Raw genomic sequence first — 144,179 nt, forward strand, 5'->3', positions numbered from 1 at the left:
CAAGTCCCGTCTCTGGCCACGGCAGTGCTCTCAGTCCTTTTGTGCTCCTGCTGAATAAAAGGTAGTATGGACCCGGTAACATTTGCGTACGGCCATACCACCCTGATCACGCCCGATCTCGTCTGATCTCGGAAGCCAAGCAGGGTCGGGCCTGGTTAGTACTTGGATGGGTGACCGCCTGGGAATACCAGGTGCTGTAAGCATATTTATTTTTCTGCTCGAGATCAATGGCTGCAATGGTCTGCCGTGCCCTGATCTTTAGCGCCCACTGTTTGGGAGAATTTAAGCAACATACAGACACTGACAACGTCTCTCCAAACTCTATTTGTGAAACATGCAGACACTGTTGTGACGCCGGCAGCAGGGAGCATCAGAGGGCTGCAACGACAGAGATACATTGCAGTCTATCCCTGGTGTTGCAACGCTACATTTCTTCAAAAGATCACTCAACCGCACACGCAGTGTATTGCATTGCGTTTTCATATGGTACTTTGAGTATGGAATAAAGTCTTTATGCATTGCTTTCCTTCATTATGGATCTAATCATTGTTTCTGTACAAGTCCCGTCTCTGGCCACGGCAGCGCTCTCAGTCCTTTTGTGCTCCTGCTGAATAAAAGGTAGTATGGACCCGGTAACATTTGCGTACGGCCATACCAACCTGATCACGCCCGATCTCGTCTGATCTCGGAAGCCAAGCAGGGTCGGGCCTGGTTAGTACTTGGATGGGTGATCGCCTGGGAATACCAGGTGCTGTAAGCATATTTATTTTTCTGCTCGAGATCAATGGCTGCAATGGTCTGCCGTGCCCTGATCTTTAGCGCCCACTGTTTGGGAGAATTTAAGCAACATACAGACACTGACAACGTCTCTCCAAACTCTATTTGTGAAACATGCAGACGCTGTTGTGACGCCGGCAGCAGGGAGCATCAGAGGGCTGCAACGACAGAGATACATTGCAGTCTGTCCCTGGTGTTGCAACGCTACATTTCTTCAAAAGATCACTCAACCGCACACGCAGTGTATTGCATTGCGTTTTCATATGGTACTTTGAGTATGGAATAAAGTCTTTATGCATTGCTTTCCTTCATTATGGATCTAATCATTGTTTCTGTACAAGTCCCGTCTCTGGCCACGGCAGCGCTCTCAGTCCTTTTGTGCTCCTGCTGAATAAAAGGTAGTATGGACCCGGTAACATTTGCGTACGGCCATACCATCCTGATCACGCCCGATCTCGTCTGATCTCGGAAGCTAAGCAGGATCGGGCCTGGTTAGTACTTGGATGGGTGACCGCCTGGGAATACCAGGTGCTGTAAGCATTTTTATTTTTCTGCTCGAGATCAATGGCTGCAATGGTCTGCCGTGCCCTGATCCTTAGCGCCCACTGTTTGGGAGAATTTAAGCAACATACAGACACTGACAACTTATATCACTCCAACTCATCCAACTCCAAGGCGAGGCTGCTTCACTAAGAAAGCAACTCACCACGAGGCCTTCATTACCATGCGGTATGCCGAAGCCGGAAATGACAAACGCACAGTCGCACACACTCATCGAATGCAAAACAATCCGTTTTATCATAAACATTCAGTCACTGCAAAGATTTAAAGACTAGCCTCTTATCATAAGTTAGAATGGACCCAAAGTGTGTGATTGATACAGTCTGGTTTAGCTGTCGATTGCTCTCCCTTTTTAGTATGACTCGTTCTCAACATTACGTCATTCTTCTGTTAGGTGCACATGGCTAATTTGCATACGTGCACAGGACTGGCTGGCTCCGCATGGCAAATAATAGAACATATTTAATTATCCTGGGGGAAAAGAGAATCAATTGCAAACCGCTAAAATAGTACCTACTTTGTCGTATTACATTCCGTTTTGTGATACCTAACAACATGAAATAAAATGGATAACAGTTTAAATCTGTATTAAGAACAAGCAAATTGCACACACTTGTTGGAAAATAAACCCTGCAACACGGACTTTAAAGTCTAGACATCTCCGAATTCTTTGCAACCGTTCTCCAAGGGAACACGCGTGGGCAGCGTTTAGCCCATCTGAACGAGTACTAATCATACTTACCTGGCAAGGGAGATACCATGATCAAGAAGGTGGTTCACCCATGGTGAGGCTCGGCCATTGCACTGCGGCTGTTGCTGACCCGTGCGAATTCCCCAAATGTGGGAATCTCGATTGCATAATTTCTGGTAGTGGGGGACTGCGTTCGCGCTCTCCCCTGATCATGTTGTTGTAAAGAAATAAGAGCTATGAATGACTGCTTCGCTTGACCTGCTGCAGTCCATCGCAGCGTTTGAAACGCTATGTTTCTTCAAAGGTTCACGCAAACGAGCACACACGCCAACTCGGTGTATTGCATTGCGTTTTGATATGGTACTTTGAGTCCGGAATAAAGTATTCATTCATTGCTTTCCTTCATTATTGATCTAATAATTGTTTCTGTACAAGTCTGGTCTATGGTCACGGCAGCGCTCTCAGTCCTTATGTGCTCCTGCTGTTTAAAAGCTACTTTGGATGCGCCTATACTCGCTTACGGCCATACCACCCTGAACACGCCCGATCTCGTCTGATCTCGGAAGCTAAGCAGGGTCGGGCCTGGTTAGTACTTGGATGGGAGACCGCCTGGGAATACCAGGTGCTCTAAGCTTTTTTTTTTTCTGCTCGAGATCAGTGGCTGCAATGGTCTGCCGTGCCCTGATCTTTAGCGCCCACTGTTTGGGAGAATTTAAGCAACATACAGACACTGACAACGTCTCTCCAAACTCTATTTGTGAAAAATGCAGACACTGTTGTGACGCCGGCAGCAGGGAGCATCAGAGGGCTGCAACGACAGAGATACATTGCAGTCTATCCCTGGTGTTGCAACGCTACATTTCTTCAAAAGATCACTCAACCGCACACGCAGTGTATTGCATTGCGTTTTGATATGGTACTTTGAGTATGGAATAAAGTCTTTATGCATTGCTTTCCTTCATTATGGATCTAATCATTGTTTCTGTACAAGTCCCGTCTCTGGCCACGGCAGCGCTCTCAGTCCTTTTGTGCTCCTGCTGAATAAAAGGTAGTATGGACCCGGTAACATTTGCGTACGGCCATACCACCCTGATCACGCCCGATCTCGTCTGATCTCGGAAGCTAAGCAGGGTCGGGCCTGGTTAGTACTTGGATGGGTGACCGCCTGGGAATACCAGGTGCTGTAAGCATATTTATTTTTCTGCTCGAGATCAATGGCTGCAATGGTCTGCCGTGCCCTGATCTTTAGCGCCCACTGTTTGGGAGAATTTAAGCAACATACAGACACTGACAACGTCTCTCCAAACTCTATTTGTGAAAAATGCAGACACTGTTGTGACGCCGGCAGCAGGGAGCATCAGAGGGCTGCAACGACAGAGATACATTGCAGTCTATCCCTGGTGTTGCAACGCTACATTTCTTCAAAAGATCACTCAACCGCACACGCAGTGTATTGCATTGCGTTTTCATATGGTACTTTGAGTATGGAATAAAGTCTTTATGCATTGCTTTCCTTCATTATGGATCTAATCATTGTTTCTGTACAAGTCCCGTCTCTGGCCACGGCAGCGCGCTCAGTCCTTTTGTGCTCCTGCTGAATAAAAGGTAGTATGGACCCGGTAACATTTGCGTACGGCCATACCACCCTGATCACGCCCGATCTCGTCTGATCTCGGAAGCTAAGCAGGGTCGGGCCTGGTTAGTACTTGGATGGGTGACCGCCTGGGAATACCAGGTGCTGTAAGCATATTTATTTTTCTGCTCGAGATCAATGGCTGCAATGGTCTGCCGTGCCCTGATCTTTAGCGCCCACTGTTTGGGAGAATTTAAGCAACATACAGACACTGACAACGTCTCTCCAAACTCTATTTGTGAAAAATGCAGACACTGTTGTGACGCCGGCAGCAGGGAGCATCAGAGGGCTGCAACGACAGAGATACATTGCAGTCTATCCCTGGTGTTGCAACGCTACATTTCTTCAAAAGATCACTCAACCGCACACGCAGTGTATTGCATTGCGTTTTCATATGGTACTTTGAGTATGGAATAAAGTCTTTATGCATTGCTTTCCTTCATTATGGATCTAATCATTGTTTCTGTACAAGTCCCGTCTCTGGCCACGGCAGCGCTCAGTCCTTTTGTGCTCCTGCTGAATAAAAGGTAGTATGGACCCGGTAACATTTGCGTACGGCCATACCACCCTGATCACGCCCGATCTCGTCTGATATCGGAAGCTAAGCGGGGTCGGGCCTGGTTAGTACTTGGATGGTTGACCGCCTGGGAATACCAGGTGCTGTAAGCATATTTATTTTTCTGCTCGAGATCAATGGCTGCAATGGTCTGCCGTGCCCTGATCTTTAGCACCCACTGTTTGGGAGAATTTAAGCAACATACAGACACTGACAACGTCTCTCCAAACTCTATTTGTGAAAAATGCAGACACTGTTGTGACGCCGGCAGCAGGGAGCATCAGAGGGCTGCAACGACAGAGATACATTGCAGTCTATCCCTGGTGTTGCAACGCTACATTTCTTCAAAAGATCACTCAACCGCACACGCAGTGTATTGCATTGCGTTTTCATATGGTACTTTGAGTATGGAATAAAGTCTTTATGCATTGCTTTCCTTCATTATGGATCTAATCATTGTTTCTGTACAAGTCCCGTCTCTGGCCACGGCAGCGCTCTCAGTCCTTTTGTGCTCCTGCTGAATAAAAGGTAGTATGGACCCGGTAACATTTGCGTACGGCCATACCACACTGATCACGCCCGATCTCGTCTGATCTCGGAAGCTAAGCAGGGTCGGGCCTGGTTATTACTTGGATGGGTGACCGCCTGGGAATACCAGGTGCTGTAAGCATATTTATTTTTCTGCTCGAGATCAATGGCTGCAATGGTCTGCCGTGCCCTGATCTTTAGCGCCCACTGTTTGGGAGAATTTAAGCAACATACAGACACTGACAACGTCTCTCCAAACTCTATTTGTGAAAAATGCAGACACTGTTGTGACGCCGGCAGCAGGGAGCATCAGAGGGCTGCAACGACAGAGATACATTGCAGTCTATCCCTGGTGTTGCAACGCTACATTTCTTCAAAAGATCACTCAACCGCACACGCAGTGTATTGCATTGCGTTTTGATATGGTACTTTGAGTATGGAATAAAGTCTTTATGCATTGCTTTCCTTCATTATGGATCTAATCATTGTTTCTGTACAAGTCCCGTCTCTGGCCACGGCAGCGCTCTCAGTCCTTTTGTGCTCCTGCTGAATAAAAGGTAGTATGGACCCGGTAACATTTGCGTACGGCCATACCACCCTGATCACGCCCGATCTCGTCTGATCTCGGAAGCTAAGCAGGGTCGGGCCTGGTTAGTACTTGGATGGGTGACCGCCTGGGAATACCAGGTGCTGTAAGCATTTTTATTTTTCTGCTCGAGATCAATGGCTGCAATGGTCTGCCGTGCCCTGATCCTTAGCGCCCACTGTTTGGGAGAATTTAAGCAACATACAGACACTGACAACGTCTCTCCAAACTCTATTTGTGAAAAATGCAGACACTGTTGTGACGCCGGCAGCAGGGAGCATCAGAGGGCTGCAACGACAGAGATACATTGCAGTCTATCCCTGGTTTTGCAACGCTACATTTCTTCAAAAGATCACTCAACCGCACACGCAGTGTATTGCATTGCGTTTTCATATGGTACTTTGAGTATGGAATAAAGTCTTTATGCATTGCTTTTCTTCATTATGGATCTAATCATTGTTTCTGTACAAGTCCCGTCTCTGGCCACGGCAGCGCTCTCAGTCCTTTTGTGCTCCTGCTGAATAAAAGGTAGTATGGACCCGGTAATATTTGCGTACGGCCATACCATCCTGATCACGCCCGATCTCGTCTGATCTCAGAAGCTAAGCAGGATCGGGCCTGGTTAGTACTTGGATGGGTGACCGCCTGGGAATACCAGGTGCTGTAAGCATTTTTATTTTTCTGCTCGAGATCAATGGCTGCAATGGTCTGCCGTGCCCTGATCCTTAGCGCCCACTGTTTGGGAGAATTTAAGCAACATACAGACACTGACAACGTCTCTCCAAACTCTATTTGTGAAACATGCAGACACTGTTGTGACGCCGGCAGCAGGGAGCATCAGAGGGCTGCAACGACAGAGATACATTGCAGTCTATCCCTGGTGTTGCAACGCTACATTTCTTCAAAAGATCACTCAACCGCACACGCAGTGTATTGCATTGCGTTTTCATATGGTACTTTGAGTATGGAATAAAGTCTTTATGCATTGCTTTCCTTCATTATGGATCTAATCATTGTTTCTGTACAAGTCCCGTCTCTGGCCACGGCAGTGCTCTCAGTCCTTTTGTGCTCCTGCTGAATAAAAGGTAGTATGGACCCGGTAACATTTGCGTACGGCCATACCACCCTGATCACGCCCGATCTCGTCTGATCTCGGAAGCCAAGCAGGGTCGGGCCTGGTTAGTACTTGGATGGGTGACCGCCTGGGAATACCAGGTGCTGTAAGCATATTTATTTTTCTGCTCGAGATCAATGGCTGCAATGGTCTGCCGTGCCCTGATCTTTAGCGCCCACTGTTTGGGAGAATTTAAGCAACATACAGACACTGACAACGTCTCTCCAAACTCTATTTGTGAAACATGCAGACACTGTTGTGACGCCGGCAGCAGGGAGCATCAGAGGGCTGCAACGACAGAGATACATTGCAGTCTATCCCTGGTGTTGCAACGCTACATTTCTTCAAAAGATCACTCAACCGCACACGCAGTGTATTGCATTGCGTTTTCATATGGTACTTTGAGTATGGAATAAAGTCTTTATGCATTGCTTTCCTTCATTATGGATCTAATCATTGTTTCTGTACAAGTCCCGTCTCTGGCCACGGCAGCGCTCTCAGTCCTTTTGTGCTCCTGCTGAATAAAAGGTAGTATGGACCCGGTAACATTTGCGTACGGCCATACCAACCTGATCACGCCCGATCTCGTCTGATCTCGGAAGCCAAGCAGGGTCGGGCCTGGTTAGTACTTGGATGGGTGATCGCCTGGGAATACCAGGTGCTGTAAGCATATTTATTTTTCTGCTCGAGATCAATGGCTGCAATGGTCTGCCGTGCCCTGATCTTTAGCGCCCACTGTTTGGGAGAATTTAAGCAACATACAGACACTGACAACGTCTCTCCAAACTCTATTTGTGAAACATGCAGACGCTGTTGTGACGCCGGCAGCAGGGAGCATCAGAGGGCTGCAACGACAGAGATACATTGCAGTCTGTCCCTGGTGTTGCAACGCTACATTTCTTCAAAAGATCACTCAACCGCACACGCAGTGTATTGCATTGCGTTTTCATATGGTACTTTGAGTATGGAATAAAGTCTTTATGCATTGCTTTCCTTCATTATGGATCTAATCATTGTTTCTGTACAAGTCCCGTCTCTGGCCACGGCAGCACCCTCAGTCCTTATGTGCTCCTGCTGTATAAAACCTAGTATGGACCCGGAAATGTTAGTTTACGGCCATAACAGCCTGATCATGCCCGATCTCGTCTGATCTCGGAAGCTAAGCAGGGTCGGGCCTGGTTACTACATCGATGTGGGACCACCTGGTGCTGTAAGCACATTTATTTTTCAACTCGAGCTCATTGGCTGCAATGGCCTGCCGTGCCGTGATCTTTAGCGCCCACTGTTTGGGAGAATTTAAGCAACATACAGACACTGACAACGTCTCTCCAAACTCTATTTGAGAAACATGCAGACACACTAGTGACGCTGGCAGCAGGGACCAGCAGAGAGATGCAGCGACCTCGGCATTTTTCTTCAGCTTTCACAAACACGCACACAGGGTGACTGGTCTTCTATTTGTTTTGTCGTCGTCTGTCAAACCGCTAAGTGGAGCGACGTGTTTGGGAAGCTGGACTCTTGGTCTGAGCATGTGTGGGCATCGCTTCTCGGCCTTTTGGCTAAGATCAAGTGTAGTATCTGTTCTTATCAGTTTAATATCTGATACGTCCCCTACCCGGGGACCATATATTAAATTGTTTTTTGGAACTGGGAGATGGAATAGGGGCTTGCTCCGTCCACTCCACGCATCGACCTGGTATTGCAGTACCTCCAGGACCGGTGCACCCCTCTCTCACTGTGAAAAATAAACTCCAATCACTCCAACTTATCCAACTGTAAGGCTAAGCTGCTTCACTAAGAAAGTAACTCACCACGAGGCCTTCATGACCATGCGGTATGCCGAAGCCGGAAATGACAAACACACAGTCGCACACACTCATCTTATGCAAAACAATCCGTTTTATCATCAACATTCAGTCACTGCAAAGATTTAAAGACTAGCCTCTTATCAAAAGTTAGAATGGACCCAAAGTGTGTGATTGATACAGTCTGGTTTAGCTTTCGCTTGCTCTCGGTTTTTAGTATGACTCGTTCTCAACATTACGTCATTCTTCTGTTAGGCGCACATGGCTAATTTGCATACGGGCAGAGATCTTTAGCGCCCACTGTTTGGGAGAATTTAAGCAACATACAGACACTGACAACGTCTCTCCAAACTCTATTTGTGAAACATGCAGACACTGTTGTGACGCCGGCAGCAGGGAGCATCAGAGGGCTGCAACGACAGAGATACATTGCAGTCTATCCCTGGTGTTGCAACGCTACATTTCTTCAAAAGATCACTCAACCGCACACGCAGTGTATTGCATTGCGTTTTGATATGGTACTTTGAGTATGGAATAAAGTCTTTATGCATTGCTTTCCTTCATTATGGATCAAATCATTGTTTCTGTACAAGTCCCGTCTCTGGCCACGGCAGCGCTCTCAGTCCTTTTGTGCTCCTGCTGAATAAAAGGTAGTATGGACCCGGTGACATTTGCGTACGGCCATACCACCCTGATCACGCCCGATCTCGTCTGATCTCGGAAGCTAAGCAGGGTCGGGCCTGGTTAGTACTTGGATGGGTGACCGCCTGGGAATACCAGGTGCTGTAAGCATTTTTATTTTTCTGCTCGAGATCAATGGCTGCAATGGTCTGCCGTGCCCTGATCTTTAGCGCCCACTGTTTGGGAGAATTTAAGCAACATACAGACACCGACAACGTCTCTCCAAACTCTATTTGTGAAACATGCAGACACTGTTGTGACGCCGGCAGCAGGGAGCATCAGAGGGCTGCAACGACAGAGATACATTGCAGTCTATCCCTGGTGTTGCAACGCTACATTTCTTCAAAAGATCACTCAACCGCACACGCAGTGTATTGCATTGCGTTTTCATATGGTACTTTGAGTATGGAATAAAGTCTTTATGCATTGCTTTCCTTCATTATGGATCTAATCATTGTTTCTGTACAAGTCCCGTCTCTGGCCACGGCAGCGCTCTCAGTCCTTTTGTGCTCCTGCTGAATAAAAGGTAGTATGGACCCGGTAACATTTGCGTACGGCCATACCACCCTGATCACGCCCGATCTCGTCTGATCTCGGAAGCTAAGCAGGGTCGGGCCTGGTCAGTACTTGGATGGGTGACCGCCTGGGAATACCAGGTGCTGTAAGCATAATTATTTTTCTGCTCGAGATCAATGGCTGCAATGGTCTGCCGTGCCCTGATCCTTAGCGCCCACTGTTTGGGAGAATATAAGCAACATACAGACACCGACAACGTCTCTCCAAACTCTATTTGTGAAACATGCAGACACTGTTGTGACGCCGGCAGCAGGGAGCATCAGAGGGCTGCAACGACAGAGATACATTGCAGTCTATCCCTGGTGTTGCAACGCTACATTTCTTCAAAAGATCACTCAACCGCACACGCAGTGTATTGCATTGCGTTTTCATATGGTACTTTGAGTATGGAATAAAGTCTTTATGCATTGCTTTCCTTCATTATGGATCTAATCATTGTTTCTGTACTAGTCCCGTCTCTGGCCACGGCAGCGCTCTCAGTCCTTTTGTGCTCCTGCTGAATAAAAGGTAGTATGGACCCGGTAACATTTGCGTACGGCCATACCACCCTGATCACGCCCGATCTCGTCTGATCTCGGAAGCTAAGCAGGGTCGGGCCTGGTTAGTACTTGGATGGGTGACCGCCTGGGAATACCAGGTGCTGTAAGCATTTTTATTTTTCTGCTCGAGATCAATGGCTGCAATGATCTGCCGTGCCCTGATCCTTAGCGCCCACTGTTTGGGAGAATTTAAGCAACATACAGTCACTGACAACGTCTCTCCAAACTCTATTTGTGAAACATGCAGACACTGTTGTGACGCCGGCAGCAGGGAGCATCAGAGGGCTGCAACGACAGAGATACATTGCAGTCTATCCCTGGTGTTGCAACGCTACATTTCTTCAAAAGATCACTCAACCGCACACGCAGTGTATTGCATTGCGTTTTGATATGGTACTTTGAGTATGGAATAAAGTCTTTATGCATTGCTTTCCTTCATTATGGATCTAATCATTGTTTCTGTACAAGTCCCGTCTCTGGCCACGGCAGCGCTCTCAGTCCTTTTGTGCTCCTGCTGAATAAAAGGTAGTATGGACCCGGTAACATTTGCGTACGGCCATACCACCCTGATCACGCCCGGTCTCGTCTGATCTCGGAAGCTAAGCAGGGTCGGGCCTGGTTAGTACTTGGATGGGTGACCGCCTGGGAATACCAGGTGCTGTAAGCATATTTATTTTTCTGCTCGAGATCAATGGCTGCAATGGTCTGCCGTGCCCTGATCCTTAGCGCCCACTGTTTGGGAGAATTTAATCAACATACAGACACCGACAACGTCTCTCCAAACTCTATTTGTGAAACATGCAGACACTGTTGTGACGCCGGCAGCAGGGAGCATCAGAGGGCTGCAACGACAGAGATACATTGCAGTCTATCCCTGGTGTTGCAACGCTACATTTCTTCAAAAGATCACTCAACCGCACACGCAGTGTATTGCATTGCGTTTTCATATGGTACTTTGAGTATGGAATAAAGTCTTTATGCATTGCTTTCCTTCATTATGGATCTAATCATTGTTTCTGTACAAGTCCCGTCTCTGGCCACGGCAGCGCTCTCAGTCCTTTTGTGCTCCTGCTGAATAAAAGGTAGTATGGACCCGGTAACATTTGCGTACGGCCATACCACCCTGATCACGCCCGATCTCGTCTGATCTCGGAAGCTAAGCAGGGTCGGGCCTGGTTAGTACTTGGATGGGTGACCGCCTGGGAATACCAGGTGCTGTAAGCATTTTTATTTTTCTGCTCGAGATCAATGGCTGCAATGGTCTGCCGTGCCCTGATCTTTAGCGCCCACTGTTTGGGAGAATTTAAGCAACATACAGACACCGACAACGTCTCTCCAAACTCTATTTGTGAAACATGCAGACACTGTTGTGACGCCGGCAGCAGGGAGCATCAGAGGGCTGCAACGACAGAGATACATTGCAGTCTATCCCTGGTGTTGCAACGCTACATTTCTTCAAAAGATCACTCAACCGCACACGCAGTGTATTGCATTGCGTTTTCATATGGTACTTTGAGTATGGAATAAAGTCTTTATGCATTGCTTTCCTTCATTATGGATCTAATCATTGTTTCTGTACAAGTCCCGTCTCTGGCCACGGCAGCGCTCTCAGTCCTTTTGTGCTCCTGCTGAATAAAAGGTAGTATGGACCCGGTAACATTTGCGTACGGCCATACCACCCTGATCACGCCCGATCTCGTCTGATCTCGGAAGCTAAGCAGGGTCGGGCCTGGTCAGTACTTGGATGGGTGACCGCCTGGGAATACCAGGTGCTGTAAGCATAATTATTTTTCTGCTCGAGATCAATGGCTGCAATGGTCTGCCGTGCCCTGATCCTTAGCGCCCACTGTTTGGGAGAATATAAGCAACATACAGACACCGACAACGTCTCTCCAAACTCTATTTGTGAAACATGCAGACACTGTTGTGACGCCGGCAGCAGGGAGCATCAGAGGGCTGCAACGACAGAGATACATTGCAGTCTATCCCTGGTGTTGCAACGCTACATTTCTTCAAAAGATCACTCAACCGCACACGCAGTGTATTGCATTGCGTTTTCATATGGTACTTTGAGTATGGAATAAAGTCTTTATGCATTGCTTTCCTTCATTATGGATCTAATCATTGTTTCTGTACTAGTCCCGTCTCTGGCCACGGCAGCGCTCTCAGTCCTTTTGTGCTCCTGCTGAATAAAAGGTAGTATGGACCCGGTAACATTTGCGTACGGCCATACCACCCTGATCACGCCCGGTCTCGTCTGATCTCGGAAGCTAAGCAGGGTCGGGCCTGGTTAGTACTTGGATGGGTGACCGCCTGGGAATACCAGGTGCTGTAAGCATATTTATTTTTCTGCTCGAGATCAATGGCTGCAATGGTCTGCCGTGCCCTGATCCTTAGCGCCCACTGTTTGGGAGAATTTAATCAACATACAGACACCGACAACGTCTCTCCAAACTCTATTTGTGAAACATGCAGACACTGTTGTGACGCCGGCAGCAGGGAGCATCAGAGGGCTGCAACGACAGAGATACATTGCAGTCTATCCCTGGTGTTGCAACGCTACATTTCTTCAAAAGATCACTCAACCGCACACGCAGTGTATTGCATTGCGTTTTCATATGGTACTTTGAGTATGGAATAAAGTCTTTATGCATTGCTTTCCTTCATTATGGATCTAATCATTGTTTCTGTACAAGTCCCGTCTCTGGCCACGGCAGCGCTCTCAGTCCTTTTGTGCTCCTGCTGAATAAAAGGTAGTATGGACCCGGTAACATTTGCGTACGGCCATACCACCCTGATCACGCCCGATCTCGTCTGATCTCGGAAGCTAAGCAGGGTCGGGCCTGGTCAGTACTTGGATGGGTGACCGCCTGGGAATACCAGGTGCTGTAAGCATAATTATTTTTCTGCTCGAGATCAATGGCTGCAATGGTCTGCCGTGCCCTGATCCTTAGCGCCCACTGTTTGGGAGAATATAAGCAACATACAGACACCGACAACGTCTCTCCAAACTCTATTTGTGAAACATGCAGACACTGTTGTGACGCCGGCAGCAGGGAGCATCAGAGGGCTGCAACGACAGAGATACATTGCAGTCTATCCCTGGTGTTGCAACGCTACATTTCTTCAAAAGATCACTCAACCGCACACGCAGTGTATTGCATTGCGTTTTCATATGGTACTTTGAGTATGGAATAAAGTCTTTATGCATTGCTTTCCTTCATTATGGATCTAATCATTGTTTCTGTACTAGTCCCGTCTCTGGCCACGGCAGCGCTCTCAGTCCTTTTGTGCTCCTGCTGAATAAAAGGTAGTATGGACCCGGTAACATTTGCGTACGGCCATACCACCCTGATCACGCCCGATCTCGTCTGATCTCGGAAGCTAAGCAGGGTCGGGACTGGTTAGTACTTGGATGGGTGACCGCCTGGGAATACCAGGTGCTGTAAGCATTTTTATTTTTCTGCTCGAGATCAATGGCTGCAATGGTCTGCCGTGCCCTGATCCTTAGCGCCCACTGTTTGGGAGAATTTAAGCAACATACAGACACTGACAACGTCTCTCCAAACTCTATTTGTGAAACATGCAGACACTGTTGTGACGCCGGCAGCAGGGAGCATCAGAGGGCTGCAACGACAGAGATACATTGCAGTCTATCCCTGGTGTTGCAACGCTACATTTCTTCAAAAGATCACTCAACCGCACACGCAGTGTATTGCATTGCGTTTTGATATGGTACTTTGAGTATGGAATAAAGTCTTTATGCATTGCTTTCCTTCATTATGGATCTAATCATTGTTTCTGTACAAGTCCCGTCTCTGGCCACGGCAGCGCTCTCAGTCCTTTTGTGCTCCTGCTGAATAAAAGGTAGTATGGACCCGGTAATATTTGCGTACGGCCATACCACCCTGATCACGCCCGGTCTCGTCTGATCTCGGAAGCTAAGCAGGGTCGGGCCTGGTTAGTACTTGGATGGGTGACCGCCTGGGAATACCAGGTGCTGTAAGCATATTTATTTTTCTGCTCGAGATCAATGGCTGCAATGGTCTGCCGTGCCCTGATCCTTAGCGCCCACTGTTTGGGAGAATTTAATCAACATACAGACACCGACAACGTCTCTCCAAACTCTATTTGTGAAACATGCAGACACTGTTGTGACGCCGGCAGCAGGGAGCATCAGAGGGCTGCAACGACAGAGATACATTGCAGTCTATCCCTGGTGTTGCAACGCTACATTTCTTCAAAAGATCACTCAACCGCACACGCAGTGTATTGCATTGCGTTTTCATATGGTACTTTGAGTATGGAATAAAGTCTTTATGCATTGCTTTCCTTCATTATGGATCTAATCATTGTTTCTGTACAAGTCCCGTCTCTGGCCACGGCAGCGCTCTCAGTCCTTTTGTGCTCCTGCTGAATAAAAGGTAGTATGGACCCGGAAATGTTAGTTTACGGCCATAACAGCCTGATCATGCCCGATCTCGTCTGATCTCGGAAGCTAAGCAGGGTCGGGCCTGGTTACTACATCGATGGGGGACCACCTGGTGCTGTAAGCACATTTATTTTTCAACTCGAGCTCATTGGCTGCAATGGCCTGCCGTGCCGTGATCTTTAGCGCCCACTGTTTGGGAGAATTTAAGCAACATACAGACACTGACAACGTCTCTCCAAACTCTATTTGAGAAACATGCAGACACACTAGTGACGCTGGCAGCAGGGACCAGCAGAGAGATGCAGCGACCTCGGCATTTTTCTTCAGCTTTCACAAACACGCACATAGGGTGACTGGTCTTCTATTTGTTTTGTCGTCGTCTGTCAAACCGCTAAGTGGAGCGACGTGTTTGGGAAGCTGGACTCTTGGTCTGAGCATGTGTGGGCATCGCTTCTCGGCCTTTTGGCTAAGATCAAGTGTAGTATCTGTTCTTATCAGTTTAATATCTGATACGTCCCCTACCCGGGGACCATATATTAAATTGTTTTTTGGAACTGGGAGATGGAATAGGGGCTTGCTCCGTCCACTCCACGCATCGACCTGGTATTGCAGTACCTCCAGGACCGGTGCACCCCTCTCTCACTGTGAAAAATAAACTCTAATCACTCCAACTTATCCAACTGTAAGGCTAAGCTGCTTCACTAAGAAAGTAACTCACCACGAGGCCTTCATGACCATGCGGTATGCCGAAGCCGGAAATGACAAACACACAGTCGCACACACTCATCTTATGCAAAACAATCCGTTTTATCATCAACATTCAGTCACTGCAAAGATTTAAAGACTAGCCTCTTATCAAAAGTTAGAATGGACCCAAAGTGTGTGATTGATACAGTCTGGTTTAGCTTTCGCTTGCTCTCGGTTTTTAGTATGACTCGTTCTCAACATTACGTCATTCTTCTGTTAGGCGCACATGGCTAATTTGCATACGGGCAGAGATCTTTAGCGCCCACTGTTTGGGAGAATTTAAGCAACATACAGACACTGACAACGTCTCTCCAAACTCTATTTGTGAAACATGCAGACACTGTTGTGACGCCGGCAGCAGGGAGCATCAGAGGGCTGCAACGACAGAGATACATTGCAGTCTATCCCTGGTGTTGCAACGCTACATTTCTTCAAAAGATCACTCAACCGCACACGCAGTGTATTGCATTGCGTTTTGATATGGTACTTTGAGTATGGAATAAAGTCTTTATGCATTGCTTTCCTTCATTATGGATCTAATCATTGTTTCTGTACAAGTCCCGTCTCTGGCCACGGCAGCGCTCTCAGTCCTTTTGTGCTCCTGCTGAATAAAAGGTAGTATGGACCCGGTAACATTTGCGTACGGCCATACCACCCTGATCACGCCCGATCTCGTCTGATCTCGGAAGCTAAGCAGGGTCGGGCCTGGTTAGTACTTGGATGGGTGACCGCCTGGGAATACCAGGTGCTGTAAGCATTTTTATTTTTCTGCTCGAGATCAATGGCTGCAATGGTCTGCCGTGCCCTGATCCTTAGCGCCCACTGTTTGGGAGAATTTAAGCAACATACAGACACTGACAACGTCTCTCCAAACTCTATTTGTGAAAAATGCAGACACTGTTGTGACGCCGGCAGCAGGGAGCATCAGAGGGCTGCAACGACAGAGATACATTGCAGTCTATCCCTGGTGTTGCAACGCTACATTTCTTCAAAAGATCACTCAACCGCACACGCAGTGTATTGCATTGCGTTTTCATATGGTACTTTGAGTATGGAATAAAGTCTTTATGCATTGCTTTCCTTCATTATGGATCTAATCATTGTTTCTGTACAAGTCCCGTCTCTGGCCACGGCAGCGCTCTCAGTCCTTTTGTGCTCCTGCTGAATAAAAGGTAGTATGGACCCGGTAACATTTGCGTACGGCCATACCATCCTGATCACGCCCGATCTCGTCTGATCTCGGAAGCTAAGCAGGATCGGGCCTGGTTAGTACTTGGATGGGTGACTGCCTGGGAATACCAGGTGCTGTAAGCATTTTTATTTTTCTGCTCGAGATCAATGGCTGCAATGGTCTGCCGTGCCCTGATCCTTAGCGCCCACTGTTTGGGAGAATTTAAGCAACATACAGACACTGACAACGTCTCTCCAAACTCTATTTGTGAAACATGCAGACACTGTTGTGACGCCGGCAGCAGGGAGCATCAGAGGGCTGCAACGACAGAGATACATTGCAGTCTATCCCTGGTGTTGCAACGCTACATTTCTTCAAAAGATCACTCAACCGCACACGCAGTGTATTGCATTGCGTTTTGATATGGTACTTTGAGTATGCAATAAAGTCTTTATGCATTGCTTTCCTTCATTATGGATCTAATCATTGTTTCTGTACAAGTCCCGTCTCTGGCCACGGCAGCGCTCTCAGTCCTTTTGTGCTCCTGCTGAATAAAAGGTAGTATGGACCCGGTAACATTTGCGTACGGCCATACCACCCTGATCACGCCCGATCTCGTCTGATCTCGGAAGCTAAGCAGGGTCGGGCCTGGTTAGTACTTGGATGGGTGACCGCCTGGGAATACCAGGTGCTGTAAGCATTTTTATTTTTCTGCTCGAGATCAATGGCTGCAATGGTCTGCCGTGCCCTGATCCTTAGCGCCCACTGTTTGGGAGAATTTAAGCAACATACAGACACTGACAACGTCTCTCCAAACTCTATTTGTGAAAAATGCAGACACTGTTGTGACGCCGGCAGCAGGGAGCATCAGAGGGCTGCAACGACAGAGATACATTGCAGTCTATCCCTGGTGTTGCAACGCTACATTTCTTCAAAAGATCACTCAACCGCACACGCAGTGTATTGCATTGCGTTTTCATATGGTACTTTGAGTATGGAATAAAGTCTTTATGCATTGCTTTCCTTCATTATGGATCTAATCATTGTTTCTGTACAAGTCCCGTCTCTGGCCACGGCAGCGCTCTCAGTCCTTTTGTGCTCCTGCTGAATAAAAGGTAGTATGGACCCGGTAACATTTGCGTACGGCCATACCATCCTGATCACGCCCGATCTCGTCTGATCTCGGAAGCTAAGCAGGATCGGGCCTGGTTAGTACTTGGATGGGTGACTGCCTGGGAATACCAGGTGCTGTAAGCATTTTTATTTTTCTGCTCGAGATCAATGGCTGCAATGGTCTGCCGTGCCCTGATCCTTAGCGCCCACTGTTTGGGAGAATTTAAGCAACATACAGACACTGACAACGTCTCTCCAATCTCTATTTGTGAAACATGCAGACACTGTTGTGACGCCGGCAGCAGGGAGCATCAGAGGGCTGCAACGACAGAGATACATTGCAGTCTATCCCTGGTGTTGCAACGCTACATTTCTTCAAAAGATCACTCAACCGCACACGCAGTGTATTGCATTGCGTTTTCATATGGTACTTTGAGTATGGAATAAAGTCTTTATGCATTGCTTTCCTTCATTATGGATCTAATCATTGTTTCTGTACAAGTCCCGTCTCTGGCCACGGCAGCGCTCTCAGTCCTTTTGTGCTCCTGCTGAATAAAAGGTAGTATGGACCCGGTAACATTTGCGTACGGCCATACCACCCTGATCACGCCCGATCTCGTCTGATCTCGGAAGCTAAGCAGGGTCGGGCCTGGTTAGTACTTGGATGGGTGACCGCCTGGGAATACCAGGTGCTGTAAGCATTTTTATTTTTCTGCTCGAGATCAATGGCTGCAATGGTCTGCCGTGCCCTGATCCTTAGCGCCCACTGTTTGGGAGAATTTAAGCAACATACAGACACTGACAACGTCTCTCCAAACTCTATTTGTGAAAAATGCAGACACTGTTGTGACGCCGGCAGCAGGGAGCATCAGAGGGCTGCAACGACAGAGATACATTGCAGTCTATCCCTGGTGTTGCAACGCTACATTTCTTCAAAAGATCACTCAACCGCACACGCAGTGTATTGCATTGCGTTTTCATATGGTACTTTGAGTATGGAATAAAGTCTTTATGCATTGCTTTCCTTCATTATGGATCTAATCATTGTTTCTGTACAAGTCCCGTCTCTGGCCACGGCAGCGCTCTCAGTCCTTTTGTGCTCCTGCTGAATAAAAGGTAGTATGGACCCGGTAACATTTGCGTACGGCCATACCATCCTGATCACGCCCGATCTCGTCTGATCTCGGAAGCTAAGCAGGATCGGGCCTGGTTAGTACTTGGATGGGTGACTGCCTGGGAATACCAGGTGCTGTAAGCATTTTTATTTTTCTGCTCGAGATCAATGGCTGCAATGGTCTGCCGTGCCCTGATCCTTAGCGCCCACTGTTTGGGAGAATTTAAGCAACATACAGACACTGACAACGTCTCTCCAATCTCTATTTGTGAAACATGCAGACACTGTTGTGACGCCGGCAGCAGGGAGCATCAGAGGGCTGCAACGACAGAGATACATTGCAGTCTATCCCTGGTGTTGCAACGCTACATTTCTTCAAAAGATCACTCAACCGCACACGCAGTGTATTGCATTGCGTTTTCATATGGTACTTTGAGTATGGAATAAAGTCTTTATGCATTGCTTTCCTTCATTATGGATCTAATCATTGTTTCTGTACAAGTCCCGTCTCTGGCCACGGCAGCGCTCTCAGTCCTTTTGTGCTCCTGCTGAATAAAAGGTAGTATGGACCCGGTAATATTTGCGTACGGCCATACCACCCTGATCACGCCCGATCTCGTCTGATCTCGGAAGCTAAGCAGGGTCGGGCCTGGTTAGTACTTGGATGGGTGACCGCCTGGGAATACCAGGTGCTGTAAGCATTTTTATTTTTCTGCTCGAGATCAATGGCTGCAATGGTCTGCCGTGCCCTGATCCTTAGCGCCCACTGTTTGGGAGAATTTAAGCAACATACAGACACTGACAACGTCTCTCCAAACTCTATTTGTGAAAAATGCAGACACTGTTGTGACACCGGCAGCAGGGAGCATCAGAGGGCTGCAACGACAGAGATACATTGCAGTCTATCCCTGGTGTTGCAACGCTACATTTCTTCAAAAGATCACTCAACCGCACACGCAGTGTATTGCATTGCGTTTTCATATGGTACTTTGAGTATTTAATAAAGTCTTTATGCATTGCTTTCCTTCATTATGGATCTAATCATTGTTTCTGTACAAGTCCCGTCTCTGGCCACGGCAGCGCTCTCAGTCCTTTTGTGCTCCTGCTGAATAAAAGGTAGTATGGACCCGGTAATAATTGCGTACGGCCATACCATCCTGATCACGCCCGATCTCGTCTGATCTCGGAAGCTAAGCAGGATCGGGCCTGGTTAGTACTTGGATGGGTGACCGCCTGGGAATACCAGGTGCTGTAAGCATTTTTATTTTTCTGCTCGAGATCAATGGCTGCAATGGTCTGCCGTGCCCTGATCCTTAGCGCCCACTGTTTGGGAGAATTTAAGCAACATACAGACACTGACAACGTCTCTCCAAACTCTATTTGTGAAACATGCAGACACTGTTGTGACGCCGGCAGCAGGGAGCATCAGAGGGCTGCAACGACAGAGATACATTGCAGTCTATCCCTGGTGTTGCAACGCTACATTTCTTCAAAAGATCACTCAACCGCACACGCAGTGTATTGCATTGCGTTTTCATATGGTACTTTGAGTATGGAATAAAGTCTTTATGCATTGCTTTCCTTCATTATGGATCTAATCATTGTTTCTGTACAAGTCCCGTCTCTGGCCACGGCAGCGCTCTCAGTCCTTTTGTGCTCCTGCTGAATAAAAGGTAGTATGGACCCGGTAACATTTGCGTACGGCCATACCACCCTGATCACGCCCGATCTCGTCTGATCTCGGAAGCCAAGCAGGGTCGGGCATGGTTAGTACTTGGATGGGTGACCGCCTGGGAATACCAGGTGCTGTAAGCATATTTATTTTTCTGCTCGAGATCAATGGCTGCAATGGTCTGCCGTGCCCTGATCTTTAGCGCCCACTGTTTGGGAGAATTTAAGCAACATACAGACACTGACAACGTCTCTCCAAACTCTATTTGTGAAACATGCAGACACTGTTGTGACGCCGGCAGCAGGGAGCATCAGAGGGCTGCAACGACAGAGATACATTGCAGTCTATCCCTGGTGTTGCAACGCTACATTTCTTCAAAAGATCACTCAACCGCACACGCAGTGTATTGCATTGCGTTTTCATATGGTACTTTGAGTATGGAATAAAGTCTTTATGCATTGCTTTCCTTCATTATGGATCTAATCATTGTTTCTGTACAAGTCCCGTCTCTGGCCACGGCAGCGCTCTCAGTCCTTTTGTGCTCCTGCTGAATAAAAGGTAGTATGGACCCGGTAACATTTGCGTACGGCCATACCACCCTGATCACGCCCGATCTCGTCTGATCTCGGAAGCTAAGCAGGGTCGGGCCTGGTTAGTACTTGGATGGGTGACCGCCTGGGAATACCAGGTGCTGTAAGCATTTTTATTTTTCTGCTCGAGATCAATGGCTGCAATGGTCTGCCGTGCCCTGATCTTTAGCGCCCACTGTTTGGGAGAATTTAAGCAACATACAGACACTGACAACGTCTCTCCAAACTCTATTTGTGAAAAATGCAGACACTGTTGTGACGCCGGCAGCAGGGAGCATCAGAGGGCTGCAACGACAGAGATACATTGCAGTCTATCCCTGGTGTTGCAACGCTACATTTCTTCAAAAGATCACTCAACCGCACACGCAGTGTATTGCATTGCGTTTTGATATGGTACTTTGAGTATGGAATAAAGTCTTTATGCATTGCTTTCCTTCATTATGGATCTAATCATTGTTTCTGTACAAGTCCCGTCTCTGGCCACGGCAGCGCTCTCAGTCCTTTTGTGCTCCTGCTGAATAAAAGGTAGTATGGACCCGGTAACATTTTCGTACGGCAATACCACCCTGATCACGCCCGATCTCGTCTGATCTCGGAAGCTAAGCAGGGTCGGGCCTGGTTAGTACTTGGATGGTTGACCGCCTGGGAATACCAGGTGCTGTAAGCATATTTATTTTTCTTCTCGAGATCAATGGCTGCAATGGTCTGCCGTGCCCTGATCTTTAGCGCCCACTGTTTGGGAGAATTTAAGCAACATACAGACACTGACAACGTCTCTCCAAACTCTATTTGTGAAAAATGCAGACACTGTTGTGACGCCGGCAGCAGGGAGCATCAGAGGGCTGCAACGACAGAGATACATTGCAGTCTATCCCTGGTGTTGCAACGCTACATTTCTTCAAAAGATCACTCAACCGCACACGCAGTGTATTGCATTGCGTTTTCATATGGTACTTTGAGTATGGAATAAAGTCTTTATGCATTGCTTTCCTTCATTATGGATCTAATCATTGTTTCTGTACAAGTCCCGTCTCTGGCCACGGCAGCGCTCTCAGTCCTTTTGTGCTCCTGCTGAATAAAAGGTAGTATGGACCCGGTAACATTTGCGTACGGCCATACCACACTGATCACGCCCGATCTCGTCTGATCTCGGAAGCTAAGCAGGGTCGGGCCTGGTTAGTACTTGGATGGGTGACCGCCTGGGAATACCAGGTGCTGTAAGCATATTTATTTTTCTGCTCGAGATCAATGGCTGCAATGGTCTGCCGTGCCCTGATCTTTAGCGCCCACTGTTTGGGAGAATTTAAGCAACATACAGACACTGACAACGTCTCTCCAAACTCTATTTGTGAAACATGCAGACACTGTTGTGACGCCGGCAGCAGGGAGCATCAGAGGGCTGCAACGACAGAGATACATTGCAGTCTATCCCTGGTGTTGCAACGCTACATTTCTTCAAAAGATCACTCAACCGCACACGCAGTGTATTGCATTGCGTTTTGATATGGTACTTTGAGTATGGAATAAAGTCTTTATGCATTGCTTTCCTTCATTATGGATCTAATCATTGTTTCTGTACAAGTCCCGTCTCTGGCCACGGCAGCGCTCTCAGTCCTTTTGTGCTCCTGCTGAATAAAAGGTAGTATGGACCCGGTAACATTTGCGTACGGCCATACCATCCTGATCACGCCCGATCTCGTCTGATCTCGGAAGCTATGCAGGATCGGGCCTGGTTAGTACTTGGATGGGTGACCGCCTGGGAATACCAGGTGCTGTAAGCATTTTTATTTTTCTGCTCGAGATCAATGGCTGCAATGGTCTGCCGTGCCCTGATCCTTAGCGCCCACTGTTTGGGAGAATTTAAGCAACATACAGACACTGACAACGTCTCTCCAAACTCTATTTGTGAAACATGCAGACACTGTTGTGACGCCGGCAGCAGGGAGCATCAGAGGGCTGCAACGACAGAGATACATTGCAGTCTATCCCTGGTGTTGCAACGCTACATTTCTTCAAAAGATCACTCAACCGCACACGCAGTGTATTGCATTGCGTTTTCATATGGTACTTTGAGTATGGAATAAAGTCTTTATGCATTGCTTTCCTTCATTATGGATCTAATCATTGTTTCTGTACAAGTCCCGTCTCTGGCCACGGCAGCGCTCTCAGTCCTTTTGTGCTCCTGCTGAATAAAAGGTAGTATGGACCCGGTAACATTTGCGTACGGCCATACCACCCTGATCACGCCCGATCTCGTCTGATCTCGGAAGCTAAGCAGGGTCGGGCCTGGTTAGTACTTAGATGGGTGACCGCCTGGGAATACCAGGTGCTGTAAGCATTTTTATTTTTCTGCTCGAGATCAATGGCTGCAATGGTCTGCCGTGCCCTGATCCTTAGCGCCCACTGTTTGGGAGAATTTAAGCAACATACAGACACTGACAACTTATATCACTCCAACTCATCCAACTCCAAGGCGAGTCTGCTTCACTAAGAAAGCAACTCACCACGAGGCCTTCATTACCATGCGGTATGCCGAAGCCGGAAATGACAAACGCACAGTCGCACACACTCATCGAATGCAAAACAATCCGTTTTATCATAAACATTCAGTCACTGCAAAGATTTAAAGACTAGCCTCTTATCATAAGTTAGAATGGACCCAAAGTGTGTGATTGATACAGTCTGGTTTAGCTGTCGATTGCTCTCCCTTTTTAGTATGACTCGTTCTCAACATTACGTCATTCTTCTGTTAGGTGCACATGGCTAATTTGCATACGTGCACAGGACTGGCTGGCTCCGCATGGCAAATAATAGAACATATTTAATTATCCTGGGGGAAAAGAGAATCAATTGCAAACCGCTAAAATAGTACCTACTTTGTCGTATTACATTCCGTTTTGTGATACCTAACAACATGAAATAAAATGGATAACAGTTTAAATCTGTATTAAGAACAAGCAAATTGCACACACTTGTTGGAAAATAAACCCTGCAACACGGACTTTAAAGTCTAGACATCTCCGAATTCTTTGCAACCGTTCTCCAAGGGAACACGCGTGGGCAGCGTTCAGCCCATCTGAACGAGTACTAATCATACTTACCTGGCAAGGGAGATACCATGATCAAGAAGGTGGTTCACCCATGGTGAGGCTCGGCCATTGCACTGCGGCTGTTGCTGACCCGTGCGAATTCCCCAAATGTGGGAATCTCGATTGCATAATTTCTGGTAGTGGGGGACTGCGTTCGCGCTCTCCCCTGATCATGTTGTTGTAAAGAAATAAGAGCTATGAATGACTGCTTCGCTTGACCTGCTGCAGTCCATCGCAGCGTTTGAAACGCTATGTTTCTTCAAAGGTTCACGCAAACGAGCACACACGCCAACTCGGTGTATTGCATTGCGTTTTGATATGGTACTTTGAGTCCGGAATAAAGTATTCATTCATTGCTTTCCTTCATTATTGATCTAATAATTGTTTCTGTACAAGTCTGGTCTATGGTCACGGCAGCGCTCTCAGTCCTTATGTGCTCCTGCTGTTTAAAAGCTACTTTGGATGCGGCTATACTCGCTTACGGCCATACCACCCTGAACACGCCCGATCTCGTCTGATCTCGGAAGCTAAGCAGGGTCGGGCCTGGTTAGTACTTGGATGGGAGACCGCCTGGGAATACCAGGTGCTGTAAGCTTTTTTTTTTTCTGCTCGAGATCAGTGGCTGCAATGGTCTGCCGTGCCCTGATCTTTAGCGCCCACTGTTTGGGAGAATTTAAGCAACATACAGACACTGACAACGTCTCTCCAAACTCTATTTGTGAAAAATGCAGACACTGTTGTGACGCCGGCAGCAGGGAGCATCAGAGGGCTGCAACGACAGAGATACATTGCAGTCTATCCCTGGTGTTGCAACGCTACATTTCTTCAAAAGATCACTCAACCGCACACGCAGTGTATTGCATTGCGTTTTGATATGGTACTTTGAGTATGGAATAAAGTCTTTATGCATTGCTTTCCTTCATTATGGATCTAATCATTGTTTCTGTACAAGTCCCGTCTCTGGCCACGGCAGCGCTCTCAGTCCTTTTGTGCTCCTGCTGAATAAAAGGTAGTATGGACCCGGTAACATTTGCGTACGGCCATACCACCCTGTTCACGCCCGATCTCGTCTGATCTCGGAAGCTAAGCAGGGTCGGGCCTGGTTAGTACTTGGATGGGTGACCGCCTGGGAATACCAGGTGCTGTAAGCATATTTATTTTTCTGCTCGAGATCAATGGCTGCAATGGTCTGCCGTGCCCTGATCTTTAGCGCCCACTGTTTGGGAGAATTTAAGCAACATACAGACACTGACAACGTCTCTCCAAACTCTATTTGTGAAAAATGCAGACACTGTTGTGACGCCGGCAGCAGGGAGCATCAGAGGGCTGCAACGACAGAGATACATTGCAGTCTATCCCTGGTGTTGCAACGCTACATTTCTTCAAAAGATCACTCAACCGCACACGCAGTGTATTGCATTGCGTTTTGATATGGTACTTTGAGTATGGAATAAAGTCTTTATGCATTGCTTTCCTTCATTATGGATCTAATCATTGTTTCTGTACAAGTCCCGTCTCTGGCCACGGCAGCGCTCTCAGTCCTTTTGTGCTCCTGCTGAATAAAAGGTAGTATGGACCCGGTAACATTTGCGTACGGCCATACCACCCTGATCACGCCCGATCTCGTCTGATCTCGGAAGCTAAGCAGGGTCGGGCCTGGTTAGTACTTGGATGGGTGACCGCCTGGGAATACCAGGTGCTGTAAGCATTTTTATTTTTCTGCTCGAGATCAATGGCTGCAATGGTCTGCCGTGCCCTGATCCTTAGCGCCCACTGTTTGGGAGAATTTAAGCAACATACAGACACTGACAACGTCTCTCCAAACTCTATTTGTGAAAAATGCAGACACTGTTGTGACGCCGGCAGCAGGGAGCATCAGAGGGCTGCAACGACAGAGATACATTGCAGTCTATCCCTGGTGTTGCAACGCTACATTTCTTCAAAAGATCACTCAACCGCACACGCAGTGTATTGCATTGCGTTTTCATATGGTACTTTGAGTATGGAATAAAGTCTTTATGCATTGCTTTCCTTCATTATGGATCTAATCATTGTTTCTGTACAAGTCCCGTCTCTGGCCACGGCAGCGCTCTCAGTCCTTTTGTGCTCCTGCTGAATAAAAGGTAGTATGGACCCGGTAACATTTGCGTACGGCCATACCATCCTGATCACGCCCGATCTCGTCTGATCTCGGAAGCTAAGCAGGATCGGGCCTGGTTAGTACTTGGATGGGTGACTGCCTGGGAATACCAGGTGCTGTAAGCATTTTTATTTTTCTGCTCGAGATCAATGGCTGCAATGGTCTGCCGTGCCCTGATCCTTAGCGCCCACTGTTTGGGAGAATTTAAGCAACATACAGACACTGACAACGTCTCTCCAATCTCTATTTGTGAAACATGCAGACACTGTTGTGACGCCGGCAGCAGGGAGCATCAGAGGGCTGCAACGACAGAGATACATTGCAGTCTATCCCTGGTGTTGCAACGCTACATTTCTTCAAAAGATCACTCAACCGCACACGCAGTGTATTGCATTGCGTTTTCATATGGTACTTTGAGTATGGAATAAAGTCTTTATGCATTGCTTTCCTTCATTATGGATCTAATCATTGTTTCTGTACAAGTCCCGTCTCTGGCCACGGCAGCGCTCTCAGTCCTTTTGTGCTCCTGCTGAATAAAAGGTAGTATGGACCCGGTAACATTTGCGTACGGCCATACCACCCTGATCACGCCCGTTCTCGTCTGATCTCGGAAGCTAAGCAGGGTCGGGCCTGGTTAGTACTTGGATGGGTGACCGCCTGGGAATACCAGGTGCTGTAAGCATTTTTATTTTTCTGCTCGAGATCAATGGCTGCAATGGTCTGCCGTGCCCTGATCCTTAGCGCCCACTGTTTGGGAGAATTTAAGCAACATACAGACACTGACAACGTCTCTCCAAACTCTATTTGTGAAAAATGCAGACACTGTTGTGACGCCGGCAGCAGGGAGCATCAGAGGGCTGCAACGACAGAGATACATTGCAGTCTATCCCTGGTGTTGCAACGCTACATTTCTTCAAAAGATCACTCAACCGCACACGCAGTGTATTGCATTGCGTTTTCATATGGTACTTTGAGTATGGAATAAAGTCTTTATGCATTGCTTTCCTTCATTATGGATCTAATCATTGTTTCTGTACAAGTCCCGTCTCTGGCCACGGCAGCGCTCTCAGTCCTTTTGTGCTCCTGCTGAATAAAAGGTAGTATGGACCCGGTAACATTTGCGTACGGCCATACCATCCTGATCACGCCCGATCTCGTCTGATCTCGGAAGCTAAGCAGGATCGGGCCTGGTTAGTACTTGGATGGGTGACTGCCTGGGAATACCAGGTGCTGTAAGCATTTTTATTTTTCTGCTCGAGATCAATGGCTGCAATGGTCTGCCGTGCCCTGATCCTTAGCGCCCACTGTTTGGGAGAATTTAAGCAACATACAGACACTGACAACGTCTCTCCAATCTCTATTTGTGAAACATGCAGACACTGTTGTGACGCCGGCAGCAGGGAGCATCAGAGGGCTGCAACGACAGAGATACATTGCAGTCTATCCCTGGTGTTGCAACGCTACATTTCTTCAAAAGATCACTCAACCACACACGCAGTGTATTGCATTGCGTTGTCATATGGTACTTTGAGTATGGAATAAAGTCTTTATGCATTGCTTTCCTTCATTATGGATCTAATCATTGTTTCTGTACAAGTCCCGTCTCTGGCCACGGCAGCGCTCTCAGTCCTTTTGTGCTCCTGCTGAATAAAAGGTAGTATGGACCCGGTAATATTTGCGTACGGCCATACCACCCTGATCACGCCCGATCTCGTCTGATCTCGGAAGCTAAGCAGGGTCGGGCCTGGTTAGTACTTGGATGGGTGACCGCCTGGGAATACCAGGTGCTGTAAGCATTTTTATTTTTCTGCTCGAGATCAATGGCTGCAATGGTCTGCCGTGCCCTGATCCTTAGCGCCCACTGTTTGGGAGAATTTAAGCAACATACAGACACTGACAACGTCTCTCCAAACTCTATTTGTGAAAAATGCAGACACTGTTGTGACACCGGCAGCAGGGAGCATCAGAGGGCTGCAACGACAGAGATACATTGCAGTCTATCCCTGGTGTTGCAACGCTACATTTCTTCAAAAGATCACTCAACCGCACACGCAGTGTATTGCATTGCGTTTTCATATGGTACTTTGAGTATTTAATAAAGTCTTTATGCATTGCTTTCCTTCATTATGGATCTAATCATTGTTTCTGTACAAGTCCCGTCTCTGGCCACGGCAGCGCTCTCAGTCCTTTTGTGCTCCTGCTGAATAAAAGGTAGTATGGACCCGGTAATAATTGCGTACGGCCATACCATCCTGATCACGCCCGATCTCGTCTGATCTCGGAAGCTAAGCAGGATCGGGCCTGGTTAGTACTTGGATGGGTGACCGCCTGGGAATACCAGGTGCTGTAAGCATTTTTATTTTTCTGCTCGAGATCAATGGCTGCAATGGTCTGCCGTGCCCTGATCCTTAGCGCCCACTGTTTGGGAGAATTTAAGCAACATACAGACACTGACAACGTCTCTCCAAACTCTATTTGTGAAACATGCAGACACTGTTGTGACGCCGGCAGCAGGGAGCATCAGAGGGCTGCAACGACAGAGATACATTGCAGTCTATCCCTGGTGTTGCAACGCTACATTTCTTCAAAAGATCACTCAACCGCACACGCAGTGTATTGCATTGCGTTTTGATATGGTACTTTGAGTATGGAATAAAGTCTTTATGCATTGCTTTCCTTCATTATGGATCTAATCATTGTTTCTGTACAAGTCCCGTCTCTGGCCACGGCAGCGCTCTCAGTCCTTATGTGCTCCTGCTGTGTGAAAGCTAGTATGGACCCGGTAACATTTGCATACGGCCATACCACCCTGATCAAGCCCGTTCTCGTCTGATCTCGGAAGCTAAGCAGGAACGGGCCTGGTTAGTACTTGGATGGGTGACCGCCTGGGAATACCAGGTGCTGTAAGCATTTTTATTTTTCTGCTCGAGATCAATGGCTGCAATGGTCTGCCGTGCCCTGATCCTTAGCGCCCACTGTTTGGGAGAATTTAAGCAACATACAGACACTGACAACGTCTCTCCAAACTCTATTTGTGAAACATGCAGACACTGTTGTGACGCCGGCAGCAGGGAGCATCAGAGGGCTGCAACGACAGAGATACATTGCAGTCTATCCCTGGTGTTGCAACGCTACATTTCTTCAAAAGATCACTCAACCGCACACGCAGTGTATTGCATTGCGTTTTCATATGGTACTTTGAGTATGGAATAAAGTCTTTATGCATTGCTTTCCTTCATTATGGATCTAATCATTGTTTCTGTACAAGTCCCGTCTCTGGCCACGGCAGCGCTCTCAGTCCTTATGTGCTCCTGCTGTGTGAAAGCTAGTATGGACCCGGTAACATTTGCATACGGCCATACCACCCTGATCAAGCCCGTTCTCGTCTGATCTCGGAAGCTAAGCAGGAACGGGCCTGGTTAGTACTTGGATGGGAGACCGCCTGGGAATACCAGGTGCTGTAAACTTTTTTTTTTTCTGCTCGAGATCAATGGCTGCAATGGTCTGCCGTGCCCTGATCTTTAGCGCCCACTGTTTGGGAGAATTTAAGCAACATACAGACACTGACAACGTCTCTCCAAACTCTATTTGTGAAAAATGCAGACACTGTTGTGACGCCGGCAGCAGGGAGCATCAGAGGGCTGCAACGACAGAGATACATTGCAGTCTATCCCTGGTGTTGCAACGCTACATTTCTTCAAAAGATCACTCAACCGCAAACGCAGTGTATTGCATTGCGTTTTGATATGGTACTTTGAGTATGGAATAAAGTCTTTATGCATTGCTTTCCTTCATTATGGATCTAATCATTGTTTCTGTACAAGTCCCGTCTCTGGCCACGGCAGCGCTCTCAGTCCTTTTGTGCTCCTGATGAATAAAACGTAGTATGGACCCGGGAACATTTGCGTACGGCCATACCACCCTGATCACGCCCGATCTCGTCTGATCTCGGAAGCTAAGCAGGGTCGGGCCTGGTTAGTACTTGGATGGGTGACCGCCTGGGAATACCAGGTGCTGTAAGCATTTTTATTTTTCTGCTCGAGATCAATGGCTGCAATGGTCTGCCGTGCCCTGATCCTTAGCGCCCACTGTTTGGGAGAATTTAAGCAACATACAGACACTGACAACGTCTCTCCAAACTCTATTTGTGAAAAATGCAGACACTGTTGTGACGCCGGCAGCAGGGAGCATCAGAGGGCTGCAACGACAGAGATACATTGCAGTCTATCCCTGGTGTTGCAACGCTACATTTCTTCAAAAGATCACTCAACCGCACACGCAGTGTATTGCATTACGTTTTCATATGGTACTTTGAGTATGGAATAAAGTCTTTATGCATTGCTTTCCTTCATTATGGATCTAATCATTGTTTCTGTACAAGTCCCGTCTCTGGCCACGGCAGCGCTCTCAGTCCTTTTGTGCTCCTGCTGAATAAAAGGTAGTATGGACCCGGGAACATTTGCGTACGGCCATACCATCCTGATCACGCCCGATCTCGTCTGATCTCGGAAGCCAAGCAGGGTCGGGCCTGGTTAGTACTTGGATGGGTGACCGCCTGGGAATACCAGGTGCTGTAAGCATATTTATTTTTCTGCTCGAGATCAATGGCTGCAATGGTCTGCCGTGCCCTGATCTTTAGCGCCCACTGTTTGGGAGAATTTAAGCAACATACAGACACTGACAACGTCTCTCCAAACTCTATTTGTGAAACATGCAGACACTGTTGTGACGCCGGCAGCAGGGAGCATCAGAGGGCTGCAACGACAGAGATACATTGCAGTCTATCCCTGGTGTTGCAACGCTACATTTCTTCAAAAGATCACTCAACCGCACACGCAGTGTATTGCATTGCGTTTTCATATGGTACTTTGAGTATGGAATAAAGTCTTTATGCATTGCTTTCCTTCATTATGGATCTAATCATTGTTTCTGTACAAGTCCCGTCTCTGGCCACGGCAGCACCCTCAGTCCTTATGTGCTCCTGCTGTATAAAACCTAGTATGGACCCGGAAATGTTAGTTTACGGCCATAACAGCCTGATCATGCCCGATCTCGTCTGATCTCGGAAGCTAAGCAGGGTCGGGCCTGGTTACTACATCGATGGGGGACCACCTGGTGCTGTAAGCACATTTATTTTTCAACTCGAGCTCATTGGCTGCAATGGCCTGCCGTGCCGTGATCTTTAGCGCCCACTGTTTGGGAGAATTTAAGCAACATACAGACACTGACAACGTCTCTCCAAACTCTATTTGAGAAACATGCAGACACACTAGTGACGCTGGCAGCAGGGACCAGCAGAGAGATGCAGCGACCTCGGCATTTTTCTTCAGCTTTCACAAACACGCACACAGGGTGACTGGTCTTCTATTTGTTTTGTCGTCGTCTGTCAAACCGCTAAGTGGAGCGACGTGTTTGGGAAGCTGGACTCTTGGTCTGAGCATGTGTGGGCATCGCTTCTCGGCCTTTTGGCTAAGATCAAGTGTAGTATCTGTTCTTATCAGTTTAATATCTGATACGTCCCCTACCCGGGGACCATATATTAAATTGTTTTTTGGAACTGGGAGATGGAATAGGGGCTTGCTCCGTCCACTCCACGCATCGACCTGGTATTGCAGTACCTCCAGGACCGGTGCACCCCTCTCTCACTGTGAAAAATAAACTCCAATCACTCCAACTTATCCAACTGTAAGGCTAAGCTGCTTCACTAAGAAAGTAACTCACCACAAGGCCTTCATGACCATGCGGTATGCCGAAGCCGGAAATGACAAACACACAGTCGCACACACTCATCTTATGCAAAACAATCCGTTTTATCATCAACATTCAGTCACTGCAAAGATTTAAAGACTAGCCTCTTATCAAAAGTTAGAATGGACCCAAAGTGTGTGATTGATACAGTCTGGTTTAGCTTTCGCTTGCTCTCGGTTTTTAGTATGACTCGTTCTCAACATTACGTCATTTTTCTGTTAGGCGCACATGGCTAATTTGCATACGGGCAGAGATCTTTAGCGCCCACTGTTTGGGAGAATTTAAGCAACATACAGACACTGACAACGTCTCTCCAAACTCTATTTGTGAAACATGCAGACACTGTTGTGACGCCGGCAGCAGGGAGCATCAGAGGGCTGCAACGACAGAGATACATTGCAGTCTATCCCTGGTGTTGCAACGCTACATTTCTTCAAAAGATCACTCAACCGCACACGCAGTGTATTGCATTGCGTTTTGATATGGTACTTTGAGTATGGAATAATGTCTTTATGCATTGCTTTCCTTCATTATGGATCTAATCATTGTTTCTGTACAAGTCCCGTCTCTGGCCACGGCAGCGCTCTCAGTCCTTTTGTGCTCCTGCTGAATAAAAGGTAGTATGGACCCGGTAACATTTGCGTACGGCCATACCATCCTGATCACGCCCGATCTCGTCTGATCTCGGAAGCTAAGCAGGATCGGGCCTGGTTAGTACTTGGATGGGTGACCGCCTGGGAATACCAGGTGCTGTAAGCATTTTTATTTTTCTGCTCGAGATCAATGGCTGCAATGGTCTGCCGTGCCCTGATCCTTAGCGCCCACTGTTTGGGAGAATTTAAGCAACATACAGACACTGACAACGTCTCTCCAAACTCTATTTGTGAAACATGCAGACACTGTTGTGACGCCGGCAGCAGGGAGCATCAGAGGGCTGCAACGACAGAGATACATTGCAGTCTATCCCTGGTGTTGCAACGCTACATTTCTTCAAAAGATCACTCAACCGCACACGCAGTGTATTGCATTGCGTTTTCATATGGTACTTTGAGTATGGAATAAAGTCTTTATGCATTGCTTTCCTTCATTATGGATCTAATCATTGTTTCTGTACAAGTCCCGTCTCTGGCCACGGCAGCGCTCTCAGTCCTTTTGTGCTCCTGCTGAATAAAAGGTAGTATGGACCCGGTAACATTTGCGTACGGCCATACCACCCTGATCACGCCCGGTCTCGTCTGATCTCGGAAGCTAAGCAGGGTCGGGCCTGGTTAGTACTTGGATGGGTGACCGCCTGGGAATACCAGGTGCTGTAAGCTTTTTTATTTTTCTGCTCGAGATCAATGGCTGCAATGGTCTGCCGTGCCCTGATCCTTAGCGCCCACTGTTTGGGAGAATTTAAGCAACATACAGACACTGACAACGTCTCTCCAAACTCTATTTGTGAAACATGCAGACACTGTTGTGACGCCGGCAGCAGGGAGCATCAGAGGGCTGCAACGACAGAGATACATTGCAGTCTATCCCTGGTGTTGCAACGCTACATTTCTTCAAAAGATCACTCAACCGCACACGCAGTGTATTGCATTACGTTTTGATATGGTACATTGAGTCTGGAATAAAGTCTTTATGCATTGCTTTCCTTCATTATGGATCTAATCATTGTTTCTGTACATGTCCCGTCTCTGGCCACGGCAGCGCTCTCAGTCCTTTTGTGCTCCTGCTGAATAAAAGGTAGTATGGACCCGGTAACATTTGCGTACGGCCATACCACCCTGATCACGCCCGATCTCGTCTGATCTCGGAAGCTAAGCAGGGTCGGCCCTGGTTAGTACTTGGATGGGTGACCGCCTGGGAATACCAGGTGCTGTAAGCTCTTTTATTTTTCTGCTCGAGATCAATGGCTGCAATGGTCTGCCGTGCCCTGATCCTTAGCGCCCACTGTTTGGGAGAATTTAATCAACATACAGACACCGACAACGTCTCTCCAAACTCTATTTGTGAAACATGCAGACACTGTTGTGACGCCGGCAGCAGGGAGCATCAGAGGGCTGCAACGACAGAGATACATTGCAGTCTATCCCTGGTGTTGCAACGCTACATTTCTTCAAAAGATCACTCAACCGCACACGCAGTGTATTGCATTGCGTTTTCATATGGTACTTTGAGTATGGAATAAAGTCTTTATGCATTGCTTTCCTTCATTATGGATCTAATCATTGTTTCTGTACAAGTCCCGTCTCTGGCCACGGCAGCGCTCTCAGTCCTTTTGTGCTCCTGCTGAATAAAAGGTAGTATGGACCCGGTAACATTTGCGTACGGCCATACCACCCTGATCACGCCCGATCTCGTCTGATCTCGGAAGCTAAGCAGGGTCGGGCCTGGTCAGTACTTGGATGGGTGACCGCCTGGGAATACCAGGTGCTGTAAGCATAATTATTTTTCTGCTCGAGATCAATGGCTGCAATGGTCTGCCGTGCCCTGATCCTTAGCGCCCACTGTTTGGGAGAATATAAGCAACATACAGACACCGACAACGTCTCTCCAAACTCAATTTGTGAAACATGCAGACACTGTTGTGACGCCGGCAGCAGGGAGCATCAGAGGGCTGCAACGACAGAGATACATTGCAGTCTATCCCTGGTGTTGCAACGCTACATTTCTTCAAAAGATCACTCAACCGCACACGCAGTGTATTGCATTGCGTTTTCATATGGTACTTTGAGTATGGAATAAAGTCTTTATGCATTGCTTTCCTTCATTATGGATCTAATCATTGTTTCTGTACAAGTCCCGTCTCTGGCCACGGCAGCGCTCTCAGTCCTTTTGTGCTCCTGCTGAATAAAAGGTAGTATGGACCCGGTAACATTTGCGTACGGCCATACCACCCTGATCACGCCCGATCTCGTCTGATCTCGGAAGCTAAGCAGGGTCGGGCCTGGTTAGTACTTGGATGGGTGACCGCCTGGGAATACCAGGTGCTGTAAGCATTTTTATTTTTCTGCTCGAGATCAATGGCTGCAATGGTCTGCCGTGCCCTGATCTTTAGCGCCCACTGTTTGGGAGAATTTAAGCAACATACAGACACTGACAACTTCTCTCCAAACTCTATTTGTGAAACATGCAGACACTGTTGTGACGCCGGCAGCAGGGAGCATCAGAGGGCTGCAACGACAGAGATACATTGCAGTCTATCCCTGGTGTTGCAACGCTACATTTCTTCAAAAGATCACTCAACCGCACACGCAGTGTATTGCATTGCGTTTTGATATGGTACTTTGAGTATGGAATAAAGTCTCTATGCATTGCTTTCCTTCATTATGGATCTAATCATTGTTTCTGTACATGTCCCGTCTCTGGCCACGGCAGCGCTCTCAGTCCTTTTGTGCTCCTGCTGAATAAAAGGTAGTATGGACCCGGTAACATTTGCGTACGGCCATACCACCCTGATCACGCCCGATCTCGTCTGATCTCGGAAGCTAAGCAGGGTCGGGCCTGGTTAGTACTTCGATGGGTGACCGCCTGGGAATACCAGGTGCTGTAAGCATATTTATTTTTCTGCTCGAGATCAATGGCTGCAATGGTCTGCCGTGCCCTGATCTTTAGCGCCCACTGTTTGGGAGAATTTGAGCAACATACAGACACTGACAACGTCTCTCCAAACTCTATTTGTGAAAAATGCAGACACTGTTGTGACGCCGGCAGCAGGGAGCATCAGAGGGCTGCAACGACAGAGATACATTGCAGTCTATCCCTGGTGTTGCAACGCTACATTTCTTCAAAAGATCACTCAACCGCACACGCAGTGTATTGCATTGCGTTTTGATATGGTACTTTGAGTATGGAATAAAGTCTTTATGCATTGCTTTCCTTCATTATGGATCTAATCATTGTTTCTGTACAAGTCCCGTCTCTGGCCACGGCAGCACTCTCAGTCCTTTTGTGCTCCTGCTGAATAAAAGGTAGTATGGACCCGGTAACATTTGCGTACGGCCATACCACCCTGATCACGCCCGATCTCGTCTGATCTCGGAAGCTAAGCAGGGTCGGGCATGGTTAGTACTTGGATGGGTGACCGCCTGGGAATACCAGGTGCTGTAAGCATTTTTATTTTTCTGCTCGAGATCAATGGCTGCAATGGTCTGCCGTGCCCTGATCCTTAGCGCCCACTGTTTGGGAGAATTTAATCAACATACAGACACCGACAACGTCTCTCCAAACTCTATTTGTGAAACATGCAGACACTGTTGTGACGCCGGCAGCAGGGAGCATCAGAGGGCTGCAACGACAGAGATACATTGCAGTCTATCCCTGGTGTTGCAACGCTACATTTCTTCAAAAGATCACTCAACCGCACACGCAGTGTATTGCATTGCGTTTTCATATGGTACTTTGAGTATGGAATAAAGTCTTTATGCATTGCTTTCCTTCATTATGGATCTAATCATTGTTTCTGTACAAGTCCCGTCTCTGGCCACGGCAGCGCTCTCAGTCCTTTTGTGCTCCTGCTGAATAAAAGGTAGTATGGACCCGGTAACATTTGCGTACGGCCATACCACCCTGATCACGCACGATCTCGTCTGATCTCGGAAGCTAAGCAGGGTCGGGCCTGGTTAGTACTTGGATGGGTGACCGCCTGGGAATACCAGGTGCTGTAAGCATAATTATTTTTCTGCTCGAGATCAATGGCTGCAATGGTCTGCCGTGCCCTGATCCTTAGCGCCCACTGTTTGGGAGAATATAAGCAACATACAGACACCGACAACGTCTCTCCAAACTCTATTTGTGAAACATGCAGACACTGTTGTGACGCCGGCAGCAGGGAGCATCAGAGGGCTGCAACGACAGAGATACATTGCAGTCTATCCCTGGTGTTGCAACGCTACATTTCTTCAAAAGATCACTCAACCGCACACGCAGTGTATTGCATTGCGTTTTCATATGGTACTTTGAGTATGGAATAAAGTCTTTATGCATTGCTTTCCTTCATTATGGATCTAATCATTGTTTCTGTACAAGTCCCGTCTCTGGCCACGGCAGCGCTCTCAGTCCTTTTGTGCTCCTGCTGAATAAAAGGTAGTATGGACCCGGTAACATTTGCGTACGGCCATACCACCCTGATCACGCCCGATCTCGTCTGATCTCGGAAGCTAAGCAGGGTCGGGCCTGGTTAGTACTTGGATGGGTGACCGCCTGGGAATACCAGGTGCTGTAAGCATTTTTATTTTTCTGCTCGAGATCAATGGCTGCAATGGTCTGCCGTGCCCTGATCTTTAGCGCCCACTGTTTGGGAGAATTTAAGCAACATACAGACACTGACAACGTCTCTCCAAACTCTATTTGTGAAAAATGCAGACACTGTTGTGACGCCGGCAGCAGGGAGCATCAGAGGGCTGCAACGACAGAGATACATTGCAGTCTATCCCTGGTGTTGCAACGCTACATTTCTTCAAAAGATCACTCAACCGCACACGCAGTGTATTGCATTGCGTTTTGATATGGTACTTTGAGTATGGAATAAAGTCTTTATGCATTGCTTTCCTTCATTATGGATCTAATCATTGTTTCTGTACATGTCCCGTCTCTGGCCACGGCAGCGCTCTCAGTCCTTTTGTGCTCCTGCTGAATAAAAGGTAGTATGGACCCGGTAACATTTGGGTACGGCCATACCACCCTGATCACGCCCGATCTCGTCTGATCTCGGAAGCTAAGCAGGGTCGGGCCTGGTTAGTACTTGGATGGGTGACCGCCTGGGAATACCAGGTGCTGTAAGCATTTTTATTTTTCTGCTCGAGATCAATGGCTGCAATGGTCTGCCGTGCCCTGATCCTTAGCGCCCACTGTTTGGGAGAATATAAGCAACATACAGACACCGACAACGTCTCTCCAAACTCTATTTGTGAAACATGCAGACACTGTTGTGACGCCGGCAGCAGGGAGCATCAGAGGGCTGCAACGACAGAGATACATTGCAGTCTATCCCTGGTGTTGCAACGCTACATTTCTTCAAAAGATCACTCAACCGCACACGCAGTGTATTGCATTGCGTTTTGATATGGTACTTTGAGTATGGAATAAAGTCTTTATGCATTGCTTTCCTTCATTATGGATCTAATCATTGTTTCTGTACAAGTCCCGTCTCTGGCCACGGCAGCGCTCTCAGTCCTTTTGTGCTCCTGCTGAATAAAAGGTAGTATGGACCCGGTAACATTTGCGTACGGCCATACCACCCTGATCACGCCCGATCTCGTCTGATCTCGGAAGCTAAGCAGGGTCGGGCCTGGTTAGTACTTGGATGGGTGACCGCCTGGGAATACCAGGTGCTGTAAGCATAATTATTTTTCTGCTCGAGATCAATGGCTGCAATGGTCTGCCGTGCCCTGATCCTTAGCGCCCACTGTTTGGGAGAATTTAATCAACATACAGACACTGACAACGTCTCTCCAAACTCTATTTGTGAAACATGCAGACACTGTTGTGACGCCGGCAGCAGGGAGCATCAGAGGGCTGCAACGACAGAGATACATTACAGTCTATCCCTGGTGTTGCAACGCTACATTTCTTCAAAAGATCACTCAACCGCACACGCAGTGTATTGCATTGCGTTTTGATATGGTACTTTGAGTATGGAATAAAGTCTTTATGCATTGCTTTCCTTCATTATGGATCTAATCATTGTTTCTGTACAAGTCCCGTCTCTGGCCACGGCAGCGCTCTCAGTCCTTTTGTGCTCCTGCTGAATAAAAGGTAGTATGGACCCGGTAACATTTGCGTACGGCCATACCACCCTGATCACGCCCGATCTCGTCTGATCTCGGAAGCTAAGCAGGGTCGGGCCTGGTTAGTACTTGGATGGGTGACCGCCTGGGAATACCAGGTGCTGTAAGCATTTTTATTTTTCTGCTCGAGATCAATGGCTGCAATGGTCTGCCGTGCCCTGATCCTTAGCGCCCACTGTTTGGGAGAATATAAGCAACATACAGACACCGACAACGTCTCTCCAAACTCTATTTGTGAAACATGCAGACACTGTTGTGACGCCGGCAGCAGGGAGCATCAGAGGGCTGCAACGACAGAGATACATTGCAGTCTATCCCTGGTGTTGCAACGCAACATTTCTTCAAAAGATCACTCAACCGCACACGCAGTGTATTGCATTGCGTTTTGATATGGTACTTTGAGTATGGAATAAAGTCTTTATGCATTGCTTTCCTTCATTATGGATCTAATCATTGTTTCTGTACAAGTCCCGTCTCTGGCCACGGCAGCGCTCTCAGTCCTTTTGTGCTCCTGCTGAATAAAAGGTAGTATGGACCCGGTAACATTTGCGTACGGCCATACCACCCTGATCACGCCCGGTCTCGTCTGATCTCGGAAGCTAAGCAGGGTCGGGCCTGGTTAGTACTTGGATGGGTGACCGCCTGGGAATACCAGGTGCTGTAAGCTTTTTTATTTTTCTGCTCGAGATCAATGGCTGCAATGGTCTGCCGTGCCCTGATCCTTAGCGCCCACTGTTTGGGAGAATTTAAGCAACATACAGACACTGACAACGTCTCTCCAAACTCTATTTGTGAAACATGCAGACACTGTTGTGACGCCGGCAGCAGGGAGCATCAGAGGGCTGCAACGACAGAGATACATTACAGTCTATCCCTGGTGTTGCAACGCTACATTTCTTCAAAAGATCACTCAACCGCACACGCAGTGTATTGCATTGCGTTTTGATATGGTACTTTGAGTATGGAATAAAGTCTTTATGCATTGCTTTCCTTCATTATGGATCTAATCATTGTTTCTGTACAAGTCCCGTCTCTGGCCACGGCAGCGCTCTCAGTCCTTTTGTGCTCCTGCTGAATAAAAGGTAGTATGGACCCGGTAACATTTGCGTACGGCCATACCACCCTGATCACGCCCGATCTCGTCTGATCTCGGAAGCTAAGCAGGGTCGGGCCTGGTCAGTACTTGGATGGGTGACCGCCTGGGAATACCAGGTGCTGTAAGCATAATTATTTTTCTGCTCGAGATCAATGGCTGCAATGGTCTGCCGTGCCCTGATCCTTAGCGCCCACTGTTTGGGAGAATATAAGCAACATACAGACACTGACAACGTCTCTCCAAACTCTATTTGTGAAACATGCAGACACTGTTGTGACGCCGGCAGCAGGGAGCATCAGAGGGCTGCAACGACAGAGATACATTGCAGTCTATCCCTGGTGTTGCAACGCTACATTTCTTCAAAAGATCACTCAACCGCACACGCAGTGTATTGCATTACGTTTTGATATGGTACATTGAGTCTGGAATAAAGTCTTTATGCATTGCTTTCCTTCATTATGGATCTAATCATTGTTTCTGTACAAGTCCCGTCTCTGGCCACGGCAGCACCCTCAGTCCTTATGTGCTCCTGCTGTATAAAACCTAGTATGGACCCGGAAATGTTAGTTTACGGCCATAACAGCCTGATCATGCCCGATCTCGTCTGATCTCGGAAGCTAAGCAGGGTCGGGCCTGGTTACTACATCGATGGGGGACCACCTGGGAATACCAGGTGCTGTAAGCATTTTTATTTTTCTGCTCGAGATCAATGGCTGCAATGGTCTGCCGTGCCCTGATCCTTAGCGCCCACTGTTTGGGAGAATTTAATCAACATACAGACACCGACAACGTCTCTCCAAACTCTATTTGTGAAACATGCAGACACTGTTGTGACGCCGGCAGCAGGGAGCAACAGAGGGCTGCAACGACAGAGATACATTGCAGTCTATCCCTGGTGTTGCAACGCTACATTTCTTCAAAAGATCACTCAACCGCACACGCAGTGTATTGCATTGCGTTTTCATATGGTACTTTGAGTATGGAATAAAGTCTTTATGCATTGCTTTCCTTCATTATGGATCTAATCATTGTTTCTGTACAAGTCCCGTCTCTGGCCACGGCAGCGCTCTCAGTCCTTTTGTGCTCCTGCTGAATAAAAGGTAGTATGGACCCGGTAACATTTGCGTACGGCCATACCACCCTGATCACGCACGATCTCGTCTGATCTCGGAAGCTAAGCAGGGTCGGGCCTGGTTAGTACTTGGATGGGTGACCGCCTGGGAATACCAGGTGCTGTAAGCATAATTATTTTTCTGCTCGAGATCAATGGCTGCAATGGTCTGCCGTGCCCTGATCCTTAGCGCCCACTGTTTGGGAGAATATAAGCAACATACAGACACCGACAACGTCTCTCCAAACTCTATTTGTGAAACATGCAGACACTGTTGTGACGCCGGCAGCAGGGAGCATCAGAGGGCTGCAACGACAGAGATACATTGCAGTCTATCCCTGGTGTTGCAACGCTACATTTCTTCAAAAGATCACTCAACCGCACACGCAGTGTATTGCATTGCGTTTTCATATGGTACTTTGAGTATGGAATAAAGTCTTTATGCATTGCTTTCCTTCATTATGGATCTAATCATTGTTTCTGTACAAGTCCCGTCTCTGGCCACGGCAGCGCTCTCAGTCCTTTTGTGCTCCTGCTGAATAAAAGGTAGTATGGACCCGGTAACATTTGCGTACGGCCATACCACCCTGATCACGCCCGATCTCGTCTGATCTCGGAAGCTAAGCAGGGTCGGGCCTGGTTAGTACTTGGATGGGTGACCGCCTGGGAATACCAGGTGCTGTAAGCATTTTTATTTTTCTGCTCGAGATCAATGGCTGCAATGGTCTGCCGTGCCCTGATCTTTAGCGCCCACTGTTTGGGAGAATTTAAGCAACATACAGACACTGACAACGTCTCTCCAAACTCTATTTGTGAAAAATGCAGACACTGTTGTGACGCCGGCAGCAGGGAGCATCAGAGGGCTGCAACGACAGAGATACATTGCAGTCTATCCCTGGTGTTGCAACGCTACATTTCTTCAAAAGATCACTCAACCGCACACGCAGTGTATTGCATTGCGTTTTGATATGGTACTTTGAGTATGGAATAAAGTCTTTATGCATTGCTTTCCTTCATTATGGATCTAATCATTGTTTCTGTACATGTCCCGTCTCTGGCCACGGCAGCGCTCTCAGTCCTTTTGTGCTCCTGCTGAATAAAAGGTAGTATGGACCCGGTAACATTTGCGTACGGCCATACCACCCTGATCACGCCCGATCTCGTCTGATCTCGGAAGCTAAGCAGGGTCGGGCCTGGTTAGTACTTGGATGGGTGACCGCCTGGGAATACCAGGTGCTGTAAGCATTTTTATTTTTCTGCTCGAGATCAATGGCTGCAATGGTCTGCCGTGCCCTGATCCTTAGCGCCCACTGTTTGGGAGAATATAAGCAACATACAGACACCGACAACGTCTCTCCAAACTCTATTTGTGAAACATGCAGACACTGTTGTGACGCCGGCAGCAGGGAGCATCAGAGGGCTGCAACGACAGAGATACATTACAGTCTATCCCTGGTGTTGCAACGCTACATTTCTTCAAAAGATCACTCAACCGCACACGCAGTGTATTGCATTGCGTTTTGATATGGTACTTTGAGTATGGAATAAAGTCTTTATGCATTGCTTTCCTTCATTATGGATCTAATCATTGTTTCTGTACAAGTCCCGTCTCTGGCCACGGCAGCGCTCTCAGTCCTTTTGTGCTCCTGCTGAATAAAAGGTAGTATGGACCCGGTAACATTTGCGTACGGCCATACCACCCTGATCACGCCCGATCTCGTCTGATCTCGGAAGCTAAGCAGGGTCGGGCCTGGTTAGTACTTGGATGGGTGACCGCCTGGGAATACCAGGTGCTGTAAGCATTTTTATTTTTCTGCTCGAGATCAATGGCTGCAATGGTCTGCCGTGCCCTGATCCTTAGCGCCCACTGTTTGGGAGAATATAAGCAACATACAGACACCGACAACGTCTCTCCAAACTCTATTTGTGAAACATGCAGACACTGTTGTGACGCCGGCAGCAGGGAGCATCAGAGGGCTGCAACGACAGAGATACATTGCAGTCTATCCCTGGTGTTGCAACGCAACATTTCTTCAAAAGATCACTCAACCGCACACGCAGTGTATTGCATTGCGTTTTGATATGGTACTTTGAGTATGGAATAAAGTCTTTATGCATTGCTTTCCTTCATTATGGATCTAATCATTGTTTCTGTACAAGTCCCGTCTCTGGCCACGGCAGCGCTCTCAGTCCTTTTGTGCTCCTGCTGAATAAAAGGTAGTATGGACCCGGTAACATTTGCGTACGGCCATACCACCCTGATCACGCCCGGTCTCGTCTGATCTCGGAAGCTAAGCAGGGTCGGGCCTGGTTAGTACTTGGATGGGTGACCGCCTGGGAATACCAGGTGCTGTAAGCTTTTTTATTTTTCTGCTCGAGATCAATGGCTGCAATGGTCTGCCGTGCCCTGATCCTTAGCGCCCACTGTTTGGGAGAATTTAAGCAACATACAGACACTGACAACGTCTCTCCAAACTCTATTTGTGAAACATGCAGACACTGTTGTGACGCCGGCAGCAGGGAGCATCAGAGGGCTGCAACGACAGAGATACATTACAGTCTATCCCTGGTGTTGCAACGCTACATTTCTTCAAAAGATCACTCAACCGCACACGCAGTGTATTGCATTGCGTTTTGATATGGTACTTTGAGTATGGAATAAAGTCTTTATGCATTGCTTTCCTTCATTATGGATCTAATCATTGTTTCTGTACAAGTCCCGTCTCTGGCCACGGCAGCGCTCTCAGTCCTTTTGTGCTCCTGCTGAATAAAAGGTAGTATGGACCCGGTAACATTTGCGTACGGCCATACCACCCTGATCACGCCCGATCTCGTCTGATCTCGGAAGCTAAGCAGGGTCGGGCCTGGTCAGTACTTGGATGGGTGACCGCCTGGGAATACCAGGTGCTGTAAGCATAATTATTTTTCTGCTCGAGATCAATGGCTGCAATGGTCTGCCGTGCCCTGATCCTTAGCGCCCACTGTTTGGGAGAATATAAGCAACATACAGACACTGACAACGTCTCTCCAAACTCTATTTGTGAAACATGCAGACACTGTTGTGACGCCGGCAGCAGGGAGCATCAGAGGGCTGCAACGACAGAGATACATTGCAGTCTATCCCTGGTGTTGCAACGCTACATTTCTTCAAAAGATCACTCAACCGCACACGCAGTGTATTGCATTACGTTTTGATATGGTACATTGAGTCTGGAATAAAGTCTTTATGCATTGCTTTCCTTCATTATGGATCTAATCATTGTTTCTGTACAAGTCCCGTCTCTGGCCACGGCAGCACCCTCAGTCCTTATGTGCTCCTGCTGTATAAAACCTAGTATGGACCCGGAAATGTTAGTTTACGGCCATAACAGCCTGATCATGCCCGATCTCGTCTGATCTCGGAAGCTAAGCAGGGTCGGGCCTGGTTACTACATCGATGGGGGACCACCTGGTGCTGTAAGCACATTTATTTTTCAACTCGAGCTCATTGGCTGCAATGGCCTGCCGTGCCGTGATCTTTAGCGCCCACTGTTTGGGAGAATTTAAGCAACATACAGACACTGACAACGTCTCTCCAAACTCTATTTGAGAAACATGCAGACACACTAGTGACGCTGGCAGCAGGGACCAGCAGAGAGATGCAGCGACCTCGGCATTTTTCTTCAGCTTTCACAAACACGCACACAGGGTGACTGGTCTTCTATTTGTTTTGTCGTCGTCTGTCAAACCGCTAAGTGGAGCGACGTGTTTGGGAAGCTGGACTCTTGGTCTGAGCATGTGTGGGCATCGCTTCTCGGCCTTTTGGCTAAGATCAAGTGTAGTATCTGTTCTTATCAGTTTAATATCTGATACGTCCCCTACCCGGGGACCATATATTAAATTGTTTTTTGGAACTGGGAGATGGAATAGGGGCTTGCTCCGTCCACTCCACGCATCGACCTGGTATTGCAGTACCTCCAGGACCGGTGCACCCCTCTCTCACTGTGAAAAATAAACTCCAATCACTCCAACTTATCCAACTGTAAGGCTAAGCTGCTTCACTAAGAAAGTAACTCACCACGAGGCCTTCATGACCATGCGGTATGCCGAAGCCGGAAATGACAAACACACAGTCGCACACACTCATCTTATGCAAAACAATCCGTTTTATCATCAACATTCAGTCACTGCAAAATTTAAAGACTAGCCTCTTATCAAAAGTTAGAATGGACCCAAAGTGTGTGATTGATACAGTCTGGTTTAGCTTTCGCTTGCTCTCGGTTTTTAGTATGACTCGTTCTCAACATTACGTCATTCTTCTGTTAGGCGCACATGGCTAATTTGCATACGGGCAGAGATCTTTAGCGCCCACTGTTTGGGAGAATTTAAGCAACATACAGACACTGACAACGTCTCTCCAAACTCTATTTGTGAAACATGCAGACACTGTTGTGACGCCGGCAGCAGGGAGCATCAGAGGGCTGCAACGACAGAGATACATTACAGTCTATCCCTGGTGTTGCAACGCTACATTTCTTCAAAAGATCACTCAACCGCACACGCAGTGTATTGCATTGCGTTTTGATATGGTACTTTGAGTATGGAATAAAGTCTTTATGCATTGCTTTCCTTCATTATGGATCTAATCATTGTTTCTGTACAAGTCCCGTCTCTGGCCACAGCAGCGCTCTCAGTCCTTTTGTGCTCCTGCTGAATAAAAGGTAGTATGGACCCGGTAACATTTGCGTACGGCCATACCACCCTGATCACGCCCGATCTCGTCTGATCTCGGAAGCTAAGCAGGGTCGGGCCTGGTTAGTACTTGGATGGGTGACCGCCTGGGAATACCAGGTGCTGTAAGCATTTTTATTTTTCTGCTCGAGATCAATGGCTGCAATGGTCTGCCGTGCCCTGATCCTTAGCGCCCACTGTTTGGGAGAATATAAGCAACATACAGACACCGACAACGTCTCTCCAAACTCTATTTGTGAAACATGCAGACACTGTTGTGACGCCGGCAGCAGGGAGCATCAGAGGGCTGCAACGACAGAGATACATTGCAGTCTATCCCTGGTGTTGCAACGCTACATTTCTTCAAAAGATCACTCAACCGCACACGCAGTGTATTGCATTGCGTTTTGATATGGTACTTTGAGTATGGAATAAAGTCTTTATGCATTGCTTTCCTTCATTATGGATCTAATCATTGTTTCTGTACAAGTCCCGTCTCTGGCCACGGCAGCGCTCTCAGTCCTTTTGTGCTCCTGATGAATAAAAGGTAGTATGGACCCGGTAACATTTGCGTACGGCCATACCACCCTGATCACGCCCGATCTCGTCTGATCTCGGAAGCTAAGCAGGGTCGGGCCTGGTTAGTACTTGGATGGGTGACCGCCTGGGAATACCAGGTGCTGTAAGCATTTTTATTTTTCTGCTCGAGATCAATGGCTGCAATGGTCTGCCGTGCCCTGATCTTTAGCGCCCACTGTTTGGGAGAATTTAAGCAACATACAGACACTGACAACTTCTCTCCAAACTCTATTTGTGAAACATGCAGACACTGTTGTGACGCCGGCAGCAGGGAGCATCAGAGGGCTGCAACGACAGAGATACATTGCAGTCTATCCCTGGTGTTGCAACGCTACATTTCTTCAAAAGATCACTCAACCGCACACGCAGTGTATTGCATTGCGTTTTGATATGGTACTTTGAGTATGGAATAAAGTCTCTATGCATTGCTTTCCTTCATTATGGATCTAATCATTGTTTCTGTACATGTCCCGTCTCTGGCCACGGCAGCGCTCTCAGTCCTTTTGTGCTCCTGCTGAATAAAAGGTAGTATGGACCCGGTAACATTTGCGTACGGCCATACCACCCTGATCACGCCCGATCTCGTCTGATCTCGGAAGCTAAGCAGGGTCGGGCCTGGTTAGTACTTGGATGGGTGACCGCCTGGGAATACCAGGTGCTGTAAGCATATTTATTTTTCTGCTCGAGATCAATGGCTGCAATGGTCTGCCGTGCCCTGATCTTTAGCGCCCACTGTTTGGGAGAATTTGAGCAACATACAGACACTGACAACGTCTCTCCAAACTCTATTTGTGAAAAATGCAGACACTGTTGTGACGCCGGCAGCAGGGAGCATCAGAGGGCTGCAACGACAGAGATACATTGCAGTCTATCCCTGGTGTTGCAACGCTACATTTCTTCAAAAGATCACTCAACCGCACACGCAGTGTATTGCATTGCGTTTTGATATGGTACTTTGAGTATGGAATAAAGTCTTTATGCATTGCTTTCCTTCATTATGGATCTAATCATTGTTTCTGTACAAGTCCCGTCTCTGGCCACGGCAGCACTCTCAGTCCTTTTGTGCTCCTGCTGAATAAAAGGTAGTATGGACCCGGTAACATTTGCGTACGGCCATACCACCCTGATCACGCCCGATCTCGTCTGATCTCGGAAGCTAAGCAGGGTCGGGCATGGTTAGTACTTGGATGGGTGACCGCCTGGGAATACCAGGTGCTGTAAGCATTTTTATTTTTCTGCTCGAGATCAATGGCTGCAATGGTCTGCCGTGCCCTGATCCTTAGCGCCCACTGTTTGGGAGAATTTAATCAACATACAGACACCGACAACGTCTCTCCAAACTCTATTTGTGAAACATGCAGACACTGTTGTGACGCCGGCAGCAGGGAGCATCAGAGGGCTGCAACGACAGAGATACATTGCAGTCTATCCCTGGTGTTGCAACGCTACATTTCTTCAAAAGATCACTCAACCGCACACGCAGTGTATTGCATTGCGTTTTCATATGGTACTTTGAGTATGGAATAAAGTCTTTATGCATTGCTTTCCTTCATTATGGATCTAATCATTGTTTCTGTACAAGTCCCGTCTCTGGCCACGGCAGCGCTCTCAGTCCTTTTGTGCTCCTGCTGAATAAAAGGTAGTATGGACCCGGTAACATTTGCGTACGGCCATACCACCCTGATCACGCACGATCTCGTCTGATCTCGGAAGCTAAGCAGGGTCGGGCCTGGTTAGTACTTGGATGGGTGACCGCCTGGGAATACCAGGTGCTGTAAGCATAATTATTTTTCTGCTCGAGATCAATGGCTGCAATGGTCTGCCGTGCCCTGATCCTTAGCGCCCACTGTTTGGGAGAATATAAGCAACATACAGACACCGACAACGTCTCTCCAAACTCTATTTGTGAAACATGCAGACACTGTTGTGACGCCGGCAGCAGGGAGCATCAGAGGGCTGCAACGACAGAGATACATTGCAGTCTATCCCTGGTGTTGCAACGCTACATTTCTTCAAAAGATCACTCAACCGCACACGCAGTGTATTGCATTGCGTTTTCATATGGTACTTTGAGTATGGAATAAAGTCTTTATGCATTGCTTTCCTTCATTATGGATCTAATCATTGTTTCTGTACAAGTCCCGTCTCTGGCCACGGCAGCGCTCTCAGTCCTTTTGTGCTCCTGCTGAATAAAAGGTAGTATGGACCCGGTAACATTTGCGTACGGCCATACCACCCTGATCACGCCCGATCTCGTCTGATCTCGGAAGCTAAGCAGGGTCGGGCCTGGTTAGTACTTGGATGGGTGACCGCCTGGGAATACCAGGTGCTGTAAGCATTTTTATTTTTCTGCTCGAGATCAATGGCTGCAATGGTCTGCCGTGCCCTGATCTTTAGCGCCCACTGTTTGGGAGAATTTAAGCAACATACAGACACTGACAACGTCTCTCCAAACTCTATTTGTGAAACATGCAGACACTGTTGTGACGCCGGCAGCAGGGAGCATCAGAGGGCTGCAACGACAGAGATACATTACAGTCTATCCCTGGTGTTGCAACGCTACATTTCTTCAAAAGATCACTCAACCGCACACGCAGTGTATTGCATTGCGTTTTGATATGGTACTTTGAGTATGGAATAAAGTCTTTATGCATTGCTTTCCTTCATTATGGATCTAATCATTGTTTCTGTACAAGTCCCGTCTCTGGCCACGGCAGCGCTCTCAGTCCTTTTGTGCTCCTGCTGAATAAAAGGTAGTATGGACCCGGTAACATTTGCGTACGGCCATACAACCCTGATCACGCCCGATCTCGTCTGATCTCGGAAGCTAAGCAGGGTCGGGCCTGGTTAGTACTTGGATGGGTGACCGCCTGGGAATACCAGGTGCTGTAAGCATTTTTATTTTTCTGCTCGAGATCAATGGCTGCAATGGTCTGCCGTGCCCTGATCCTTAGCGCCCACTGTTTGGGAGAATATAAGCAACATACAGACACCGACAACGTCTCTCCAAACTCTATTTGTGAAACATGCAGACACTGTTGTGACGCCGGCAGCAGGGAGCATCAGAGGGCTGCAACGACAGAGATACATTGCAGTCTATCCCTGGTGTTGCAACGCAACATTTCTTCAAAAGATCACTCAACCGCACACGCAGTGTATTGCATTGCGTTTTGATATGGTACTTTGAGTATGGAATAAAGTCTTTATGCATTGCTTTCCTTCATTATGGATCTAATCATTGTTTCTGTACAAGTCCCGTCTCTGGCCACGGCAGCGCTCTCAGTCCTTTTGTGCTCCTGCTGAATAAAAGGTAGTATGGACCCGGTAACATTTGCGTACGGCCATACCACCCTGATCACGCCCGGTCTCGTCTGATCTCGGAAGCTAAGCAGGGTCGGGCCTGGTTAGTACTTGGATGGGTGACCGCCTGGGAATACCAGGTGCTGTAAGCTTTTTTATTTTTCTGCTCGAGATCAATGGCTGCAATGGTCTGCCGTGCCCTGATCCTTAGCGCCCACTGTTTGGGAGAATTTAAGCAACATACAGACACTGACAACGTCTCTCCAAACTCTATTTGTGAAACATGCAGACACTGTTGTGACGCCGGCAGCAGGGAGCATCAGAGGGCTGCAACGACAGAGATACATTACAGTCTATCCCTGGTGTTGCAACGCTACATTTCTTCAAAAGATCACTCAACCGCACACGCAGTGTATTGCATTGCGTTTTGATATGGTACTTTGAGTATGGAATAAAGTCTTTATGCATTGCTTTCCTTCATTATGGATCTAATCATTGTTTCTGTACAAGTCCCGTCTCTGGCCACGGCAGCGCTCTCAGTCCTTTTGTGCTCCTGCTGAATAAAAGGTAGTATGGACCCGGTAACATTTGCGTACGGCCATACCACCCTGATCACGCCCGATCTCGTCTGATCTCGGAAGCTAAGCAGGGTCGGGCCTGGTCAGTACTTGGATGGGTGACCGCCTGGGAATACCAGGTGCTGTAAGCATAATTATTTTTCTGCTCGAGATCAATGGCTGCAATGGTCTGCCGTGCCCTGATCCTTAGCGCCCACTGTTTGGGAGAATATAAGCAACATACAGACACTGACAACGTCTCTCCAAACTCTATTTGTGAAACATGCAGACACTGTTGTGACGCCGGCAGCAGGGAGCATCAGAGGGCTGCAACGACAGAGATACATTGCAGTCTATCCCTGGTGTTGCAACGCTACATTTCTTCAAAAGATCACTCAACCGCACACGCAGTGTATTGCATTACGTTTTGATATGGTACATTGAGTCTGGAATAAAGTCTTTATGCATTGCTTTCCTTCATTATGGATCTAATCATTGTTTCTGTACAAGTCCCGTCTCTGGCCACGGCAGCACCCTCAGTCCTTATGTGCTCCTGCTGTATAAAACCTAGTATGGACCCGGAAATGTTAGTTTACGGCCATAACAGCCTGATCATGCCCGATCTCGTCTGATCTCGGAAGCTAAGCAGGGTCGGGCCTGGTTACTACATCGATGGGGGACCACCTGGTGCTGTAAGCACATTTATTTTTCAACTCGAGCTCATTGGCTGCAATGGCCTGCCGTGCCGTGATCTTTAGCGCCCACTGTTTGGGAGAATTTAAGCAACATACAGACACTGACAACGTCTCTCCAAACTCTATTTGAGAAACATGCAGACACACTAGTGACGCTGGCAGCAGGGACCAGCAGAGAGATGCAGCGACCTCGGCATTTTTCTTCAGCTTTCACAAACACGCACACAGGGTGACTGGTCTTCTATTTGTTTTGTCGTCGTCTGTCAAACCGCTAAGTGGAGCGACGTGTTTGGGAAGCTGGACTCTTGGTCTGAGCATGTGTGGGCATCGCTTCTCGGCCTTTTGGCTAAGATCAAGTGTAGTATCTGTTCTTATCAGTTTAATATCTGATACGTCCCCTACCCGGGGACCATATATTAAATTGTTTTTTGGAACTGGGAGATGGAATAGGGGCTTGCTCCGTCCACTCCACGCATCGACCTGGTATTGCAGTACCTCCAGGACCGGTGCACCCCTCTCTCACTGTGAAAAATAAACTCCAATCACTCCAACTTATCCAACTGTAATGCTAAGCTGCTTCACTAAGAAAGTAACTCACCACGAGGCCTTCATGACCATGCGGTATGCCGAAGCCGGAAATGACAAACACACAGTCGCACACACTCATCTTATGCAAAACAATCCGTTTTATCATCAACATTCAGTCACTGCAAAATTTAAAGACTAGCCTCTTATCAAAAGTTAGAATGGACCCAAAGTGTGTGATTGATACAGTCTGGTTTAGCTTTCGCTTGCTCTCGGTTTTTAGTATGACTCGTTCTCAACATTACGTCATTCTTCTGTTAGGCGCACATGGCTAATTTGCATACGGGCAGAGATCTTTAGCGCCCACTGTTTGGGAGAATTTAAGCAACATACAGACACTGACAACGTCTCTCCAAACTCTATTTGTGAAACATGCAGACACTGTTGTGACGCCGGCAGCAGGGAGCATCAGAGGGCTGCAACGACAGAGATACATTACAGTCTATCCCTGGTGTTGCAACGCTACATTTCTTCAAAAGATCACTCAACCGCACACGCAGTGTATTGCATTGCGTTTTGATATGGTACTTTGAGTATGGAATAAAGTCTTTATGCATTGCTTTCCTTCATTATGGATCTAATCATTGTTTCTGTACAAGTCCCGTCTCTGGCCACGGCAGCGCTCTCAGTCCTTTTGTGCTCCTGCTGAATAAAAGGTAGTATGGACCCGGTAACATTTGCGTACGGCCATACCACCCTGATCACGCCCGATCTCGTCTGATCTCGGAAGCTAAGCAGGGTCGGGCCTGGTTAGTACTTGGATGGGTGACCGCCTGGGAATACCAGGTGCTGTAAGCATTTTTATTTTTCTGCTCGAGATCAATGGCTGCAATGGTCTGCCGTGCCCTGATCCTTAGCGCCCACTGTTTGGGAGAATATAAGCAACATACAGACACCGACAACGTCTCTCCAAACTCTATTTGTGAAACATGCAGACACTGTTGTGACGCCGGCAGCAGGGAGCATCAGAGGGCTGCAACGACAGAGATACATTGCAGTCTATCCCTGGTGTTGCAACGCTACATTTCTTCAAAAGATCACTCAACCGCACACGCAGTGTATTGCATTGCGTTTTGATATGGTACTTTGAGTATGGAATAAAGTCTTTATGCATTGCTTTCCTTCATTATGGATCTAATCATTGTTTCTGTACAAGTCCCGTCTCTGGCCACGGCAGCGCTCTCAGTCCTTTTGTGCTCCTGATGAATAAAAGGTAGTATGGACCCGGTAACATTTGCGTACGGCCATACCACCCTGATCACGCCCGATCTCGTCTGATCTCGGAAGCTAAGCAGGGTCGGGCCTGGTTAGTACTTGGATGGGTGACCGCCTGGGAATACCAGGTGCTGTAAGCATTTTTATTTTTCTGCTCGAGATCAATGGCTGCAATGGTCTGCCGTGCCCTGATCCTTAGCGCCCACTGTTTGGGAGAATTTAATCAACATACAGACACCGACAACGTCTCTCCAAACTCTATTTGTGAAACATGCAGACACTGTTGTGACGCCGGCAGCAGGGAGCATCAGAGGGCTGCAACGACAGAGATACATTGCAGTCTATCCCTGGTGTTGCAACGCTACATTTCTTCAAAAGATCACTCAACCGCACACGCAGTGTATTGCATTGCGTTTTCATATGGTACTTTGAGTATGGAATAAAGTCTTTATGCATTGCTTTCCTTCATTATGGATCTAATCATTGTTTCTGTACAAGTCCCGTCTCTGGCCACGGCAGCGCTCTCAGTCCTTTTGTGCTCCTGCTGAATAAAAGGTAGTATGGACCCGGTAACATTTGCGTACGGCCATACCACCCTGATCACGCCCGATCTCGTCTGATCTCGGAAGCTAAGCAGGGTCGGGCCTGGTTAGTACTTGGATGGGTGACCGCCTGGGAATACCAGGTGCTGTAAGCATTTTTATTTTTCTGCTCGAGATCAATGGCTGCAATGGTCTGCCGTGCCCTGATCTTTAGCGCCCACTGTTTGGGAGAATTTAAGCAACATACAGACACCGACAACGTCTCTCCAAACTCTATTTGTGAAACATGCAGACACTGTTGTGACGCCGGCAGCAGGGAGCATCAGAGGGCTGCAACGACAGAGATACATTGCAGTCTATCCCTGGTGTTGCAACGCTACATTTCTTCAAAAGATCACTCAACCGCACACGCAGTGTATTGCATTGCGTTTTCATATGGTACTTTGAGTATGGAATAAAGTCTTTATGCATTGCTTTCCTTCATTATGGATCTAATCATTGTTTCTGTACAAGTCCCGTCTCTGGCCACGGCAGCGCTCTCAGTCCTTTTGTGCTCCTGCTGAATAAAAGGTAGTATGGACCCGGTAACATTTGCGTACGGCCATACCACCCTGATCACGCCCGATCTCGTCTGATCTCGGAAGCTAAGCAGGGTCGGGCCTGGTCAGTACTTGGATGGGTGACCGCCTGGGAATACCAGGTGCTGTAAGCATAATTATTTTTCTGCTCGAGATCAATGGCTGCAATGGTCTGCCGTGCCCTGATCCTTAGCGCCCACTGTTTGGGAGAATATAAGCAACATACAGACACCGACAACGTCTCTCCAAACTCTATTTGTGAAACATGCAGACACTGTTGTGACGCCGGCAGCAGGGAGCATCAGAGGGCTGCAACGACAGAGATACATTGCAGTCTATCCCTGGTGTTGCAACGCTACATTTCTTCAAAAGATCACTCAACCGCACACGCAGTGTATTGCATTGCGTTTTCATATGGTACTTTGAGTATGGAATAAAGTCTTTATGCATTGCTTTCCTTCATTATGGATCTAATCATTGTTTCTGTACTAGTCCCGTCTCTGGCCACGGCAGCGCTCTCAGTCCTTTTGTGCTCCTGCTGAATAAAAGGTAGTATGGACCCGGTAACATTTGCGTACGGCCATACCACCCTGATCACGCCCGATCTCGTCTGATCTCGGAAGCTAAGCAGGGTCGGGCCTGGTTAGTACTTGGATGGGTGACCGCCTGGGAATACCAGGTGCTGTAAGCATTTTTATTTTTCTGCTCGAGATCAATGGCTGCAATGATCTGCCGTGCCCTGATCCTTAGCGCCCACTGTTTGGGAGAATTTAAGCAACATACAGTCACTGACAACGTCTCTCCAAACTCTATTTGTGAAACATGCAGACACTGTTGTGACGCCGGCAGCAGGGAGCATCAGAGGGCTGCAACGACAGAGATACATTGCAGTCTATCCCTGGTGTTGCAACGCTACATTTCTTCAAAAGATCACTCAACCGCACACGCAGTGTATTGCATTGCGTTTTGATATGGTACTTTGAGTATGGAATAAAGTCTTTATGCATTGCTTTCCTTCATTATGGATCTAATCATTGTTTCTGTACAAGTCCCGTCTCTGGCCACGGCAGCGCTCTCAGTCCTTTTGTGCTCCTGCTGAATAAAAGGTAGTATGGACCCGGTAACATTTGCGTACGGCCATACCACCCTGATCACGCCCGGTCTCGTCTGATCTCGGAAGCTAAGCAGGGTCGGGCCTGGTTAGTACTTGGATGGGTGACCGCCTGGGAATACCAGGTGCTGTAAGCATATTTATTTTTCTGCTCGAGATCAATGGCTGCAATGGTCTGCCGTGCCCTGATCCTTAGCGCCCACTGTTTGGGAGAATTTAATCAACATACAGACACCGACAACGTCTCTCCAAACTCTATTTGTGAAACATGCAGACACTGTTGTGACGCCGGCAGCAGGGAGCATCAGAGGGCTGCAACGACAGAGATACATTGCAGTCTATCCCTGGTGTTGCAACGCTACATTTCTTCAAAAGATCACTCAACCGCACACGCAGTGTATTGCATTGCGTTTTCATATGGTACTTTGAGTATGGAATAAAGTCTTTATGCATTGCTTTCCTTCATTATGGATCTAATCATTGTTTCTGTACAAGTCCCGTCTCTGGCCACGGCAGCGCTCTCAGTCCTTTTGTGCTCCTGCTGAATAAAAGGTAGTATGGACCCGGTAACATTTGCGTACGGCCATACCACCCTGATCACGCCCGATCTCGTCTGATCTCGGAAGCTAAGCAGGGTCGGGCCTGGTCAGTACTTGGATGGGTGACCGCCTGGGAATACCAGGTGCTGTAAGCATAATTATTTTTCTGCTCGAGATCAATGGCTGCAATGGTCTGCCGTGCCCTGATCCTTAGCGCCCACTGTTTGGGAGAATATAAGCAACATACAGACACCGACAACGTCTCTCCAAACTCTATTTGTGAAACATGCAGACACTGTTGTGACGCCGGCAGCAGGGAGCATCAGAGGGCTGCAACGACAGAGATACATTGCAGTCTATCCCTGGTGTTGCAACGCTACATTTCTTCAAAAGATCACTCAACCGCACACGCAGTGTATTGCATTGCGTTTTCATATGGTACTTTGAGTATGGAATAAAGTCTTTATGCATTGCTTTCCTTCATTATGGATCTAATCATTGTTTCTGTACTAGTCCCGTCTCTGGCCACGGCAGCGCTCTCAGTCCTTTTGTGCTCCTGCTGAATAAAAGGTAGTATGGACCCGGTAACATTTGCGTACGGCCATACCACCCTGATCACGCCCGATCTCGTCTGATCTCGGAAGCTAAGCAGGGTCGGGACTGGTTAGTACTTGGATGGGTGACCGCCTGGGAATACCAGGTGCTGTAAGCATTTTTATTTTTCTGCTCGAGATCAATGGCTGCAATGGTCTGCCGTGCCCTGATCCTTAGCGCCCACTGTTTGGGAGAATTTAAGCAACATACAGACACTGACAACGTCTCTCCAAACTCTATTTGTGAAACATGCAGACACTGTTGTGACGCCGGCAGCAGGGAGCATCAGAGGGCTGCAACGACAGAGATACATTGCAGTCTATCCCTGGTGTTGCAACGCTACATTTCTTCAAAAGATCACTCAACCGCACACGCAGTGTATTGCATTGCGTTTTGATATGGTACTTTGAGTATGGAATAAAGTCTTTATGCATTGCTTTCCTTCATTATGGATCTAATCATTGTTTCTGTACAAGTCCCGTCTCTGGCCACGGCAGCGCTCTCAGTCCTTTTGTGCTCCTGCTGAATAAAAGGTAGTATGGACCCGGTAATATTTGCGTACGGCCATACCACCCTGATCACGCCCGGTCTCGTCTGATCTCGGAAGCTAAGCAGGGTCGGGCCTGGTTAGTACTTGGATGGGTGACCGCCTGGGAATACCAGGTGCTGTAAGCATATTTATTTTTCTGCTCGAGATCAATGGCTGCAATGGTCTGCCGTGCCCTGATCCTTAGCGCCCACTGTTTGGGAGAATTTAATCAACATACAGACACCGACAACGTCTCTCCAAACTCTATTTGTGAAACATGCAGACACTGTTGTGACGCCGGCAGCAGGGAGCATCAGAGGGCTGCAACGACAGAGATACATTGCAGTCTATCCCTGGTGTTGCAACGCTACATTTCTTCAAAAGATCACTCAACCGCACACGCAGTGTATTGCATTGCGTTTTCATATGGTACTTTGAGTATGGAATAAAGTCTTTATGCATTGCTTTCCTTCATTATGGATCTAATCATTGTTTCTGTACAAGTCCCGTCTCTGGCCACGGCAGCGCTCTCAGTCCTTTTGTGCTCCTGCTGAATAAAAGGTAGTATGGACCCGGAAATGTTAGTTTACGGCCATAACAGCCTGATCATGCCCGATCTCGTCTGATCTCGGAAGCTAAGCAGGGTCGGGCCTGGTTACTACATCGATGGGGGACCACCTGGTGCTGTAAGCACATTTATTTTTCAACTCGAGCTCATTGGCTGCAATGGCCTGCCGTGCCGTGATCTTTAGCGCCCACTGTTTGGGAGAATTTAAGCAACATACAGACACTGACAACGTCTCTCCAAACTCTATTTGAGAAACATGCAGACACACTAGTGACGCTGGCAGCAGGGACCAGCAGAGAGATGCAGCGACCTCGGCATTTTTCTTCAGCTTTCACAAACACGCACATAGGGTGACTGGTCTTCTATTTGTTTTGTCGTCGTCTGTCAAACCGCTAAGTGGAGCGACGTGTTTGGGAAGCTGGACTCTTGGTCTGAGCATGTGTGGGCATCGCTTCTCGGCCTTTTGGCTAAGATCAAGTGTAGTATCTGTTCTTATCAGTTTAATATCTGATACGTCCCCTACCCGGGGACCATATATTAAATTGTTTTTTGGAACTGGGAGATGGAATAGGGGCTTGCTCCGTCCACTCCACGCATCGACCTGGTATTGCAGTACCTCCAGGACCGGTGCACCCCTCTCTCACTGTGAAAAATAAACTCTAATCACTCCAACTTATCCAACTGTAAGGCTAAGCTGCTTCACTAAGAAAGTAACTCACCACGAGGCCTTCATGACCATGCGGTATGCCGAAGCCGGAAATGACAAACACACAGTCGCACACACTCATCTTATGCAAAACAATCCGTTTTATCATCAACATTCAGTCACTGCAAAGATTTAAAGACTAGCCTCTTATCAAAAGTTAGAATGGACCCAAAGTGTGTGATTGATACAGTCTGGTTTAGCTTTCGCTTGCTCTCGGTTTTTAGTATGACTCGTTCTCAACATTACGTCATTCTTCTGTTAGGCGCACATGGCTAATTTGCATACGGGCAGAGATCTTTAGCGCCCACTGTTTGGGAGAATTTAAGCAACATACAGACACTGACAACGTCTCTCCAAACTCTATTTGTGAAACATGCAGACACTGTTGTGACGCCGGCAGCAGGGAGCATCAGAGGGCTGCAACGACAGAGATACATTGCAGTCTATCCCTGGTGTTGCAACGCTACATTTCTTCAAAAGATCACTCAACCGCACACGCAGTGTATTGCATTGCGTTTTGATATGGTACTTTGAGTATGGAATAAAGTCTTTATGCATTGCTTTCCTTCATTATGGATCTAATCATTGTTTCTGTACAAGTCCCGTCTCTGGCCACGGCAGCGCTCTCAGTCCTTTTGTGCTCCTGCTGAATAAAAGGTAGTATGGACCCGGTAACATTTGCGTACGGCCATACCACCCTGATCACGCCCGATCTCGTCTGATCTCGGAAGCTAAGCAGGGTCGGGCCTGGTTAGTACTTGGATGGGTGACCGCCTGGGAATACCAGGTGCTGTAAGCATTTTTATTTTTCTGCTCGAGATCAATGGCTGCAATGGTCTGCCGTGCCCTGATCCTTAGCGCCCACTGTTTGGGAGAATTTAAGCAACATACAGACACTGACAACGTCTCTCCAAACTCTATTTGTGAAAAATGCAGACACTGTTGTGACGCCGGCAGCAGGGAGCATCAGAGGGCTGCAACGACAGAGATACATTGCAGTCTATCCCTGGTGTTGCAACGCTACATTTCTTCAAAAGATCACTCAACCGCACACGCAGTGTATTGCATTGCGTTTTCATATGGTACTTTGAGTATGGAATAAAGTCTTTATGCATTGCTTTCCTTCATTATGGATCTAATCATTGTTTCTGTACAAGTCCCGTCTCTGGCCACGGCAGCGCTCTCAGTCCTTTTGTGCTCCTGCTGAATAAAAGGTAGTATGGACCCGGTAACATTTGCGTACGGCCATACCATCCTGATCACGCCCGATCTCGTCTGATCTCGGAAGCTAAGCAGGATCGGGCCTGGTTAGTACTTGGATGGGTGACTGCCTGGGAATACCAGGTGCTGTAAGCATTTTTATTTTTCTGCTCGAGATCAATGGCTGCAATGGTCTGCCGTGCCCTGATCCTTAGCGCCCACTGTTTGGGAGAATTTAAGCAACATACAGACACTGACAACGTCTCTCCAAACTCTATTTGTGAAACATGCAGACACTGTTGTGACGCCGGCAGCAGGGAGCATCAGAGGGCTGCAACGACAGAGATACATTGCAGTCTATCCCTGGTGTTGCAACGCTACATTTCTTCAAAAGATCACTCAACCGCACACGCAGTGTATTGCATTGCGTTTTGATATGGTACTTTGAGTATGGAATAAAGTCTTTATGCATTGCTTTCCTTCATTATGGATCTAATCATTGTTTCTGTACAAGTCCCGTCTCTGGCCACGGCAGCGCTCTCAGTCCTTTTGTGCTCCTGCTGAATAAAAGGTAGTATGGACCCGGTAACATTTGCGTACGGCCATACCACCCTGATCACGCCCGATCTCGTCTGATCTCGGAAGCTAAGCAGGGTCGGGCCTGGTTAGTACTTGGATGGGTGACCGCCTGGGAATACCAGGTGCTGTAAGCATTTTTATTTTTCTGCTCGAGATCAATGGCTGCAATGGTCTGCCGTGCCCTGATCCTTAGCGCCCACTGTTTGGGAGAATTTAAGCAACATACAGACACTGACAACGTCTCTCCAAACTCTATTTGTGAAAAATGCAGACACTGTTGTGACGCCGGCAGCAGGGAGCATCAGAGGGCTGCAACGACAGAGATACATTGCAGTCTATCCCTGGTGTTGCAACGCTACATTTCTTCAAAAGATCACTCAACCGCACACGCAGTGTATTGCATTGCGTTTTCATATGGTACTTTGAGTATGGAATAAAGTCTTTATGCATTGCTTTCCTTCATTATGGATCTAATCATTGTTTCTGTACAAGTCCCGTCTCTGGCCACGGCAGCGCTCTCAGTCCTTTTGTGCTCCTGCTGAATAAAAGGTAGTATGGACCCGGTAACATTTGCGTACGGCCATACCATCCTGATCACGCCCGATCTCGTCTGATCTCGGAAGCTAAGCAGGATCGGGCCTGGTTAGTACTTGGATGGGTGACTGCCTGGGAATACCAGGTGCTGTAAGCATTTTTATTTTTCTGCTCGAGATCAATGGCTGCAATGGTCTGCCGTGCCCTGATCCTTAGCGCCCACTGTTTGGGAGAATTTAAGCAACATACAGACACTGACAACGTCTCTCCAATCTCTATTTGTGAAACATGCAGACACTGTTGTGACGCCGGCAGCAGGGAGCATCAGAGGGCTGCAACGACAGAGATACATTGCAGTCTATCCCTGGTGTTGCAACGCTACATTTCTTCAAAAGATCACTCAACCGCACACGCAGTGTATTGCATTGCGTTTTCATATGGTACTTTGAGTATGGAATAAAGTCTTTATGCATTGCTTTCCTTCATTATGGATCTAATCATTGTTTCTGTACAAGTCCCGTCTCTGGCCACGGCAGCGCTCTCAGTCCTTTTGTGCTCCTGCTGAATAAAAGGTAGTATGGACCCGGTAACATTTGCGTACGGCCATACCACCCTGATCACGCCCGATCTCGTCTGATCTCGGAAGCTAAGCAGGGTCGGGCCTGGTTAGTACTTGGATGGGTGACCGCCTGGGAATACCAGGTGCTGTAAGCATTTTTATTTTTCTGCTCGAGATCAATGGCTGCAATGGTCTGCCGTGCCCTGATCCTTAGCGCCCACTGTTTGGGAGAATTTAAGCAACATACAGACACTGACAACGTCTCTCCAAACTCTATTTGTGAAAAATGCAGACACTGTTGTGACGCCGGCAGCAGGGAGCATCAGAGGGCTGCAACGACAGAGATACATTGCAGTCTATCCCTGGTGTTGCAACGCTACATTTCTTCAAAAGATCACTCAACCGCACACGCAGTGTATTGCATTGCGTTTTCATATGGTACTTTGAGTATGGAATAAAGTCTTTATGCATTGCTTTCCTTCATTATGGATCTAATCATTGTTTCTGTACAAGTCCCGTCTCTGGCCACGGCAGCGCTCTCAGTCCTTTTGTGCTCCTGCTGAATAAAAGGTAGTATGGACCCGGTAACATTTGCGTACGGCCATACCATCCTGATCACGCCCGATCTCGTCTGATCTCGGAAGCTAAGCAGGATCGGGCCTGGTTAGTACTTGGATGGGTGACTGCCTGGGAATACCAGGTGCTGTAAGCATTTTTATTTTTCTGCTCGAGATCAATGGCTGCAATGGTCTGCCGTGCCCTGATCCTTAGCGCCCACTGTTTGGGAGAATTTAAGCAACATACAGACACTGACAACGTCTCTCCAATCTCTATTTGTGAAACATGCAGACACTGTTGTGACGCCGGCAGCAGGGAGCATCAGAGGGCTGCAACGACAGAGATACATTGCAGTCTATCCCTGGTGTTGCAACGCTACATTTCTTCAAAAGATCACTCAACCGCACACGCAGTGTATTGCATTGCGTTTTCATATGGTACTTTGAGTATGGAATAAAGTCTTTATGCATTGCTTTCCTTCATTATGGATCTAATCATTGTTTCTGTACAAGTCCCGTCTCTGGCCACGGCAGCGCTCTCAGTCCTTTTGTGCTCCTGCTGAATAAAAGGTAGTATGGACCCGGTAATATTTGCGTACGGCCATACCACCCTGATCACGCCCGATCTCGTCTGATCTCGGAAGCTAAGCAGGGTCGGGCCTGGTTAGTACTTGGATGGGTGACCGCCTGGGAATACCAGGTGCTGTAAGCATTTTTATTTTTCTGCTCGAGATCAATGGCTGCAATGGTCTGCCGTGCCCTGATCCTTAGCGCCCACTGTTTGGGAGAATTTAAGCAACATACAGACACTGACAACGTCTCTCCAAACTCTATTTGTGAAAAATGCAGACACTGTTGTGACACCGGCAGCAGGGAGCATCAGAGGGCTGCAACGACAGAGATACATTGCAGTCTATCCCTGGTGTTGCAACGCTACATTTCTTCAAAAGATCACTCAACCGCACACGCAGTGTATTGCATTGCGTTTTCATATGGTACTTTGAGTATTTAATAAAGTCTTTATGCATTGCTTTCCTTCATTATGGATCTAATCATTGTTTCTGTACAAGTCCCGTCTCTGGCCACGGCAGCGCTCTCAGTCCTTTTGTGCTCCTGCTGAATAAAAGGTAGTATGGACCCGGTAATAATTGCGTACGGCCATACCATCCTGATCACGCCCGATCTCGTCTGATCTCGGAAGCTAAGCAGGATCGGGCCTGGTTAGTACTTGGATGGGTGACCGCCTGGGAATACCAGGTGCTGTAAGCATTTTTATTTTTCTGCTCGAGATCAATGGCTGCAATGGTCTGCCGTGCCCTGATCCTTAGCGCCCACTGTTTGGGAGAATTTAAGCAACATACAGACACTGACAACGTCTCTCCAAACTCTATTTGTGAAACATGCAGACACTGTTGTGACGCCGGCAGCAGGGAGCATCAGAGGGCTGCAACGACAGAGATACATTGCAGTCTATCCCTGGTGTTGCAACGCTACATTTCTTCAAAAGATCACTCAACCGCACACGCAGTGTATTGCATTGCGTTTTCATATGGTACTTTGAGTATGGAATAAAGTCTTTATGCATTGCTTTCCTTCATTATGGATCTAATCATTGTTTCTGTACAAGTCCCGTCTCTGGCCACGGCAGCGCTCTCAGTCCTTTTGTGCTCCTGCTGAATAAAAGGTAGTATGGACCCGGTAACATTTGCGTACGGCCATACCACCCTGATCACGCCCGATCTCGTCTGATCTCGGAAGCCAAGCAGGGTCGGGCATGGTTAGTACTTGGATGGGTGACCGCCTGGGAATACCAGGTGCTGTAAGCATATTTATTTTTCTGCTCGAGATCAATGGCTGCAATGGTCTGCCGTGCCCTGATCTTTAGCGCCCACTGTTTGGGAGAATTTAAGCAACATACAGACACTGACAACGTCTCTCCAAACTCTATTTGTGAAACATGCAGACACTGTTGTGACGCCGGCAGCAGGGAGCATCAGAGGGCTGCAACGACAGAGATACATTGCAGTCTATCCCTGGTGTTGCAACGCTACATTTCTTCAAAAGATCACTCAACCGCACACGCAGTGTATTGCATTGCGTTTTCATATGGTACTTTGAGTATGGAATAAAGTCTTTATGCATTGCTTTCCTTCATTATGGATCTAATCATTGTTTCTGTACAAGTCCCGTCTCTGGCCACGGCAGCGCTCTCAGTCCTTTTGTGCTCCTGCTGAATAAAAGGTAGTATGGACCCGGTAACATTTGCGTACGGCCATACCACCCTGATCACGCCCGATCTCGTCTGATCTCGGAAGCTAAGCAGGGTCGGGCCTGGTTAGTACTTGGATGGGTGACCGCCTGGGAATACCAGGTGCTGTAAGCATTTTTATTTTTCTGCTCGAGATCAATGGCTGCAATGGTCTGCCGTGCCCTGATCTTTAGCGCCCACTGTTTGGGAGAATTTAAGCAACATACAGACACTGACAACGTCTCTCCAAACTCTATTTGTGAAAAATGCAGACACTGTTGTGACGCCGGCAGCAGGGAGCATCAGAGGGCTGCAACGACAGAGATACATTGCAGTCTATCCCTGGTGTTGCAACGCTACATTTCTTCAAAAGATCACTCAACCGCACACGCAGTGTATTGCATTGCGTTTTGATATGGTACTTTGAGTATGGAATAAAGTCTTTATGCATTGCTTTCCTTCATTATGGATCTAATCATTGTTTCTGTACAAGTCCCGTCTCTGGCCACGGCAGCGCTCTCAGTCCTTTTGTGCTCCTGCTGAATAAAAGGTAGTATGGACCCGGTAACATTTTCGTACGGCAATACCACCCTGATCACGCCCGATCTCGTCTGATCTCGGAAGCTAAGCAGGGTCGGGCCTGGTTAGTACTTGGATGGTTGACCGCCTGGGAATACCAGGTGCTGTAAGCATATTTATTTTTCTTCTCGAGATCAATGGCTGCAATGGTCTGCCGTGCCCTGATCTTTAGCGCCCACTGTTTGGGAGAATTTAAGCAACATACAGACACTGACAACGTCTCTCCAAACTCTATTTGTGAAAAATGCAGACACTGTTGTGACGCCGGCAGCAGGGAGCATCAGAGGGCTGCAACGACAGAGATACATTGCAGTCTATCCCTGGTGTTGCAACGCTACATTTCTTCAAAAGATCACTCAACCGCACACGCAGTGTATTGCATTGCGTTTTCATATGGTACTTTGAGTATGGAATAAAGTCTTTATGCATTGCTTTCCTTCATTATGGATCTAATCATTGTTTCTGTACAAGTCCCGTCTCTGGCCACGGCAGCGCTCTCAGTCCTTTTGTGCTCCTGCTGAATAAAAGGTAGTATGGACCCGGTAACATTTGCGTACGGCCATACCACACTGATCACGCCCGATCTCGTCTGATCTCGGAAGCTAAGCAGGGTCGGGCCTGGTTAGTACTTGGATGGGTGACCGCCTGGGAATACCAGGTGCTGTAAGCATATTTATTTTTCTGCTCGAGATCAATGGCTGCAATGGTCTGCCGTGCCCTGATCTTTAGCGCCCACTGTTTGGGAGAATTTAAGCAACATACAGACACTGACAACGTCTCTCCAAACTCTATTTGTGAAACATGCAGACACTGTTGTGACGCCGGCAGCAGGGAGCATCAGAGGGCTGCAACGACAGAGATACATTGCAGTCTATCCCTGGTGTTGCAACGCTACATTTCTTCAAAAGATCACTCAACCGCACACGCAGTGTATTGCATTGCGTTTTGATATGGTACTTTGAGTATGGAATAAAGTCTTTATGCATTGCTTTCCTTCATTATGGATCTAATCATTGTTTCTGTACAAGTCCCGTCTCTGGCCACGGCAGCGCTCTCAGTCCTTTTGTGCTCCTGCTGAATAAAAGGTAGTATGGACCCGGTAACATTTGCGTACGGCCATACCATCCTGATCACGCCCGATCTCGTCTGATCTCGGAAGCTATGCAGGATCGGGCCTGGTTAGTACTTGGATGGGTGACCGCCTGGGAATACCAGGTGCTGTAAGCATTTTTATTTTTCTGCTCGAGATCAATGGCTGCAATGGTCTGCCGTGCCCTGATCCTTAGCGCCCACTGTTTGGGAGAATTTAAGCAACATACAGACACTGACAACGTCTCTCCAAACTCTATTTGTGAAACATGCAGACACTGTTGTGACGCCGGCAGCAGGGAGCATCAGAGGGCTGCAACGACAGAGATACATTGCAGTCTATCCCTGGTGTTGCAACGCTACATTTCTTCAAAAGATCACTCAACCGCACACGCAGTGTATTGCATTGCGTTTTCATATGGTACTTTGAGTATGGAATAAAGTCTTTATGCATTGCTTTCCTTCATTATGGATCTAATCATTGTTTCTGTACAAGTCCCGTCTCTGGCCACGGCAGCGCTCTCAGTCCTTTTGTGCTCCTGCTGAATAAAAGGTAGTATGGACCCGGTAACATTTGCGTACGGCCATACCACCCTGATCACGCCCGATCTCGTCTGATCTCGGAAGCTAAGCAGGGTCGGGCCTGGTTAGTACTTAGATGGGTGACCGCCTGGGAATACCAGGTGCTGTAAGCATTTTTATTTTTCTGCTCGAGATCAATGGCTGCAATGGTCTGCCGTGCCCTGATCCTTAGCGCCCACTGTTTGGGAGAATTTAAGCAACATACAGACACTGACAACTTATATCACTCCAACTCATCCAACTCCAAGGCGAGTCTGCTTCACTAAGAAAGCAACTCACCACGAGGCCTTCATTACCATGCGGTATGCCGAAGCCGGAAATGACAAACGCACAGTCGCACACACTCATCGAATGCAAAACAATCCGTTTTATCATAAACATTCAGTCACTGCAAAGATTTAAAGACTAGCCTCTTATCATAAGTTAGAATGGACCCAAAGTGTGTGATTGATACAGTCTGGTTTAGCTGTCGATTGCTCTCCCTTTTTAGTATGACTCGTTCTCAACATTACGTCATTCTTCTGTTAGGTGCACATGGCTAATTTGCATACGTGCACAGGACTGGCTGGCTCCGCATGGCAAATAATAGAACATATTTAATTATCCTGGGGGAAAAGAGAATCAATTGCAAACCGCTAAAATAGTACCTACTTTGTCGTATTACATTCCGTTTTGTGATACCTAACAACATGAAATAAAATGGATAACAGTTTAAATCTGTATTAAGAACAAGCAAATTGCACACACTTGTTGGAAAATAAACCCTGCAACACGGACTTTAAAGTCTAGACATCTCCGAATTCTTTGCAACCGTTCTCCAAGGGAACACGCGTGGGCAGCGTTCAGCCCATCTGAACGAGTACTAATCATACTTACCTGGCAAGGGAGATACCATGATCAAGAAGGTGGTTCACCCATGGTGAGGCTCGGCCATTGCACTGCGGCTGTTGCTGACCCGTGCGAATTCCCCAAATGTGGGAATCTCGATTGCATAATTTCTGGTAGTGGGGGACTGCGTTCGCGCTCTCCCCTGATCATGTTGTTGTAAAGAAATAAGAGCTATGAATGACTGCTTCGCTTGACCTGCTGCAGTCCATCGCAGCGTTTGAAACGCTATGTTTCTTCAAAGGTTCACGCAAACGAGCACACACGCCAACTCGGTGTATTGCATTGCGTTTTGATATGGTACTTTGAGTCCGGAATAAAGTATTCATTCATTGCTTTCCTTCATTATTGATCTAATAATTGTTTCTGTACAAGTCTGGTCTATGGTCACGGCAGCGCTCTCAGTCCTTATGTGCTCCTGCTGTTTAAAAGCTACTTTGGATGCGGCTATACTCGCTTACGGCCATACCACCCTGAACACGCCCGATCTCGTCTGATCTCGGAAGCTAAGCAGGGTCGGGCCTGGTTAGTACTTGGATGGGAGACCGCCTGGGAATACCAGGTGCTGTAAGCTTTTTTTTTTTCTGCTCGAGATCAGTGGCTGCAATGGTCTGCCGTGCCCTGATCTTTAGCGCCCACTGTTTGGGAGAATTTAAGCAACATACAGACACTGACAACGTCTCTCCAAACTCTATTTGTGAAAAATGCAGACACTGTTGTGACGCCGGCAGCAGGGAGCATCAGAGGGCTGCAACGACAGAGATACATTGCAGTCTATCCCTGGTGTTGCAACGCTACATTTCTTCAAAAGATCACTCAACCGCACACGCAGTGTATTGCATTGCGTTTTGATATGGTACTTTGAGTATGGAATAAAGTCTTTATGCATTGCTTTCCTTCATTATGGATCTAATCATTGTTTCTGTACAAGTCCCGTCTCTGGCCACGGCAGCGCTCTCAGTCCTTTTGTGCTCCTGCTGAATAAAAGGTAGTATGGACCCGGTAACATTTGCGTACGGCCATACCACCCTGATCACGCCCGATCTCGTCTGATCTCGGAAGCTAAGCAGGGTCGGGCCTGGTTAGTACTTGGATGGGTGACCGCCTGGGAATACCAGGTGCTGTAAGCATATTTATTTTTCTGCTCGAGATCAATGGCTGCAATGGTCTGCCGTGCCCTGATCTTTAGCGCCCACTGTTTGGGAGAATTTAAGCAACATACAGACACTGACAACGTCTCTCCAAACTCTATTTGTGAAAAATGCAGACACTGTTGTGACGCCGGCAGCAGGGAGCATCAGAGGGCTGCAACGACAGAGATACATTGCAGTCTATCCCTGGTGTTGCAACGCTACATTTCTTCAAAAGATCACTCAACCGCACACGCAGTGTATTGCATTGCGTTTTGATATGGTACTTTGAGTATGGAATAAAGTCTTTATGCATTGCTTTCCTTCATTATGGATCTAATCATTGTTTCTGTACAAGTCCCGTCTCTGGCCACGGCAGCGCTCTCAGTCCTTTTGTGCTCCTGCTGAATAAAAGGTAGTATGGACCCGGTAACATTTGCGTACGGCCATACCACCCTGATCACGCCCGATCTCGTCTGATCTCGGAAGCTAAGCAGGGTCGGGCCTGGTTAGTACTTGGATGGGTGACCGCCTGGGAATACCAGGTGCTGTAAGCATTTTTATTTTTCTGCTCGAGATCAATGGCTGCAATGGTCTGCCGTGCCCTGATCCTTAGCGCCCACTGTTTGGGAGAATTTAAGCAACATACAGACACTGACAACGTCTCTCCAAACTCTATTTGTGAAAAATGCAGACACTGTTGTGACGCCGGCAGCAGGGAGCATCAGAGGGCTGCAACGACAGAGATACATTGCAGTCTATCCCTGGTGTTGCAACGCTACATTTCTTCAAAAGATCACTCAACCGCACACGCAGTGTATTGCATTGCGTTTTCATATGGTACTTTGAGTATGGAATAAAGTCTTTATGCATTGCTTTCCTTCATTATGGATCTAATCATTGTTTCTGTACAAGTCCCGTCTCTGGCCACGGCAGCGCTCTCAGTCCTTTTGTGCTCCTGCTGAATAAAAGGTAGTATGGACCCGGTAACATTTGCGTACGGCCATACCATCCTGATCACGCCCGATCTCGTCTGATCTCGGAAGCTAAGCAGGATCGGGCCTGGTTAGTACTTGGATGGGTGACTGCCTGGGAATACCAGGTGCTGTAAGCATTTTTATTTTTCTGCTCGAGATCAATGGCTGCAATGGTCTGCCGTGCCCTGATCCTTAGCGCCCACTGTTTGGGAGAATTTAAGCAACATACAGACACTGACAACGTCTCTCCAATCTCTATTTGTGAAACATGCAGACACTGTTGTGACGCCGGCAGCAGGGAGCATCAGAGGGCTGCAACGACAGAGATACATTGCAGTCTATCCCTGGTGTTGCAACGCTACATTTCTTCAAAAGATCACTCAACCGCACACGCAGTGTATTGCATTGCGTTTTCATATGGTACTTTGAGTATGGAATAAAGTCTTTATGCATTGCTTTCCTTCATTATGGATCTAATCATTGTTTCTGTACAAGTCCCGTCTCTGGCCACGGCAGCGCTCTCAGTCCTTTTGTGCTCCTGCTGAATAAAAGGTAGTATGGACCCGGTAACATTTGCGTACGGCCATACCACCCTGATCACGCCCGTTCTCGTCTGATCTCGGAAGCTAAGCAGGGTCGGGCCTGGTTAGTACTTGGATGGGTGACCGCCTGGGAATACCAGGTGCTGTAAGCATTTTTATTTTTCTGCTCGAGATCAATGGCTGCAATGGTCTGCCGTGCCCTGATCCTTAGCGCCCACTGTTTGGGAGAATTTAAGCAACATACAGACACTGACAACGTCTCTCCAAACTCTATTTGTGAAAAATGCAGACACTGTTGTGACGCCGGCAGCAGGGAGCATCAGAGGGCTGCAACGACAGAGATACATTGCAGTCTATCCCTGGTGTTGCAACGCTACATTTCTTCAAAAGATCACTCAACCGCACACGCAGTGTATTGCATTGCGTTTTCATATGGTACTTTGAGTATGGAATAAAGTCTTTATGCATTGCTTTCCTTCATTATGGATCTAATCATTGTTTCTGTACAAGTCCCGTCTCTGGCCACGGCAGCGCTCTCAGTCCTTTTGTGCTCCTGCTGAATAAAAGGTAGTATGGACCCGGTAACATTTGCGTACGGCCATACCATCCTGATCACGCCCGATCTCGTCTGATCTCGGAAGCTAAGCAGGATCGGGCCTGGTTAGTACTTGGATGGGTGACTGCCTGGGAATACCAGGTGCTGTAAGCATTTTTATTTTTCTGCTCGAGATCAATGGCTGCAATGGTCTGCCGTGCCCTGATCCTTAGCGCCCACTGTTTGGGAGAATTTAAGCAACATACAGACACTGACAACGTCTCTCCAATCTCTATTTGTGAAACATGCAGACACTGTTGTGACGCCGGCAGCAGGGAGCATCAGAGGGCTGCAACGACAGAGATACATTGCAGTCTATCCCTGGTGTTGCAACGCTACATTTCTTCAAAAGATCACTCAACCACACACGCAGTGTATTGCATTGCGTTGTCATATGGTACTTTGAGTATGGAATAAAGTCTTTATGCATTGCTTTCCTTCATTATGGATCTAATCATTGTTTCTGTACAAGTCCCGTCTCTGGCCACGGCAGCGCTCTCAGTCCTTTTGTGCTCCTGCTGAATAAAAGGTAGTATGGACCCGGTAATATTTGCGTACGGCCATACCACCCTGATCACGCCCGATCTCGTCTGATCTCGGAAGCTAAGCAGGGTCGGGCCTGGTTAGTACTTGGATGGGTGACCGCCTGGGAATACCAGGTGCTGTAAGCATTTTTATTTTTCTGCTCGAGATCAATGGCTGCAATGGTCTGCCGTGCCCTGATCCTTAGCGCCCACTGTTTGGGAGAATTTAAGCAACATACAGACACTGACAACGTCTCTCCAAACTCTATTTGTGAAAAATGCAGACACTGTTGTGACACCGGCAGCAGGGAGCATCAGAGGGCTGCAACGACAGAGATACATTGCAGTCTATCCCTGGTGTTGCAACGCTACATTTCTTCAAAAGATCACTCAACCGCACACGCAGTGTATTGCATTGCGTTTTCATATGGTACTTTGAGTATTTAATAAAGTCTTTATGCATTGCTTTCCTTCATTATGGATCTAATCATTGTTTCTGTACAAGTCCCGTCTCTGGCCACGGCAGCGCTCTCAGTCCTTTTGTGCTCCTGCTGAATAAAAGGTAGTATGGACCCGGTAATAATTGCGTACGGCCATACCATCCTGATCACGCCCGATCTCGTCTGATCTCGGAAGCTAAGCAGGATCGGGCCTGGTTAGTACTTGGATGGGTGACCGCCTGGGAATACCAGGTGCTGTAAGCATTTTTATTTTTCTGCTCGAGATCAATGGCTGCAATGGTCTGCCGTGCCCTGATCCTTAGCGCCCACTGTTTGGGAGAATTTAAGCAACATACAGACACTGACAACGTCTCTCCAAACTCTATTTGTGAAACATGCAGACACTGTTGTGACGCCGGCAGCAGGGAGCATCAGAGGGCTGCAACGACAGAGATACATTGCAGTCTATCCCTGGTGTTGCAACGCTACATTTCTTCAAAAGATCACTCAACCGCACACGCAGTGTATTGCATTGCGTTTTGATATGGTACTTTGAGTATGGAATAAAGTCTTTATGCATTGCTTTCCTTCATTATGGATCTAATCATTGTTTCTGTACAAGTCCCGTCTCTGGCCACGGCAGCGCTCTCAGTCCTTATGTGCTCCTGCTGTGTGAAAGCTAGTATGGACCCGGTAACATTTGCATACGGCCATACCACCCTGATCAAGCCCGTTCTCGTCTGATCTCGGAAGCTAAGCAGGAACGGGCCTGGTTAGTACTTGGATGGGTGACCGCCTGGGAATACCAGGTGCTGTAAGCATTTTTATTTTTCTGCTCGAGATCAATGGCTGCAATGGTCTGCCGTGCCCTGATCCTTAGCGCCCACTGTTTGGGAGAATTTAAGCAACATACAGACACTGACAACGTCTCTCCAAACTCTATTTGTGAAACATGCAGACACTGTTGTGACGCCGGCAGCAGGGAGCATCAGAGGGCTGCAACGACAGAGATACATTGCAGTCTATCCCTGGTGTTGCAACGCTACATTTCTTCAAAAGATCACTCAACCGCACACGCAGTGTATTGCATTGCGTTTTCATATGGTACTTTGAGTATGGAATAAAGTCTTTATGCATTGCTTTCCTTCATTATGGATCTAATCATTGTTTCTGTACAAGTCCCGTCTCTGGCCACGGCAGCGCTCTCAGTCCTTATGTGCTCCTGCTGTGTGAAAGCTAGTATGGACCCGGTAACATTTGCATACGGCCATACCACCCTGATCAAGCCCGTTCTCGTCTGATCTCGGAAGCTAAGCAGGAACGGGCCTGGTTAGTACTTGGATGGGAGACCGCCTGGGAATACCAGGTGCTGTAAACTTTTTTTTTTTCTGCTCGAGATCAATGGCTGCAATGGTCTGCCGTGCCCTGATCTTTAGCGCCCACTGTTTGGGAGAATTTAAGCAACATACAGACACTGACAACGTCTCTCCAAACTCTATTTGTGAAAAATGCAGACACTGTTGTGACGCCGGCAGCAGGGAGCATCAGAGGGCTGCAACGACAGAGATACATTGCAGTCTATCCCTGGTGTTGCAACGCTACATTTCTTCAAAAGATCACTCAACCGCAAACGCAGTGTATTGCATTGCGTTTTGATATGGTACTTTGAGTATGGAATAAAGTCTTTATGCATTGCTTTCCTTCATTATGGATCTAATCATTGTTTCTGTACAAGTCCCGTCTCTGGCCACGGCAGCGCTCTCAGTCCTTTTGTGCTCCTGATGAATAAAACGTAGTATGGACCCGGGAACATTTGCGTACGGCCATACCACCCTGATCACGCCCGATCTCGTCTGATCTCGGAAGCTAAGCAGGGTCGGGCCTGGTTAGTACTTGGATGGGTGACCGCCTGGGAATACCAGGTGCTGTAAGCATTTTTATTTTTCTGCTCGAGATCAATGGCTGCAATGGTCTGCCGTGCCCTGATCCTTAGCGCCCACTGTTTGGGAGAATTTAAGCAACATACAGACACTGACAACGTCTCTCCAAACTCTATTTGTGAAAAATGCAGACACTGTTGTGACGCCGGCAGCAGGGAGCATCAGAGGGCTGCAACGACAGAGATACATTGCAGTCTATCCCTGGTGTTGCAACGCTACATTTCTTCAAAAGATCACTCAACCGCACACGCAGTGTATTGCATTACGTTTTCATATGGTACTTTGAGTATGGAATAAAGTCTTTATGCATTGCTTTCCTTCATTATGGATCTAATCATTGTTTCTGTACAAGTCCCGTCTCTGGCCACGGCAGCGCTCTCAGTCCTTTTGTGCTCCTGCTGAATAAAAGGTAGTATGGACCCGGGAACATTTGCGTACGGCCATACCATCCTGATCACGCCCGATCTCGTCTGATCTCGGAAGCCAAGCAGGGTAGGGCCTGGTTAGTACTTGGATGGGTGACCGCCTGGGAATACCAGGTGCTGTAAGCATATTTATTTTTCTGCTCGAGATCAATGGCTGCAATGGTCTGCCGTGCCCTGATCTTTAGCGCCCACTGTTTGGGAGAATTTAAGCAACATACAGACACTGACAACGTCTCTCCAAACTCTATTTGTGAAACATGCAGACACTGTTGTGACGCCGGCAGCAGGGAGCATCAGAGGGCTGCAACGACAGAGATACATTGCAGTCTATCCCTGGTGTTGCAACGCTACATTTCTTCAAAAGATCACTCAACCGCACACGCAGTGTATTGCATTGCGTTTTCATATGGTACTTTGAGTATGGAATAAAGTCTTTATGCATTGCTTTCCTTCATTATGGATCTAATCATTGTTTCTGTACAAGTCCCGTCTCTGGCCACGGCAGCACCCTCAGTCCTTATGTGCTCCTGCTGTATAAAACCTAGTATGGACCCGGAAATGTTAGTTTACGGCCATAACAGCCTGATCATGCCCGATCTCGTCTGATCTCGGAAGCTAAGCAGGGTCGGGCCTGGTTACTACATCGATGGGGGACCACCTGGTGCTGTAAGCACATTTATTTTTCAACTCGAGCTCATTGGCTGCAATGGCCTGCCGTGCCGTGATCTTTAGCGCCCACTGTTTGGGAGAATTTAAGCAACATACAGACACTGACAACGTCTCTCCAAACTCTATTTGAGAAACATGCAGACACACTAGTGACGCTGGCAGCAGGGACCAGCAGAGAGATGCAGCGACCTCGGCATTTTTCTTCAGCTTTCACAAACACGCACACAGGGTGACTGGTCTTCTATTTGTTTTGTCGTCGTCTGTCAAACCGCTAAGTGGAGCGACGTGTTTGGGAAGCTGGACTCTTGGTCTGAGCATGTGTGGGCATCGCTTCTCGGCCTTTTGGCTAAGATCAAGTGTAGTATCTGTTCTTATCAGTTTAATATCTGATACGTCCCCTACCCGGGGACCATATATTAAATTGTTTTTTGGAACTGGGAGATGGAATAGGGGCTTGCTCCGTCCACTCCACGCATCGACCTGGTATTGCAGTACCTCCAGGACCGGTGCACCCCTCTCTCACTGTGAAAAATAAACTCCAATCACTCCAACTTATCCAACTGTAAGGCTAAGCTGCTTCACTAAGAAAGTAACTCACCACAAGGCCTTCATGACCATGCGGTATGCCGAAGCCGGAAATGACAAACACACAGTCGCACACACTCATCTTATGCAAAACAATCCGTTTTATCATCAACATTCAGTCACTGCAAAGATTTAAAGACTAGCCTCTTATCAAAAGTTAGAATGGACCCAAAGTGTGTGATTGATACAGTCTGGTTTAGCTTTCGCTTGCTCTCGGTTTTTAGTATGACTCGTTCTCAACATTACGTCATTTTTCTGTTAGGCGCACATGGCTAATTTGCATACGGGCAGAGATCTTTAGCGCCCACTGTTTGGGAGAATTTAAGCAACATACAGACACTGACAACGTCTCTCCAAACTCTATTTGTGAAACATGCAGACACTGTTGTGACGCCGGCAGCAGGGAGCATCAGAGGGCTGCAACGACAGAGATACATTGCAGTCTATCCCTGGTGTTGCAACGCTACATTTCTTCAAAAGATCACTCAACCGCACACGCAGTGTATTGCATTGCGTTTTGATATGGTACTTTGAGTATGGAATAATGTCTTTATGCATTGCTTTCCTTCATTATGGATCTAATCATTGTTTCTGTACAAGTCCCGTCTCTGGCCACGGCAGCGCTCTCAGTCCTTTTGTGCTCCTGCTGAATAAAAGGTAGTATGGACCCGGTAACATTTGCGTACGGCCATACCATCCTGATCACGCCCGATCTCGTCTGATCTCGGAAGCTAAGCAGGATCGGGCCTGGTTAGTACTTGGATGGGTGACCGCCTGGGAATACCAGGTGCTGTAAGCATTTTTATTTTTCTGCTCGAGATCAATGGCTGCAATGGTCTGCCGTGCCCTGATCCTTAGCGCCCACTGTTTGGGAGAATTTAAGCAACATACAGACACTGACAACGTCTCTCCAAACTCTATTTGTGAAACATGCAGACACTGTTGTGACGCCGGCAGCAGGGAGCATCAGAGGGCTGCAACGACAGAGATACATTGCAGTCTATCCCTGGTGTTGCAACGCTACATTTCTTCAAAAGATCACTCAACCGCACACGCAGTGTATTGCATTGCGTTTTCATATGGTACTTTGAGTATGGAATAAAGTCTTTATGCATTGCTTTCCTTCATTATGGATCTAATCATTGTTTCTGTACAAGTCCCGTCTCTGGCCACGGCAGCGCTCTCAGTCCTTTTGTGCTCCTGCTGAATAAAAGGTAGTATGGACCCGGTAACATTTGCGTACGGCCATACCACCCTGATCACGCCCGATCTCGTCTGATCTCGGAAGCTAAGCAGGGTCGGGCCTGGTTAGTACTTAGATGGGTGACCGCCTGGGAATACCAGGTGCTGTAAGCATTTTTATTTTTCTGCTCGAGATCAATGGCTGCAATGGTCTGCCGTGCCCTGATCCTTAGCGCCCACTGTTTGGGAGAATTTAAGCAACATACAGACACTGACAACTTATATCACTCCAACTCATCCAACTCCAAGGCGAGTCTGCTTCACTAAGAAAGCAACTCACCACGAGGCCTTCATTACCATGCGGTATGCCGAAGCCGGAAATGACAAACGCACAGTCGCACACACTCATCGAATGCAAAACAATCCGTTTTATCATAAACATTCAGTCACTGCAAAGATTTAAAGACTAGCCTCTTATCATAAGTTAGAATGGACCCAAAGTGTGTGATTGATACAGTCTGGTTTAGCTGTCGATTGCTCTCCCTTTTTAGTATGACTCGTTCTCAACATTACGTCATTCTTCTGTTAGGTGCACATGGCTAATTTGCATACGTGCACAGGACTGGCTGGCTCCGCATGGCAAATAATAGAACATATTTAATTATCCTGGGGGAAAAGAGAATCAATTGCAAACCGCTAAAATAGTACCTACTTTGTCGTATTACATTCCGTTTTGTGATACCTAACAACATGAAATAAAATGGATAACAGTTTAAATCTGTATTAAGAACAAGCAAATTGCACACACTTGTTGGAAAATAAACCCTGCAACACGGACTTTAAAGTCTAGACATCTCCGAATTCTTTGCAACCGTTCTCCAAGGGAACACGCGTGGGCAGCGTTCAGCCCATCTGAACGAGTACTAATCATACTTACCTGGCAAGGGAGATACCATGATCAAGAAGGTGGTTCACCCATGGTGAGGCTCGGCCATTGCACTGCGGCTGTTGCTGACCCGTGCGAATTCCCCAAATGTGGGAATCTCGATTGCATAATTTCTGGTAGTGGGGGACTGCGTTCGCGCTCTCCCCTGATCATGTTGTTGTGAAGAAATAAGAGCTATGAATGACTGCTTCGCTTGACCTGCTGCAGTCCATCGCAGCGTTTGAAACGCTATGTTTCTTCAAAGGTTCACGCAAACGAGCACACACGCCAACTCGGTGTATTGCATTGCGTTTTGATATGGTACTTTGAGTCCGGAATAAAGTATTCATTCATTGCTTTCCTTCATTATTGATCTAATAATTGTTTCTGTACAAGTCTGGTCTATGGTCACGGCAGCGCTCTCAGTCCTTATGTGCTCCTGCTGTTTAAAAGCTACTTTGGATGCGGCTATACTCGCTTACGGCCATACCACCCTGAACACGCCCGATCTCGTCTGATCTCGGAAGCTAAGCAGGGTCGGGCCTGGTTAGTACTTGGATGGGAGACCGCCTGGGAATACCAGGTGCTGTAAGCTTTTTTTTTTTCTGCTCGAGATCAGTGGCTGCAATGGTCTGCCGTGCCCTGATCTTTAGCGCCCACTGTTTGGGAGAATTTAAGCAACATACAGACACTGACAACGTCTCTCCAAACTCTATTTGTGAAAAATGCAGACACTGTTGTGACGCCGGCAGCAGGGAGCATCAGAGGGCTGCAACGACAGAGATACATTGCAGTCTATCCCTGGTGTTGCAACGCTACATTTCTTCAAAAGATCACTCAACCGCACACGCAGTGTATTGCATTGCGTTTTGATATGGTACTTTGAGTATGGAATAAAGTCTTTATGCATTGCTTTCCTTCATTATGGATCTAATCATTGTTTCTGTACAAGTCCCGTCTCTGGCCACGGCAGCGCTCTCAGTCCTTTTGTGCTCCTGCTGAATAAAAGGTAGTATGGACCCGGTAATATTTGCGTACGGCCATACCACCCTGATCACGCCCGATCTCGTCTGATCTCGGAAGCTAAGCAGGGTCGGGCCTGGTTAGTACTTGGATGGGTGACCGCCTGGGAATACCAGGTGCTGTAAGCATTTTTATTTTTCTGCTCGAGATCAATGGCTGCAATGGTCTGCCGTGCCCTGATCCTTAGCGCCCACTGTTTGGGAGAATTTAAGCAACATACAGACACTGACAACGTCTCTCCAAACTCTATTTGTGAAAAATGCAGACACTGTTGTGACACCGGCAGCAGGGAGCATCAGAGGGCTGCAACGACAGAGATACATTGCAGTCTATCCCTGGTGTTGCAACGCTACATTTCTTCAAAAGATCACTCAACCGCACACGCAGTGTATTGCATTGCGTTTTCATATGGTACTTTGAGTATTTAATAAAGTCTTTATGCATTGCTTTCCTTCATTATGGATCTAATCATTGTTTCTGTACAAGTCCCGTCTCTGGCCACGGCAGCGCTCTCAGTCCTTTTGTGCTCCTGCTGAATAAAAGGTAGTATGGACCCGGTAATAATTGCGTACGGCCATACCATCCTGATCACGCCCGATCTCGTCTGATCTCGGAAGCTAAGCAGGATCGGGCCTGGTTAGTACTTGGATGGGTGACCGCCTGGGAATACCAGGTGCTGTAAGCATTTTTATTTTTCTGCTCGAGATCAATGGCTGCAATGGTCTGCCGTGCCCTGATCCTTAGCGCCCACTGTTTGGGAGAATTTAAGCAACATACAGACACTGACAACGTCTCTCCAAACTCTATTTGTGAAACATGCAGACACTGTTGTGACGCCGGCAGCAGGGAGCATCAGAGGGCTGCAACGACAGAGATACATTGCAGTCTATCCCTGGTGTTGCAACGCTACATTTCTTCAAAAGATCACTCAACCGCACACGCAGTGTATTGCATTGCGTTTTGATATGGTACTTTGAGTATGGAATAAAGTCTTTATGCATTGCTTTCCTTCATTATGGATCTAATCATTGTTTCTGTACAAGTCCCGTCTCTGGCCACGGCAGCGCTCTCAGTCCTTATGTGCTCCTGCTGTGTGAAAGCTAGTATGGACCCGGTAACATTTGCATACGGCCATACCACCCTGATCAAGCCCGTTCTCGTCTGATCTCGGAAGCTAAGCAGGAACGGGCCTGGTTAGTACTTGGATGGGTGACCGCCTGGGAATACCAGGTGCTGTAAGCATTTTTATTTTTCTGCTCGAGATCAATGGCTGCAATGGTCTGCCGTGCCCTGATCCTTAGCGCCCACTGTTTGGGAGAATTTAAGCAACATACAGACACTGACAACGTCTCTCCAAACTCTATTTGTGAAACATGCAGACACTGTTGTGACGCCGGCAGCAGGGAGCATCAGAGGGCTGCAACGACAGAGATACATTGCAGTCTATCCCTGGTGTTGCAACGCTACATTTCTTCAAAAGATCACTCAACCGCACACGCAGTGTATTGCATTGCGTTTTCATATGGTACTTTGAGTATGGAATAAAGTCTTTATGCATTGCTTTCCTTCATTATGGATCTAATCATTGTTTCTGTACAAGTCCCGTCTCTGGCCACGGCAGCGCTCTCAGTCCTTATGTGCTCCTGCTGTGTGAAAGCTAGTATGGACCCGGTAACATTTGCATACGGCCATACCACCCTGATCAAGCCCGTTCTCGTCTGATCTCGGAAGCTAAGCAGGAACGGGCCTGGTTAGTACTTGGATGGGAGACCGCCTGGGAATACCAGGTGCTGTAAACTTTTTTTTTTTCTGCTCGAGATCAATGGCTGCAATGGTCTGCCGTGCCCTGATCTTTAGCGCCCACTGTTTGGGAGAATTTAAGCAACATACAGACACTGACAACGTCTCTCCAAACTCTATTTGTGAAAAATGCAGACACTGTTGTGACGCCGGCAGCAGGGAGCATCAGAGGGCTGCAACGACAGAGATACATTGCAGTCTATCCCTGGTGTTGCAACGCTACATTTCTTCAAAAGATCACTCAACCGCAAACGCAGTGTATTGCATTGCGTTTTGATATGGTACTTTGAGTATGGAATAAAGTCTTTATGCATTGCTTTCCTTCATTATGGATCTAATCATTGTTTCTGTACAAGTCCCGTCTCTGGCCACGGCAGCGCTCTCAGTCCTTTTGTGCTCCTGATGAATAAAACGTAGTATGGACCCGGGAACATTTGCGTACGGCCATACCACCCTGATCACGCCCGATCTCGTCTGATCTCGGAAGCTAAGCAGGGTCGGGCCTGGTTAGTACTTGGATGGGTGACCGCCTGGGAATACCAGGTGCTGTAAGCATTTTTATTTTTCTGCTCGAGATCAATGGCTGCAATGGTCTGCCGTGCCCTGATCCTTAGCGCCCACTGTTTGGGAGAATTTAAGCAACATACAGACACTGACAACGTCTCTCCAAACTCTATTTGTGAAAAATGCAGACACTGTTGTGACGCCGGCAGCAGGGAGCATCAGAGGGCTGCAACGACAGAGATACATTGCAGTCTATCCCTGGTGTTGCAACGCTACATTTCTTCAAAAGATCACTCAACCGCACACGCAGTGTATTGCATTACGTTTTCATATGGTACTTTGAGTATGGAATAAAGTCTTTATGCATTGCTTTCCTTCATTATGGATCTAATCATTGTTTCTGTACAAGTCCCGTCTCTGGCCACGGCAGCGCTCTCAGTCCTTTTGTGCTCCTGCTGAATAAAAGGTAGTATGGACCCGGGAACATTTGCGTACGGCCATACCATCCTGATCACGCCCGATCTCGTCTGATCTCGGAAGCCAAGCAGGGTAGGGCCTGGTTAGTACTTGGATGGGTGACCGCCTGGGAATACCAGGTGCTGTAAGCATATTTATTTTTCTGCTCGAGATCAATGGCTGCAATGGTCTGCCGTGCCCTGATCTTTAGCGCCCACTGTTTGGGAGAATTTAAGCAACATACAGACACTGACAACGTCTCTCCAAACTCTATTTGTGAAACATGCAGACACTGTTGTGACGCCGGCAGCAGGGAGCATCAGAGGGCTGCAACGACAGAGATACATTGCAGTCTATCCCTGGTGTTGCAACGCTACATTTCTTCAAAAGATCACTCAACCGCACACGCAGTGTATTGCATTGCGTTTTCATATGGTACTTTGAGTATGGAATAAAGTCTTTATGCATTGCTTTCCTTCATTATGGATCTAATCATTGTTTCTGTACAAGTCCCGTCTCTGGCCACGGCAGCACCCTCAGTCCTTATGTGCTCCTGCTGTATAAAACCTAGTATGGACCCGGAAATGTTAGTTTACGGCCATAACAGCCTGATCATGCCCGATCTCGTCTGATCTCGGAAGCTAAGCAGGGTCGGGCCTGGTTACTACATCGATGGGGGACCACCTGGTGCTGTAAGCACATTTATTTTTCAACTCGAGCTCATTGGCTGCAATGGCCTGCCGTGCCGTGATCTTTAGCGCCCACTGTTTGGGAGAATTTAAGCAACATACAGACACTGACAACGTCTCTCCAAACTCTATTTGAGAAACATGCAGACACACTAGTGACGCTGGCAGCAGGGACCAGCAGAGAGATGCAGCGACCTCGGCATTTTTCTTCAGCTTTCACAAACACGCACACAGGGTGACTGGTCTTCTATTTGTTTTGTCGTCGTCTGTCAAACCGCTAAGTGGAGCGACGTGTTTGGGAAGCTGGACTCTTGGTCTGAGCATGTGTGGGCATCGCTTCTCGGCCTTTTGGCTAAGATCAAGTGTAGTATCTGTTCTTATCAGTTTAATATCTGATACGTCCCCTACCCGGGGACCATATATTAAATTGTTTTTTGGAACTGGGAGATGGAATAGGGGCTTGCTCCGTCCACTCCACGCATCGACCTGGTATTGCAGTACCTCCAGGACCGGTGCACCCCTCTCTCACTGTGAAAAATAAACTCCAATCACTCCAACTTATCCAACTGTAAGGCTAAGCTGCTTCACTAAGAAAGTAACTCACCACAAGGCCTTCATGACCATGCGGTATGCCGAAGCCGGAAATGACAAACACACAGTCGCACACACTCATCTTATGCAAAACAATCCGTTTTATCATCAACATTCAGTCACTGCAAAGATTTAAAGACTAGCCTCTTATCAAAAGTTAGAATGGACCCAAAGTGTGTGATTGATACAGTCTGGTTTAGCTTTCGCTTGCTCTCGGTTTTTAGTATGACTCGTTCTCAACATTACGTCATTTTTCTGTTAGGCGCACATGGCTAATTTGCATACGGGCAGAGATCTTTAGCGCCCACTGTTTGGGAGAATTTAAGCAACATACAGACACTGACAACGTCTCTCCAAACTCTATTTGTGAAACATGCAGACACTGTTGTGACGCCGGCAGCAGGGAGCATCAGAGGGCTGCAACGACAGAGATACATTGCAGTCTATCCCTGGTGTTGCAACGCTACATTTCTTCAAAAGATCACTCAACCGCACACGCAGTGTATTGCATTGCGTTTTGATATGGTACTTTGAGTATGGAATAATGTCTTTATGCATTGCTTTCCTTCATTATGGATCTAATCATTGTTTCTGTACAAGTCCCGTCTCTGGCCACGGCAGCGCTCTCAGTCCTTTTGTGCTCCTGCTGAATAAAAGGTAGTATGGACCCGGTAACATTTGCGTACGGCCATACCATCCTGATCACGCCCGATCTCGTCTGATCTCGGAAGCTAAGCAGGATCGGGCCTGGTTAGTACTTGGATGGGTGACCGCCTGGGAATACCAGGTGCTGTAAGCATTTTTATTTTTCTGCTCGAGATCAATGGCTGCAATGGTCTGCCGTGCCCTGATCCTTAGCGCCCACTGTTTGGGAGAATTTAAGCAACATACAGACACTGACAACGTCTCTCCAAACTCTATTTGTGAAACATGCAGACACTGTTGTGACGCCGGCAGCAGGGAGCATCAGAGGGCTGCAACGACAGAGATACATTGCAGTCTATCCCTGGTGTTGCAACGCTACATTTCTTCAAAAGATCACTCAACCGCACACGCAGTGTATTGCATTGCGTTTTCATATGGTACTTTGAGTATGGAATAAAGTCTTTATGCATTGCTTTCCTTCATTATGGATCTAATCATTGTTTCTGTACAAGTCCCGTCTCTGGCCACGGCAGCGCTCTCAGTCCTTTTGTGCTCCTGCTGAATAAAAGGTAGTATGGACCCGGTAACATTTGCGTACGGCCATACCACCCTGATCACGCCCGATCTCGTCTGATCTCGGAAGCTAAGCAGGGTCGGGCCTGGTTAGTACTTAGATGGGTGACCGCCTGGGAATACCAGGTGCTGTAAGCATTTTTATTTTTCTGCTCGAGATCAATGGCTGCAATGGTCTGCCGTGCCCTGATCCTTAGCGCCCACTGTTTGGGAGAATTTAAGCAACATACAGACACTGACAACTTATATCACTCCAACTCATCCAACTCCAAGGCGAGTCTGCTTCACTAAGAAAGCAACTCACCACGAGGCCTTCATTACCATGCGGTATGCCGAAGCCGGAAATGACAAACGCACAGTCGCACACACTCATCGAATGCAAAACAATCCGTTTTATCATAAACATTCAGTCACTGCAAAGATTTAAAGACTAGCCTCTTATCATAAGTTAGAATGGACCCAAAGTGTGTGATTGATACAGTCTGGTTTAGCTGTCGATTGCTCTCCCTTTTTAGTATGACTCGTTCTCAACATTACGTCATTCTTCTGTTAGGTGCACATGGCTAATTTGCATACGTGCACAGGACTGGCTGGCTCCGCATGGCAAATAATAGAACATATTTAATTATCCTGGGGGAAAAGAGAATCAATTGCAAACCGCTAAAATAGTACCTACTTTGTCGTATTACATTCCGTTTTGTGATACCTAACAACATGAAATAAAATGGATAACAGTTTAAATCTGTATTAAGAACAAGCAAATTGCACACACTTGTTGGAAAATAAACCCTGCAACACGGACTTTAAAGTCTAGACATCTCCGAATTCTTTGCAACCGTTCTCCAAGGGAACACGCGTGGGCAGCGTTCAGCCCATCTGAACGAGTACTAATCATACTTACCTGGCAAGGGAGATACCATGATCAAGAAGGTGGTTCACCCATGGTGAGGCTCGGCCATTGCACTGCGGCTGTTGCTGACCCGTGCGAATTCCCCAAATGTGGGAATCTCGATTGCATAATTTCTGGTAGTGGGGGACTGCGTTCGCGCTCTCCCCTGATCATGTTGTTGTGAAGAAATAAGAGCTATGAATGACTGCTTCGCTTGACCTGCTGCAGTCCATCGCAGCGTTTGAAACGCTATGTTTCTTCAAAGGTTCACGCAAACGAGCACACACGCCAACTCGGTGTATTGCATTGCGTTTTGATATGGTACTTTGAGTCCGGAATAAAGTATTCATTCATTGCTTTCCTTCATTATTGATCTAATAATTGTTTCTGTACAAGTCTGGTCTATGGTCACGGCAGCGCTCTCAGTCCTTATGTGCTCCTGCTGTTTAAAAGCTACTTTGGATGCGGCTATACTCGCTTACGGCCATACCACCCTGAACACGCCCGATCTCGTCTGATCTCGGAAGCTAAGCAGGGTCGGGCCTGGTTAGTACTTGGATGGGAGACCGCCTGGGAATACCAGGTGCTGTAAGCTTTTTTTTTTTCTGCTCGAGATCAGTGGCTGCAATGGTCTGCCGTGCCCTGATCTTTAGCGCCCACTGTTTGGGAGAATTTAAGCAACATACAGACACTGACAACGTCTCTCCAAACTCTATTTGTGAAAAATGCAGACACTGTTGTGACGCCGGCAGCAGGGAGCATCAGAGGGCTGCAACGACAGAGATACATTGCAGTCTATCCCTGGTGTTGCAACGCTACATTTCTTCAAAAGATCACTCAACCGCACACGCAGTGTATTGCATTGCGTTTTGATATGGTACTTTGAGTATGGAATAAAGTCTTTATGCATTGCTTTCCTTCATTATGGATCTAATCATTGTTTCTGTACAAGTCCCGTCTCTGGCCACGGCAGCGCTCTCAGTCCTTTTGTGCTCCTGATGAATAAAACGTAGTATGGACCCGGGAACATTTGCGTACGGCCATACCACCCTGATCACGCCCGATCTCGTCTGATCTCGGAAGCTAAGCAGGGTCGGGCCTGGTTAGTACTTGGATGGGTGACCGCCTGGGAATACCAGGTGCTGTAAGCATTTTTATTTTTCTGCTCGAGATCAATGGCTGCAATGGTCTGCCGTGCCCTGATCCTTAGCGCCCACTGTTTGGGAGAATTTAAGCAACATACAGACACTGACAACGTCTCTCCAAACTCTATTTGTGAAAAATGCAGACACTGTTGTGACGCCGGCAGCAGGGAGCATCAGAGGGCTGCAACGACAGAGATACATTGCAGTCTATCCCTGGTGTTGCAACGCTACATTTCTTCAAAAGATCACTCAACCGCACACGCAGTGTATTGCATTACGTTTTCATATGGTACTTTGAGTATGGAATAAAGTCTTTATGCATTGCTTTCCTTCATTATGGATCTAATCATTGTTTCTGTACAAGTCCCGTCTCTGGCCACGGCAGCGCTCTCAGTCCTTTTGTGCTCCTGCTGAATAAAAGGTAGTATGGACCCGGGAACATTTGCGTACGGCCATACCATCCTGATCACGCCCGATCTCGTCTGATCTCGGAAGCTAAGCAGGATCGGGCCTGGTTAGTACTTGGATGGGTGACCGCCTGGGAATACCAGGTGCTGTAAGCATTTTTATTTTTCTGCTCGAGATCAATGGCTGCAATGGTCTGCCGTGCCCTGATCCTTAGCGCCCACTGTTTGGGAGAATTTAAGCAACATACAGACACTGACAACGTCTCTCCAAACTCTATTTGTGAAACATGCAGACACTGTTGTGACGCCGGCAGCAGGGAGCATCAGAGGGCTGCAACGACAGAGATACATTGCAGTCTATCCCTGGTGTTGCAACGCTACATTTCTTCAAAAGATCACTCAACCGCACACGCAGTGTATTGCATTGCGTTTTCATATGGTACTTTGAGTATGGAATAAAGTCTTTATGCATTGCTTTCCTTCATTATGGATCTAATCATTGTTTCTGTACAAGTCCCGTCTCTGGCCACGGCAGCGCTCTCAGTCCTTTTGTGCTCCTGCTGAATAAAAGGTAGTATGGACCCGGTAACATTTGCGTACGGCCATACCACCCTGATCACGCCCGATCTCGTCTGATCTCGGAAGCTAAGCAGGGTCGGGCCTGGTTAGTACTTAGATGGGTGACCGCCTGGGAATACCAGGTGCTGTAAGCATTTTTATTTTTCTGCTCGAGATCAATGGCTGCAATGGTCTGCCGTGCCCTGATCCTTAGCGCCCACTGTTTGGGAGAATTTAAGCAACATACAGACACTGACAACTTATATCACTCCAACTCATCCAACTCCAAGGCGAGTCTGCTTCACTAAGAAAGCAACTCACCACGAGGCCTTCATTACCATGCGGTATGCCGAAGCCGGAAATGACAAACGCACAGTCGCACACACTCATCGAATGCAAAACAATCCGTTTTATCATAAACATTCAGTCACTGCAAAGATTTAAAGACTAGCCTCTTATCATAAGTTAGAATGGACCCAAAGTGTGTGATTGATACAGTCTGGTTTAGCTGTCGATTGCTCTCCCTTTTTAGTATGACTCGTTCTCAACATTACGTCATTCTTCTGTTAGGTGCACATGGCTAATTTGCATACGTGCACAGGACTGGCTGGCTCCGCATGGCAAATAATAGAACATATTTAATTATCCTGGGGGAAAAGAGAATCAATTGCAAACCGCTAAAATAGTACCTACTTTGTCGTATTACATTCCGTTTTGTGATACCTAACAACATGAAATAAAATGGATAACAGTTTAAATCTGTATTAAGAACAAGCAAATTGCACACACTTGTTGGAAAATAAACCCTGCAACACGGACTTTAAAGTCTAGACATCTCCGAATTCTTTGCAACCGTTCTCCAAGGGAACACGCGTGGGCAGCGTTCAGCCCATCTGAACGAGTACTAATCATACTTACCTGGCAAGGGAGATACCATGATCAAGAAGGTGGTTCACCCATGGTGAGGCTCGGCCATTGCACTGCGGCTGTTGCTGACCCGTGCGAATTCCCCAAATGTGGGAATCTCGATTGCATAATTTCTGGTAGTGGGGGACTGCGTTCGCGCTCTCCCCTGATCATGTTGTTGTAAAGAAATAAGAGCTATGAATGACTGCTTCGCTTGACCTGCTGCAGTCCATCGCAGCGTTTGAAACGCTATGTTTCTTCAAAGGTTCACGCAAACGAGCACACACGCCAACTCGGTGTATTGCATTGCGTTTTGATATGGTACTTTGAGTCCGGAATAAAGTATTCATTCATTGCTTTCCTTCATTATTGATCTAATAATTGTTTCTGTACAAGTCTGGTCTATGGTCACGGCAGCGCTCTCAGTCCTTATGTGCTCCTGCTGTTTAAAAGCTACTTTGGATGCGGCTATACTCGCTTACGGCCATACCACCCTGAACACGCCCGATCTCGTCTGATCTCGGAAGCTAAGCAGGGTCGGGCCTGGTTAGTACTTGGATGGGAGACCGCCTGGGAATACCAGGTGCTGTAAGCTTTTTTTTTTTCTGCTCGAGATCAGTGGCTGCAATGGTCTGCCGTGCCCTGATCTTTAGCGCCCACTGTTTGGGAGAATTTAAGCAACATACAGACACTGACAACGTCTCTCCAAACTCTATTTGTGAAAAATGCAGACACTGTTGTGACGCCGGCAGCAGGGAGCATCAGAGGGCTGCAACGACAGAGATACATTGCAGTCTATCCCTGGTGTTGCAACGCTACATTTCTTCAAAAGATCACTCAACCGCACACGCAGTGTATTGCATTGCGTTTTGATATGGTACTTTGAGTATGGAATAAAGTCTTTATGCATTGCTTTCCTTCATTATGGATCTAATCATTGTTTCTGTACAAGTCCCGTCTCTGGCCACGGCAGCGCTCTCAGTCCTTTTGTGCTCCTGCTGAATAAAAGGTAGTATGGACCCGGTAACATTTGCGTACGGCCATACCACCCTGATCACGCCCGATCTCGTCTGATCTCGGAAGCTAAGCAGGGTCGGGCCTGGTTAGTACTTGGATGGGTGACCGCCTGGGAATACCAGGTGCTGTAAGCATATTTATTTTTCTGCTCGAGATCAATGGCTGCAATGGTCTGCCGTGCCCTGATCTTTAGCGCCCACTGTTTGGGAGAATTTAAGCAACATACAGACACTGACAACGTCTCTCCAAACTCTATTTGTGAAAAATGCAGACACTGTTGTGACGCCGGCAGCAGGGAGCATCAGAGGGCTGCAACGACAGAGATACATTGCAGTCTATCCCTGGTGTTGCAACGCTACATTTCTTCAAAAGATCACTCAACCGCACACGCAGTGTATTGCATTGCGTTTTGATATGGTACTTTGAGTATGGAATAAAGTCTTTATGCATTGCTTTCCTTCATTATGGATCTAATCATTGTTTCTGTACAAGTCCCGTCTCTGGCCACGGCAGCGCTCTCAGTCCTTTTGTGCTCCTGCTGAATAAAAGGTAGTATGGACCCGGTAACATTTGCGTACGGCCATACCACCCTGATCACGCCCGATCTCGTCTGATCTCGGAAGCTAAGCAGGGTCGGGCCTGGTTAGTACTTGGATGGGTGACCGCCTGGGAATACCAGGTGCTGTAAGCATTTTTATTTTTCTGCTCGAGATCAATGGCTGCAATGGTCTGCCGTGCCCTGATCCTTAGCGCCCACTGTTTGGGAGAATTTAAGCAACATACAGACACTGACAACGTCTCTCCAAACTCTATTTGTGAAAAATGCAGACACTGTTGTGACGCCGGCAGCAGGGAGCATCAGAGGGCTGCAACGACAGAGATACATTGCAGTCTATCCCTGGTGTTGCAACGCTACATTTCTTCAAAAGATCACTCAACCGCACACGCAGTGTATTGCATTGCGTTTTCATATGGTACTTTGAGTATGGAATAAAGTCTTTATGCATTGCTTTCCTTCATTATGGATCTAATCATTGTTTCTGTACAAGTCCCGTCTCTGGCCACGGCAGCGCTCTCAGTCCTTTTGTGCTCCTGCTGAATAAAAGGTAGTATGGACCCGGTAACATTTGCGTACGGCCATACCATCCTGATCACGCCCGATCTCGTCTGATCTCGGAAGCTAAGCAGGATCGGGCCTGGTTAGTACTTGGATGGGTGACTGCCTGGGAATACCAGGTGCTGTAAGCATTTTTATTTTTCTGCTCGAGATCAATGGCTGCAATGGTCTGCCGTGCCCTGATCCTTAGCGCCCACTGTTTGGGAGAATTTAAGCAACATACAGACACTGACAACGTCTCTCCAATCTCTATTTGTGAAACATGCAGACACTGTTGTGACGCCGGCAGCAGGGAGCATCAGAGGGCTGCAACGACAGAGATACATTGCAGTCTATCCCTGGTGTTGCAACGCTACATTTCTTCAAAAGATCACTCAACCGCACACGCAGTGTATTGCATTGCGTTTTCATATGGTACTTTGAGTATGGAATAAAGTCTTTATGCATTGCTTTCCTTCATTATGGATCTAATCATTGTTTCTGTACAAGTCCCGTCTCTGGCCACGGCAGCGCTCTCAGTCCTTTTGTGCTCCTGCTGAATAAAAGGTAGTATGGACCCGGTAACATTTGCGTACGGCCATACCACCCTGATCACGCCCGTTCTCGTCTGATCTCGGAAGCTAAGCAGGGTCGGGCCTGGTTAGTACTTGGATGGGTGACCGCCTGGGAATACCAGGTGCTGTAAGCATTTTTATTTTTCTGCTCGAGATCAATGGCTGCAATGGTCTGCCGTGCCCTGATCCTTAGCGCCCACTGTTTGGGAGAATTTAAGCAACATACAGACACTGACAACGTCTCTCCAAACTCTATTTGTGAAAAATGCAGACACTGTTGTGACGCCGGCAGCAGGGAGCATCAGAGGGCTGCAACGACAGAGATACATTGCAGTCTATCCCTGGTGTTGCAACGCTACATTTCTTCAAAAGATCACTCAACCGCACACGCAGTGTATTGCATTGCGTTTTCATATGGTACTTTGAGTATGGAATAAAGTCTTTATGCATTGCTTTCCTTCATTATGGATCTAATCATTGTTTCTGTACAAGTCCCGTCTCTGGCCACGGCAGCGCTCTCAGTCCTTTTGTGCTCCTGCTGAATAAAAGGTAGTATGGACCCGGTAACATTTGCGTACGGCCATACCATCCTGATCACGCCCGATCTCGTCTGATCTCGGAAGCTAAGCAGGATCGGGCCTGGTTAGTACTTGGATGGGTGACTGCCTGGAAATACCAGGTGCTGTAAGCATTTTTATTTTTCTGCTCGAGATCAATGGCTGCAATGGTCTGCCGTGCCCTGATCCTTAGCGCCCACTGTTTGGGAGAATTTAAGCAACATACAGACACTGACAACGTCTCTCCAATCTCTATTTGTGAAACATGCAGACACTGTTGTGACGCCGGCAGCAGGGAGCATCAGAGGGCTGCAACGACAGAGATACATTGCAGTCTATCCCTGGTGTTGCAACGCTACATTTCTTCAAAAGATCACTCAACCGCACACGCAGTGTATTGCATTGCGTTTTCATATGGTACTTTGAGTATGGAATAAAGTCTTTATGCATTGCTTTCCTTCATTATGGATCTAATCATTGTTTCTGTACAAGTCCCGTCTCTGGCCACGGCAGCACCCTCAGTCCTTATGTGCTCCTGCTGTACAAAACCTAGTATGGACCCGGAAATGTTAGTTTACGGCCATAACAGCCTGATCATGCCCGATCTCGTCTGATCTCGGAAGCTAAGCAGGGTCGGGCCTGGTTACTACATCGATGGGGGACCACCTGGTGCTGTAAGCACATTTATTTTTCAACTCGAGCTCATTGGCTGCAATGGCCTGCCGTGCCGTGATCTTTAGCGCCCACTGTTTGGGAGAATTTAAGCAACATACAGACACTGACAACGTCTCTCCAAACTCTATTTGAGAAACATGCAGACACACTAGTGACGCTGGCAGCAGGGACCAGCAGAGAGATGCAGCGACCTCGGCATTTTTCTTCAGCTTTCACAAACACGCACACAGGGTGACTGGTCTTCTATTTGTTTTGTCGTCGTCTGTCAAACCGCTAAGTGGAGCGACGTGTTTGGGAAGCTGGACTCTTGGTCTGAGCATGTGTGGGCATCGCTTCTCGGCCTTTTGGCTAAGATCAAGTGTAGTATCTGTTCTTATCAGTTTAATATCTGATACGTCCCCTACCCGGGGACCATATATTAAATTGTTTTTTGGAACTGGGAGATGGAATAGGGGCTTGCTCCGTCCACTCCACGCATCGACCTGGTATTGCAGTACCTCCAGGACCGGTGCACCCCTCTCTCACTGTGAAAAATAAACTCCAATCACTCCAACTTATCCAACTGTAAGGCTAAGCTGCTTCACTAAGAAAGTAACTCACCACAAGGCCTTCATGACCATGCGGTATGCCGAAGCCGGAAATGACAAACACACAGTCGCACACACTCATCTTATGCAAAACAATCCGTTTTATCATCAACATTCAGTCACTGCAAAGATTTAAAGACTAGCCTCTTATCAAAAGTTAGAATGGACCCAAAGTGTGTGATTGATACAGTCTGGTTTAGCTTTCGCTTGCTCTCGGTTTTTAGTATGACTCGTTCTCAACATTACGTCATTTTTCTGTTAGGCGCACATGGCTAATTTGCATACGGGCAGAGATCTTTAGCGCCCACTGTTTGGGAGAATTTAAGCAACATACAGACACTGACAACGTCTCTCCAAACTCTATTTGTGAAACATGCAGACACTGTTGTGACGCCGGCAGCAGGGAGCATCAGAGGGCTGCAACGACAGAGATACATTGCAGTCTATCCCTGGTGTTGCAACGCTACATTTCTTCAAAAGATCACTCAACCGCACACGCAGTGTATTGCATTGCGTTTTGATATGGTACTTTGAGTATGGAATAATGTCTTTATGCATTGCTTTCCTTCATTATGGATCTAATCATTGTTTCTGTACAAGTCCCGTCTCTGGCCACGGCAGCGCTCTCAGTCCTTTTGTGCTCCTGCTGAATAAAAGGTAGTATGGACCCGGTAACATTTGCGTACGGCCATACCATCCTGATCACGCCCGATCTCGTCTGATCTCGGAAGCTAAGCAGGATCGGGCCTGGTTAGTACTTGGATGGGTGACCGCCTGGGAATACCAGGTGCTGTAAGCATTTTTATTTTTCTGCTCGAGATCAATGGCTGCAATGGTCTGCCGTGCCCTGATCCTTAGCGCCCACTGTTTGGGAGAATTTAAGCAACATACAGACACTGACAACGTCTCTCCAAACTCTATTTGTGAAACATGCAGACACTGTTGTGACGCCGGCAGCAGGGAGCATCAGAGGGCTGCAACGACAGAGATACATTGCAGTCTATCCCTGGTGTTGCAACGCTACATTTCTTCAAAAGATCACTCAACCGCACACGCAGTGTATTGCATTGCGTTTTCATATGGTACTTTGAGTATGGAATAAAGTCTTTATGCATTGCTTTCCTTCATTATGGATCTAATCATTGTTTCTGTACAAGTCCCGTCTCTGGCCACGGCAGCGCTCTCAGTCCTTTTGTGCTCCTGCTGAATAAAAGGTAGTATGGACCCGGTAACATTTGCGTACGGCCATACCACCCTGATCACGCCCGATCTCGTCTGATCTCGGAAGCTAAGCAGGGTCGGGCCTGGTTAGTACTTAGATGGGTGACCGCCTGGGAATACCAGGTGCTGTAAGCATTTTTATTTTTCTGCTCGAGATCAATGGCTGCAATGGTCTGCCGTGCCCTGATCCTTAGCGCCCACTGTTTGGGAGAATTTAAGCAACATACAGACACTGACAACTTATATCACTCCAACTCATCCAACTCCAAGGCGAGTCTGCTTCACTAAGAAAGCAACTCACCACGAGGCCTTCATTACCATGCGGTATGCCGAAGCCGGAAATGACAAACGCACAGTCGCACACACTCATCGAATGCAAAACAATCCGTTTTATCATAAACATTCAGTCACTGCAAAGATTTAAAGACTAGCCTCTTATCATAAGTTAGAATGGACCCAAAGTGTGTGATTGATACAGTCTGGTTTAGCTGTCGATTGCTCTCCCTTTTTAGTATGACTCGTTCTCAACATTACGTCATTCTTCTGTTAGGTGCACATGGCTAATTTGCATACGTGCACAGGACTGGCTGGCTCCGCATGGCAAATAATAGAACATATTTAATTATCCTGGGGGAAAAGAGAATCAATTGCAAACCGCTAAAATAGTACCTACTTTGTCGTATTACATTCCGTTTTGTGATACCTAACAACATGAAATAAAATGGATAACAGTTTAAATCTGTATTAAGAACAAGCAAATTGCACACACTTGTTGGAAAATAAACCCTGCAACACGGACTTTAAAGTCTAGACATCTCCGAATTCTTTGCAACCGTTCTCCAAGGGAACACGCGTGGGCAGCGTTCAGCCCATCTGAACGAGTACTAATCATACTTACCTGGCAAGGGAGATACCATGATCAAGAAGGTGGTTCACCCATGGTGAGGCTCGGCCATTGCACTGCGGCTGTTGCTGACCCGTGCGAATTCCCCAAATGTGGGAATCTCGATTGCATAATTTCTGGTAGTGGGGGACTGCGTTCGCGCTCTCCCCTGATCATGTTGTTGTGAAGAAATAAGAGCTATGAATGACTGCTTCGCTTGACCTGCTGCAGTCCATCGCAGCGTTTGAAACGCTATGTTTCTTCAAAGGTTCACGCAAACGAGCACACACGCCAACTCGGTGTATTGCATTGCGTTTTGATATGGTACTTTGAGTCCGGAATAAAGTATTCATTCATTGCTTTCCTTCATTATTGATCTAATAATTGTTTCTGTACAAGTCTGGTGTATGGTCACGGCAGCGCTCTCAGTCCTTATGTGCTCCTGCTGTTTAAAAGCTACTTTGGATGCGGCTATACTCGCTTACGGCCATACCACCCTGAACACGCCCGATCTCGTCTGATCTCGGAAGCTAAGCAGGGTCGGGCCTGGTTAGTACTTGGATGGGAGACCGCCTGGGAATACCAGGTGCTGTAAGCTTTTTTTTTTTCTGCTCGAGATCAGTGGCTGCAATGGTCTGCCGTGCCCTGATCTTTAGCGCCCACTGTTTGGGAGAATTTAAGCAACATACAGACACTGACAACGTCTCTCCAAACTCTATTTGTGAAAAATGCAGACACTGTTGTGACGCCGGCAGCAGGGAGCATCAGAGGGCTGCAACGACAGAGATACATTGCAGTCTATCCCTGGTGTTGCAACGCTACATTTCTTCAAAAGATCACTCAACCGCACACGCAGTGTATTGCATTGCGTTTTGATATGGTACTTTGAGTATGGAATAAAGTCTTTATGCATTGCTTTCCTTCATTATGGATCTAATCATTGTTTCTGTACAAGTCCCGTCTCTGGCCACGGCAGCGCTCTCAGTCCTTTTGTGCTCCTGATGAATAAAACGTAGTATGGACCCGGGAACATTTGCGTACGGCCATACCACCCTGATCACGCCCGATCTCGTCTGATCTCGGAAGCTAAGCAGGGTCGGGCCTGGTTAGTACTTAGATGGGTGACCGCCTGGGAATACCAGGTGCTGTAAGCATTTTTATTTTTCTGCTCGAGATCAATGGCTGCAATGGTCTGCCGTGCCCTGATCCTTAGCGCCCACTGTTTGGGAGAATTTAAGCAACATACAGACACTGACAACTTATATCACTCCAACTCATCCAACTCCAAGGCGAGTCTGCTTCACTAAGAAAGCAACTCACCACGAGGCCTTCATTACCATGCGGTATGCCGAAGCCGGAAATGACAAACGCACAGTCGCACACACTCATCGAATGCAAAACAATCCGTTTTATCATAAACATTCAGTCACTGCAAAGATTTAAAGACTAGCCTCTTATCATAAGTTAGAATGGACCCAAAGTGTGTGATTGATACAGTCTGGTTTAGCTGTCGATTGCTCTCCCTTTTTAGTATGACTCGTTCTCAACATTACGTCATTCTTCTGTTAGGTGCACATGGCTAATTTGCATACGTGCACAGGACTGGCTGGCTCCGCATGGCAAATAATAGAACATATTTAATTATCCTGGGGGAAAAGAGAATCAATTGCAAACCGCTAAAATAGTACCTACTTTGTCGTATTACATTCCGTTTTGTGATACCTAACAACATGAAATAAAATGGATAACAGTTTAAATCTGTATTAAGAACAAGCAAATTGCACACACTTGTTGGAAAATAAACCCTGCAACACGGACTTTAAAGTCTAGACATCTCCGAATTCTTTGCAACCGTTCTCCAAGGGAACACGCGTGGGCAGCGTTCAGCCCATCTGAACGAGTACTAATCATACTTACCTGGCAAGGGAGATACCATGATCAAGAAGGTGGTTCACCCATGGTGAGGCTCGGCCATTGCACTGCGGCTGTTGCTGACCCGTGCGAATTCCCCAAATGTGGGAATCTCGATTGCATAATTTCTGGTAGTGGGGGACTGCGTTCGCGCTCTCCCCTGATCATGTTGTTGTAAAGAAATAAGAGCTATGAATGACTGCTTCGCTTGACCTGCTGCAGTCCATCGCAGCGTTTGAAACGCTATGTTTCTTCAAAGGTTCACGCAAACGAGCACACACGCCAACTCGGTGTATTGCATTGCGTTTTGATATGGTACTTTGAGTCCGGAATAAAGTATTCATTCATTGCTTTCCTTCATTATTGATCTAATAATTGTTTCTGTACAAGTCTGGTCTATGGTCACGGCAGCGCTCTCAGTCCTTATGTGATCCTGCTGTTTAAAAGCTACTTTGGATGCGGCTATACTCGCTTACGGCCATACCACCCTGAACACGCCCGATCTCGTCTGATCTCGGAAGCTAAGCAGGGTCGGGCCTGGTTAGTACTTGGATGGGAGACCGCCTGGGAATACCAGGTGCTGTAAGCTTTTTTTTTTTCTGCTCGAGATCAGTGGCTGCAATGGTCTGCCGTGCCCTGATCTTTAGCGCCCACTGTTTGGGAGAATTTAAGCAACATACAGACACTGACAACGTCTCTCCAAACTCTATTTGTGAAAAATGCAGACACTGTTGTGACGCCGGCAGCAGGGAGCATCAGAGGGCTGCAACGACAGAGATACATTGCAGTCTATCCCTGGTGTTGCAACGCTACATTTCTTCAAAAGATCACTCAACCGCACACGCAGTGTATTGCATTGCGTTTTGATATGGTACTTTGAGTATGGAATAAAGTCTTTATGCATTGCTTTCCTTCATTATGGATCTAATCATTGTTTCTGTACAAGTCCCGTCTCTGGCCACGGCAGCGCTCTCAGTCCTTTTGTGCTCCTGCTGAATAAAAGGTAGTATGGACCCGGTAACATTTGCGTACGGCCATACCACCCTGATCACGCCCGATCTCGTCTGATCTCGGAAGCTAAGCAGGGTCGGGCCTGGTTAGTACTTGGATGGGTGACCGCCTGGGAATACCAGGTGCTGTAAGCATTTTTATTTTTCTGCTCGAGATCAATGGCTGCAATGGTCTGCCGTGCCCTGATCCTTAGCGCCCACTGTTTGGGAGAATTTAAGCAACATACAGACACTGACAACGTCTCTCCAAACTCTATTTGTGAAAAATGCAGACACTGTTGTGACGCCGGCAGCAGGGAGCATCAGAGGGCTGCAACGACAGAGATACATTGCAGTCTATCCCTGGTGTTGCAACGCTACATTTCTTCAAAAGATCACTCAACCGCACACGCAGTGTATTGCATTGCGTTTTCATATGGTACTTTGAGTATGGAATAAAGTCTTTATGCATTGCTTTCCTTCATTATGGATCTAATCATTGTTTCTGTACAAGTCCCGTCTCTGGCCACGGCAGCGCTCTCAGTCCTTTTGTGCTCCTGCTGAATAAAAGGTAGTATGGACCCGGTAACATTTGCGTACGGCCATACCATCCTGATCACGCCCGATCTCGTCTGATCTCGGAAGCTAAGCAGGATCGGGCCTGGTTAGTACTTGGATGGGTGACTGCCTGGGAATACCAGGTGCTGTAAGCATTTTTATTTTTCTGCTCGAGATCAATGGCTGCAATGGTCTGCCGTGCCCTGATCCTTAGCGCCCACTGTTTGGGAGAATTTAAGCAACATACAGACACTGACAACGTCTCTCCAAACTCTATTTGTGAAACATGCAGACACTGTTGTGACGCCGGCAGCAGGGAGCATCAGAGGGCTGCAACGACAGAGATACATTGCAGTCTATCCCTGGTGTTGCAACGCTACATTTCTTCAAAAGATCACTCAACCGCACACGCAGTGTATTGCATTGCGTTTTCATATGGTACTTTGAGTATGGAATAAAGTCTTTATGCATTGCTTTCCTTCATTATGGATCTAATCATTGTTTCTGTACAAGTCCCGTCTCTGGCCACGGCAGCGCTCTCAGTCCTTTTGTGCTCCTGCTGAATAAAAGGTAGTATGGACCCGGTAACATTTGCGTACGGCCATACCACCCTGATCACGCCCGATCTCGTCTGATCTCGGAAGCTAAGCAGGGTCGGGCCTGGTTAGTACTTGGATGGGTGACCGCCTGGGAATACCAGGTGCTGTAAGCATTTTTATTTTTCTGCTCGAGATCAATGGCTGCAATGGTCTGCCGTGCCCTGATCTTTAGCGCCCACTGTTTGGGAGAATTTAAGCAACATACAGACACTGACAACGTCTCTCCAAACTCTATTTGTGAAAAATGCAGACACTGTTGTGACGCCGGCAGCAGGGAGCATCAGAGGGCTGCAACGACAGAGATACATTGCAGTCTATCCCTGGTGTTGCAACGCTACATTTCTTCAAAAGATCACTCAACCGCACACGCAGTGTATTGCATTGCGTTTTGATATGGTACTTTGAGTATGGAATAAAGTCTTTATGCATTGCTTTCCTTCATTATGGATCTAATCATTGTTTCTGTACAAGTCCCGTCTCTGGCCACGGCAGCGCTCTCAGTCCTTTTGTGCTCCTGCTGAATAAAAGGTAGTATGGACCCGGTAACATTTTCGTACGGCAATACCACCCTGATCACGCCCGATCTCGTCTGATCTCGGAAGCTAAGCAGGGTCGGGCCTGGTTAGTACTTAGATGGGTGACCGCCTGGGAATACCAGGTGCTGTAAGCATTTTTATTTTTCTGCTCGAGATCAATGGCTGCAATGGTCTGCCGTGCCCTGATCCTTAGCGCCCACTGTTTGGGAGAATTTAAGCAACATACAGACACTGACAACTTATATCACTCCAACTCATCCAACTCCAAGGCGAGTCTGCTTCACTAAGAAAGCAACTCACCACGAGGCCTTCATTACCATGCGGTATGCCGAAGCCGGAAATGACAAACGCACAGTCGCACACACTCATCGAATGCAAAACAATCCGTTTTATCATAAACATTCAGTCACTGCAAAGATTTAAAGACTAGCCTCTTATCATAAGTTAGAATGGACCCAAAGTGTGTGATTGATACAGTCTGGTTTAGCTGTCGATTGCTCTCCCTTTTTAGTATGACTCGTTCTCAACATTACGTCATTCTTCTGTTAGGTGCACATGGCTAATTTGCATACGTGCACAGGACTGGCTGGCTCCGCATGGCAAATAATAGAACATATTTAATTATCCTGGGGGAAAAGAGAATCAATTGCAAACCGCTAAAATAGTACCTACTTTGTCGTATTACATTCCGTTTTGTGATACCTAACAACATGAAATAAAATGGATAACAGTTTAAATCTGTATTAAGAACAAGCAAATTGCACACACTTGTTGGAAAATAAACCCTGCAACACGGACTTTAAAGTCTAGACATCTCCGAATTCTTTGCAACCGTTCTCCAAGGGAACACGCGTGGGCAGCGTTCAGCCCATCTGAACGAGTACTAATCATACTTACCTGGCAAGGGAGATACCATGATCAAGAAGGTGGTTCACCCATGGTGAGGCTCGGCCATTGCACTGCGGCTGTTGCTGACCCGTGCGAATTCCCCAAATGTGGGAATCTCGATTGCATAATTTCTGGTAGTGGGGGACTGCGTTCGCGCTCTCCCCTGATCATGTTGTTGTAAAGAAATAAGAGCTATGAATGACTGCTTCGCTTGACCTGCTGCAGTCCATCGCAGCGTTTGAAACGCTATGTTTCTTCAAAGGTTCACGCAATTGAGCACACACGCCAACTCGGTGTATTGCATTGCGTTTTGATATGGTACTTTGAGTCCGGAATAAAGTATTCATTCATTGCTTTCCTTCATTATTGATCTAATAATTGTTTCTGTACAAGTCTGGTCTATGGTCACGGCAGCGCTCTCAGTCCTTATGTGCTCCTGCTGTTTAAAAACTACTTTGGATGCGGCTATACTCGCTTACGGCCATACCACCCTGAACACGCCCGATCTCGTCTGATCTCGGAAGCTAAGCAGGGTCGGGCCTGGTTAGTACTTGGATGGGAGACCGCCTGGGAATACCAGGTGCTGTAAGCTTTTTTTTTTTCTGCTCGAGATCAGTGGCTGCAATGGTCTGCCGTGCCCTGATCTTTAGCGCCCACTGTTTGGGAGAATTTAAGCAACATACAGACACTGACAACGTCTCTCCAAACTCTATTTGTGAAAAATGCAGACACTGTTGTGACGCCGGCAGCAGGGAGCATCAGAGGGCTGCAACGACAGAGATACATTGCAGTCTATCCCTGGTGTTGCAACGCTACATTTCTTCAAAAGATCACTCAACCGCACACGCAGTGTATTGCATTGCGTTTTGATATGGTACTTTGAGTATGGAATAAAGTCTTTATGCATTGCTTTCCTTCATTATGGATCTAATCATTGTTTCTGTACAAGTCCCGTCTCTGGCCACGGCAGCGCTCTCAGTCCTTTTGTGCTCCTGCTGAATAAAAGGTAGTATGGACCCGGTAACATTTGCGTACGGCCATACCACCCTGATCACGCCCGATCTCGTCTGATCTCGGAAGCTAAGCAGGGTCGGGCCTGGTTAGTACTTGGATGGGTGACCGCCTGGGAATACCAGGTGCTGTAAGCATTTTTATTTTTCTGCTCGAGATCAATGGCTGCAATGGTCTGCCGTGCCCTGATCCTTAGCGCCCACTGTTTGGGAGAATTTAAGCAACATACAGACACTGACAACGTCTCTCCAAACTCTATTTGTGAAAAATGCAGACACTGTTGTGACGCCGGCAGCAGGGAGCATCAGAGGGCTGCAACGACAGAGATACATTGCAGTCTATCCCTGGTGTTGCAACGCTACATTTCTTCAAAAGATCACTCAACCGCACACGCAGTGTATTGCATTGCGTTTTCATATGGTACTTTGAGTATGGAATAAAGTCTTTATGCATTGCTTTCCTTCATTATGGATCTAATCATTGTTTCTGTACAAGTCCCGTCTCTGGCCACGGCAGCGCTCTCAGTCCTTTTGTGCTCCTGCTGAATAAAAGGTAGTATGGACCCGGTAACATTTGCGTACGGCCATACCATCCTGATCACGCCCGATCTCGTCTGATCTCGGAAGCTAAGCAGGATCGGGCCTGGTTAGTACTTGGATGGGTGACTGCCTGGGAATACCAGGTGCTGTAAGCATTTTTATTTTTCTGCTCGAGATCAATGGCTGCAATGGTCTGCCGTGCCCTGATCCTTAGCGCCCACTGTTTGGGAGAATTTAAGCAACATACAGACACTGACAACGTCTCTCCAATCTCTATTTGTGAAACATGCAGACACTGTTGTGACGCCGGCAGCAGGGAGCATCAGAGGGCTGCAACGACAGAGATACATTGCAGTCTATCCCTGGTGTTGCAACGCTACATTTCTTCAAAAGATCACTCAACCGCACACGCAGTGTATTGCATTGCGTTTTCATATGGTACTTTGAGTATGGAATAAAGTCTTTATGCATTGCTTTCCTTCATTATGGATCTAATCATTGTTTCTGTACAAGTCCCGTCTCTGGCCACGGCAGCGCTCTCAGTCCTTTTGTGCTCCTGCTGAATAAAAGGTAGTATGGACCCGGTAACATTTGCGTACGGCCATACCACCCTGATCACGCCCGATCTCGTCTGATCTCGGAAGCTAAGCAGGGTCGGGCCTGGTTAGTACTTGGATGGGTGACCGCCTGGGAATACCAGGTGCTGTAAGCATTTTTATTTTTCTGCTCGAGATCAATGGCTGCAATGGTCTGCCGTGCCCTGATCCTTAGCGCCCACTGTTTGGGAGAATTTAAGCAACATACAGACACTGACAACGTCTCTCCAAACTCTATTTGTGAAAAATGCAGACACTGTTGTGACGCCGGCAGCAGGGAGCATCAGAGGGCTGCAACGACAGAGATACATTGCAGTCTATCCCTGGTGTTGCAACGCTACATTTCTTCAAAAGATCACTCAACCGCACACGCAGTGTATTGCATTGCGTTTTCATATGGTACTTTGAGTATGGAATAAAGTCTTTATGCATTGCTTTCCTTCATTATGGATCTAATCATTGTTTCTGTACAAGTCCCGTCTCTGGCCACGGCAGCGCTCTCAGTCCTTTTGTGCTCCTGCTGAATAAAAGGTAGTATGGACCCGGTAACATTTGCGTACGGCCATACCATCCTGATCACGCCCGATCTCGTCTGATCTCGGAAGCTAAGCAGGATCGGGCCTGGTTAGTACTTGGATGGGTGACTGCCTGGGAATACCAGGTGCTGTAAGCATTTTTATTTTTCTGCTCGAGATCAATGGCTGCAATGGTCTGCCGTGCCCTGATCCTTAGCGCCCACTGTTTGGGAGAATTTAAGCAACATACAGACACTGACAACGTCTCTCCAATCTCTATTTGTGAAACATGCAGACACTGTTGTGACGCCGGCAGCAGGGAGCATCAGAGGGCTGCAACGACAGAGATACATTGCAGTCTATCCCTGGTGTTGCAACGCTACATTTCTTCAAAAGATCACTCAACCGCACACGCAGTGTATTGCATTGCGTTTTCATATGGTACTTTGAGTATGGAATAAAGTCTTTATGCATTGCTTTCCTTCATTATGGATCTAATCATTGTTTCTGTACAAGTCCCGTCTCTGGCCACGGCAGCGCTCTCAGTCCTTTTGTGCTCCTGCTGAATAAAAGGTAGTATGGACCCGGTAATATTTGCGTACGGCCATACCACCCTGATCACGCCCGATCTCGTCTGATCTCGGAAGCTAAGCAGGGTCGGGCCTGGTTAGTACTTGGATGGGTGACCGCCTGGGAATACCAGGTGCTGTAAGCATTTTTATTTTTCTGCTCGAGATCAATGGCTGCAATGGTCTGCCGTGCCCTGATCCTTAGCGCCCACTGTTTGGGAGAATTTAAGCAACATACAGACACTGACAACGTCTCTCCAAACTCTATTTGTGAAAAATGCAGACACTGTTGTGACACCGGCAGCAGGGAGCATCAGAGGGCTGCAACGACAGAGATACATTGCAGTCTATCCCTGGTGTTGCAACGCTACATTTCTTCAAAAGATCACTCAACCGCACACGCAGTGTATTGCATTGCGTTTTCATATGGTACTTTGAGTATTTAATAAAGTCTTTATGCATTGCTTTCCTTCATTATGGATCTAATCATTGTTTCTGTACAAGTCCCGTCTCTGGCCACGGCAGCGCTCTCAGTCCTTTTGTGCTCCTGCTGAATAAAAGGTAGTATGGACCCGGTAATAATTGCGTACGGCCATACCATCCTGATCACGCCCGATCTCGTCTGATCTCGGAAGCTAAGCAGGATCGGGCCTGGTTAGTACTTGGATGGGTGACCGCCTGGGAATACCAGGTGCTGTAAGCATTTTTATTTTTCTGCTCGAGATCAATGGCTGCAATGGTCTGCCGTGCCCTGATCCTTAGCGCCCACTGTTTGGGAGAATTTAAGCAACATACAGACACTGACAACGTCTCTCCAAACTCTATTTGTGAAACATGCAGACACTGTTGTGACGCCGGCAGCAGGGAGCATCAGAGGGCTGCAACGACAGAGATACATTGCAGTCTATCCCTGGTGTTGCAACGCTACATTTCTTCAAAAGATCACTCAACCGCACACGCAGTGTATTGCATTGCGTTTTCATATGGTACTTTGAGTATGGAATAAAGTCTTTATGCATTGCTTTCCTTCATTATGGATCTAATCATTGTTTCTGTACAAGTCCCGTCTCTGGCCACGGCAGCGCTCTCAGTCCTTTTGTGCTCCTGCTGAATAAAAGGTAGTATGGACCCGGTAACATTTGCGTACGGCCATACCACCCTGATCACGCCCGATCTCGTCTGATCTCGGAAGCCAAGCAGGGTCGGGCATGGTTAGTACTTGGATGGGTGACCGCCTGGGAATACCAGGTGCTGTAAGCATATTTATTTTTCTGCTCGAGATCAATGGCTGCAATGGTCTGCCGTGCCCTGATCTTTAGCGCCCACTGTTTGGGAGAATTTAAGCAACATACAGACACTGACAACGTCTCTCCAAACTCTATTTGTGAAACATGCAGACACTGTTGTGACGCCGGCAGCAGGGAGCATCAGAGGGCTGCAACGACAGAGATACATTGCAGTCTATCCCTGGTGTTGCAACGCTACATTTCTTCAAAAGATCACTCAACCGCACACGCAGTGTATTGCATTGCGTTTTCATATGGTACTTTGAGTATGGAATAAAGTCTTTATGCATTGCTTTCCTTCATTATGGATCTAATCATTGTTTCTGTACAAGTCCCGTCTCTGGCCACGGCAGCGCTCTCAGTCCTTTTGTGCTCCTGCTGAATAAAAGGTAGTATGGACCCGGTAACATTTGCGTACGGCCATACCACCCTGATCACGCCCGATCTCGTCTGATCTCGGAAGCTAAGCAGGGTCGGGCCTGGTTAGTACTTGGATGGGTGACCGCCTGGGAATACCAGGTGCTGTAAGCATTTTTATTTTTCTGCTCGAGATCAATGGCTGCAATGGTCTGCCGTGCCCTGATCTTTAGCGCCCACTGTTTGGGAGAATTTAAGCAACATACAGACACTGACAACGTCTCTCCAAACTCTATTTGTGAAAAATGCAGACACTGTTGTGACGCCGGCAGCAGGGAGCATCAGAGGGCTGCAACGACAGAGATACATTGCAGTCTATCCCTGGTGTTGCAACGCTACATTTCTTCAAAAGATCACTCAACCGCACACGCAGTGTATTGCATTGCGTTTTGATATGGTACTTTGAGTATGGAATAAAGTCTTTATGCATTGCTTTCCTTCATTATGGATCTAATCATTGTTTCTGTACAAGTCCCGTCTCTGGCCACGGCAGCGCTCTCAGTCCTTTTGTGCTCCTGCTGAATAAAAGGTAGTATGGACCCGGTAACATTTTCGTACGGCAATACCACCCTGATCACGCCCGATCTCGTCTGATCTCGGAAGCTAAGCAGGGTCGGGCCTGGTTAGTACTTGGATGGTTGACCGCCTGGGAATACCAGGTGCTGTAAGCATATTTATTTTTCTGCTCGAGATCAATGGCTGCAATGGTCTGCCGTGCCCTGATCTTTAGCGCCCACTGTTTGGGAGAATTTAAGCAACATACAGACACTGACAACGTCTCTCCAAACTCTATTTGTGAAAAATGCAGACACTGTTGTGACGCCGGCAGCAGGGAGCATCAGAGGGCTGCAACGACAGAGATACATTGCAGTCTATCCCTGGTGTTGCAACGCTACATTTCTTCAAAAGATCACTCAACCGCACACGCAGTGTATTGCATTGCGTTTTGATATGGTACTTTGAGTATGGAATAAAGTCTTTATGCATTGCTTTCCTTCATTATGGATCTAATCATTGTTTCTGTACAAGTCCCGTCTCTGGCCACGGCAGCGCTCTCAGTCCTTTTGTGCTCCTGCTGAATAAAAGGTAGTATGGACCCGGTAACATTTGCGTACGGCCATACCACACTGATCACGCCCGATCTCGTCTGATCTCGGAAGCTAAGCAGGGTCGGGCCTGGTTAGTACTTGGATGGGTGACCGCCTGGGAATACCAGGTGCTGTAAGCATATTTATTTTTCTGCTCGAGATCAATGGCTGCAATGGTCTGCCGTGCCCTGATCTTTAGCGCCCACTGTTTGGGAGAATTTAAGCAACATACAGACACTGACAACGTCTCTCCAAACTCTATTTGTGAAACATGCAGACACTGTTGTGACGCCGGCAGCAGGGAGCATCAGAGGGCTGCAACGACAGAGATACATTGCAGTCTATCCCTGGTGTTGCAACGCTACATTTCTTCAAAAGATCACTCAACCGCACACGCAGTGTATTGCATTGCGTTTTGATATGGTACTTTGAGTATGGAATAAAGTCTTTATGCATTGCTTTCCTTCATTATGGATCTAATCATTGTTTCTGTACAAGTCCCGTCTCTGGCCACGGCAGCGCTCTCAGTCCTTTTGTGCTCCTGCTGAATAAAAGGTAGTATGGACCCGGTAACATTTGCGTACGGCCATACCATCCTGATCACGCCCGATCTCGTCTGATCTCGGAAGCTAAGCAGGATCGGGCCTGGTTAGTACTTGGATGGGTGACCGCCTGGGAATACCAGGTGCTGTAAGCATTTTTATTTTTCTGCTCGAGATCAATGGCTGCAATGGTCTGCCGTGCCCTGATCCTTAGCGCCCACTGTTTGGGAGAATTTAAGCAACATACAGACACTGACAACGTCTCTCCAAACTCTATTTGTGAAACATGCAGACACTGTTGTGACGCCGGCAGCAGGGAGCATCAGAGGGCTGCAACGACAGAGATACATTGCAGTCTATCCCTGGTGTTGCAACGCTACATTTCTTCAAAAGATCACTCAACCGCACACGCAGTGTATTGCATTGCGTTTTCATATGGTACTTTGAGTATGGAATAAAGTCTTTATGCATTGCTTTCCTTCATTATGGATCTAATCATTGTTTCTGTACAAGTCCCGTCTCTGGCCACGGCAGCGCTCTCAGTCCTTTTGTGCTCCTGCTGAATAAAAGGTAGTATGGACCCGGTAACATTTGCGTACGGCCATACCACCCTGATCACGCCCGATCTCGTCTGATCTCGGAAGCTAAGCAGGGTCGGGCCTGGTTAGTACTTAGATGGGTGACCGCCTGGGAATACCAGGTGCTGTAAGCATTTTTATTTTTCTGCTCGAGATCAATGGCTGCAATGGTCTGCCGTGCCCTGATCCTTAGCGCCCACTGTTTGGGAGAATTTAAGCAACATACAGACACTGACAACTTATATCACTCCAACTCATCCAACTCCAAGGCGAGTCTGCTTCACTAAGAAAGCAACTCACCACGAGGCCTTCATTACCATGCGGTATGCCGAAGCCGGAAATGACAAACGCACAGTCGCACACACTCATCGAATGCAAAACAATCCGTTTTATCATAAACATTCAGTCACTGCAAAGATTTAAAGACTAGCCTCTTATCATAAGTTAGAATGGACCCAAAGTGTGTGATTGATACAGTCTGGTTTAGCTGTCGATTGCTCTCCCTTTTTAGTATGACTCGTTCTCAACATTACGTCATTCTTCTGTTAGGTGCACATGGCTAATTTGCATACGTGCACAGGACTGGCTGGCTCCGCATGGCAAATAATAGAACATATTTAATTATCCTGGGGGAAAAGAGAATCAATTGCAAACCGCTAAAATAGTACCTACTTTGTCGTATTACATTCCGTTTTGTGATACCTAACAACATGAAATAAAATGGATAACAGTTTAAATCTGTATTAAGAACAAGCAAATTGCACACACTTGTTGGAAAATAAACCCTGCAACACGGACTTTAAAGTCTAGACATCTCCGAATTCTTTGCAACCGTTCTCCAAGGGAACACGCGTGGGCAGCGTTCAGCCCATCTGAACGAGTACTAATCATACTTACCTGGCAAGGGAGATACCATGATCAAGAAGGTGGTTCACCCATGGTGAGGCTCGGCCATTGCACTGCGGCTGTTGCTGACCCGTGCGAATTCCCCAAATGTGGGAATCTCGATTGCATAATTTCTGGTAGTGGGGGACTGCGTTCGCGCTCTCCCCTGATCATGTTGTTGTAAAGAAATAAGAGCTATGAATGACTGCTTCGCTTGACCTGCTGCAGTCCATCGCAGCGTTTGAAACGCTATGTTTCTTCAAAGGTTCACGCAAACGAGCACACACGCCAACTCGGTGTATTGCATTGCGTTTTGATATGGTACTTTGAGTCCGGAATAAAGTATTCATTCATTGCTTTCCTTCATTATTGATCTAATAATTGTTTCTGTACAAGTCTGGTCTATGGTCACGGCAGCGCTCTCAGTCCTTATGTGCTCCTGCTGTTTAAAAGCTACTTTGGATGCGGCTATACTCGCTTACGGCCATACCACCCTGAACACGCCCGATCTCGTCTGATCTCGGAAGCTAAGCAGGGTCGGGCCTGGTTAGTACTTGGATGGGAGACCGCCTGGGAATACCAGGTGCTGTAAGCTTTTTTTTTTTCTGCTCGAGATCAGTGGCTGCAATGGTCTGCCGTGCCCTGATCTTTAGCGCCCACTGTTTGGGAGAATTTAAGCAACATACAGACACTGACAACGTCTCTCCAAACTCTATTTGTGAAAAATGCAGACACTGTTGTGACGCCGGCAGCAGGGAGCATCAGAGGGCTGCAACGACAGAGATACATTGCAGTCTATCCCTGGTGTTGCAACGCTACATTTCTTCAAAAGATCACTCAACCGCACACGCAGTGTATTGCATTGCGTTTTGATATGGTACTTTGAGTATGGAATAAAGTCTTTATGCATTGCTTTCCTTCATTATGGATCTAATCATTGTTTCTGTACAAGTCCCGTCTCTGGCCACGGCAGCGCTCTCAGTCCTTTTGTGCTCCTGCTGAATAAAAGGTAGTATGGACCCGGTAACATTTGCGTACGGCCATACCACCCTGATCACGCCCGATCTCGTCTGATCTCGGAAGCTAAGCAGGGTCGGGCCTGGTTAGTACTTGGATGGGTGACCGCCTGGGAATACCAGGTGCTGTAAGCATATTTATTTTTCTGCTCGAGATCAATGGCTGCAATGGTCTGCCGTGCCCTGATCTTTAGCGCCCACTGTTTGGGAGAATTTAAGCAACATACAGACACTGACAACGTCTCTCCAAACTCTATTTGTGAAAAATGCAGACACTGTTGTGACGCCGGCAGCAGGGAGCATCAGAGGGCTGCAACGACAGAGATACATTGCAGTCTATCCCTGGTGTTGCAACGCTACATTTCTTCAAAAGATCACTCAACCGCACACGCAGTGTATTGCATTGCGTTTTGATATGGTACTTTGAGTATGGAATAAAGTCTTTATGCATTGCTTTCCTTCATTATGGATCTAATCATTGTTTCTGTACAAGTCCCGTCTCTGGCCACGGCAGCGCTCTCAGTCCTTTTGTGCTCCTGCTGAATAAAAGGTAGTATGGACCCGGTAACATTTGCGTACGGCCATACCACCCTGATCACGCCCGATCTCGTCTGATCTCGGAAGCTAAGCAGGGTCGGGCCTGGTTAGTACTTGGATGGGTGACCGCCTGGGAATACCAGGTGCTGTAAGCATTTTTATTTTTCTGCTCGAGATCAATGGCTGCAATGGTCTGCCGTGCCCTGATCCTTAGCGCCCACTGTTTGGGAGAATTTAAGCAACATACAGACACTGACAACGTCTCTCCAAACTCTATTTGTGAAAAATGCAGACACTGTTGTGACGCCGGCAGCAGGGAGCATCAGAGGGCTGCAACGACAGAGATACATTGCAGTCTATCCCTGGTGTTGCAACGCTACATTTCTTCAAAAGATCACTCAACCGCACACGCAGTGTATTGCATTGCGTTTTCATATGGTACTTTGAGTATGGAATAAAGTCTTTATGCATTGCTTTCCTTCATTATGGATCTAATCATTGTTTCTGTACAAGTCCCGTCTCTGGCCACGGCAGCGCTCTCAGTCCTTTTGTGCTCCTGCTGAATAAAAGGTAGTATGGACCCGGTAACATTTGCGTACGGCCATACCATCCTGATCACGCCCGATCTCGTCTGATCTCGGAAGCTAAGCAGGATCGGGCCTGGTTAGTACTTGGATGGGTGACTGCCTGGGAATACCAGGTGCTGTAAGCATTTTTATTTTTCTGCTCGAGATCAATGGCTGCAATGGTCTGCCGTGCCCTGATCCTTAGCGCCCACTGTTTGGGAGAATTTAAGCAACATACAGACACTGACAACGTCTCTCCAATCTCTATTTGTGAAACATGCAGACACTGTTGTGACGCCGGCAGCAGGGAGCATCAGAGGGCTGCAACGACAGAGATACATTGCAGTCTATCCCTGGTGTTGCAACGCTACATTTCTTCAAAAGATCACTCAACCGCACACGCAGTGTATTGCATTGCGTTTTCATATGGTACTTTGAGTATGGAATAAAGTCTTTATGCATTGCTTTCCTTCATTATGGATCTAATCATTGTTTCTGTACAAGTCCCGTCTCTGGCCACGGCAGCGCTCTCAGTCCTTTTGTGCTCCTGCTGAATAAAAGGTAGTATGGACCCGGTAACATTTGCGTACGGCCATACCACCCTGATCACGCCCGTTCTCGTCTGATCTCGGAAGCTAAGCAGGGTCGGGCCTGGTTAGTACTTGGATGGGTGACCGCCTGGGAATACCAGGTGCTGTAAGCATTTTTATTTTTCTGCTCGAGATCAATGGCTGCAATGGTCTGCCGTGCCCTGATCCTTAGCGCCCACTGTTTGGGAGAATTTAAGCAACATACAGACACTGACAACGTCTCTCCAAACTCTATTTGTGAAAAATGCAGACACTGTTGTGACGCCGGCAGCAGGGAGCATCAGAGGGCTGCAACGACAGAGATACATTGCAGTCTATCCCTGGTGTTGCAACGCTACATTTCTTCAAAAGATCACTCAACCGCACACGCAGTGTATTGCATTGCGTTTTCATATGGTACTTTGAGTATGGAATAAAGTCTTTATGCATTGCTTTCCTTCATTATGGATCTAATCATTGTTTCTGTACAAGTCCCGTCTCTGGCCACGGCAGCGCTCTCAGTCCTTTTGTGCTCCTGCTGAATAAAAGGTAGTATGGACCCGGTAACATTTGCGTACGGCCATACCATCCTGATCACGCCCGATCTCGTCTGATCTCGGAAGCTAAGCAGGATCGGGCCTGGTTAGTACTTGGATGGGTGACTGCCTGGGAATACCAGGTGCTGTAAGCATTTTTATTTTTCTGCTCGAGATCAATGGCTGCAATGGTCTGCCGTGCCCTGATCCTTAGCGCCCACTGTTTGGGAGAATTTAAGCAACATACAGACACTGACAACGTCTCTCCCATCTCTATTTGTGAAACATGCAGACACTGTTGTGACGCCGGCAGCAGGGAGCATCAGAGGGCTGCAACGACAGAGATACATTGCAGTCTATCCCTGGTGTTGCAACGCTACATTTCTTCAAAAGATCACTCAACCACACACGCAGTGTATTGCATTGCGTTTTCATATGGTACTTTGAGTATGGAATAAAGTCTTTATGCATTGCTTTCCTTCATTATGGATCTAATCATTGTTTCTGTACAAGTCCCGTCTCTGGCCACGGCAGCGCTCTCAGTCCTTTTGTGCTCCTGCTGAATAAAAGGTAGTATGGACCCGGTAATATTTGCGTACGGCCATACCACCCTGATCACGCCCGATCTCGTCTGATCTCGGAAGCTAAGCAGGGTCGGGCCTGGTTAGTACTTGGATGGGTGACCGCCTGGGAATACCAGGTGCTGTAAGCATTTTTATTTTTCTGCTCGAGATCAATGGCTGCAATGGTCTGCCGTGCCCTGATCCTTAGCGCCCACTGTTTGGGAGAATTTAAGCAACATACAGACACTGACAACGTCTCTCCAAACTCTATTTGTGAAAAATGCAGACACTGTTGTGACACCGGCAGCAGGGAGCATCAGAGGGCTGCAACGACAGAGATACATTGCAGTCTATCCCTGGTGTTGCAACGCTACATTTCTTCAAAAGATCACTCAACCGCACACGCAGTGTATTGCATTGCGTTTTCATATGGTACTTTGAGTATTTAATAAAGTCTTTATGCATTGCTTTCCTTCATTATGGATCTAATCATTGTTTCTGTACAAGTCCCGTCTCTGGCCACGGCAGCGCTCTCAGTCCTTTTGTGCTCCTGCTGAATAAAAGGTAGTATGGACCCGGTAATAATTGCGTACGGCCATACCATCCTGATCACGCCCGATCTCGTCTGATCTCGGAAGCTAAGCAGGATCGGGCCTGGTTAGTACTTGGATGGGTGACCGCCTGGGAATACCAGGTGCTGTAAGCATTTTTATTTTTCTGCTCGAGATCAATGGCTGCAATGGTCTGCCGTGCCCTGATCCTTAGCGCCCACTGTTTGGGAGAATTTAAGCAACATACAGACACTGACAACGTCTCTCCAAACTCTATTTGTGAAACATGCAGACACTGTTGTGACGCCGGCAGCAGGGAGCATCAGAGGGCTGCAACGACAGAGATACATTGCAGTCTATCCCTGGTGTTGCAACGCTACATTTCTTCAAAAGATCACTCAACCGCACACGCAGTGTATTGCATTGCGTTTTGATATGGTACTTTGAGTATGGAATAAAGTCTTTATGCATTGCTTTCCTTCATTATGGATCTAATCATTGTTTCTGTACAAGTCCCGTCTCTGGCCACGGCAGCGCTCTCAGTCCTTTTGTGCTCCTGCTGAATAAAAGGTAGTATGGACCCGGTAACATTTGCGTACGGCCATACCACCCTGATCACGCCCGATCTCGTCTGATCTCGGAAGTCAAGCAGGGTCGGGCCTGGTTAGTACTTGGATGGGTGACCGCCTGGGAATACCAGGTGCTGTAAGCATATTTATTTTTCTGCTCGAGATCAATGGCTGCAATGGTCTGCCGTGCCCTGATCTTTAGCGCCCACTGTTTGGGAGAATTTAAGCAACATACAGACACTGACAACGTCTCTCCAAACTCTATTTGTGAAACATGCAGACACTGTTGTGACGCCGGCAGCAGGGAGCATCAGAGGGCTGCAACGACAGAGATACATTGCAGTCTATCCCTGGTGTTGCAACGCTACATTTCTTCAAAAGATCACTCAACCGCACACGCAGTGTATTGCATTGCGTTTTCATATGGTACTTTGAGTATGGAATAAAGTCTTTATGCATTGCTTTCCTTCATTATGGATCTAATCATTGTTTCTGTACAAGTCCCGTCTCTGGCCACGGCAGCGCTCTCAGTCCTTTTGTGCTCCTGCTGAATAAAAGGTAGTATGGACCCGGTAACATTTGCGTACGGCCATACCACCCTGATCACGCCCGATCTCGTCTGATCTCGGAAGCTAAGCAGGGTCGGGCCTGGTTAGTACTTGCATGGGTGACCGCCTGGGAATACCAGGTGCTGTAAGCATTTTTATTTTTCTGCTCGAGATCAATGGCTGCAATGGTCTGCCGTGCCCTGATCTTTAGCGCCCACTGTTTGGGAGAATTTAAGCAACATACAGACACTGACAACGTCTCTCCAAACTCTATTTGTGAAAAATGCAGACACTGTTGTGACGCCGGCAGCAGGGAGCATCAGAGGGCTGCAACGACAGAGATACATTGCAGTCTATCCCTGGTGTTGCAACGCTACATTTCTTCAAAAGATCACTCAACCGCACACGCAGTGTATTGCATTGCGTTTTGATATGGTACTTTGAGTATGGAATAAAGTCTTTATGCATTGCTTACCTTCATTATGGATCTAATCATTGTTTCTGTACAAGTCCCGTCTCTGGCCACGGCAGCGCTCTCAGTCCTTTTGTGCTCCTGCTGAATAAAAGGTAGTATGGACCCGGTAACATTTTCGTACGGCAATACCACCCTGATCACGCCCGATCTCGTCTGATCTCGGAAGCTAAGCAGGGTCGGGCCTGGTTAGTACTTGGATGGTTGACCGCCTGGGAATACCAGGTGCTGTAAGCATATTTATTTTTCTGCTCGAGATCAATGGCTGCAATGGTCTGCCGTGCCCTGATCTTTAGCGCCCACTGTTTGGGAGAATTTAAGCAACATACAGACACTGACAACGTCTCTCCAAACTCTATTTGTGAAAAATGCAGACACTGTTGTGACGCCGGCAGCAGGGAGCATCAGAGGGCTGCAACGACAGAGATACATTGCAGTCTATCCCTGGTGTTGCAACGCTACATTTCTTCAAAAGATCACTCAACCGCACACGCAGTGTATTGCATTGCGTTTTCATATGGTACTTTGAGTATGGAATAAAGTCTTTATGCATTGCTTTCCTTCATTATGGATCTAATCATTGTTTCTGTACAAGTCCCGTCTCTGGCCACGGCAGCGCTCTCAGTCCTTTTGTGCTCCTGCTGAATAAAAGGTAGTATGGACCCGGTAACATTTGCGTACGGCCATACCATCCTGATCACGCCCGATCTCGTCTGATCTCGGAAGCTAAGCAGGATCGGGCCTGGTTAGTACTTGGATGGGTGACTGCCTGGGAATACCAGGTGCTGTAAGCATTTTTATTTTTCTGCTCGAGATCAATGGCTGCAATGGTCTGCCGTGCCCTGATCCTTAGCGCCCACTGTTTGGGAGAATTTAAGCAACATACAGACACTGACAACGTCTCTCCAATCTCTATTTGTGAAACATGCAGACACTGTTGTGACGCCGGCAGCAGGGAGCATCAGAGGGCTGCAACGACAGAGATACATTGCAGTCTATCCCTGGTGTTGCAACGCTACATTTCTTCAAAAGATCACTCAACCGCACACGCAGTGTATTGCATTGCGTTTTCATATGGTACTTTGAGTATGGAATAAAGTCTTTATGCATTGCTTTCCTTCATTATGGATCTAATCATTGTTTCTGTACAAGTCCCGTCTCTGGCCACGGCAGCGCTCTCAGTCCTTTTGTGCTCCTGCTGAATAAAAGGTAGTATGGACCCGGTAATATTTGCGTACGGCCATACCACCCTGATCACGCCCGATCTCGTCTGATCTCGGAAGCTAAGCAGGGTCGGGCCTGGTTAGTACTTGGATGGGTGACCGCCTGGGAATACCAGGTGCTGTAAGCATTTTTATTTTTCTGCTCGAGATCAATGGCTGCAATGGTCTGCCGTGCCCTGATCCTTAGCGCCCACTGTTTGGGAGAATTTAAGCAACATACAGACACTGACAACGTCTCTCCAAACTCTATTTGTGAAAAATGCAGACACTGTTGTGACACCGGCAGCAGGGAGCATCAGAGGGCTGCAACGACAGAGATACATTGCAGTCTATCCCTGGTGTTGCAACGCTACATTTCTTCAAAAGATCACTCAACCGCACACGCAGTGTATTGCATTGCGTTTTCATATGGTACTTTGAGTATTTAATAAAGTCTTTATGCATTGCTTTCCTTCATTATGGATCTAATCATTGTTTCTGTACAAGTCCCGTCTCTGGCCACGGCAGCGCTCTCAGTCCTTTTGTGCTCCTGCTGAATAAAAGGTAGTATGGACCCGGTAATAATTGCGTACGGCCATACCATCCTGATCACGCCCGATCTCGTCTGATCTCGGAAGCTAAGCAGGATCGGGCCTGGTTAGTACTTGGATGGGTGACCGCCTGGGAATACCAGGTGCTGTAAGCATTTTTATTTTTCTGCTCGAGATCAATGGCTGCAATGGTCTGCCGTGCCCTGATCCTTAGCGCCCACTGTTTGGGAGAATTTAAGCAACATACAGACACTGACAACGTCTCTCCAAACTCTATTTGTGAAACATGCAGACACTGTTGTGACGCCGGCAGCAGGGAGCATCAGAGGGCTGCAACGACAGAGATACATTGCAGTCTATCCCTGGTGTTGCAACGCTACATTTCTTCAAAAGATCACTCAACCGCACACGCAGTGTATTGCATTGCGTTTTCATATGGTACTTTGAGTATGGAATAAAGTCTTTATGCATTGCTTTCCTTCATTATGGATCTAATCATTGTTTCTGTACAAGTCCCGTCTCTGGCCACGGCAGCGCTCTCAGTCCTTTTGTGCTCCTGCTGAATAAAAGGTAGTATGGACCCGGTAACATTTGCGTACGGCCATACCACCCTGATCACGCCCGATCTCGTCTGATCTCGGAAGCCAAGCAGGGTCGGGCATGGTTAGTACTTGGATGGGTGACCGCCTGGGAATACCAGGTGCTGTAAGCATATTTATTTTTCTGCTCGAGATCAATGGCTGCAATGGTCTGCCGTGCCCTGATCTTTAGCGCCCACTGTTTGGGAGAATTTAAGCAACATACAGACACTGACAACGTCTCTCCAAACTCTATTTGTGAAACATGCAGACACTGTTGTGACGCCGGCAGCAGGGAGCATCAGAGGGCTGCAACGACAGAGATACATTGCAGTCTATCCCTGGTGTTGCAACGCTACATTTCTTCAAAAGATCACTCAACCGCACACGCAGTGTATTGCATTGCGTTTTCATATGGTACTTTGAGTATGGAATAAAGTCTTTATGCATTGCTTTCCTTCATTATGGATCTAATCATTGTTTCTGTACAAGTCCCGTCTCTGGCCACGGCAGCGCTCTCAGTCCTTTTGTGCTCCTGCTGAATAAAAGGTAGTATGGACCCGGTAACATTTGCGTACGGCCATACCACCCTGATCACGCCCGATCTCGTCTGATCTCGGAAGCTAAGCAGGGTCGGGCCTGGTTAGTACTTGGATGGGTGACCGCCTGGGAATACCAGGTGCTGTAAGCATTTTTATTTTTCTGCTCGAGATCAATGGCTGCAATGGTCTGCCGTGCCCTGATCTTTAGCGCCCACTGTTTGGGAGAATTTAAGCAACATACAGACACTGACAACGTCTCTCCAAACTCTATTTGTGAAAAATGCAGACACTGTTGTGACGCCGGCAGCAGGGAGCATCAGAGGGCTGCAACGACAGAGATACATTGCAGTCTATCCCTGGTGTTGCAACGCTACATTTCTTCAAAAGATCACTCAACCGCACACGCAGTGTATTGCATTGCGTTTTGATATGGTACTTTGAGTATGGAATAAAGTCTTTATGCATTGCTTTCCTTCATTATGGATCTAATCATTGTTTCTGTACAAGTCCCGTCTCTGGCCACGGCAGCGCTCTCAGTCCTTTTGTGCTCCTGCTGAATAAAAGGTAGTATGGACCCGGTAACATTTTCGTACGGCAATACCACCCTGATCACGCCCGATCTCGTCTGATCTCGGAAGCTAAGCAGGGTCGGGCCTGGTTAGTACTTGGATGGTTGACCGCCTGGGAATACCAGGTGCTGTAAGCATATTTATTTTTCTGCTCGAGATCAATGGCTGCAATGGTCTGCCGTGCCCTGATCTTTAGCGCCCACTGTTTGGGAGAATTTAAGCAACATACAGACACTGACAACGTCTCTCCAAACTCTATTTGTGAAAAATGCAGACACTGTTGTGACGCCGGCAGCAGGGAGCATCAGAGGGCTGCAACGACAGAGATACATTGCAGTCTATCCCTGGTGTTGCAACGCTACATTTCTTCAAAAGATCACTCAACCGCACACGCAGTGTATTGCATTGCGTTTTCATATGGTACTTTGAGTATGGAATAAAGTCTTTATGCATTGCTTTCCTTCATTATGGATCTAATCATTGTTTCTGTACAAGTCCCGTCTCTGGCCACGGCAGCGCTCTCAGTCCTTTTGTGCTCCTGCTGAATAAAAGGTAGTATGGACCCGGTAACATTTGCGTACGGCCATACCACACTGATCACGCCCGATCTCGTCTGATCTCGGAAGCTATGCAGGGTCGGGCCTGGTTAGTACTTGGATGGGTGACCGCCTGGGAATACCAGGTGCTGTAAGCATATTTATTTTTCTGCTCGAGATCAATGGCTGCAATGGTCTGCCGTGCCCTGATCTTTAGCGCCCACTGTTTGGGAGAATTTAAGCAACATACAGACACTGACAACGTCTCTCCAAACTCTATTTGTGAAACATGCAGACACTGTTGTGACGCCGGCAGCAGGGAGCATCAGAGGGCTGCAACGACAGAGATACATTGCAGTCTATCCCTGGTGTTGCAACGCTACATTTCTTCAAAAGATCACTCAACCGCACACGCAGTGTATTGCATTGCGTTTTGATATGGTACTTTGAGTATGGAATAAAGTCTTTATGCATTGCTTTCCTTCATTATGGATCTAATCATTGTTTCTGTACAAGTCCCGTCTCTGGCCACGGCAGCGCTCTCAGTCCTTTTGTGCTCCTGCTGAATAAAAGGTAGTATGGACCCGGTAACATTTGCGTACGGCCATACCATCCTGATCACGCCCGATCTCGTCTGATCTCGGAAGCTAAGCAGGATCGGGCCTGGTTAGTACTTGGATGGGTGACCGCCTGGGAATACCAGGTGCTGTAAGCATTTTTATTTTTCTGCTCGAGATCAATGGCTGCAATGGTCTGCCGTGCCCTGATCCTTAGCGCCCACTGTTTGGGAGAATTTAAGCAACATACAGACACTGACAACGTCTCTCCAAACTCTATTTGTGAAACATGCAGACACTGTTGTGACGCCGGCAGCAGGGAGCATCAGAGGGCTGCAACGACAGAGATACATTGCAGTCTATCCCTGGTGTTGCAACGCTACATTTCTTCAAAAGATCACTCAACCGCACACGCAGTGTATTGCATTGCGTTTTCATATGGTACTTTGAGTATGGAATAAAGTCTTTATGCATTGCTTTCCTTCATTATGGATCTAATCATTGTTTCTGTACAAGTCCCGTCTCTGGCCACGGCAGCGCTCTCAGTCCTTTTGTGCTCCTGCTGAATAAAAGGTAGTATGGACCCGGTAACATTTGCGTACGGCCATACCACCCTGATCACGCCCGATCTCGTCTGATCTCGGAAGCTAAGCAGGGTCGGGCCTGGTTAGTACTTAGATGGGTGACCGCCTGGGAATACCAGGTGCTGTAAGCATTTTTATTTTTCTGCTCGAGATCAATGGCTGCAATGGTCTGCCGTGCCCTGATCCTTAGCGCCCACTGTTTGGGAGAATTTAAGCAACATACAGACACTGACAACTTATATCACTCCAACTCATCCAACTCCAAGGCGAGTCTGCTTCACTAAGAAAGCAACTCACCACGAGGCCTTCATTACCATGCGGTATGCCGAAGCCGGAAATGACAAACGCACAGTCGCACACACTCATCGAATGCAAAACAATCCGTTTTATCATAAACATTCAGTCACTGCAAAGATTTAAAGACTAGCCTCTTATCATAAGTTAGAATGGACCCAAAGTGTGTGATTGATACAGTCTGGTTTAGCTGTCGATTGCTCTCCCTTTTTAGTATGACTCGTTCTCAACATTACGTCATTCTTCTGTTAGGTGCACATGGCTAATTTGCATACGTGCACAGGACTGGCTGGCTCCGCATGGCAAATAATAGAACATATTTAATTATCCTGGGGGAAAAGAGAATCAATTGCAAACCGCTAAAATAGTACCTACTTTGTCGTATTACATTCCGTTTTGTGATACCTAACAACATGAAATAAAATGGATAACAGTTTAAATCTGTATTAAGAACAAGCAAATTGCACACACTTGTTGGAAAATAAACCCTGCAACACGGACTTTAAAGTCTAGACATCTCCGAATTCTTTGCAACCGTTCTCCAAGGGAACACGCGTGGGCAGCGTTCAGCCCATCTGAACGAGTACTAATCATACTTACCTGGCAAGGGAGATACCATGATCAAGAAGGTGGTTCACCCATGGTGAGGCTCGGCCATTGCACTGCGGCTGTTGCTGACCCGTGCGAATTCCCCAAATGTGGGAATCTCGATTGCATAATTTCTGGTAGTGGGGGACTGCGTTCGCGCTCTCCCCTGATCATGTTGTTGTAAAGAAATAAGAGCTATGAATGACTGCTTCGCTTGACCTGCTGCAGTCCATCGCAGCGTTTGAAACGCTATGTTTCTTCAAAGGTTCACGCAAACGAGCACACACGCCAACTCGGTGTATTGCATTGCGTTTTGATATGGTACTTTGAGTCCGGAATAAAGTATTCATTCATTGCTTTCCTTCATTATTGATCTAATAATTGTTTCTGTACAAGTCTGGTCTATGGTCACGGCAGCGCTCTCAGTCCTTATGTGCTCCTGCTGTTTAAAAGCTACTTTGGATGCGGCTATACTCGCTTACGGCCATACCACCCTGAACACGCCCGATCTCGTCTGATCTCGGAAGCTAAGCAGGGTCGGGCCTGGTTAGTACTTGGATGGGAGACCGCCTGGGAATACCAGGTGCTGTAAGCTTTTTTTTTTTCTGCTCGAGATCAGTGGCTGCAATGGTCTGCCGTGCCCTGATCTTTAGCGCCCACTGTTTGGGAGAATTTAAGCAACATACAGACACTGACAACGTCTCTCCAAACTCTATTTGTGAAAAATGCAGACACTGTTGTGACGCCGGCAGCAGGGAGCATCAGAGGGCTGCAACGACAGAGATACATTGCAGTCTATCCCTGGTGTTGCAACGCTACATTTCTTCAAAAGATCACTCAACCGCACACGCAGTGTATTGCATTGCGTTTTGATATGGTACTTTGAGTATGGAATAAAGTCTTTATGCATTGCTTTCCTTCATTATGGATCTAATCATTGTTTCTGTACAAGTCCCGTCTCTGGCCACGGCAGCGCTCTCAGTCCTTTTGTGCTCCTGCTGAATAAAAGGTAGTATGGACCCGGTAACATTTGCGTACGGCCATACCACCCTGATCACGCCCGATCTCGTCTGATCTCGGAAGCTAAGCAGGGTCGGGCCTGGTTAGTACTTGGATGGGTGACCGCCTGGGAATACCAGGTGCTGTAAGCATATTTATTTTTCTGCTCGAGATCAATGGCTGCAATGGTCTGCCGTGCCCTGATCTTTAGCGCCCACTGTTTGGGAGAATTTAAGCAACATACAGACACTGACAACGTCTCTCCAAACTCTATTTGTGAAAAATGCAGACACTGTTGTGACGCCGGCAGCAGGGAGCATCAGAGGGCTGCAACGACAGAGATACATTGCAGTCTATCCCTGGTGTTGCAACGCTACATTTCTTCAAAAGATCACTCAACCGCACACGCAGTGTATTGCATTGCGTTTTCATATGGTACTTTGAGTATGGAATAAAGTCTTTATGCATTGCTTTCCTTCATTATGGATCTAATCATTGTTTCTGTACAAGTCCCGTCTCTGGCCACGGCAGCGCTCTCAGTCCTTTTGTGCTCCTGCTGAATAAAAGGTAGTATGGACCCGGTAACATTTGCGTACGGCCATACCACACTGATCACGCCCGATCTCGTCTGATCTCGGAAGCTAAGCAGGGTCGGGCCTGGTTAGTACTTGGATGGGTGACCGCCTGGGAATACCAGGTGCTGTAAGCATATTTATTTTTCTGCTCGAGATCAATGGCTGCAATGGTCTGCCGTGCCCTGATCTTTAGCGCCCACTGTTTGGGAGAATTTAAGCAACATACAGACACTGACAACGTCTCTCCAAACTCTATTTGTGAAACATGCAGACACTGTTGTGACGCCGGCAGCAGGGAGCATCAGAGGGCTGCAACGACAGAGATACATTGCAGTCTATCCCTGGTGTTGCAACGCTACATTTCTTCAAAAGATCACTCAACCGCACACGCAGTGTATTGCATTGCGTTTTGATATGGTACTTTGAGTATGGAATAAAGTCTTTATGCATTGCTTTCCTTCATTATGGATCTAATCATTGTTTCTGTACAAGTCCCGTCTCTGGCCACGGCAGCGCTCTCAGTCCTTTTGTGCTCCTGCTGAATAAAAGGTAGTATGGACCCGGTAACATTTGCGTACGGCCATACCATCCTGATCACGCCCGATCTCGTCTGATCTCGGAAGCTAAGCAGGATCGGGCCTGGTTAGTACTTGGATGGGTGACCGCCTGGGAATACCAGGTGCTGTAAGCATTTTTATTTTTCTGCTCGAGATCAATGGCTGCAATGGTCTGCCGTGCCCTGATCCTTAGCGCCCACTGTTTGGGAGAATTTAAGCAACATACAGACACTGACAACGTCTCTCCAAACTCTATTTGTGAAACATGCAGACACTGTTGTGACGCCGGCAGCAGGGAGCATCAGAGGGCTGCAACGACAGAGATACATTGCAGTCTATCCCTGGTGTTGCAACGCTACATTTCTTCAAAAGATCACTCAACCGCACACGCAGTGTATTGCATTGCGTTTTCATATGGTACTTTGAGTATGGAATAAAGTCTTTATGCATTGCTTTCCTTCATTATGGATCTAATCATTGTTTCTGTACAAGTCCCGTCTCTGGCCACGGCAGCGCTCTCAGTCCTTTTGTGCTCCTGCTGAATAAAAGGTAGTATGGACCCGGTAACATTTGCGTACGGCCATACCACCCTGATCACGCCCGATCTCGTCTGATCTCGGAAGCTAAGCAGGGTCGGGCCTGGTTAGTACTTAGATGGGTGACCGCCTGGGAATACCAGGTGCTGTAAGCATTTTTATTTTTCTGCTCGAGATCAATGGCTGCAATGGTCTGCCGTGCCCTGATCCTTAGCGCCCACTGTTTGGGAGAATTTAAGCAACATACAGACACTGACAACTTATATCACTCCAACTCATCCAACTCCAAGGCGAGTCTGCTTCACTAAGAAAGCAACTCACCACGAGGCCTTCATTACCATGCGGTATGCCGAAGCCGGAAATGACAAACGCACAGTCGCACACACTCATCGAATGCAAAACAATCCGTTTTATCATAAACATTCAGTCACTGCAAAGATTTAAAGACTAGCCTCTTATCATAAGTTAGAATGGACCCAAAGTGTGTGATTGATACAGTCTGGTTTAGCTGTCGATTGCTCTCCCTTTTTAGTATGACTCGTTCTCAACATTACGTCATTCTTCTGTTAGGTGCACATGGCTAATTTGCATACGTGCACAGGACTGGCTGGCTCCGCATGGCAAATAATAGAACATATTTAATTATCCTGGGGGAAAAGAGAATCAATTGCAAACCGCTAAAATAGTACCTACTTTGTCGTATTACATTCCGTTTTGTGATACCTAACAACATGAAATAAAATGGATAACAGTTTAAATCTGTATTAAGAACAAGCAAATTGCACACACTTGTTGGAAAATAAACCCTGCAACACGGACTTTAAAGTCTAGACATCTCCGAATTCTTTGCAACCGTTCTCCAAGGGAACACGCGTGGGCAGCGTTCAGCCCATCTGAACGAGTACTAATCATACTTACCTGGCAAGGGAGATACCATGATCAAGAAGGTGGTTCACCCATGGTGAGGCTCGGCCATTGCACTGCGGCTGTTGCTGACCCGTGCGAATTCCCCAAATGTGGGAATCTCGATTGCATAATTTCTGGTAGTGGGGGACTGCGTTCGCGCTCTCCCCTGATCATGTTGTTGTAAAGAAATAAGAGCTATGAATGACTGCTTCGCTTGACCTGCTGCAGTCCATCGCAGCGTTTGAAACGCTATGTTTCTTCAAAGGTTCACGCAAACGAGCACACACGCCAACTCGGTGTATTGCATTGCGTTTTGATATGGTACTTTGAGTCCGGAATAAAGTATTCATTCATTGCTTTCCTTCATTATTGATCTAATAATTGTTTCTGTACAAGTCTGGTCTATGGTCACGGCAGCGCTCTCAGTCCTTATGTGCTCCTGCTGTTTAAAAGCTACTTTGGATGCGGCTATACTCGCTTACGGCCATACCACCCTGAACACGCCCGATCTCGTCTGATCTCGGAAGCTAAGCAGGGTCGGGCCTGGTTAGTACTTGGATGGGAGACCGCCTGGGAATACCAGGTGCTGTAAGCTTTTTTTTTTTCTGCTCGAGATCAGTGGCTGCAATGGTCTGCCGTGCCCTGATCTTTAGCGCCCACTGTTTGGGAGAATTTAAGCAACATACAGACACTGACAACGTCTCTCCAAACTCTATTTGTGAAAAATGCAGACACTGTTGTGACGCCGGCAGCAGGGAGCATCAGAGGGCTGCAACGACAGAGATACATTGCAGTCTATCCCTGGTGTTGCAACGCTACATTTCTTCAAAAGATCACTCAACCGCACACGCAGTGTATTGCATTGCGTTTTGATATGGTACTTTGAGTATGGAATAAAGTCTTTATGCATTGCTTTCCTTCATTATGGATCTAATCATTGTTTCTGTACAAGTCCCGTCTCTGGCCACGGCAGCGCTCTCAGTCCTTTTGTGCTCCTGCTGAATAAAAGGTAGTATGGACCCGGTAACATTTGCGTACGGCCATACCACCCTGATCACGCCCGATCTCGTCTGATCTCGGAAGCTAAGCAGGGTCGGGCCTGGTTAGTACTTGGATGGGTGACCGCCTGGGAATACCAGGTGCTGTAAGCATATTTATTTTTCTGCTCGAGATCAATGGCTGCAATGGTCTGCCGTGCCCTGATCTTTAGCGCCCACTGTTTGGGAGAATTTAAGCAACATACAGACACTGACAACGTCTCTCCAAACTCTATTTGTGAAAAATGCAGACACTGTTGTGACGCCGGCAGCAGGGAGCATCAGAGGGCTGCAACGACAGAGATACATTGCAGTCTATCCCTGGTGTTGCAACGCTACATTTCTTCAAAAGATCACTCAACCGCACACGCAGTGTATTGCATTGCGTTTTGATATGGTACTTTGAGTATGGAATAAAGTCTTTATGCATTGCTTTCCTTCATTATGGATCTAATCATTGTTTCTGTACAAGTCCCGTCTCTGGCCACGGCAGCGCTCTCAGTCCTTTTGTGCTCCTGCTGAATAAAAGGTAGTATGGACCCGGTAACATTTGCGTACGGCCATACCACCCTGATCACGCCCGATCTCGTCTGATCTCGGAAGCTAAGCAGGGTCGGGCCTGGTTAGTACTTGGATGGGTGACCGCCTGGGAATACCAGGTGCTGTAAGCATTTTTATTTTTCTGCTCGAGATCAATGGCTGCAATGGTCTGCCGTGCCCTGATCCTTAGCGCCCACTGTTTGGGAGAATTTAAGCAACATACAGACACTGACAACGTCTCTCCAAACTCTATTTGTGAAAAATGCAGACACTGTTGTGACGCCGGCAGCAGGGAGCATCAGAGGGCTGCAACGACAGAGATACATTGCAGTCTATCCCTGGTGTTGCAACGCTACATTTCTTCAAAAGATCACTCAACCGCACACGCAGTGTATTGCATTGCGTTTTCATATGGTACTTTGAGTATGGAATAAAGTCTTTATGCATTGCTTTCCTTCATTATGGATCTAATCATTGTTTCTGTACAAGTCCCGTCTCTGGCCACGGCAGCGCTCTCAGTCCTTTTGTGCTCCTGCTGAATAAAAGGTAGTATGGACCCGGTAACATTTGCGTACGGCCATACCATCCTGATCACGCCCGATCTCGTCTGATCTCGGAAGCTAAGCAGGATCGGGCCTGGTTAGTACTTGGATGGGTGACTGCCTGGGAATACCAGGTGCTGTAAGCATTTTTATTTTTCTGCTCGAGATCAATGGCTGCAATGGTCTGCCGTGCCCTGATCCTTAGCGCCCACTGTTTGGGAGAATTTAAGCAACATACAGACACTGACAACGTCTCTCCAATCTCTATTTGTGAAACATGCAGACACTGTTGTGACGCCGGCAGCAGGGAGCATCAGAGGGCTGCAACGACAGAGATACATTGCAGTCTATCCCTGGTGTTGCAACGCTACATTTCTTCAAAAGATCACTCAACCGCACACGCAGTGTATTGCATTGCGTTTTCATATGGTACTTTGAGTATGGAATAAAGTCTTTATGCATTGCTTTCCTTCATTATGGATCTAATCATTGTTTCTGTACAAGTCCCGTCTCTGGCCACGGCAGCGCTCTCAGTCCTTTTGTGCTCCTGCTGAATAAAAGGTAGTATGGACCCGGTAACATTTGCGTACGGCCATACCACCCTGATCACGCCCGTTCTCGTCTGATCTCGGAAGCTAAGCAGGGTCGGGCCTGGTTAGTACTTGGATGGGTGACCGCCTGGGAATACCAGGTGCTGTAAGCATTTTTATTTTTCTGCTCGAGATCAATGGCTGCAATGGTCTGCCGTGCCCTGATCCTTAGCGCCCACTGTTTGGGAGAATTTAAGCAACATACAGACACTGACAACGTCTCTCCAAACTCTATTTGTGAAAAATGCAGACACTGTTGTGACGCCGGCAGCAGGGAGCATCAGAGGGCTGCAACGACAGAGATACATTGCAGTCTATCCCTGGTGTTGCAACGCTACATTTCTTCAAAAGATCACTCAACCGCACACGCAGTGTATTGCATTGCGTTTTCATATGGTACTTTGAGTATGGAATAAAGTCTTTATGCATTGCTTTCCTTCATTATGGATCTAATCATTGTTTCTGTACAAGTCCCGTCTCTGGCCACGGCAGCGCTCTCAGTCCTTTTGTGCTCCTGCTGAATAAAAGGTAGTATGGACCCGGTAACATTTGCGTACGGCCATACCATCCTGATCACGCCCGATCTCGTCTGATCTCGGAAGCTAAGCAGGATCGGGCCTGGTTAGTACTTGGATGGGTGACTGCCTGGGAATACCAGGTGCTGTAAGCATTTTTATTTTTCTGCTCGAGATCAATGGCTGCAATGGTCTGCCGTGCCCTGATCCTTAGCGCCCACTGTTTGGGAGAATTTAAGCAACATACAGACACTGACAACGTCTCTCCAATCTCTATTTGTGAAACATGCAGACACTGTTGTGACGCCGGCAGCAGGGAGCATCAGAGGGCTGCAACGACAGAGATACATTGCAGTCTATCCCTGGTGTTGCAACGCTACATTTCTTCAAAAGATCACTCAACCACACACGCAGTGTATTGCATTGCGTTTTCATATGGTACTTTGAGTATGGAATAAAGTCTTTATGCATTGCTTTCCTTCATTATGGATCTAATCATTGTTTCTGTACAAGTCCCGTCTCTGGCCACGGCAGCGCTCTCAGTCCTTTTGTGCTCCTGCTGAATAAAAGGTAGTATGGACCCGGTAATATTTGCGTACGGCCATACCACCCTGATCACGCCCGATCTCGTCTGATCTCGGAAGCTAAGCAGGGTCGGGCCTGGTTAGTACTTGGATGGGTGACCGCCTGGGAATACCAGGTGCTGTAAGCATTTTTATTTTTCTGCTCGAGATCAATGGCTGCAATGGTCTGCCGTGCCCTGATCCTTAGCGCCCACTGTTTGGGAGAATTTAAGCAACATACAGACACTGACAACGTCTCTCCAAACTCTATTTGTGAAAAACGCAGACACTGTTGTGACACCGGCAGCAGGGAGCATCAGAGGGCTGCAACGACAGAGATACATTGCAGTCTATCCCTGGTGTTGCAACGCTACATTTCTTCAAAAGATCACTCAACCGCACACGCAGTGTATTGCATTGCGTTTTCATATGGTACTTTGAGTATTTAATAAAGTCTTTATGCATTGCTTTCCTTCATTATGGATCTAATCATTGTTTCTGTACAAGTCCCGTCTCTGGCCACGGCAGCGCTCTCAGTCCTTTTGTGCTCCTGCTGAATAAAAGGTAGTATGGACCCGGTAATAATTGCGTACGGCCATACCATCCTGATCACGCCCGATCTCGTCTGATCTCGGAAGCTAAGCAGGATCGGGCCTGGTTAGTACTTGGATGGGTGACCGCCTGGGAATACCAGGTGCTGTAAGCATTTTTATTTTTCTGCTCGAGATCAATGGCTGCAATGGTCTGCCGTGCCCTGATCCTTAGCGCCCACTGTTTGGGAGAATTTAAGCAACATACAGACACTGACAACGTCTCTCCAAACTCTATTTGTGAAACATGCAGACACTGTTGTGACGCCGGCAGCAGGGAGCATCAGAGGGCTGCAACGACAGAGATACATTGCAGTCTATCCCTGGTGTTGCAACGCTACATTTCTTCAAAAGATCACTCAACCGCACACGCAGTGTATTGCATTGCGTTTTGATATGGTACTTTGAGTATGGAATAAAGTCTTTATGCATTGCTTTCCTTCATTATGGATCTAATCATTGTTTCTGTACAAGTCCCGTCTCTGGCCACGGCAGCGCTCTCAGTCCTTTTGTGCTCCTGCTGAATAAAAGGTAGTATGGACCCGGTAACATTTGCGTACGGCCATACCACCCTGATCACGCCCGATCTCGTCTGATCTCGGAAGCCAAGCAGGGTCGGGCCTGGTTAGTACTTGGATGGGTGACCGCCTGGGAATACCAGGTGCTGTAAGCATATTTATTTTTCTGCTCGAGATCAATGGCTGCAATGGTCTGCCGTGCCCTGATCTTTAGCGCCCACTGTTTGGGAGAATTTAAGCAACATACAGACACTGACAACGTCTCTCCAAACTCTATTTGTGAAACATGCAGACACTGTTGTGACGCCGGCAGCAGGGAGCATCAGAGGGCTGCAACGACAGAGATACATTGCAGTCTATCCCTGGTGTTGCAACGCTACATTTCTTCAAAAGATCACTCAACCGCACACGCAGTGTATTGCATTGCGTTTTCATATGGTACTTTGAGTATGGAATAAAGTCTTTATGCATTGCTTTCCTTCATTATGGATCTAATCATTGTTTCTGTACAAGTCCCGTCTCTGGCCACGGCAGCGCTCTCAGTCCTTTTGTGCTCCTGCTGAATAAAAGGTAGTATGGACCCGGTAACATTTGCGTACGGCCATACCACCCTGATCACGCCCGATCTCGTCTGATCTCGGAAGCTAAGCAGGGTCGGGCCTGGTTAGTACTTGGATGGGTGACCGCCTGGGAATACCAGGTGCTGTAAGCATTTTTATTTTTCTGCTCGAGATCAATGGCTGCAATGGTCTGCCGTGCCCTGATCTTTAGCGCCCACTGTTTGGGAGAATTTAAGCAACATACAGACACTGACAACGTCTCTCCAAACTCTATTTGTGAAAAATGCAGACACTGTTGTGACGCCGGCAGCAGGGAGCATCAGAGGGCTGCAACGACAGAGATACATTGCAGTCTATCCCTGGTGTTGCAACGCTACATTTCTTCAAAAGATCACTCAACCGCACACGCAGTGTATTGCATTGCGTTTTGATATGGTACTTTGAGTATGGAATAAAGTCTTTATGCATTGCTTACCTTCATTATGGATCTAATCATTGTTTCTGTACAAGTCCCGTCTCTGGCCACGGCAGCGCTCTCAGTCCTTTTGTGCTCCTGCTGAATAAAAGGTAGTATGGACCCGGTAACATTTTCGTACGGCAATACCACCCTGATCACGCCCGATCTCGTCTGATCTCGGAAGCTAAGCAGGGTCGGGCCTGGTTAGTACTTGGATGGTTGACCGCCTGGGAATACCAGGTGCTGTAAGCATATTTATTTTTCTGCTCGAGATCAATGGCTGCAATGGTCTGCCGTGCCCTGATCTTTAGCGCCCACTGTTTGGGAGAATTTAAGCAACATACAGACACTGACAACGTCTCTCCAAACTCTATTTGTGAAAAATGCAGACACTGTTGTGACGCCGGCAGCAGGGAGCATCAGAGGGCTGCAACGACAGAGATACATTGCAGTCTATCCCTGGTGTTGCAACGCTACATTTCTTCAAAAGATCACTCAACCGCACACGCAGTGTATTGCATTGCGTTTTCATATGGTACTTTGAGTATGGAATAAAGTCTTTATGCATTGCTTTCCTTCATTATGGATCTAATCATTGTTTCTGTACAAGTCCCGTCTCTGGCCACGGCAGCGCTCTCAGTCCTTTTGTGCTCCTGCTGAATAAAAGGTAGTATGGACCCGGTAACATTTGCGTACGGCCATACCACCCTGATCACGTTTGATACCGTTCAGGTGCGAAGCCAGATAGTGAATGAGCAGAGAGAGCAAGTGGAGAGAGAAGGTGAAATTTATCTTATTTGTGTTAGATTGACAGTGAGTGAGTTTAGTTTACTTTTTGTTTTAGCTTTACTCCCCCAGCAGCTTGCTGTTCGGGGGAACGTCCTTTTTGTTTGTGTGTGTGTTGAATGAGCGACGAAATGGATAGGAGAGAGCGAGTAGAGAGGAGTAGGACGGATCACACGGCAACTGAAAGCGGACCGGTACACACAACGACACAGAATATGGACAAAGGCATGGAGCAGATATCGCCCAAGAACACAGATCATGGAAAGACCACGACTACGAGCAGGATCATGGACAGCAGCAAGACGCAGCAACCGACAACGAATGCCGACATTGGAAGGGAAACGGTTACGAGAAGGATCACGGACAATGGCAGGAATGCTTCGGACAAAAGTAAGACACAAACTTTTGAGAAGAGGCTGACAGTTGCTGTGGAGATTGTTGGGGAAGAAGACGTGTCAATGATGGAATTACTGAAAGAAATCAAGAAGGTATGTGGGGTGGTAGTCGGCTGCCGATTTAAAGCACCGAAAAAATATGAAATAACGATGGAGAATGAAGATGGAAAGGAGAAATTGTGTGATGGGTTAAAAATAAAAGACAGTTTAGTGTTTGTCAAGGAGATGGCAAACAATGAGCTGGTTGTCTCCTTTTTAAACCTTCCGACATATGTGCCTGATGAGGTGATCCTGGCGAAACTGTACGAGTGGGGAGTGAAAGCTGTCTCCCCGATAAAGAGAAGGATGTGGCCTGGGACTGACATAGCAGACGGGACAAGATTTCTGAGAGTACAATTCACAGAGACGGTGAAATCACTGCCGTACTCAACGAAATTTGATACACTGGAAGGCACAGAATTCTTCAGAGTAATTCATGACCGACAAGTCAGAGTATGCCGGATGTGCATACAACCAGGACACATCTTGAGGGACTGCCCACATTTCACGTGTCACAGATGCCAGATGCAGGGGCACTACGCGCGGGACTGCCCGACGCGTAACGGGAGAGGAGGAGACCGAGCAGATGAGAACCAGGAAGGGCAGCGGGACGGTGAAGCGACGGCGGCAGCAGTGGTGCTGGCGGAGGAGGCTGCGGAGGTGTCAGCAGCGGTGGTGGAAGCGGATACGGCGGCGGTGGCGCCGGCAGCAGCAGAAATGGAGCCACTCTGCAGCACTCTGGACGACGTCGTCCAGCCAGAGGATCCACCAACCGGGGCAGCGATTGGGCTAGGAGTAGGTGAAGGTACCCCTGGGGACCTGGTGTCGAAAATTGCCCATGAACGCACCCTGGTTGGTAGAGGAAGTCCAAGAGGAGTTGGAGAGGACAACGCGGAAGGCATGTTGTCGGAGGGGGAGATCGAGGAAACCCCAGAGGAGGAGCGGGACCAAATAAGGAAGAGCTGGATGGAGGAAATGGACGTTGGGTCGGTGTCCGAGACTGACGAACCCATGGACGGAAAGGACAGAAAGGCAGAGCTGGTGAAGAAAAGAAAAGCCAAGAAGGAAAGAATGGTAGCAGCAAAAAAGAAAGGTACGAAAAAAAATGAAGGTTAGAAATGAAACAATAATCACCTTATGTCTAATGTTTAGCTTAATCTCATTTAACACAAATGGTTTACGAAATCCAAGCAAATTGGAAAAACTATTAGTCAAATGTAAGAATAATGATATATTATGTCTGCAAGAAACCAACTGGACAGACAATATCATGAAGGATATAAAAATAAAATGGAAAGACACGGTATATGTAAATAATGGTACAGAGAGATCTTGTGGTGTAGCAATTTTGATAAAAAATGATATTGTACAAAACATAAAAGAACTCTACAGCGATAAAACGGGAAGAATAATAATAATAGAATTCAAATACAAAAATATAGTGTATCGACTGATTAATGTATATGCTCCAAATATAGAAACGGATAGGAAGGTGTTTTTCTTGGGTTTGGGGAAATGGTGTGTGGGTAACTGTATTATAGTGGGAGATTTTAATTTAAAAAGTACAAGGCTGGATTTAGCGAGAGGGAAAGAATTTAAGAGCGACACGTCAAGAAAGGTTTTTCTAAAAATGATGGAGGAAAGACAGTTAATTGATATATGGAGGAATGAAAACCCAAACAAGCGGGAATACTCGAGGAGACAAATGGTAATGGGGGAATTAAAGCAGAGTCGAATTGATCTCTGTGTTGCAAAACAGAGCATTGTAAAATATCTAAAAAAAATGAAGTATAACTTCACATCGTTTAGTGACCATGCCATTCTGTCGTTAGAGGTTGGTAGTGGGTTGGAAAGAAGGGGAGGAGGAGTATGGTGCCTCAACAGCAGTCTGCTTGCGGAAGAGAGGTATAGAAACAAAGTAGTGGCCTGTATAGAACAAGAAAAAAATAACATGGAAGTGTGCAGAAATAAGGGATCATGGTGGGAAAGGCTAAAGCAAAAGATAAAAACAATAAGCATTCGATATGCTAAGTTCCGGAACTTTAAAGAAAGAGAAAAAGTAAAAGGCTTGACGGATGCGCTGGCAGAAGAGGCTGAGAGAGTGGATAAGGATCCAAATCATAGTATAGAGAAATATTTAAAGATAAAATCGAAATTGGACTCTTATGAGCGGAATCAATGTGAGGGGGCAATAACAAGGAGTAAGGCAAAATATGCAATGAGGGGAGAGAAATGCACAGGTTATTTTTTGGGGCTGGAAAAAAGAAAACAAGAAAGGGTATATATCGAAGAGTTGGAAAATGAAGATGGAGAGACAATAAATGATTTTGTAGACATTATTGATACGGTTGGGACATTTTATAAAAATCTGTTCAAAAAAGGGAATGCAAATAAGGAAGATATAGACATAGTATTAAGTGATATTAACAAAACAATCACAGAAGACGAGAAATGCATGTGTGATGATAATATAAAAGACATAGAAATAAAAGAAGCAATAATGTCCTTAAAAACCAATAAAAGTCCAGGGACAGATGGCCTTACGAGTGAGTTTTACAAAACGTTTATAGAAATTCTGTTCCCTATATTAAATAGGATCTATGCAGAGATGGAAAAGGAACAGCAGATACCAGAGTCACTTGCAACAGGATTAATAACGGTACTATATAAAAACAAGGGAGGCAGAAGAAAACTTGAGAACTACAGACCACTAAGCTTACTAAACACAGATTACAAAATTTTAGCAAAGGTATTAGCAAACAGAATAAAAACGGCGGCACCAACAGTCATATCATCAACACAGGCGTACGGGATACCAGGGAGGGACATATCAGACATCATTAGCACAATAAGGGACACGGTAGAGTACATGGGCAAAGCCGGGGGAATTATTCAAAGTGTGGACTTGAATAAAGCCTTTGACAGGGTTGAGCACAGTTTCCTTTTTTGCACATTGGAGAAGTTTGGGTTCGGAGAGAGAATGATAAATTGGATAAAACTGTTATATAGGAATGCAACAAGCAGCGTTAAAATAAATGGCGCTATAACGGATCCTTTTCCGCTTGAGAGATCTGTAAGGCAAGGGTGTCCACTATCTGCTGTATTATACAGCTTAACTGCGGAAAGTCTGGCTGAAATGATAAAAAAGGATAAAGAAATTGAGGGGATACAACTGCCAAATGGGGGAGAAAGCAAAATTCAACAATATGCTGATGATACCACATGTACGGTGAAAAATATGAATGGCGTGAAAAGGATAATGGAAAAAATAGAAATATATGGAAAAGCATCAGGGGCTAAGGTAAATATAGATAAAACTGAAATAATGTACGTTGGGAATGTAAACCAGATTGGCTGTAGCATGCCCTTTAGAATTGCAAATGATTATATAAAAATATTGGGGATACATATTGGAGTGAAAGAAAAGGAGGCTAGAGACGAGACGTGGAACGGGGTTATAAACAAAGTGAAAAACACATTAAATGCGTGGAGGCCAAGGAGATTGAAATTGAAGGGGAAGGTTGTGGTGATAAATGCTCTGATATTATCCAAGGTTGTATATGCAATGACCGTGATAGACATGCCAGAGTGGGTGCACAAAGAACTAAACAGTATAATTAATAACTACATATGGGAGGGGAAACCAGCTAGAATAGCACATAAAACCCTGATAGGGAAATATGAGGAAGGTGGACTGAAACTGGTGGATTTAAATATAAAGAAAAAAGCAATAAGAATCAAGACTGTCAAAAAGTATATGCATGACAGGGTGGATTACGGATGGAAAAATGTTTTCAAGGAATATTTGCATAAAAACGGAAGGTGTGAAGAAAATGGATTAATTATGATAATGAAAAATACTATGTATGAAAAAGTACCTCCATTTTATAAAGAAGTGTTTGAAGCATGGGGCAAATACAGAGTCAACATTAAGTATGAATGTAACAAACTTAGTCAAATAATAAATCAACCGGTATGGTGTAATCCAATAATAACAAAGAACAATAACATGCTATGGGAGAAAAAATTCTTCTATGCAGGATTAAGGCAAATTAAGGATTACATATACGAATTCATACCTGGATTCCTTAGAGACCAGGCGATTATAGATACAGTACAGGAGTACGATGAAGACACGAGTGAAAGTAGTATTGTCAATACGTATGATAAAATAAAAGAAAGCATACCGACGGAATGGGTCAGACAAATAGAAAATAACGTGGTAACAGACAGAAAAATAACGTTTCCAGAGTTATATACAGAAAAGAATGGGAAAAAAATAGTACTACGCAATCTAAAAGTAAAGGACTGTTACAACATGCTGATTAAGGAAGAGCTTAAAGAACCTGCTTCCGAAAAGGTTTGGGAAAAGGTGTTTCCAGGTATGAAGGGAAAGGAAATATGGAAAAATTGGATTGTAAAGAACAATAGTATAGAATGCCAGAATCATGATTTTAAATTTAGACATAATAGGATGTTCACAAATGTGGTGATACACCAAATAAATAGAAATGTAAAGAGGGAATGTGATGTATGTGCAATTGATCCAGAGACATTAATGCACCTGTATTATGAGTGTGACAAGTTGAAGATGTTTTTTTTGAAATTGAAAAGATTCCTGCATGAGCACTGGGGGAGGGAGTATATTGAGGGAATGGAGTGGAAAAAGATGTTTCTATTTGGGGTGTGGGAAAAGAAAGAAGGAGTTAACGTGAATATGTTAAATTACATTGTAAGTCATGCAAGATACGCTATATGGCTGAGAAGAAACCTAGCACATTTTGAGGGAAAACACAGAGATGTATGGCCTTATTTTGAAGCTGAGTTGAAGAAAGATATCTTCTGGATATATAAATGCGAAAAGATGGAATTTCAAACCTTTATTAATGGATGCAAGTTCATTTCTGTGATGAATGACGGGAAACTTATGTTCAATTTTTGAATTGCATTTTGTTGTCGTTGGTTTATTTGCAGTGAAGAAAGGCTTCCTCAGCTGTTTATTTTTCTCTGTGCAATTAATATGAATGTTTTGTATATAAAATTGGACTAATGTTGATAATAAAAGAAAAAAAAAAAAAAATCACGCCCGATCTCGTCTGATCTCGGAAGCTAAGCAGGGTCGGGCCTGGTTAGTACTTGGATGGGTGACCGCCTGGGAATACCAGGTGCTGTAAGCATATTTATTTTTCTGCTCGAGATCAATGGCTGCAATGGTCTGCCGTGCCCTGATCTTTAGCGCCCACTGTTTGGGAGAATTTAAGCAACATACAGACACTGACAACGTCTCTCCAAACTCTATTTGTGAAACATGCAGACACTGTTGTGACGCCGGCAGCAGGGAGCATCAGAGGGCTGCAACGACAGAGATACATTGCAGTCTATCCCTGGTGTTGCAACGCTACATTTCTTCAAAAGATCACTCAACCGCACACGCAGTGTATTGCATTGCGTTTTGATATGGTACTTTGAGTATGGAATAAAGTCTTTATGCATTGCTTTCCTTCATTATGGATCTAATCATTGTTTCTGTACAAGTCCCGTCTCTGGCCACGGCAGCGCTCTCAGTCCTTTTGTGCTCCTGCTGAATAAAAGGTAGTATGGACCCGGTAACATTTGCGTACGGCCATACCATCCTGATCACGCCCGATCTCGTCTGATCTCGGAAGCTAAGCAGGATCGGGCCTGGTTAGTACTTGGATGGGTGACCGCCTGGGAATACCAGGTGCTGTAAGCATTTTTATTTTTCTGCTCGAGATCAATGGCTGCAATGGTCTGCCGTGCCCTGATCCTTAGCGCCCACTGTTTGGGAGAATTTAAGCAACATACAGACACTGACAACGTCTCTCCAAACTCTATTTGTGAAACATGCAGACACTGTTGTGACGCCGGCAGCAGGGAGCATCAGAGGGCTGCAACGACAGAGATACATTGCAGTCTATCCCTGGTGTTGCAACGCTACATTTCTTCAAAAGATCACTCAACCGCACACGCAGTGTATTGCATTGCGTTTTGATATGGTACTTTGAGTATGGAATAAAGTCTTTATGCATTGCTTTCCTTCATTATGGATCTAATCATTGTTTCTGTACAAGTCCCGTCTCTGGCCACGGCAGCGCTCTCAGTCCTTTTGTGCTCCTGCTGAATAAAAGGTAGTATGGACCCGGTAACATTTGCGTACGGCCATACCACCCTGATCACGCCCGATCTCGTCTGATCTCGGAAGCTAAGCAGGGTCGGGCCTGGTTAGTACTTGGATGGGTGACCGCCTGGGAATACCAGGTGCTGTAAGCATTTTTATTTTTCTGCTCGAGATCAATGGCTGCAATGGTCTGCCGTGCCCTGATCCTTAGCGCCCACTGTTTGGGAGAATTTAAGCAACATACAGACACTGACAACGTCTCTCCAAACTCTATTTGTGAAAAATGCAGACACTGTTGTGACGCCGGCAGCAGGGAGCATCAGAGGGCTGCAACGACAGAGATACATTGCAGTCTATCCCTGGTGTTGCAACGCTACATTTCTTCAAAAGATCACTCAACCGCACACGCAGTGTATTGCATTGCGTTTTCATATGGTACTTTGAGTATGGAATAAAGTCTTTATGCATTGCTTTCCTTCATTATGGATCTAATCATTGTTTCTGTACAAGTCCCGTCTCTGGCCACGGCAGCGCTCTCAGTCCTTTTGTGCTCCTGCTGAATAAAAGGTAGTATGGACCCGGTAACATTTGCGTACGGCCATACCATCCTGATCACGCCCGATCTCGTCTGATCTCGGAAGCTAAGCAGGATCGGGCCTGGTTAGTACTTGGATGGGTGACTGCCTGGGAATACCAGGTGCTGTAAGCATTTTTATTTTTCTGCTCGAGATCAATGGCTGCAATGGTCTGCCGTGCCCTGATCCTTAGCGCCCACTGTTTGGGAGAATTTAAGCAACATACAGACACTGACAACGTCTCTCCAAACTCTATTTGTGAAACATGCAGACACTGTTGTGACGCCGGCAGCAGGGAGCATCAGAGGGCTGCAACGACAGAGATACATTGCAGTCTATCCCTGGTGTTGCAACGCTACATTTCTTCAAAAGATCACTCAACCGCACACGCAGTGTATTGCATTGCGTTTTCATATGGTACTTTGAGTATGGAATAAAGTCTTTATGCATTGCTTTCCTTCATTATGGATCTAATCATTGTTTCTGTACAAGTCCCGTCTCTGGCCACGGCAGCGCTCTCAGTCCTTTTGTGCTCCTGCTGAATAAAAGGTAGTATGGACCCGGTAACATTTGCGTACGGCCATACCACCCTGATCACGCCCGATCTCGTCTGATCTCGGAAGCTAAGCAGGGTCGGGCCTGGTTAGTACTTGGATGGGTGACCGCCTGGGAATACCAGGTGCTGTAAGCATTTTTATTTTTCTGCTCGAGATCAATGGCTGCAATGGTCTGCCGTGCCCTGATCTTTAGCGCCCACTGTTTGGGAGAATTTAAGCAACATACAGACACTGACAACGTCTCTCCAAACTCTATTTGTGAAAAATGCAGACACTGTTGTGACGCCGGCAGCAGGGAGCATCAGAGGGCTGCAACGACAGAGATACATTGCAGTCTATCCCTGGTGTTGCAACGCTACATTTCTTCAAAAGATCACTCAACCGCACACGCAGTGTATTGCATTGCGTTTTGATATGGTACTTTGAGTATGGAATAAAGTCTTTATGCATTGCTTTCCTTCATTATGGATCTAATCATTGTTTCTGTACAAGTCCCGTCTCTGGCCACGGCAGCGCTCTCAGTCCTTTTGTGCTCCTGCTGAATAAAAGGTAGTATGGACCCGGTAACATTTTCGTACGGCAATACCACCCTGATCACGCCCGATCTCGTCTGATCTCGGAAGCTAAGCAGGGTCGGGCCTGGTTAGTACTTAGATGGGTGACCGCCTGGGAATACCAGGTGCTGTAAGCATTTTTATTTTTCTGCTCGAGATCAATGGCTGCAATGGTCTGCCGTGCCCTGATCCTTAGCGCCCACTGTTTGGGAGAATTTAAGCAACATACAGACACTGACAACTTATATCACTCCAACTCATCCAACTCCAAGGCGAGTCTGCTTCACTAAGAAAGCAACTCACCACGAGGCCTTCATTACCATGCGGTATGCCGAAGCCGGAAATGACAAACGCACAGTCGCACACACTCATCGAATGCAAAACAATCCGTTTTATCATAAACATTCAGTCACTGCAAAGATTTAAAGACTAGCCTCTTATCATAAGTTAGAATGGACCCAAAGTGTGTGATTGATACAGTCTGGTTTAGCTGTCGATTGCTCTCCCTTTTTAGTATGACTCGTTCTCAACATTACGTCATTCTTCTGTTAGGTGCACATGGCTAATTTGCATACGTGCACAGGACTGGCTGGCTCCGCATGGCAAATAATAGAACATATTTAATTATCCTGGGGGAAAAGAGAATCAATTGCAAACCGCTAAAATAGTACCTACTTTGTCGTATTACATTCCGTTTTGTGATACCTAACAACATGAAATAAAATGGATAACAGTTTAAATCTGTATTAAGAACAAGCAAATTGCACACACTTGTTGGAAAATAAACCCTGCAACACGGACTTTAAAGTCTAGACATCTCCGAATTCTTTGCAACCGTTCTCCAAGGGAACACGCGTGGGCAGCGTTCAGCCCATCTGAACGAGTACTAATCATACTTACCTGGCAAGGGAGATACCATGATCAAGAAGGTGGTTCACCCATGGTGAGGCTCGGCCATTGCACTGCGGCTGTTGCTGACCCGTGCGAATTCCCCAAATGTGGGAATCTCGATTGCATAATTTCTGGTAGTGGGGGACTGCGTTCGCGCTCTCCCCTGATCATGTTGTTGTAAAGAAATAAGAGCTATGAATGACTGCTTCGCTTGACCTGCTGCAGTCCATCGCAGCGTTTGAAACGCTATGTTTCTTCAAAGGTTCACGCAATTGAGCACACACGCCAACTCGGTGTATTGCATTGCGTTTTGATATGGTACTTTGAGTCCGGAATAAAGTATTCATTCATTGCTTTCCTTCATTATTGATCTAATAATTGTTTCTGTACAAGTCTGGTCTATGGTCACGGCAGCGCTCTCAGTCCTTATGTGCTCCTGCTGTTTAAAAACTACTTTGGATGCGGCTATACTCGCTTACGGCCATACCACCCTGAACACGCCCGATCTCGTCTGATCTCGGAAGCTAAGCAGGGTCGGGCCTGGTTAGTACTTGGATGGGAGACCGCCTGGGAATACCAGGTGCTGTAAGCTTTTTTTTTTTCTGCTCGAGATCAGTGGCTGCAATGGTCTGCCGTGCCCTGATCTTTAGCGCCCACTGTTTGGGAGAATTTAAGCAACATACAGACACTGACAACGTCTCTCCAAACTCTATTTGTGAAAAATGCAGACACTGTTGTGACGCCGGCAGCAGGGAGCATCAGAGGGCTGCAACGACAGAGATACATTGCAGTCTATCCCTGGTGTTGCAACGCTACATTTCTTCAAAAGATCACTCAACCGCACACGCAGTGTATTGCATTGCGTTTTGATATGGTACTTTGAGTATGGAATAAAGTCTTTATGCATTGCTTTCCTTCATTATGGATCTAATCATTGTTTCTGTACAAGTCCCGTCTCTGGCCACGGCAGCGCTCTCAGTCCTTTTGTGCTCCTGCTGAATAAAAGGTAGTATGGACCCGGTAACATTTGCGTACGGCCATACCACCCTGATCACGCCCGATCTCGTCTGATCTCGGAAGCTAAGCAGGGTCGGGCCTGGTTAGTACTTGGATGGGTGACCGCCTGGGAATACCAGGTGCTGTAAGCATTTTTATTTTTCTGCTCGAGATCAATGGCTGCAATGGTCTGCCGTGCCCTGATCCTTAGCGCCCACTGTTTGGGAGAATTTAAGCAACATACAGACACTGACAACGTCTCTCCAAACTCTATTTGTGAAAAATGCAGACACTGTTGTGACGCCGGCAGCAGGGAGCATCAGAGGGCTGCAACGACAGAGATACATTGCAGTCTATCCCTGGTGTTGCAACGCTACATTTCTTCAAAAGATCACTCAACCGCACACGCAGTGTATTGCATTGCGTTTTCATATGGTACTTTGAGTATGGAATAAAGTCTTTATGCATTGCTTTCCTTCATTATGGATCTAATCATTGTTTCTGTACAAGTCCCGTCTCTGGCCACGGCAGCGCTCTCAGTCCTTTTGTGCTCCTGCTGAATAAAAGGTAGTATGGACCCGGTAACATTTGCGTACGGCCATACCATCCTGATCACGCCCGATCTCGTCTGATCTCGGAAGCTAAGCAGGATCGGGCCTGGTTAGTACTTGGATGGGTGACTGCCTGGGAATACCAGGTGCTGTAAGCATTTTTATTTTTCTGCTCGAGATCAATGGCTGCAATGGTCTGCCGTGCCCTGATCCTTAGCGCCCACTGTTTGGGAGAATTTAAGCAACATACAGACACTGACAACGTCTCTCCAATCTCTATTTGTGAAACATGCAGACACTGTTGTGACGCCGGCAGCAGGGAGCATCAGAGGGCTGCAACGACAGAGATACATTGCAGTCTATCCCTGGTGTTGCAACGCTACATTTCTTCAAAAGATCACTCAACCGCACACGCAGTGTATTGCATTGCGTTTTCATATGGTACTTTGAGTATGGAATAAAGTCTTTATGCATTGCTTTCCTTCATTATGGATCTAATCATTGTTTCTGTACAAGTCCCGTCTCTGGCCACGGCAGCGCTCTCAGTCCTTTTGTGCTCCTGCTGAATAAAAGGTAGTATGGACCCGGTAACATTTGCGTACGGCCATACCACCCTGATCACGCCCGATCTCGTCTGATCTCGGAAGCTAAGCAGGGTCGGGCCTGGTTAGTACTTGGATGGGTGACCGCCTGGGAATACCAGGTGCTGTAAGCATTTTTATTTTTCTGCTCGAGATCAATGGCTGCAATGGTCTGCCGTGCCCTGATCCTTAGCGCCCACTGTTTGGGAGAATTTAAGCAACATACAGACACTGACAACGTCTCTCCAAACTCTATTTGTGAAAAATGCAGACACTGTTGTGACGCCGGCAGCAGGGAGCATCAGAGGGCTGCAACGACAGAGATACATTGCAGTCTATCCCTGGTGTTGCAACGCTACATTTCTTCAAAAGATCACTCAACCGCACACGCAGTGTATTGCATTGCGTTTTCATATGGTACTTTGAGTATGGAATAAAGTCTTTATGCATTGCTTTCCTTCATTATGGATCTAATCATTGTTTCTGTACAAGTCCCGTCTCTGGCCACGGCAGCGCTCTCAGTCCTTTTGTGCTCCTGCTGAATAAAAGGTAGTATGGACCCGGTAACATTTGCGTACGGCCATACCATCCTGATCACGCCCGATCTCGTCTGATCTCGGAAGCTAAGCAGGATCGGGCCTGGTTAGTACTTGGATGGGTGACTGCCTGGGAATACCAGGTGCTGTAAGCATTTTTATTTTTCTGCTCGAGATCAATGGCTGCAATGGTCTGCCGTGCCCTGATCCTTAGCGCCCACTGTTTGGGAGAATTTAAGCAACATACAGACACTGACAACGTCTCTCCAATCTCTATTTGTGAAACATGCAGACACTGTTGTGACGCCGGCAGCAGGGAGCATCAGAGGGCTGCAACGACAGAGATACATTGCAGTCTATCCCTGGTGTTGCAACGCTACATTTCTTCAAAAGATCACTCAACCGCACACGCAGTGTATTGCATTGCGTTTTCATATGGTACTTTGAGTATGGAATAAAGTCTTTATGCATTGCTTTCCTTCATTATGGATCTAATCATTGTTTCTGTACAAGTCCCGTCTCTGGCCACGGCAGCGCTCTCAGTCCTTTTGTGCTCCTGCTGAATAAAAGGTAGTATGGACCCGGTAATATTTGCGTACGGCCATACCACCCTGATCACGCCCGATCTCGTCTGATCTCGGAAGCTAAGCAGGGTCGGGCCTGGTTAGTACTTGGATGGGTGACCGCCTGGGAATACCAGGTGCTGTAAGCATTTTTATTTTTCTGCTCGAGATCAATGGCTGCAATGGTCTGCCGTGCCCTGATCCTTAGCGCCCACTGTTTGGGAGAATTTAAGCAACATACAGACACTGACAACGTCTCTCCAAACTCTATTTGTGAAAAATGCAGACACTGTTGTGACACCGGCAGCAGGGAGCATCAGAGGGCTGCAACGACAGAGATACATTGCAGTCTATCCCTGGTGTTGCAACGCTACATTTCTTCAAAAGATCACTCAACCGCACACGCAGTGTATTGCATTGCGTTTTCATATGGTACTTTGAGTATTTAATAAAGTCTTTATGCATTGCTTTCCTTCATTATGGATCTAATCATTGTTTCTGTACAAGTCCCGTCTCTGGCCACGGCAGCGCTCTCAGTCCTTTTGTGCTCCTGCTGAATAAAAGGTAGTATGGACCCGGTAATAATTGCGTACGGCCATACCATCCTGATCACGCCCGATCTCGTCTGATCTCGGAAGCTAAGCAGGATCGGGCCTGGTTAGTACTTGGATGGGTGACCGCCTGGGAATACCAGGTGCTGTAAGCATTTTTATTTTTCTGCTCGAGATCAATGGCTGCAATGGTCTGCCGTGCCCTGATCCTTAGCGCCCACTGTTTGGGAGAATTTAAGCAACATACAGACACTGACAACGTCTCTCCAAACTCTATTTGTGAAACATGCAGACACTGTTGTGACGCCGGCAGCAGGGAGCATCAGAGGGCTGCAACGACAGAGATACATTGCAGTCTATCCCTGGTGTTGCAACGCTACATTTCTTCAAAAGATCACTCAACCGCACACGCAGTGTATTGCATTGCGTTTTCATATGGTACTTTGAGTATGGAATAAAGTCTTTATGCATTGCTTTCCTTCATTATGGATCTAATCATTGTTTCTGTACAAGTCCCGTCTCTGGCCACGGCAGCGCTCTCAGTCCTTTTGTGCTCCTGCTGAATAAAAGGTAGTATGGACCCGGTAATAATTGCGTATGGCCATACCATCCTGATCACGCCCGATCTCGTCTGATCTCGGAAGCTAAGCAGGATCGGGCCTGGTTAGTACTTGGATGGGTGACCGCCTGGGAATACCAGGTGCTGTAAGCATTTTTATTTTTCTGCTCGAGATCAATGGCTGCAATGGTCTGCCGTGCCCTGATCCTTAGCGCCCACTGTTTGGGAGAATTTAAGCAACATACAGACACTGACAACGTCTCTCCAAACTCTATTTGTGAAACATGCAGACACTGTTGTGACGCCGGCAGCAGGGAGCATCAGAGGGCTGCAACGACAGAGATACATTGCAGTCTATCCCTGGTGTTGCAACGCTACATTTCTTCAAAAGATCACTCAACCGCACACGCAGTGTATTGCATTGCGTTTTGATATGGTACTTTGAGTATGGAATAAAGTCTTTATGCATTGCTTTCCTTCATTATGGATCTAATCATTGTTTCTGTACAAGTCCCGTCTCTGGCCACGGCAGCGCTCTCAGTCCTTTTGTGCTCCTGCTGAATAAAAGGTAGTATGGACCCGGTAACATTTGCGTACGGCCATACCACCCTGATCACGCCCGATCTCGTCTGATCTCGGAAGCCAAGCAGGGTCGGGCCTGGTTAGTACTTGGATGGGTGACCGCCTGGGAATACCAGGTGCTGTAAGCATATTTATTTTTCTGCTCGAGATCAATGGCTGCAATGGTCTGCCGTGCCCTGATCTTTAGCGCCCACTGTTTGGGAGAATTTAAGCAACATACAGACACTGACAACGTCTCTCCAAACTCTATTTGTGAAACATGCAGACACTGTTGTGACGCCGGCAGCAGGGAGCATCAGAGGGCTGCAACGACAGAGATACATTGCAGTCTATCCCTGGTGTTGCAACGCTACATTTCTTCAAAAGATCACTCAACCGCACACGCAGTGTATTGCATTGCGTTTTCATATGGTACTTTGAGTATGGAATAAAGTCTTTATGCATTGCTTTCCTTCATTATGGATCTAATCATTGTTTCTGTACAAGTCCCGTCTCTGGCCACGGCAGCGCTCTCAGTCCTTTTGTGCTCCTGCTGAATAAAAGGTAGTATGGACCCGGTAACATTTGCGTACGGCCATACCACCCTGATCACGCCCGATCTCGTCTGATCTCGGAAGCTAAGCAGGGTCGGGCCTGGTTAGTACTTGGATGGGTGACCGCCTGGGAATACCAGGTGCTGTAAGCATTTTTATTTTTCTGCTCGAGATCAATGGCTGCAATGGTCTGCCGTGCCCTGATCTTTAGCGCCCACTGTTTGGGAGAATTTAAGCAACATACAGACACTGACAACGTCTCTCCAAACTCTATTTGTGAAAAATGCAGACACTGTTGTGACGCCGGCAGCAGGGAGCATCAGAGGGCTGCAACGACAGAGATACATTGCAGTCTATCCCTGGTGTTGCAACGCTACATTTCTTCAAAAGATCACTCAACCGCACACGCAGTGTATTGCATTGCGTTTTGATATGGTACTTTGAGTATGGAATAAAGTCTTTATGCATTGCTTACCTTCATTATGGATCTAATCATTGTTTCTGTACAAGTCCCGTCTCTGGCCACGGCAGCGCTCTCAGTCCTTTTGTGCTCCTGCTGAATAAAAGGTAGTATGGACCCGGTAACATTTTCGTACGGCAATACCACCCTGATCACGCCCGATCTCGTCTGATCTCGGAAGCTAAGCAGGGTCGGGCCTGGTTAGTACTTGGAT

Source organism: Pollachius pollachius, assembly GCF_949987615.1.
Source record: "Pollachius pollachius genome assembly, chromosome: 5".
Taxonomy (NCBI): Eukaryota; Metazoa; Chordata; class Actinopteri; order Gadiformes; family Gadidae; genus Pollachius; species Pollachius pollachius.